This window comes from Sus scrofa, chromosome 13 (genome assembly GCF_054392235.1).
Source record: "Sus scrofa isolate SSC_HxYL_T2T_F1_AM1 chromosome 13, Sscrofa_HxYL_maternal_Yorkshire_Landrace_v2.0, whole genome shotgun sequence".
Lineage (NCBI taxonomy): Eukaryota > Metazoa > Chordata > Mammalia > Artiodactyla > Suidae > Sus > Sus scrofa.
Window position 1 is genome coordinate 113,158,249 of NC_139395.1, and position 144,179 is coordinate 113,302,427.

The 144,179-nt window shown below is 40.2% G+C and overlaps 3 protein-coding genes and 1 long non-coding RNA gene across 10 annotated transcripts; 2 read left to right on the plus strand and 2 right to left on the minus strand.

The window, feature by feature from the left end:
* Window positions 1-4,409: 4,409 nt before the first annotated feature.
* GFM1 (G elongation factor mitochondrial 1) lies at window positions 4,410-48,907 on the plus strand. Of its 3 annotated transcripts, none has more exons than XM_084990092.1 (18): window positions 4,410-4,616; window positions 5,802-5,954; window positions 6,781-6,913; window positions 7,608-7,812; window positions 8,635-8,915; window positions 10,627-12,141; window positions 16,382-16,536; window positions 17,114-17,198; window positions 20,351-20,488; window positions 22,017-22,118; window positions 23,961-24,017; window positions 27,213-27,350; window positions 28,433-28,515; window positions 38,569-38,731; window positions 40,630-40,774; window positions 47,142-47,302; window positions 48,069-48,122; window positions 48,272-48,907. In XM_084990092.1, exons 6-18 carry the CDS (start codon window positions 12,100-12,102, stop codon window positions 48,401-48,403), a joined length of 1,455 nt encoding a protein of 484 aa, XP_084846218.1. In that variant the 5' UTR covers window positions 4,410-4,616; window positions 5,802-5,954; window positions 6,781-6,913; window positions 7,608-7,812; window positions 8,635-8,915; window positions 10,627-12,099; the 3' UTR covers window positions 48,404-48,907. The 3 variants fall into 3 exon arrangements, with proteins under 3 accessions (XP_084846218.1, XP_003358691.1, XP_013837621.1); XM_003358643.5 differs by having other exon boundaries at window positions 8,635-8,751; window positions 11,991-12,141; XM_013982167.3 differs by lacking the exon at window positions 23,961-24,017 and having other exon boundaries at window positions 8,635-8,751; window positions 11,991-12,141.
* Window positions 28,551-34,980, minus strand: LXN (latexin). The gene is made up of 6 exons (XM_003358644.5): window positions 34,665-34,980; window positions 33,305-33,367; window positions 31,615-31,792; window positions 31,178-31,314; window positions 29,145-29,207; window positions 28,551-28,877 (listed from the first exon to the last, which is right to left on the minus strand). The coding sequence occupies exons 1-6, from the start codon at window positions 34,791-34,793 to the stop codon at window positions 28,779-28,781; spliced, it is 669 nt and encodes a 222-aa protein (XP_003358692.1). The 5' UTR covers window positions 34,794-34,980; the 3' UTR covers window positions 28,551-28,778.
* A 121-nt stretch (window positions 48,908-49,028) lies between the features above and the next one.
* Window positions 49,029-83,728, plus strand: LOC106505733 (uncharacterized). Of its 4 annotated transcripts, none has more exons than XR_014824236.1 (4): window positions 49,029-49,100; window positions 54,253-54,417; window positions 56,424-56,550; window positions 57,753-60,619. It is a non-coding gene; the product is annotated as an uncharacterized LOC106505733 (long non-coding RNA). The 4 variants fall into 4 exon arrangements; XR_014824238.1 differs by lacking the exons at window positions 49,029-49,100; window positions 54,253-54,417; window positions 57,753-60,619 and adding exons at window positions 55,770-55,932; window positions 65,537-65,753; window positions 83,598-83,728; XR_014824235.1 differs by lacking the exons at window positions 49,029-49,100; window positions 54,253-54,417; window positions 57,753-60,619 and adding an exon at window positions 55,092-55,932 and having other exon boundaries at window positions 56,424-56,949.
* Window positions 54,555-99,432, minus strand: RARRES1 (retinoic acid receptor responder 1). Of its 2 annotated transcripts, XM_003358645.4 has the most exons (6): window positions 98,954-99,432; window positions 69,980-70,042; window positions 67,234-67,417; window positions 63,714-63,850; window positions 55,653-55,715; window positions 54,555-55,574 (listed from the first exon to the last, which is right to left on the minus strand). In XM_003358645.4, the coding sequence occupies exons 1-6, from the start codon at window positions 99,230-99,232 to the stop codon at window positions 55,428-55,430; spliced, it is 873 nt and encodes a 290-aa protein (XP_003358693.2). In that variant the 5' UTR covers window positions 99,233-99,432; the 3' UTR covers window positions 54,555-55,427. The 2 variants fall into 2 exon arrangements, 1 of the variants encoding a protein (XP_003358693.2); XR_014824234.1 differs by lacking the exon at window positions 63,714-63,850.
* Window positions 99,433-144,179: the final 44,747 nt, after the last annotated feature.

The window sequence follows — 144,179 nt, forward strand, 5'->3', positions numbered from 1 at the left end:
CAGCTAAGAGACTTGTGTTACCTCCTGGCATAACTTTAGCAAGAAACTGTAGTGACCCCTTTGGGGAACTATGATGTGAACAAGACTTTCACTTGAGAAACACCTTACAAGAACACCACCAAAGAAAAACAAACAAAAAAAACCAACCACCCAAAAAAACCCTCAGAAGGACAGCCTCTGTGTTATCTATCTAAAAGAGTCCACTTTGTTTATATAAAAGACTGCCCATCTTTTGTTTCCATACTTCAGGGCTTTTTAACTGCATGTCTTAGCTTTGAGCTCTCCTCTCTCCTTGAAGAGGGAAGGTGCTTAGACTTTTCATGACCACTATCATATTTGTATTATTAAATTAACCAATGAGGCCATTAGACTGAAGTGGCTTTAATGCCTCAGTAACCCATGTAAGCAAATCAAAACCTAAGCCTGTGATGCCTCAAGGTTAAAAAAAGGAAACCTAAAGCAGTCAAAAATAGTCAATGAGGCTCTCTCAGATAAAGCAGTTATCGCTAAGAAAATAATTTCCTTGCCTCCTCCTTTGTGAAAATCTCTCCCTGCTCCACTTGGTGGAGGGCTCCTAACCATTTCCTGTTTGGTGCTGATTCAAATCAACTTTTTGCTCAAATTCAAAAGTTTTAATATGCCTCAGTTTATCTTTTAGCCAGTATAAAGCTGGTTCTATCTCACCTTTTATTCTGTTCCTCTCCGTATCTTTTTCTCCCACTTGAAAAATTTTAAAGATGATCTCAGAAGGAAATCATTATGTTATATGGACTCTCTGTCACCAGGAATATCTAGTCCAAAAAAACCAGGCCAAATTTCTGAGAAAAAATTCAAATTTTTTTTTTTTTTTTTTTGGTCTTTTTGCCTTTTCTAGAGCCGCTCCCGCGGCATATGTAGGTTCTCAAGCTAGGGGTCCAATCGGAGCTGTAGCCACCGGCCTACACCAGGGCCACAGCAACGTGGGATGCAAGCCGCGTCTGCAACCTACACCACAGCTCACAGCAATGCCGGATCCTCAACCCACTGAGCAAGGCCAGGGACCGAACCCACAACCCCATGGTTCCTAGTCGGATTTAACCACTGCGCCACGACGGGACCTCCAAAAATTCAAACAATTTGTGCTGCTTTTGCATAAAATGTAGACAAGTGAATTTAAAGAATAGCCTTTGTTATCATAAGAATGTTTTCAAGATAAAAGGAGCTTTTTTTTTTTTTTTTTTTGTCTTTTTTTTTGTTGTTGTTGTTGCTATTTCTTGGGCCGCTCCCGCGGCATATGGAGGTTCCCAGGCTAGGGGTTGAATCGGAGCTGTAGCCACCGGCCTACGCCAGAGCCACAGCAACGCGGGATCCGAGCCACGTCTGCAACCTACACCACAGCTCACGGCAACGCCAGATCGTTAACCCACTGAGCAAGGGCAGGGACCGAACCCGCAACCTCAGGGTTCCTAGTCGGATTCGTTAACCACTGCGCCACGACGGGAACTCCTAAAAGGAGCTTTTAAGCATGATTTAATAATAATGAATATAAGGTTTATAAATGTATTTTTAAAAAGGCTTATAATATATATCTGATAAGTGGATGGATTTGGGCGCATTAATGAATATTTATTTTAAGCCAGATACATGTCTTCTTTTAGGCTTTATTATGTAAATTTTATGCTAATAAAATATTCTAGTTTATATAAAATCAGGATTGAATTTCTCATGATTTAACCTTTCTAAATTTCCTGTATTGATCTTGTGGATCAAGTAAGTTATCACTGATTCCACCAATGGTGTACAAAATAAGATTACAAAATATGAAATGGTGTTTATCGAAATAAAATTGTAATACAAATGTCTTTTAAAGATGTTTTGATCTTACAGAATTATAATACTATTATAAGCACAATGTGTTAGATAAAACTAATTTTTCAGATCTTCAGTTTACTTTTCAAGACCTTAGAAAATTTTAACTTATTCCTTGGATACTTGGACAATTTCTAAGGAAAAAAAAAAAGATACAAAGTTTTGGTCATTAAAGACAGTTTACATTTTTATTTTATTTTTTCTGGCTTTGCACCTGTGACATAATGGAAGTTCATGGGTCCGGGAATGAATCTGAGCCACAGCTGCAGCAATGTTGGATCCTTGCCCACTGTGTGGGCCAGAGAGCAAACCCATGTCTCCACAGTGACCTGAGCTGCTGCAGTGGAATTCTTAACTCACTTCATCACATCAGGAACTCCCTATCTTTATTCTTATACATTATAGAATGACTGAATTAACTGAATGTGCACCTGCTTTGAATGATGTTTGTGTTATTTTGCCACTTTAAAACTTAACAGAAGTAATTTATAATGTGTACTCAATTTAGCTAGACACTTCTTGGTTTTTTGTCCTCCAGTTTTCTCTGTGGAGAAAACAAAAGTTTATTACTTTGGTTACAGGGGTGATTAATAAAAATAATTAAGAATACACTCATAATAATTACAGGGACGTATGAAGATACATACACACAGGATAATGAGTATGAATTCTCACTTAAGGAAGTTTTATTAAAGTGGTAATTTCAAAAAGTAATTTCAGAAGTAGTAGATACACTTTTTATTTATTTAATATAATTATAGCTTAAAATTAAAATAAAACCTTAATTTTATTACCATTAACATAATTATGATTTAATTTATATATTTTAAATACTTGCAAAGGCTTATAGAGACTAAATTTTTGAAACCCTAGAAATGAAAAAGTTTACTTAAAAGTGTATTTGACATAAATGGATTTATTCGTCAAAGTAGACCTTTACTACAAATTAATACATGGATAATATACAAAAAGTTCGAAATTCATTATTGACTCCGATTTTTCTCTTCTAGTCTCCTGTAATTTACTCTGATTTTTATTTATTTGATTTTATTCATTCTTTAACAAATATTTATTGAGCACCTAGCACAGCAAGGGGTATAGCAGTTTTAAAAAACCAAATCACTGTCCTTATGGCACTCACATTCTTCTTGGAAGAGCCAGGCAATAGCTGCCTTGGAATTTTCTTGTTGCACAGCAAGTTACGGATGCGGTGTTGCCACTGCAGCGCGCCTCAGCGGTTGTTATAGTGCAGGTTGGCTATGGGGCCGGGAACTTCCACATGCGGGGAAGGGGAGGTGGCGATAGACAACTGTGTTAACACGTCTGGATAAATCTAAGAAGCCCTCTGAAGGAAAATGAAATAGTATGCAAACATAGGGAAGAGCTTGCTGTTTTAAAAGGAGCAAACACCTCAGTGATAGATGATATTTGAACACCAAGAAGAAAATATGGGAAAGAGTCATGCCCTTATCTACAGGAGAGCAAAGGCTCTTGGTCATGTGAGGATCAGCAAGAAGGCCAATGAGTCTGGAGGAGAACAGCAGGTGAAATAGGGCTGCAATGGCATAGCTGCTCAAACAAGGTCTTGTTTATTCTTAACCTTATTTTTAAATTTTTAAAATTTAGTTATTTAAAATTTAAAAGGAATTTTTAAAAACTTAGTTATGAAAAACTTCAAACCTATACAAAAGTAGAGATAACAGCAAATCACTGTTATGAGTGATTTCAGAGGGCAAAGGGTATAGCTTAAAACGATCCCTTCAGTTTTTCTATTGGGAGTAGGCTGAGAAGCCGCAGGGCAGCAGCAGTAAGATCAGTCAGGCTGTTAGAGTAAATTCCGTGAGAAAACAGCAATGCTTTGAGAGGTGGGGAGAAGCTGCGGGTTCTGAATCTATCTTTGAATGTAGTGCCCGTAGCATGTGGAAACAAAACCAGAAAAGTTGAAGAGTGGTGTCAAAAGGTGACGTTTTTGGTCTGGGCAACCAGAAGAACGGAATTCCTGTTTATCAGATGAAGATCTTGGGAGGATTCAGTGGAAGGTCATTAGCTCGTTTTTGGACATAATAATTTCGAGATGCCTCTAAGAGATCCAAGTGGAATCGTCAAGGATGCTGTCTTCTATAGAGACAGGACATATAATGTATAGGTACTGGACATATATATAGGTACTTAACATTAACCAAAGATGGAACATTTTGAAAAGAGAAAAACATTTGTGGATAGTTCATTATTTTTTTTTACCTTCTTTGCAAGTCATGTCCTATAGAGTATTTGTTCACATTTGTTGAAGTAGCATATGTAACAATTTTTCTTTTTTAAAAAAAACCTTAAGAACTATTTTAAACCTTTCTTCCCGTTGCTGTAGAGGCAAAAGAACCACGTTTAAAGGCCGCCGCTTTCCGGGAACATGCGAAAAGCGTGCTTAGCTCCGCAAAGTGGCTGCACTTTCTCTTCCAAGTCGGCAGAGGGCGTGCGGGCAGCGGAGGGTGCTGCTCAGTTCTGAGATCCGGAAGCCTCTCTCTCTTTCTTTTTTTTCTCCCCTCCTTTGCCTGCTTCTCCCCGGAAGTGCTCTTCCAGCACTGACTGCCGGCGTGACTTTGAACGCTTCTGGCAGTGGTGCAGGTTGCTGGGTACACCGGGCGCTGTGGGACTTTCGCGTCTATTCTACGCTCGCCATGAGGCTGCTGGGAGCCGCCGCCGCCGCCGCGGCCGTGGGGCGCGGGCCGCTCCCGCGGATCCCCGCTGCCCTCGGCTGGCCGGGGAAGCAGGTGCGACAGGGAACCAGGGACTGTCCCCAGGACTTTGCAGTGCCTCCGGGGCTGGAGAGGAAATGACACCCCTTCCCTCCCTGGCATCTCCGAATGCTAGCTGTTGACCTCTGTGCTGAAAAGCCCCTCGGTATCTGCACAGCCTTTGGTTATTTCTGAGCAACGTCTTGGTATCCTGGGAGGTTGGGCGGGCCTCCAATTCATGGTTACGCCTCTTATTATTGGTATACTTAGAAGAGGTGACTGAAGTGAAGGTCAAGACAACTGAAAAATTAGTGTGTCCTGGGCTTGAACTCAGGGCTTTTGACTCATTATCCAGTGCTTTTTTCACTACAGTGTCGGCGGGGCTCCCTGCTCCCTCTTTCAACCGACCTTCCCAGGACTTTTCTTTAATTATATGTCTGCCTTTTGTGGGGGTGTGGAGATGGGGCGCAAAGTGGAATAGTGTTAGGTAGGAGTTGAGCCTTTCCTGTCATGCAAACCACCTTCGCTTTGCTTGCTGGTATTCCTGGGATTTAATCAATGAAGCTAGTTTCCATTTAATATTTTACCCACCTTTTCAAGTTCTTCTGCTTCCCTTCTCCCAGAAGTGGCTGCAGTGCATTTTGGATGTTCACTCCTGTAGGGAGAGGTTTATATTGTGTCTTGATTTCATAAAAGGCTGGACCCTCACCACCATGGTAAATTAAAGTTATTGTTTTATGTCATTAATTTTTAGGCGATAGAAGGAATCGGAAACTTTTTGTGGGCCGCTTGAACCTATTGGCACCGCTGCATAGAGCGTATAAGTCCAAACATCTTTGCTAGCTCTGAAACTATTTTAAGGAGGAAGGGGGAAAAAATCAAAGTAAAATTTAAAGTGAAAACTGTATTTCCTATTAAAGCAGTTGTTGGGAACCATCTTTCTGATTTTATCAGCGCCGGTATATACTTTCAAATCTGTGCCATTTGGTAAAATTATCGGTCCTTTTTTATTTTATTTTATATGTCTTTTCTGCCATCTCTTGCAGTCTCTTTGATTATAGGAATTGCAGGTTGAGACATTCCCTCTTTTGCCTTTTCAGGCTATCTCATATGAAGTTTTGTGTCCATTGAATTTTCTTGGAGGAAGGATGTCCACTGAACCCTAATTGTCCACTGTTAGATCATAAAAAGTGCATTGAATTGAGTTCTCATTTTTTTCAGGCTAATTGGAAGATCTGCCGATGGTGTTCATCAGGGGTGATTCCTAATGAAAAGATACGAAATATTGGAATCTCAGCTCACATTGATTCTGGGAAAACTACATTAACAGAACGAGTGCTTTACTACACTGGTAGAATTGCAAAAATGCATGAGGTATGTGGTTCATGGTAGATTCCAGATTAGTTTTAAGAATGTTAAGTTGATATGTACTACCCTAAAGTAGCTATTAACATGATGTTTATATGCTTTTTTAAAATTTTTACGGCTGCACCTGCAGCATACGGAAGTGCCCAGGGCCAGATGTCAAATCAGAGCTGCAGCTGGAGCCTACACCACAGCCATGGCAATCATTTTAAACCTTTTTTCCCATTTAACAATATAAACGTCTCTGTAACATTTAAAAGCATGTAGAGTTCCCATTGTGGCTCAGTGGGTTAAGGACCTGATGTCTCCATGAGGATGCAGGTTTGAACCCTGGCCTCACTCAGTGGGTTAAGGATCTGGCATTGCCACAGGCTGCAGTGTAGGTCACAAATATGGCCCAAATCCAGCGTTGCCATGGCTGTGTGTAGGCCTCAGCTTGGGAACTTCGTAGGCTGTAAGTATGGCCATAAGAGCGGGCGGAGAAAATCCTTCTCACCCAGGCCTCAAAATCCACAAGTAGTACAGCAGAGAAAAATCTGTTCTCTGAACATCTGCTCACAGACTAATACAGGCTTGTGGGCAGGAACAGTGTAGCAGGAGGAAGGGTGGCTCCAGGTGATTGCTCCGTGGTAGCAGCTGCTGAAAACAACAATGAAAAAAGGCTTAGGGCAAAACCTGTAATCAGTTTTGTTTCATGAGATGATATAGTTTGACAATTAGGTTTCGCTGAAAACTGCATCAATTAACCATTTGTGTTCTGGTTCCATCTGTAAAGATTTCTTTCCTTCTTGGAATGCAGAGACAGAGAAGTCTGAATTGCTGTGCTTGTGTTTAGGTGAAAGGTAAAGATGGAGTTGGTGCTGTCATGGATTCCATGGAACTAGAGAGACAAAGAGGAATCACTATTCAGTCAGCGGCCACCTATACCTTGTGGAAAGATGTTAATATCAACATTATAGATACTCCTGGTGAGTTGAGTTCTTGGTTTCATTGTGGCTTGTTTTGGCAATGGCACATTTAGTTCTTTACTATGATTGAGCTTATTTTGAGTATTAAATAATACTCAAAAGTGTGACTATGAATTTATTATTAGAGAAATCTGACTTGGGATCTAGAGTACTTTATCCTTAAGGGGTTTCTTTGAAAAATAGTGCAAATTGTGACTAGGAAGGGTCTTACCTTTTACATGTTGCAGCTGATTCCAAGGATGCCCATGCTCTAGTATCTTTTTGAAATGATTTTGTGGGTCTCCTGGACTTTATGGTAAATAAATAATATTGGTGGTTTAAGGAATCCATATTTTAATTAGAAGACTTATGTAATGATCAGAGATAGAAAAACATTTACTTGTGCATGTTGTAAAACTTCACACTGTTTTGTTTTGTCTTTTTAGGGCCACACCCTCGGCATATGGAGATTCCTAGGCTAGGGGTCAAATCAGAGCTGTAGCTACTGGCCTACGCCACAGCCACAGCAATGCCAGATGTGAGCCATGTCTGCAACCTAAACCACAGCTCATGGCAACACCGGATCCTGAACCCACTGAGTGAGGCCAGGGATCAAACCTGCGTCCTCATGGTTACCAGTCCATTTCTGCTAAGCCATGATGGGAACTCCCACACTGTTTTTAAAGACCCTCTCACACCTCTCTGTCTCATTTAGGGCACGTGGACTTCACCATAGAAGTTGAAAGAGCCCTGAGAGTGCTGGATGGTGCGATCCTTGTTCTCTGTGCAGTCGGAGGGGTGCAGTGCCAGACCATGACTGTTAATCGTCAGATGCAGCGCTACAGTGTTCCATTTCTAACTTTCATTAACAAACTGGACCGAATGGGCTCCAACCCAACCAGGGCCCTGCAGCAAATGAGGTAATGAACCTTACAGCAGGGCATTGATCTGAATAACAACCATATCCAGAAGGACAGTTAATTCAGTGTCATTAGGATTTATCCTTTTCTTTTTTAAAATCCATCTATGTGATGGAATTCCTGTCGTGGCGTAGTGGAAACAAATCCGACTAGGAACCATGAGGTTTCAGGTTCAATCCCTGGCCTTGCTCAGGGGTTAAGGATCCAGCGTTGCCCTGAGCTGTGGTGTAGGTTGCAGACATGGCTTGGATCTGGCATAGCTGTGGCTCTGGCATAGGCTGGCAGCAACAACTCCAATTAGACCCCAGCCTGGGAACCTCCATACGCCTCGAGTGTGGCCCTAAAAGGACAAATAAGTAAATAAATAAAGATATCATGTTTTTTAAAAAAAATGGAGTTCCCTTCATGGCTCAGCAGTTAACGAATCCGACTAGGAACCATGAGGTTGCGGGTTCAATCCCTGGCCTTGCTCAGTGGGTTAAGGGTCCTCCGTTGCCGTGAGCTGTGGTGTAGGTTGTAGACGAGGCTTGGATCCCGAGTTGCTGTGGCTCTGGCGTAGGCCAGCGGCTAAAGCTCTGATTCGACCCCTAGCCTGGGAACCTCCATGTGCCATGGGACCAGACCTAAAAAAGGCAAAAAGACAAAAAAAAAAAAAAAAATCCATCCATGTGAAAGACTTATCTTAGTACATGCAACACTGAGATCTATAGCTTGGTTATTGGTCAGTTCCACAGATCTGCCATTGATTTCTTTTTATATTTATTAATCATTTCAAAGGGATTTGGGAAGAGAAAAGGATAAACGTGTGTTTTTATTTTTCAGGTCTAAACTTAATCATAATGCAGCACTTGTGCAGATACCCATTGGTTTGGAGGGTGATTTTAAAGGTATTATAGATCTTATTGAGGAACGAGCCATCTATTTTGATGGAGATTTTGGGTAAGTGTTAAAAATATACTATCAAAATCTTATATTTTAAAAAGTATTAAAGGGAAGGAAAAAGATGGGTTCTTAAACTTCTTTTCATGAAATGTGGTTGGAAGATGTAGTTCCTGTCGTGGCTCAGTGGTTAATGAATCTGACTAGGAACCATGAGATTTCGGGTTCAATCCCTGTCCTCCTCGCTCAGTGGGTTAAGTATCTGGCGTTGCTATGACCTGTGGTGTAGGTCACAGACACGACTTGGATCTGGCATTGCTGTGGCTTTGGAGTAGGCCGGCGGCTACAGATCTGATTTGACCCCTAGCCTGGGAACCTCCATATGCCGCAGGAGTGGCAAAGGCAAAAAGACTAAAAAAAATAAATAAATAAAATAAAATTTCCTCTTCCTACTTTATGGGATTTCAAAGATTAAAAGATCAGTACATAAGAGAAGTTAAAAATTGTGCAGATGGGGTTTGGGCAATAAGAGAAGCAAATTGGTGACTTTTGTTATGGTACTTGGTCAACTTTTGAGAGACCTTTGCATCCAAAGTGGTTATCAAACCACAGCATTCAGAAAAATCACTTGAAGAGCTTGTTAAAACACATCTCTGGATACACCTTCAGAGATGCTAATTAGTAGCTCTAGGATGGGGCCTGGAATTTGCATTTCTGGAAAGCTCCAGGAGGTGCTGATGTTTCAGGTCTGCAGAGCAAGGTTTGAGTGGCACTAATCCAGACAGTATGGGGAGTCATAAGTTAACCTTATTCTGGAGAGTGGCCCCAATAGTGGGGCATTTTCCCTAAAGGTCCTTTTTGAGGGATTTCCGTTCTTTGTTATGGAACTGGGATTGCTGGTCTAGCAGGTGGGTGAAGGGTATTGTGGTCAGTTAAGTATAGAATTTATCCTTACTGGCCATCTTGTAGGCAGGGAAAAGATGAAGATGTTTCTCTCTTTTTTTTGTGTTATAATTAAGTAGTGACAACTGAGTTTAGATATCACTCCTTAGAATGAAAGGGACAGGGATTTTTTTCAGGTTTATTCACTGCTACGTCCCCAGCTGTAGAACTGTCTGATACAAAATAGGGACTCAAATAATATTTGTAAGTAAATGACTAAATCTGCTTCCCCAGAATTAGCAAGCCACACGTTTCTGTCTTCTAAAGCAGAGGCTTTTTAAACTTTGTTATACATTGGCATGGCAGGTGGAACTTCTTAATGGACCTGCTGCCTTTCCTAGCCCTAGACCACTGGATGTGTGTGTGTGTGTGTGTGTGTGTATGTTGAAAGGAAGATTCTGACACGAAAGGCTAAGAACCAGAAGTTTCCCAGGATGGAAGAAATTAAGTTTGGGAGGTTGTGAAGAGCATTCTTCAGATAGTAAGATTTATTTTCTGACTGCTTGCAATTGTTTGCAATTAACTTCTTTTTCTTTTTTTCTTTTTTTCTTTTTGTTAAGGAATGTGTTTCCTGAAAAGCTTGTTATTTTTTGACATCAGATTTCATTTTTAAAGAATATTTTTTAGATGTTCAGACTGATGTTTCTAAGTATCAAGCATATCTGTTTCTTCTTGGTTGTGTATATTTTGTTTGTGATTCTTACCTATCTGCCCTAGAGGAATGGAAAATTAAGGTTAAGGTTGAAGAGTATGTCATATTTGGTAATTTTTTTTAAACTACAAAATAAGAGTTTTCTGCATTAAAAATGTAATTTGGTTTGTTTTTTTGTTTTTAATCTTTTTTTTAAGTTTTTAGGACCGCACTTGCAGCATATGGAGATTCCCAGGCTAGGGGTCTAATCAGAGCTATAGCTGCTGGCCTTCTCCAGAGCCACAGCAATGCCAGATGCAAGCCGTGTCCGTGACCTACACCACTGCTCAGGGCAACGCCAGATTCTTAACCCCTGAGCGAGGCCAGGAATCAAACCTCATGGTTCCTAGTCGGATTCATTTCCACTGTGCCACAACAGGAACTCCTGGTTTGTTATTAATGAAAAGGAATAGTCAAGCCTCTAATCCTACATATTATAGACTGATATTCTGATTAATTTTGCTGATAGAATTTTCAGGTACAGTTGATCCTTGAACAACGTGGGGGTTAGAGGTGCTGTCTCCCCACGCAGTCAAAAATCCAAGTATAACTTTTGACTTCTCCAAAACTTACTAATAGCCTACTATTGACTAGGAGGCTTATCAATAACACCGATAGTCAGTTGACACATATTTTGTATGTAATATGTATTACATAGTGTATTTTTACAATAAAGTAAGCTGGAGAAAAGAAAGTGTTAAGAAAGCTGAAGAAAAAGTTGTAAGGAAGAGAAAATGCATTTACAATACTGTATTATATTTATCCATATGGTAAGTTTATGTCATCTGTTTATAAGATGAAGCATCTGTCAGTACCTACATCAATATTAGGACTCAAAGCACTGTAGATGTTAATGTATTGCTAATACTAGATATAAAAAATGAGAAGATATTATGAAAAGAAATTCATATTTATTTATAGGTATAACATTAATAAGGAAGAAGCAGCAATATGATTGCTTTATGGTAGCCTGGTGTAATTAATGTGATGCAGTGGCCTAGACTATATGCAAATGAATGAGTCATTACAAAATTTTTCTGGTATGTGATATTATATTTATAATGTAATATTAGAAGCTTTATGACTTTTTAAAAGTGATTTAAGATTTAAGTTTAAAAAACTTAATATAAAAATTGCTTAATGATGGATGATATACAGTTTCTTCAATTATGTGAGAGAAGCAGGCTATGGTTATGTAATTCTTTGAAAGCAAAATTACAAAACAGTAAGAAAACACATTGTTAATTTCATATTAAATATCACTCACCTTATATCTATGTAAGGATTGGCTATCCACTTCAATACAAGTCTTGCACACAATGTTCATATATTTTTGCATTTTATTGGAAAAAAATCCATGTATAAGTGGACCTGTACAGGTCAAACCTGTATTGTATTTATGGGCTTTGGAGTCAGATTGGCTTTGAATCATGGCTCATCCATTTTCTAGTGCAACCTTGAGTAGTTTGCTTGTTTTAAAGTATTTTGCCCACTATTCCGTCTGAATTTTAAAAATATACATTAGTCTTACTTGTGGTTTTAATGCAGATATATCAGAGCACTTACCTAAAAAATATTTTGACCATTATTTTATCTTTTTCACTGATGCTTTGTATGTTTAATTGAATATTCTTAAAGTACCAAAATAACATATTTCTACTCTTAGTCAGATTGTTCGATATGGGGAAATTCCAGCAGAATTCAGGGCAGCAGCCTCTGACCATCGGCAGGAGCTGATTGAATCTGTTGCTAATTCAGATGAGCAACTTGGAGAGATGTTTCTGGAAGAAAAAATTCCCTCAGCTTCTGATTTAAAGGCAAGTGTTCTCAAAATATGTCTCGTATGGAAGTTCCCGTCATGGCTCATCGGTAACAAACCTGACTAGTATCCGTGAAGACATGGGTTCAATCCTTGGCCTTGCTTAGTGGGTTAAGGATCCAATGTTGCTGTGCACTATGGTCTAGGTCCCAGACATGGCTTGGATCTTGCGATGTGCTGGCTGTGGTGGAGGCCAGCAACTGCAGCTCCCAATTCGACCCCTAGTCTGGGAACTTTCTTATGTGGTAGGTGCAGCCCTAAAAAAAAAAATATGTATATGTCATGTGTAAACAAGAAAAAGAGCAGTTTTGTTTTGTTTTTGTGCAGGGAAGGGACTTTCATGAATGAGTTTTATTGGTGAAATCTAATAAGTAAAGTTATTTAACACTTTGATTTCTTCAAATAATACTTGGTTTGGCATATTTCTTTTTTTTTTTAAGGTAATGAATTATGTAAAATGGGAAAGGAGTCATAATTTGTTCTAGAAAAAAAAGATACTTAAACAGCCAACTTCTAGGACATACCCTTATTAAGAAAAAAGAAACTAGAAATGTTACAGCAATAAGACAAGGCAGCTAAATGTTTGCAGACTATGTTGGTACTTAGATCACTATGTTATTTGGAAGGCTGTAGATATTCCTTTTCTTGATTATTCAGCTCTTTAAAAATAGAGAAGATCCCTGCCTAAGCCTGGCATTAAGTTTTTGGATAGACATTTCTCCATAGAAGATAACAAATGGCCAGTAAGCACATGAAAAGATGTTCAACATCACTAATCATTAGGGAAAGCAAATCAAAAGTAATAGCCATCCTAACTAATAAAGTGCTATCTCAATGAGATAATTCAAAAACAAAATAACAAGTGTTGGTGAAGATGTGGAGAAATTGGAACCCTTGTGCATTGCTGGTGGAGCTGTAAAATTATGCATCTGCTGTGGAAAACATAGTGATTTGGATTCAGATGTGTTTATACTGATGTTGATAGCAGTGTCATTCACAATAACCAAAAGGTGAAATCAACCTGATGTCCATCAGTGGATAAATGGTTAAACAAAATTGGTATATTCGTACAATGGAGTATTATTTGGCCTTAAAAAGGAATCGAATTCTGATACTTGCTATGATATGGATGAGCCTTGGGAATATTATGTAAAGTGAAATAAGCCAGACATACAAGAACAAATGTTATATGATTCCACTTATATGAGGTACCCAGAACAATTAAATTCCTAGAGGCAGAAGGTAGAGTGGTTACCAGAGGCTGGAGGAAGGCAGAATGGGGAGTTCAGTGGGTACAGAATTTCAGTTTGAGATGATGAAAAGTTCTGGAATGGAAAGTAGTGACAGCAGTGTGAATATACTTAATGCACTGAACTGTACACTTACCGTACACTTAAAAATGGTTAAAATGGCCAATTTGGTTATGTATATCTTAGCAATAATTTTTAAAAGCTGATATTTATTTTGCCAGACTACTTGATGCACTTGGCAGAAATCAGATAAGTTACTATTATGTGTCAGACATTGCACTCAGAGAGTTTACAGATCAAATGCAGAAGGACAAAACCCTATTGAAGCTGAGGTACTTGCTGATATCTCATAGCTTGAGTTCTTTACCATTCACAGCTGAGGCCTTCCCAGCTCAGCTCTCTGATGAGTAAGGAACACCATGTAGGAAGGTATGGGTCCAGGCCTTTAATAAAATCAAGCACTGTATCCTGGGAACCACAATAGAGAGTTAGGTTTTGATTTATTAAAGGGACTGTGTCAGGGGTCCCCAGGACTGCTCTCAGATTCTGTGACTCACTAGGAGTAAGGACTCAGCACATAATCACATTCAGCTATCATTTATTACAGTAAAAGGCTACAAAGCAAAATCAGCAAAGGGAAAAGGCATATGAGGTGAAGTCCAGCAGAAACCAAGCATCAGTGTCCAGGCATCCTCTCCCATGGAATCTTGCAGGGCAAAACTGGAATGGAAAGTGGTGACTTCCTCCAGAAGCAAGTTGTCATTGCACCTCTGAAGTGTTGTCTGCCAGGGAAGCTCATTAGAAACTTAGTGCCCAAGGTTTTATTGGGGGCTGGTAACATTGACACCCCCTGCTTGTCATGTACCAAATTCCAAACTCCCAAAAGGAGTTTGCGCATATCTCGTTGTTTGTACAAACAGTAGTGAGACTGTGAACCAGTCTTACCAGTTCTGGGAATGCTGGGAACCCCCGTGAAATCCAGATTCCCGGACTCCAGCCAGGGGCCAGCCGTTCAAAAAGGCCTTTCTAAGGAGAGCACTTTCAGTCCTGCATTATTTACTGTTTTCTGCATAGGATACATCGGTGTAGTTTAGTTTCTGTATTGTTGTTGGCTGTGTTATTATTAGGGACAGTGGAAAAGCAACAATTATAAAGTATGAATGTGATTCTTATAAAAATAAGAGAAACATGAGGAGAAATAAAGCCTTCATTAGGCTGCTATAGGGTTAATTTTAATTTTTCTCCTTTTTTTCTATTTGTTCCCCACTCTTATATGTTTCTCTATTCAATGGATGTAAAGTAAGCTAGTAAGATTCATATGACCCTACTTTTGCATGTAAGGGAGGATTGGAAAGTCAAAGATGTGATCTTGTGACCTAGCGTAGCCTCAGTGGTAAGTGACCAAGCCATTTTCCTAGCAACAGCAAAAGCAAGTGTTTAAGGTAGTTTCAGATAGTAATTGCTTTCTTGCCATGCTTATGTTCTCCTTTTTATACTCTTACTATGTTCAGCTATTATCCTACTTTTTACTGTGAGGTTTAGAATTTTACTTTTTTGGGGGGAGAGGGCAACTAATTTTCTGGGTTTTTTTCCTGAGGACTGAGAAATTATTGTATGCTGCTCTGTATTTCTGTGGTGGTGGGTTGTGGCAACAGCACGACTATTGGCCTCTTGCGCTAGAGCTAAAGCTCTGAAGCTCTCTCTGGGGCCTGCTTAGCCAGTAGCCCCTGAAGCATGAGGCTGCGACATGTGGATGGTGCTTGTACAAGGGGTTGGGACAAGACCAGGAGGCCATTATTATTTTTTTTTTTGTCTTTTTGTTGTTGTTGTTGTTGTTGTTGTTGTTGCTATTTCTTGGGCCGCTCCCACAGCATATGGAGGTTCCCAGGCTAGGGGTTGAATCGGAGCTGTAGCCACCGGCCTACGCCAGAGCCACAGCAACGTGGGATCCGAGCCGCGTCTGCAACCTACACCACAGCTCACGGCAACGCTGGATCGTTAACCCACTGAGCAAGGGCAGGGACCGAGCCCGCAACCTCATGGTTCCTAGTCGGATTCGTTAACCACTGCGCCACGACGGGAACTCCATGGATGCCATTATTTTAAAGCCTGTTGCTATAATGGCCCCTAGTATATGAGTGATTTTATTGTTTGGCTTCCTTTGTATGTCCTTTAAAAAAATAAATAAATAAGTATTTTCTTAATAGATAATACTTTCAAATGGTTTATACAAAGGTACACAATAAAGACTCGACCCAGCTCCTGTCTGCCCAGTTCTCTGCCCCATCCCTAAAATAGGTTGCCAGTTAATAGTATCTGGTGTATCTCTCCAGAGGGTTTTGGGTTTTTTTTGTTTTTGTTTTTGGTTTTTTTTTGCATATATATTGCTTTCTCCTTTGTTTTTGTTTTTTTTGTTTTGCTTTTTAGGGCCAACCCCTCAGCATATGGAGGTTCCCAGGCTAGGGGTTGAATCGGAGCTGTATCCACTGGCCTACACCACAGCCACAGCAACGTCAGATCTGAGCCACATCTGCAACCTATATCACAGCTCATGGCAACACTGGCTCCTTAACCCACTGAGCAAGGCCAGAGATGGATACTAGTCAGATTCGTTTCTGCTGAGCCAGGATGTGAACTCCTCTCCTCTGCTGTATACAATTGCTAGCATACTGTTTACATTATTCTGTGTTTGTGTTTTTGTGTGTTTTTGGTTTTGGTTTTTTTTTTTGCTACATTGAAAGTTAATGACATTCCAAGAGAATTGAAAGCAATAGCACAATGTTGAAAGTTAAATCACTTTACTTCTCTTTTTTTTTTTTGTATTTTGATCTTAAGTTATACAGATTCTAATTCTAGTTTCCACCAGAGACCAGAGCCAGTACTACAAAGTCTATCAATTCTTTTCATTCATTTGTTCTGTAATTGATCTGAAATCACCTCAAAATGTAATTTCAAGATAAGCTAATTGTTAATTTTTTTCTTTTGTAGCTTGCAATTCGAAGAGCTACTATAAATAGGTCATTTACTCCTGTCTTTTTGGGAAGTGCCTTGAAGAACAAAGGAGTTCAGCCTCTTTTAGATGCTGTTGTAGAATACCTCCCCAATCCATCTGAAGTCCAGAATTATGCTATACTCAATCAGGAGTAAGTCTTGGAAATTGATTATTAGTTATGCATAAAGACCTTAACATTTGTGCACTATGAAAGAATTTAAGAATGGTTCTAGTAGTTGTGTTTATGGGTTTTTTTCAGTAATTTACAAAAACCAATCTCCATTCCTACTGGGTAACAATTTTGGCGTAAAGAAGAACATTTATTATTATACCTTCCCGTATCATATTCTGTTTGTAAGTTAGAAATATGATTTGTTTCATTATGTATCAAGATTTACATTATTAGAAAATTTTCTCGTTTGGAACCAGTCACATGTATTTTTTTGATGCTTTAAAAAAACAAAAAAATTTTAAGCCCTCATTAATTGTTTTTCTTTTTCTGCCAGACTGTTTTTTTGGGTATTATTCTACTCTGGTCCTATCACAATGTAGTAACTAAGGCCAGAAAAGTTATTTTCGATCTTTCAGTGAAATTTCCCTTATGTGTAAGCTCAGAAATGTTTAGCACACATATGCTTTTTATCAGATGATACACTGATGAAGCAAATTGGTACAAAAAGAAGTATCATCTGTTGCATGTCATAAATGTATATTTCTTTTGTTTTAAGTGACTCACAAGAGAAAACGAAAATCTTAATGAACTCCAAAAGAGATGATTCCCATCCATTTGTAGGCCTGGCTTTTAAACTGGAGGTAAGTTCCTTTCTAATGTATATAATTGCTCAGTGTAGAAATTTTTTTTTTTTTCAGGCTTTTACTCCTATTACTAAATGACTCTTAGGAAAGATTTGGTTACAGGTTTCTCCACTGTAAAATTATTTCCCTGCCCCCCCGTTCCTTACGGACTATCTAGAAGAAGGTTACTGTGTGTAGCCTACACTTAAGGAGTGGGGAATTATGCTCTTCCTCCTTGAGGGAGCGGAATATATGTCAGTTATTTGGAACTCTTCTGTATGGGAGAGTTGTCTTTTCTCCTCCATGTATTTATTTATTCAAACATTTATTTATATCATTATGGGCATATGGATATTTATTTTGTACTTTGAGTTATAATCCAGTAGCATGATACTTACTTTGTTGTCAGATTGGCCAGGTTTGGCCGTTGGAGCTCTATAGTTGGCTTCTGTGTCCCTTTGACATTCCCCAGTGTTTTGCTTTTCTGAATACTTCCATAAACTTCCTTTCTGGCTATACAGGATGCTGCAGGCTTATGTTGTATGTTCCCCACCTCTTCCCTAAAATCTGCCATATCTCTAAGAGCCCTGGTTCCTTTTAATTTTTAATGGTATTAGAAACCAAGATTTGGGGACTGAGTGTGCCTCTTGTTGTGGTATTGTTGCTTCTGTTTATAGTATTTTAAGTGGGAGAAGAAAGTGGATAAGTTGGAAGTGTTAAAGAGTGGTTATCTCTGGGATGGAATAATATTGGGTAAGTGGGGCTTTTCCCTAGTTTTAATTTTTATTTTTTTCATTTTAAAAAATGTATTTATTTTTGGCTATGCCCAAAGCATGTGGAGGTTCCTGGGCCAGGGATCAAACTCATGCCACAACAGCGACCCAAGCCACTGCAGTGACAACTCCAAATCTTTAACCCACTGTGCCACAAGGAAACTCCTATTTTAAAAATTTTACAGCGTGCTTATTACTTTCAAAATCAGAAAGTCATTTTATTTATTTATTTACTTTATTTCTTTTATTTTTGGCTGCATCTGCAGCATGTGTAAATTCCCAGGCCAAGGATCAAACCTTCACTATAGCAGTGACTGGAGTCACAGCAATGAAAATGCCAGATTCTTAACCACTGAGCCACCAGGGAGCTCCCAGAAAATGTCATTTTAAATTAAAGAGTAGAAATAACATTGCAGCGACAATTTTTACTGTAAAACTTTTAAATGTATTTAGAAATACTTTCTTAGGATTCCCAGAATAGTGATTATTAAGTAAAAGATATGGAATGGAACATTTTAATATTTATTGGTTTATATTGCTGGCTTGCTTTCATACTCTCAGAATTAATGTACATATTATTCAATAAATCATTATCAGCATTGAGTATTATTTATTAAAAATTATTAGATTTCATAAATGAAAATGATATTTTAATTCTTCATCTTGCCTTAATTCCTAATGATAGAGAACATTATCACATATATTCATTATGCAATTGTATTTCCTCTTTTTTGATTGTCTCCTTATTCCTTTTATCTTCCATTTTTAAAAATTAGAGTCAAAATGTTCTACTTATTTGTATGAGCCTTTCTCTAATCAAGTTTTTTAAAAAATGATTCGCAGGTTAAAGTTTACATAGGTCAACCATATCAGTCCTTGTCTTTAGTCATTTTCTCATTTTTCACATTATAAATCTTCCTCTTGGATTATATATGTAAATATTTACTTTTGTCTCTTCTACTTTTTGTGGTGGGGTTTTTTGTTTTTTTCATTGTTAATCAAGTTGGAATTTGTTTTGCTAAATGCTGTGAGGTAGGATCTAAATGTATCTCTCTGCCTCCAAATGGAAGACTAATTGTCCAGTTACAGTTTTTCAACAATGTTATATGTTTTCATTGATTGTCATGTCTCCATTATCATCTGTTGACAAATTAAACATTTTAGAGATTTATACCATATTCTATGGGCTGTTTTTATATCAGAGTTATTTTTTATTTTTATCCATTCTAAATAAGTTTTAAAATGACTAAAATGTTTAAAAATTCCTTTTAGGATTTTGATTGCTATTGTGTTAGACCTATAAATTAATTTGGGAAGAACTGGCAACTTTTAAGTACTTATCTAATAGGTTAGTCTTAAGTACTTACCTGGTAGGTTTGTATTACTATTCAGGAGGAAATGATCCTTGATTATTCATTTTATATTCAGTCACTTTACAGACCTCTTATTCGTATAGCTTTCCAGGTGATTATCAAAGTTTTTCCAACATGTGTAGTATAATCTCACCATTTCTTATGTTTTTGTCTTTCTAATAATTATGCCTTACTTTTATGTCTTACTATATTAAACTGAACTTATGAGATAACTTCCTTGTTACATAAATAATTTAAAATATTTAATGATTTTTATTTATTTCATTTTATTTTTTATTTATTTATTTTTTTTGCTTTTTAGGGGCACGCCCTGAAGGTTCCCAGGCTAGGGGTTGAATCAGAGCTGTAGCCACTGGCTATGCCAGAGCCACAGCAACACCAAATCCGAGCCATGTCTTTGACCTACACCACAGCTCACAGCAATGCCAGATCTTTAACCCACTGAGTGAGGTCAGGGATCAAACCTGAAACCTCATGGTTCCTAGTTGGATTCGTTAACCACTGAGCTACGATGGGAACTCCTAATTTTTATTTCAGAGGAAGCAGAAGTTGTATCTTGGATTTTTTTTTTTTTTTTTGTCTTTTTGCCATTTCTTGGGCCACTCCCACAGCATATGGAGGTTCCCTGGCTAGGAGTCTAATCAGAGCTGTAGCTGCCGGTCTACACCAGAGCCACAGCAACTTTGGATCCAAGCCGAGTCTGCAGCCTACACCACAGCTCACAGCAATGCTGGATCCTTAACTCACTGAGCAAGGCCAGGGTTCGAACCTACAACCCCATGGTTCCTAGTTGGATTTGTTAACCACTGAGCCAAAACGGAAACTCCTGTATCTTGGATTTGATGCCAAAAAGAATTACAGCCATTTAACTTAACTATATTCAAAACTAGTATTAGCTTATGACAATAAGTTGTACTACTAAAACTGATAGTGAATTTGAAGGTAGTTGTGAAATTTTCCTCTTAATTCTGATTCTCATGTTGTTTTTTTATTCTTTCTGACCTTACCCAATCTTGACTTCTAGGCAGGTCGATTTGGACAGTTAACTTATGTTCGCAATTATCAAGGAGAGTTGAAGAAGGGTGACACCATCTATAACACGAGGACAAGAAAGAAAGTGCGGGTGCAGCGGCTGGTTCGCATGCACGCCGACATGATGGAGGCAAGTACCAGGCATTGTTGTGAGACCACAATTTTTCAAATGCAGGTGAAAGAGATCTACCTTCTTGGTATCTTGAGCCCCGTAAGAAAATTATTTCTAGTCAAATGTGTTTTCTTAGCTTCTTTTTTAGTTAGGTTTGCTACAATTCTCATGTAACATTTTGGTGTCGGCTAAATTAGCACATATTAAGAACACATTTTATTCTACCCTTTGTGAATTAGCTGTATTTCCTCAATGACCAAGGTTAAGGAAAAGGGACATTAGTTCCCTAAGATTCAATTTTAGTATATGTGCTGCCAAAGTGAACACAATCCCCTAAGATTGTGTTAGGAACACAAGATTCAGCACTTCCCTCCAGAGCTATCCTTGCAGAGTATAATAGGTTTTTATTATAATAGTGGTTTTATTATAACAGGCCCTCAAAAGTAAATGAGAATAATAAATTCACACATAACTTGCCACATTGTTAAGTAGATTTACTTCCTGACATACGGAAGTGCAACCAACCCCCAGAAAGGCCATGGTGCTAGAAGATTTAAAACTTCCCATGGTCTGGTCTGGGAGCTAAACCTTGGCTTATGGCTTGAATTGTTACATTGGCTCTGAATTTGTCCTAGCTTTTTGTGGTCCATAGTGTTGGACTTTGGTAGGAATACCAAGTATATGAGGTTGTCTCTTTCTTGCACCGTTTCCCAATTCGTCTCTGTATTCCTAGAGAAATTTATTAGTCTAAGCAAAATCTTATGACATTCAGAAATATTTGGTAGCCATAACTTTTGTTATGGAAAATGAATAGGCAGTCTTTCAAAATTAGCTCATTGCTGTTTTTTGAGATAGGCAGCAAGGGGCAAGCTAGAGGGATTAGTGATTGTCACAGCTGTTTCATGGGCCAGAAGTGAGGCGATCTGTACAGTTGTGTAACCATTAAAGCAAGACATGCACACTTGTGCATTCACAGCCACAGCTGTTATTAATGAACTGTCAATATAAAAGACAAAGACTAGGAAGCCTAGAGGCACCAATGCTTTGTTCTTAGATTTCCTGTTTTCTTAGCTGCTTGCATCTGTGAGAAATTAAGATTATTTTAAGTACAGTGGACTCCATTCTCCTGCCTTTGTTTTCAAAACTTCCTTTGCAGGTTTTCCTCGTATGCCTTTGTCATACACATCTCATTGTTGGACTGAGATAACACATACAGTACTACATGCTTTTTAACTGTAGAACCATGAAGCTCTGTTCTTCAATACAGCAGATCCTCCAAGTAAAGATGCCATAGCTCTGAGTTTCCATTTAAAGTAGAATCTCATTTTAGATGTGGTTAATGTAAGGGCCCTGTTAATGGTATATGTTGCCATGGTTGATTGTTGATGATACATTGATTCTTTTTCATTCCTTCTTTATAGAATTCATTGTGAGATTCTGTCATTCTTGTATATGTACAATGTATTTATTATGTATTTACTTCTTGGTTATTAAGTTCTGGTTTATATTACTTGCAAGTATCATTTTGTATTATTTCTTTATTTAGGATGTTGAGGAAGTGTTTGCCGGAGACATCTGTGCCTTGTTTGGCATTGACTGTGCTAGTGGAGACACATTCACAAACAAAGAGAATAGTGGCCTTTCTATGGTAAGTCATTTAACTTCAAAGCTGTTTATCACTTGCATTTCAGGAGTGTTTTAGTACTTCAGAAGAACAATCACAGAAGTTTTCATTGAGTGCCACAGGCATTGAGTGTAGATTGGTTGTGGCTCCTTAAATGTCAGTTGAGTAAGTGTTCCGTGTTAGCTAACTTACCAGGTATTCTTAGTAAAATCATTCCATCATCCTCCAAGATTTAGTGTGAAGGGAAAATCTTCACTAAGTACATGTAGCCTGTAGAGTGCTGACTCTTCTGTTCTGAGATAAGCCTTCCCATTGTGGACATGCCTCTTATTGGTGTAACCATCATCAATCTAGCCCCAACCAGGTGCTCCTTCCATATTAACTCAGCAGAGTGTACCTTTCCCTCAGTCCCCTAGAAAACTGTAAGAACAGACATAGCATTTAGGCCAGACTCTGAAGGTAACAGAACAGATGGAACTGTGCCCTGCAGGCAACTAGATGGTCTTAATTAACTGCACACAGCCTGCCTTGTGGAACCCCATAGGTCCCTTTTCATCACTGAGGGAACCTGAAGGGAAGAGCATGTTTGGGTATTTCCTGCCTTTCAGTCCCCTTCACTCACTCTCCTTTTGCCCCTATAAAAATATACTGAGACAGGCTCTTCTAGAGTGTACCTACTCTGTTCATTAGGGTGTGCCCTCTCCTGAATGAAGTAAAGGAATAAATATGAACATAAAGAGGAAAAGTGATTTGCTGTGAAGGAATTTACTATGGGTTGTTTATGTGAGAACTGGTCCAACCCCAACAGATGAGTACTGTAATAGCTCCTGTATCATATGATGAATACTTTTCTTTTTCTTTTCCTGGCTGCACTCACAGCATATGGGAGTTCCCGGTCAGGGATCATTTCCGAGCGGCAGCTGCAACTTTTGCCACAGCTCCAGCAACACTGGATCCTTAACCCTTTGTGCTGGGCCAGGGATTGAACCTGCACCGCCAGAGAGACTGTACCAGATCCATAACCTACTGTACCACAATAGAAACTCCTCATATGATGAATTCTTAACTTCACAATTTAGCCTTTTTGTATCACTTATTCTCTAATGTCTGTAGTCATACATATGAAGTTAGGACACTACAAAAATCACAAATCTATACAGGTGTAGGGAGGCTCTAGATGAGGTGACTTTTTTAGTAAGTATTATTGTTACAGCTTTTTCTAAACTTGTTATTAGCAATATGAAGGCACTGGAGGATGTGGGAAGTGCTAAGGCTGCAAAGAGACCTTGGTCAAAATCTCTTCTCTTCCCTGTGCTACCAGCTGGCTCTTGGCCAAGTTATTTTTTCTTCTTGCCAAGCCTTTAATGATTTTGTTTGTAAAATTAGATTAATAATATCTCCCTCTCATAGTTGTGGTTGAATAAATGAGATATCATATGTATAAAGAATCTAGTCCTTTTCTCTTCTTTCTTTTATCAGTGATTGCAGTGTATTTTGATTAAATGAAGTACGTTACCAGAAGATAGCTATAGCAAATGTAGCCATTAGCCAATAAAAATTCCATATCTCAGCATTTGGATTCATTATAATGATATATTAAACTGAAAGGGTCAACAAATTAAGGCTCTTAAACAGTTAAGTAAATAAATATTTTTTGTTATTTTGGGAGGAAAAAGATCATATAAGTGGACACCTTTATTTATATATTAATGTATTCATTTATTTAAGGAAAAACAGACCAAAATTATTTTGTCTAGCCTAAAGATGTTGACCAGTGTTTGTCTTTTTGAAGTAGAACATTAAAATTAATCCATCCCTGACAAATATAGTACTGAATTATTTTGTGTCCTTTTAAAAATATTTTAGGAGTCAATTCATGTTCCTGATCCTGTCATTTCAATAGCAATGAAGCCTTCTAACAAGGTAGGAGTTTGATTGAATGCTCAGGATATCACAGTAAAAATTTGAGCTCCTTTTCTTCTGTCTGCACAATGCATATAGTGTATTGTGATCACCAGCAGTCTTGTGGTCTCTCTTTCCTCTTTTGGTGTTCAGATCACCTTTAAAATTTACCAGTCTATTAGTGGTAAGTACTCTTCAGAATATTTGAAAAAGTTGATGATGTTAAAATATTCATGAGACCATACGATGGTAATGATATGTCATTGTCTCCAGAGTGGTAGGTGTGACTTTGTAAATTCAGATCATAAGGGATGGAAAAGAGGAAACTGGGGCATTTGTCTTAAGTTGCAGAGAAATATCACGGTAAAGTATGTTAGAATATTACATATATTAATTGCCTGATGGATTATAATACATCTCTACCTCTCTGGTAGTTATGAAGTAAATTTCTAATTTTAAATGGAAGGCCTGCAAACACAAATGTTTTTCTCCTTTTCAAAGATAAGTTTTATGATTGGATTTGATGTCATTTAGTTTTTTAGCCAAAATTGATTGTCTAGGTCCTGCATTCATATTGCTTGTCATTGGAATTAGTCCTGCCTGATCTTACCACAATTGTTTAGTTCTTAAGTTAGTTACATTCCTTACAATCATTTTAATGTGGTATATTGAAATTAACTCCTTTGTGCCTTGAGTGAACATGTTATGATCTGTTGTCATCTGGAAACTATTGTTTATAGCACATATTCTAATTTATTGTCTTGTGGATATATTAATGGCTACTAATTCATCTATTTTGAGGAACTTGAGATTTTCTAGACCCTTGTCATTACAGAACAGAGACTGTTGAGGTGGCAAGAAACATTAATATTCTTTAATTCAGAATTTATGTACAACATTTTACTCTTGATAGTTCACAGTAATGGACATCAAATGCATCAGTATTCAAAAAGTTTTTTTGGTGTCTTGGAGTTGTCTGCTTGCTGGAAAATTAGTTTAAATCAAATAAAGAAGTCACTGCATAAAACCCTGAATCTCAGTAGTGAGGCAGGAGTGATCCTCCAGTAGGTTGAGAGTCCCTGGCTAATGCCAGAAAAGGGGAAAGACCTCGGAGGTAGAGTAGCCCAGCGTTCAGTCCTAGCCCTGCCACACACTAGCCCTGTGGCCTTGAGCAAATCACTTAACTTCTCTGTACCTAGTTTCCTCACCTATAAAATGTGGATAATTTTTTTTTTTGGTCTAATTTCCTTTTTAGGATATGGATAATTTTATCTCACAGCCTTGTGGTTAGAATCTGCGATAACATATACAAAATATAAAACACATCATCCACATGTGATTAAATGTTAACAACCGCTGATTTAGGTGTTAGTTTTTTGTTTCTGCCATAAGAAATTAGCAAAAACTTGGAGTTCCCGTTGTGGTGCAGCTGAAGTGAATCCAGTTAGTAACTATGAGGTTGTAGGTTCGATCCCTGGCCTCACTCAGTGGATTAAGGATCCGACCTTGTGGTGAGCTTTGGTGTAAGTCACAGACAGCTTGGATCCTCCGTTGCTGTGGCTGTGGCATAGGCTGGCAGCTGTAGCTCCAATTTGACCCCTAGCCTGGGAACCTCCATATGCTGTGGGTGTGACCCTAAAAAAAAAAAAGAAAAGAAAAGAAATTAGCAAAACCTTAGTGGCTTAAAATGGCACAGATGTATTTTATTTTACAGTTGTGTAGAAACCTGAAATCAGACACATTTCTTAATGGGCTAAAATTAAGTATTGGCAAGGCTGTGTTCTTTCTGTGTTCCTTTCTTGGAGGCTCTAGGGGACAGTTTAATTCCTTGTTTAGATTGTTGGCAGAATTCACATCCTTGCTGTAGGACTGGGGTCCCCATTTTCTTTCTATTATCTGAGGGCTGTTCCTAGCCTAGAGGCTGCTCACCTTCCAATGCTCGTAGTTCCCTTCCTCCCATCTTCACTGCTAGCAACAGTGAAATGAGCCCCTCTCATGCTTCAAATATCTCTTGTTTCTTCTTCCCATCTCTTCAACTACCCCTCTTCATTTGTCTTCCATTTTTTAAATTTAATTTTTATTTTTTTAATTAAAAAAATTTTTTAATCGTTATTTCCCCAATACAATTTTTTTTCTGCTGTATAGCATGGTGACCCAGTTACACATACATGTATGCATTCTCTTTTCTCCTATTATCATGCTCCATCATAAGTGGACTAGACATAGTTCTCAGTGCTACAGAGCAAGATCTCATTGCTAATCCATTCCAAAAGCAATAGTTCGCATCTGTTAACCCCAAGCTTCCAATCCATCCCTCCCTCTCCCCCTTGGCACAATAGAATACTGCTCAGCCATAAAAAAGAATAAAATAATGCCATTTGCAGCAGCTTGGATGGAACTAGAGACTCTCTACTGAGTGAAGTAAGTCAGAAAGAGAAAGACAAATAGCATATGATATCACTTACATCTGAAGTCTAATATACAGCACAGCTGAACCTTTCCACAGAAAAGAAAATCATGGACTTGGAGAACAGACTTGTGGTCATCTTCCATTTTTAAAGGCCCATGCAGTTTATTCATGATAATCTCTCCTTTTCAAAGTCTGTAATTTGAATCACATCTGCAGAGTCCCCTTTGCCATGTAAGGTAGTAGTCACAGATTTGGGGAGATGAGATCATGGCCTTAAAGACCATTATTCTGCTTACCACCTAAGGAATTACATCCAAGGAGAATACAGGTGCCTGCAGCCACATCCAAGCATGTTGTTTTGAAACGGAGAAGTCACAGTGTGCATTTGCTTAGTGTTAGTCTTAGCAGTCCTCCTGAATCTACAGTAGAATCTTGGTAAATGTACTAATTCCTCTGATTATGTATAGGATTTCTAAAATAACACAGCAACACAGATTCTGTTTTTGGCTTTATGGGCAATTTTCCACAAATGGACAGTTTCTGTCAATATAATAGGAAAGGGCATAGAGTTAAGTCTTAGACTCTTGTTTCTTGGGTGAAAAGAAAATTCTGTCAGTTAGCTGGTCCCTGCTGTCTTTGCTGTGTGGTATCCAAGCTCACATATTAAAAGGATATGGCCTAGGAACTACACTCATTTTTATTTCTTTCAACTGCTTACATATTTGATTTCATTCAGTAAAGTTCTTTCAGTGATTTCATTGCTTATCGTGCTTAGTAAAATGTGTAATGATTTTTTTTTTTTAAAGAATGATCTGGAAAAATTTTCAAAAGGTATTGGCAGGTTTACAAGAGAAGATCCCACGTTTAAAGTCCACTTTGACACTGAGAGCAAGGAGACAATTGTATCTGGAATGGGAGAATTACACCTGGAAATCTATGCTCAGGTAATGAATAACAAGGAAGTTAAATTCCTTTATGTCCATTTACTTATGTTTTGTTAAGAGTATAGTAATTCCCAATCTAATGACCATAAACTGATAGTGATTCTTCAGGCTTCACTCTGGTTTTTGTATCCAGATGTGATATACTGCTTTCTCCATGATATGTTACAAATTAATTGCTTTTGATCTCTAAATCTTGTTATTTATAAAACACTGGATACTTCTAAAGTCAAGGCCTAGAGGATTTGCAATAAGACCATCCATCCCTATGTCATGGTTGGTTAGGTCAAGTATATCCTGATCTCAGCCTTAGGGAGAAACCTACTGAGAATGTCGGTCCACCAGGCTATTACAGGTCAGTCCTTGAAGATCACTGTAATGTAGATAAACAAATGGGTAGATAGGGTCCCTACTTTCCTAGGAAAAGGTCTTATGTGTATATAGATGAAAGCAAAATATATATGACTTACGATTAAAAATTCTGGTTGTGATTAAGTTGAGGGGGTAGAAAATTCTGACAACAGAGTCATATACTAATCCAGTGAACGTATAATAAAATGGAGCAAAGGTAAAGTTGTAGTGGTTAGGTTAATTGGAGGTAAGTGTAAATTAATCTAAATTAGATTTCACTTATATAAAATCTGTGAAAGCACTTTCTATTTTTTGGTCTTTTTCTAGGGCCACACCTGCAGCATATGGAGGTTTCCAGGCTAGGGGTCTAATCAAAGCTACAGCTGCCGGCCTATGCCAGAGCTATAGCAACGCCAGATCTGAGCCTCATCTGCAGCCTACACCTCAGCTCATGGGAACACCAGATCCTTAACCCACTGAGTAGGGCTAGGGATCGAACCCACAACCTCATGGTTCAGAGTCGGATTCGTTAACCACGGAGCCATGACAGGAACTCCTTGTTTAATATTATATATTTATCATCATAAGGTATTTAAGATTTATCATTTACCTATCATACTTAATGTTTCTAAGGTAGTTAAGATTCTTAGCATTTTTCTTCCAGTAGTGTATTATTTTTTATAGTTTATTTTTAATTTAAATATATCAAAAAAGATCTCTCCTGCTCTTTTTAGAGAATGGAAAGAGAATATGGCTGTCCTTGTATCACAGGAAAGCCAAAAGTTGCTTTCAGAGAGACCATCACTGCCCCTGTCCCGTAAGTACACAACACAATTTAACATACTCTGAGGCTGGAGTTAAGAGCCTTTTATTAGGGGATATGCATAGTGCTATTACTGTTGATAAGACACTTATACGTTGTGATGCTCTTTATTATGGAAGTACTGTACTATAATCAGGGTCATTCATACAAAGTGACACTTTTGGGATTTATCTGACTACTTAAGCTATATATCAAAGAAGACATAAACAAATCACTAATGAACATGTTTACACTTCGTCCAGGGTTAGGGTCTTCGTTTATTCCAATTGTGCTTCCTTTGGCAGACGGCTGTTATGTTTTACTTTAGTGCCATATTGTGGATGCCAGAGAACTTGCATTTGCCAAGGAATCATCTCCTGCAAGTAAAGGAAACTAATGCTGTGATAAAATTCAGAAAACATGTAAGAAAACAATTGGGTTTATATTTTGTTAGAGACAAAACAATTCTCATAAAGATAGCACAAAACAAGTTAAATTACTGTAAGTGTAATATACTTCAACCTGGTGCCTTTTTGAATTTACATGAATTCTGATTTAAAGCCAAAATTAATTAGGCATATTGTAGCCACAAAATGAGTCTCAGGTTTCAAAGCAGCATCAAATAAAGGTAAATGATACTCTACCTGAGATGCAATATCATGAAGTAGAATGGTGTAGTCTAACTCAATGAAGTCATCATTTCTTTGCTATAATTAAAAAACAAAACAAAAACCTGGTATTCATTATCATTGGCAAAGTGATATTTTAATTTTAGAAGTCAGCTTTCATTGGTAGATGACAATAATATTTCCACTTAGGTAAAAATAAAATTGAATGTCACTATTTAGCATGACAGAAAAACTATTCTCTTATAAATAAGATTTCTTTCAAACTACATTTTAAAAGCATGATTTTTTTCATTTGTTACTCTAAAAATCTGTTTTAAAACCCTTTCAGTTTTTAGTTTCTGAATTGTGGTAGCTACTTAAGAGCATTACAGTTTATAACCTGTCATTTTAAGATCCTTAATGTTTCCATTGTTCGTAAAAGCATCATTTAAGGGATAAACTACTGAAATGAGTGTTCACATTAAAGGAAACCAATTTTATAATAGAAATTCTCTTTTTAAAAACAAAATAATAAAATATATTGTTTGATTTTATAATTAAAGCTTTGATCTATGCTGCTTATTGCTTTGGGCATGTAAAGAATTTATACCATCAGCTACACAGAAATATTATATCCACGTAGTTTAAAATAATTTTCATCAGAGGTTTGCTGCACTTACACAAGGCTCTTTAAGGCTTATATTTATGTACTGAAACAAGGCCCAGACTCCAAAAGGCAGCATAAACTCCCGTGGCTTCTTTGATTAACAGTAATTATAAATGCAGCCTCAGGATCAAATAAAACTATACTATTCTTTCCTTATAATATCTTGAAGCAATCCTTTCTTTGACCATATCAGCAAAGAATGTCCTTTAAGGATAAGGTAAAAATTGGGAAGGTTTCTTATGTGTTGGATCTTAATAGGTAAAGATATGTAATATATATACCCTGAAACAGTGATAAACTCTTTTGTTGGGATTTTCATTAATGCTTTAAAACTGCAATTTAGTGAAGGGTTACAGGAATTTTCTTTCATAAGACTACTAACACTATCTTGTGTACATTTTACTTTAAAAACATGGCTTGAAAATCATGATTATGATTAGATATCCTCTTTTACCTGGACCAGCAACTCAGTTATCTGAAACCTCAGTGCCCCTGTAGGAGCTGAAGGTTGCTATCTCAGAAACGCTTTAGAAAAAGACTCTCTTAAAATGTTGTTGTAATAGAGATGCTAGATAGTTGGCATCACACTTTAAGTACTGTAATTGGGTATCCTGCCCTTCAGTGCTCAAAGGTATCTAATAAGTGGTTGCAAAAGCTTGTGGAGTAAAGATGCTCGAGTTGCCTTGAAGTTTGTTATTAACAAGCGAAAACAAAACAACAGGAAAATCCTTTTACGGAGTACGGAGTGCTGACCGCAACTATTGTGGTTTCTTTGCACTCTGTTCTTTTGTATTCCACAAAATACTACTGTTTTGACACAATTTTTTTTTCTTTTAAACCTCTTAATAAAGCTAAACTCAAAGAATTTATAATCTTTTTAAAGTCTAGAAAGAGGCAGTTTGGGATAGTCCTATCAGACTTAAAACACAAGGCTGGCAGCAAATAAGATGTGAGGTGGTCAGTTAAGACTAAATGGGCTATAAAACACAATTATATACATCAAGCTTCACGAAGACTGAGATGCTAATAATTTTCTTCTAGTTGTTCCTGAGGGAAAAAAATGCCAGCCCGTATCTCTAGTTCTGGCACCACCATTTCAGTAGAGGGAAAATGCAGAGGAAGTTTCAATATCACATGATTATAGTAATTTGAACAAAAAACTTAGGCTGCCAAAGGAAATAATCTTTATTAAGCTGCACACAAAAAACACTGTCAAATTACAGCTCAAGACTTCACTCTTTTGAAACTGCAGCTTCACCTTCTCTAGCCTTGAACTCTCTTTCAAATATCAGATTACTATTTGAAATACAAAATGACTAAAGAGGCACTAGCTGATCCTGAATTATAACATTTTCAGTAAATATTAACCCTATTAATAGTGTATTTTATAGACATTACTTACCACTTGCTTGACAGTTTGAATTTTTGCCATTTTATACCATGTATTTTCAGTAGAATTCTGCCATATTATATAACCACAAGCAACCCAGGCTAAATGTCGGACTGGCTTCATTTCCAAAGGTACATTTCCAAAACTGTCTGGTGAAGAAACATTTATATGATAAATGGAATTATTTTATATATACAGTATTAACCTTTAAAAAAATCTAAATTCTAAGTCATATCTAAGTTTTCTTCAAATATGTGCAGAAAATAATTAAGCCAAGATTAATCCACAAAAGTCCCAAGGCCTTTTTTTGTTGAATTAGATTAGTGATGAATATTTTTGCAAAAGCCAGTGTATTTCCAGTATAATGTTACCATCTAAAATTTTGAGCATAGGTAACTGATATTGATCTTAAAGTTGAAAAAACAAATTTCTATGCCATATTTATATACCTGGGATATTTTGTGCTTCTAGTGGTTCCTTCATGGACTTGAGTCTTTGATAAAATGTGTTATCTTCCTCATCTGGGTTCTTTCCAATTTCTCCTTCAAATGTAAAGTTGACTTCTGGTGCAGAATCTTGTCCCATTGGAGGGTAAAGTACTTCAGCTGTGCAATTCACTGTAACTTGCTGTTTGAAATATTTTGCAAAAGATCGTCACATGTAGATGGCCATCCATTACTAATTATTGTTCTTTGATATAACAGAATTTAAAACATTGCCCCCCTAGTGGTGGTGGTTCTGATTTTTTAATTAAAATATAGTTGATTTACAGTGTTGTGCCAATTTCTGTTATATGGTAGAGTGACCAGTCATACATATATATCTTCTTTTTCTCACATCCCCTATCATGTTCTATCCCAAGAGACTGGACACAGTTCCCTGTGCTATACAATAGGACCCCATTGCTCATCCATTCTAAATGTAGTAGTTTGCATCTACTAACCTCAGACTGCCAGTCCATCCCACTCCCCCCTCTCTCACCCTTACCAGTAATTTTCTTAGAGGTATCTGAAATAGGTAACATTTTATAACTTGTAAGGTCTCATAATCTTGTAAATTCTTCTTAAATCTTTGAATATGTTTCAGTATTATTGGGATGTCCATAGAAGATTTAAGTCTGATTTTATATACCAACTCTAGACTGGTTATTTTTTCTTTCCATAATTTTTATTCTTTCCTCCTAAAATAACAAATTTTCTCAAATTCAGATACTTCAGTCTGTATTGATATAAATGAGATTGTAGCATTGGTTCTTCTTTGTAAAGATGATTGTCTAGCAGCTCAAATACCTTTTAATGAATCTTTTTTTTTTGGGGGGAATCTTTTTATATTACCCTGTATCTCAGTTGTACATAACAAAAGGGCAAGGTTTTTTTTTTTTTTAATTGAAGTGTAGTTGATTTACAGTGTTGTATTACTTTCAGGTGTACAGCACAGTGATTCATTTATACGTGTGTGTGTGTGCGAGCGCGCGTGTATTCATTTTCAGGTTCTTTTCCCTTATAGGTTATTAGAAAATATTAAGTATAGTTGCTTGTGCCATACAGTAGGTATTTATTGGTTATTTTATATATAGTAGTGTGTGTATCAGTAAGGGCAAGCTTTTTTAAATTTCAAGATGGTTACAGTTCCTTCCTTTATTGTCTTATTAATAACTTGATAAGTATGTAATTTTTTTAAATTTCCCAGCCCCATACTGAAAGATTCTTATCTGAACAGAATGGTATTAATTGGCCATTCTATTGCTACTAAATATCTAAAAGCACTTGCTTTCTTTAAATAAAAGAAATGAGAAACAGAATGAGACAGACATTCCAGAGTGATGATGACTGGATAGTTAGTTATTTCATATTAAGCATAAATTCATACTGGCCTATCCTATCAGTATATACATTTTAAAAGGAAATTTACTTTAAGTATGGAGAGTCCCTGTTCCAAATAGCTCAATAGAAATTCTAAGTGTATCTCAGAATACCCTAAAAATAAAAACTGACCCTTGTGTGGTCATCATTTTTTTTTTGGAAGCAAGGATTTCACAACTTTTTTTAAAGCCAAATTAATCCTATGATTTTATCAGCAGAGGTGATCTGGACTATTGAGACTCAAATTTTATTTCATAATAAAAGATGTTTCACTTACTTTTTGGATAATTTCTTCCACAGAAAACTTAAGGCGATACTTATGTCCTTTTCCTGGAATATCCTAAAATTAAGAAAATATGGTATTATTATAACAATCACCCAGTTCTTTACACTGTTAGAAGAATCCATTGTCATTTGAGGAGGCTGACTGGTGAGGGCAAATGATTAAAGCTTGAAAAAGGCAAGTCGCCATGTGTGTGACATTTAATTTAGCAGATCCTCTAGTAGGGTTATTTTGGATGAGAACAAAAAGATGGGTTAAAAGCATATATAAATAAAATCAGTTATAATTCACTTTCAGGTCATTAGAGGTAAAGGACTCTAACCTCTGACTCTGTGATCTTAAATTCCACATAAGATATCTTGAAAAATGTAATTTTAAAGATAACAAATAAGACACACCATTGCAAAGATTTTTCATAATGCCCTATGTACCCTCCAAAGAGTATTCAATAAAAATGAATTCCATTTTGAGGCAGATAATTGCAGAGTGGTTAGAGTTAAGTACTGCTTTTACTTGTATATTAGTGGACCTGCAAAATGATACTTTAACAAATTTTATAACTGTAAAACAAACCTTTAGGTATTTATTTCACTTTTGAATGAAGATACAATTGAGAATTTATACCTAATTATGTTACCTGGTATGGTTTTGAAATAATATTTACTCCCTGTCAGTCCTTAAACACTGTTTAGCAGTTAAACTTCTGTCAGTAAATAAGGCAAGGTCTCAAATCCATTAAATTTTAGTAAAATGGAAATGAGTTTAGCGAATGTTGAGGGCTTGAGTATTTAACCCTTTAGCCAGCGGGAACCCATCTTTCACAACAGTCATTGGCAGTAGTGTTTGGGTGGTTGAAGTGAAGCCTCAGCCACAGTACTCTGACTTGGCTTTGTCAGGTTCTGTTGCTTTATCTTTGTCAAAGAGTAATAATAGCATAATAGTAATAAAGGATTGGTCTTAAAATTTAGACAGTGAAGAATCATTTACAAGACCAGAGCTTTTGTTGGTCCAGATTGGAGGAGTAGATGAGGAATGAAGAAGCAGTTTTAAGATTCTTCTGAAAATAGTTCCTATAGTTTTCTCTTTGGGGAAAGGCGAGAATGCCGCCCTTCATTGAGAACATTCCCCCACTTCTTTGTAATAATGCCCATAAAAAAACGGTATCGCTGTCTCTGCCTTCCTGTGAAAACAACAAAACAGCCCCTAGAGACTGAAGTATAGACCAGTCCCGCGAGACAAACAGTGAGACAAAACCAGACGTGGGGTGTAGAGGAGTCGGGAGCCCACCGAGCTGAGACCCTTGGGAATGCAGGGAACGCTGGCGGGTGCCCCTACAGCCCGCTAACTGACTCACCTCTAGGCTGGCTTGTTTGACTGTCTGCACCAGAAACAACTTGTGGGGGGTCCCCTGCTGGTAGTTGATGCAGCTCTCTGCCACCGAGGCCGCCCTGGAGGCCGGGTAGTGGGTCGGAGGGATTTCCATTCTTGGTGACCTGCGGCTGGACTTGAGTGGGGCTGCTCAAGCCTAAGGAGAAAGGAAGTGCACCCCGCTGCTGCTAGTACCGGCCCGAGGCGGAAAAGTCAGCCCTGTGCTTTGGGCTGGACTTGGGCTGGGGCGGGATCACCAGCTTCTTCCCTCCCTCTCTTCCTCCTTCCCTCCTTCCGATTCTGAAAGCTACCGCTTTTGTGCTGGCTCCTGCTTGGGCTGCTGCTGTGGCCCCGCCCTGCGGCCCCGCCCTGCTACCGCCTCATTCCCTCTTAGAGCCCCCTCCTCCTTTAAGAGAGGATGGGGAGGGAGTCTGTGGGCTAACATCCTGTTATTTATTAACTTTTACAGAAGCACTTGGCTTTTGCTTTACTGGAGGGTCTCCTCTGGGGCTTCCGGTTTCCTCTCTGTGGAAAGTCTGGTTGCTTCGTTTGCAGTTGAAAGCACAACTTCCTTCAGAGCCACCCACTGTGTCAGGCACAGGGCAAAGTGCAAAGGAGCCTCCAGATAGTCATTTGGATTCCTTCTTTTCCCTTTCCATTGTAAGAGTCCAGGAACAGGCTTGCTTATCCCCCAGCTTTTTGTGGCCATGGGCCAGTTCTGCCCAAATCAGGGTATGAGAGACTGCAAACGATAGCATTAATTTGGAAGATCATGTAATTTAGGTCAGGAGAAATTTTAACAGATACCTGCATCCCTTTCTTCCTTTCCTGATCTTAGAAAGATGAAGTTTTGATATAACGCCACACTTCTAACTTTTGGAATCGCTTTGAAAATTTTACTTTGAGGATTAAGACATACTTAAAAACCAAGCGTATACAAAGCATTACATTAAAGTAGCTTCCAACAAAAACAGTTTTTAAAGCCCCTTAAGCAAGCACAAAACTTTTAGTAGGCAGTGCAGTTTTACTCTCCAGAACTCAATTACTTCCTTCAGTCACCTTTAAAGAAACTATAGTCTAGGCTCTTTTTCAGATTTGCAGTAGATGAGGCAGCAAAGGTTCCTTTTCATCAGCTGTATAGCCAAACTGACACTGTATTTTTTGGCTTAGAAATAAAGACTCTGCTATTTTTCCCCAAAATGGATTTTGAAAGTTCTTTGGGTAGGCACATATGTTGTGTGTGTGGTTTTTTTTTTTTTTTTAAATTAGCAAAAATGTATTTTAATGTGCTATCCTCAAATACCCTCTTTAACTTATTTATAAAGTCTTTGTAGTAAGTAAGTTTTTAAAGAATAATTCTGTTCTTTCTAGTTATATTAGTCAACAACTGTCAGGTAACTAGAGAATGAAAGGGTTAGTTTCTCCTCTTAAGGCTTTTTCAAAAAAATTGGAGGTGGTTTTTCTTTGGGGAGTGGGGGGTCATTCATCTGCCAGCCAGTCTCTTAGGGTTGTTGTGTGTGTGTGTGAATTGTATGAATTATGTGCTCCTTTGATAATGTCCAAGAAAGAATGGCTGAGTATTCTAATTACAGAAATTGAGCTTTTTGCTGATAATGAAATTTTTCAAGTTTCACAAATAGCTAGTTAACATCTCCTATGTTATTACCGGTTAGAGTTATGAGAATTACAATATGTGAGCTTCCTAAAGTCACCCTTTTGAAGCTTTATGAATACAATTACCATCTCTGTAGATCAAGGCTAGTAACAAAGGTTATGACATATCAGGTAATTACTAAGAGTAGACATACCCAATTCTTTTTTTTTTTTTTAATTTTTTTTAATTTTTGCCTTTTTTAGGGCCACACCTGCAGAATGTGGAGGTTCCCAGCCTAGGGGTCTAATCAGAGCTGTAGCCACCGCCTACGCCAGAGCCACAGAACGCGGGATCTGAGCCGCGTCTACAACCCACACCACAGCTCAGGGCAACGTCAGATCCTTAACCCACTGATCAAGGCCAGGGATCGAACCCGCAACCTCATGGTTCCTAGTCGGATTTGGTCACTGAGCCACGACGGGAACTCCCTAGGCTATTCTTAAAATATAATTATTACATTAAAAAATTTAGGAGTTCCCGTCGTGGCGCAGTGGTTAACGAATCCGACTAGGAACCATGAGGTTGCGGGTTCGGTCCCTGCCCTTGCTCAGTGGGTTAACGATCCGGCGTTGCCGTGAGCTGTGGTGTAGGTCGCAGACGCGGCTCGGATCCCGCGTTGCTGTGGCTCTGGCGTAGGCCGGTGGCTACAGCTCCGATTCAACCCCTAGCCTGGGAACCTCCATATGCCGAGGGAGCGGCCCAAGAAATAGCAACAACAGCAACAACAACAACAACAGACAAAAAGACAAAAGACAAAAAAAAAAAAAATTTAACTGCGTATTTAGATGTTAAATAAATAAACTGCATAAGAGAATCTCATTCCTATACTTGAGTCCTTGAAATCTTACTTACTAAAATTTCATTAATGGTTGGTCAAGAGGTCATTATCCTCAAACTTGAATAATGTATAAGTTACCTTGAAAGTGGCAAACTTATTGTGGGTCTCTGGGATCAGGCAAATTATTATTTTAAATAACTATGAATGTAAAACGTAAGTAAAAACGCCTATGGCTTGCAAGCTTGATAAGACAAAGTAAAAATAAATCTACAGAATAGAGACAGACAATAAAACCAACACAATTTAAATTAACATTAATTTTAATGTAAGAGATGATGTTTTACCAAAATGAAATTGTCTTTCACAAAATGCCAGTAGTCTAGCCACAGGAACATTGTTCAGTGTATCTGTTTGCTGCCTACCAAGTAGTGTCTTAGTTCTTCCACTTCTTAGCTACAGTAAAATCTCTCTTTGTGCAGCTCAGTGGTTAACGAACCAGACTAGGATCCATGAGGATGCTCCCTCTTTTTATTTGTTTTATATTTTTTTGCTGTTTAGGGCCGTACCCTCGACATATGGAAGTTCCCAGGCTAGGGGTCGAATAGGAGCCACGGCTGCCAGCCTATGCCACAGCCACAGCAAGGCAGGATCCAAGCCACATCTGCGACCTACACCACAGCTCACCGAAAAGCCGGATCCTTAACTCACTGAGCAAGGCCGAAGATCGAACCCGAATCCTCATGGATCCTAGTCCAGTTCATTAACCACTGAGCCATGAAGGGAACTCCCTGTTTACATATTTTAATGCGTATGTAAAATATTTATTTCATCCTATTTATGTTGTCATTAGGAGTTTGAAGTAAACACCAACTTGTGTCTATATATGTCTCTATTTGAATGGCTCTTATGTTAATCATGATTAATTTGCCATTAATCCTTTTCAGGTGTTCGTTACTCTGCCTGAAATGACTTTCTCTTATATTGTCTTAGTCCGTAGTGTCCAAGTTGTAAAATCAGATAGCAGCTAAATGAATTAACTGCACAGCTCCTATTTTCAAGCAGCTGTCCTCGTTGTAGAAATTTAAGGGTAGAACACTGTGTCCCAGGGAAGGGAGGTAGTCCAAAAAAATGGGCAAGCTCTTTGGAAAATACGTTACTCGAATAAGAGCCTTACATCTACTTTTTAACTGGTTGACTTTTTACTTTCTACTTGTGAAATTCAGAATTAGCAGAATTAAATCATGGATTACTTTATTGGTATACCCCATCCTCACCTCCAAGTAAGAACAGAAAGGAGAAGATTCCTTTTAAAATAAATTCTATTGTAAAAATTTTATATTCGAAGGGAAAAGTAAAAATGGTAAAAGGTGGTTTTTTTCATTTAAATTAGAAGGAGTTATTTTGGTAATTATATAATTCCATGTTGATTTTGTTTTCCCCCTCCCAAATCACTTTCAGGTTTGAGTTTACACATAAAAAGCAGTCGGGTGGTGCAGGCCAATTTGGAAAGGTGATAGGTGTGCTGGAGCCTCTGGACCCAGAGAACTACACTAAGTTGGAGTTTTCAGATGAAACATTTGGGGCAAATGTTCCAAAGCAATTTGTGCCTGCTGTGGAAAAGGTAAAAAACACACAAACAAACAAACATAAAAAACTTTATTGCATTAAAAAAAAAAAATCAAAAGCAGTCTATTAGGTATCAAATGATACTGCTATCATCACATTTTTTTTTCTGTGGTTCATTTTCCTTATAGGCCTGTTTCTATCTGATTAAGCTTTCTATCTGATTTAGAATCTTTAATTCTTTAAGTTCAAGAGCTAAAAAATACATGCTGTGGCAATGAGGAGAAGTCATCTTGTTTCTTAGTCATGGTTATAATATTTCTCTTGATAAATTGAAACTACTTTGTTGATTGTAATCAGCAATTGAAATTTGTAGAGTCATTGGGGTGCGTGAAAGTTTTAGGTGTACCATTACAGTACAATGATCCTTCATTAAGATTCCCAACACCTGGGTGCTGTCCTCATCCCTGATAGTGATTCATATGCCCTTGGGTAGTAAATCATGGTGTTCAGAGCCGCTTTCTTCGTTTATAAACTAAACAAACATGCAATATTTACACCTGAACCACTCACAAAATTGAGGATCAGATAAGACTCTGACACTTCTTTGGGAATTGTAAAGTGCTTTGCAGATATAAGAAGTTATTAGTTTTTTGTTAGCTTTCTAGGTTTCTGGCTTTAAAACTATTGTGAACCTTTAGCAACTGCCTATTCTTATAGATTGAAGTTTCTAGGTTTTTTTTTTAAACTTTTAACTTAGAAATCTTTATTAACAGATCATAATGCTGGTTTCAGCATTAATTTTGGTAACATTTTAATGATTAGTGTATTTCTTTGTGTTTCTTTTTAGGGCCGCACCTGCAGCCTATGGAGGTTCCCAGGCTAGGGTCGAATTGGAGTTGCAGCTGCTGGTGTATGCCACAACCACAGCAACACCAGATCTGAGCAGTGTCTATGACCTACACTGTAGCTTGCGGCAATGCCAGATCCTTAACCCACTGAGCAAGGCCAGGGATCAAACTTCTGTCCTCATGGATTCTAGTCAGATTCATTTCTGCTGAGCCATGACGGGAACTCCCGATTAGTGTATTTCATTCATTATACTTTATTTCAAAGTAGTATTCTGTAATTCACTCTTTTACATTATCTTATTCACCAAGATTAATGTAGTGCAGTAAAGCTTATATACTTTTCAATATTCAGAGTTTACAGTTTTGAAATGTCACATATATATTGTACTATATGTGCAGCAGTGTGACTGTTTTGCCACAAGAAACTAACTTGAATTGTAGGAGCTCTATATATTTAAGTGACTGAATGAAAAAGAATTGCACTTATCAAATTGTACTCTTTAAATATGTATGGTTTACTATATATCAGTTATACCTCAGTAAAAGCTGCTTTTTAGAAACAGAATTGCTTTTAATTTTAGTTCTTACATTGTATAACGCTAAAGCTGTTATGTAGTGCTCTGCCAGTGAAGCAGAGCAGTGATAGGTGTGTGTATGTGTATATATATATATATAAGGCACTCAAGACCCAGCTGTTGATTAGATGTCAGTTTTGTTCAGGGTTTTCCTTTAGGGAGTTTCTTAGATCTGCCTTTTTTCTCTTTCCTCATTGTAAAATTAAGAACATGCTGTCGTTATAATGCATCATGAGAGTGCAGTAATTCCTGAAGGTGAGGTTATGAAAAAGTGATTGCTAACACTCTCAGCATCACTTTTGAGCCAGCTCACGCCTTTTAAGTAATAAACTTTTCCAAAGGACTGCTCCTGTAGATGCCATGGTAATCAAACCTAAATAAGACTGTTAAACTTTTTTAAAAAATTTAAAGAATACAATGTAGCATACATAAAAGTGTTAAACTTCCGAATACTAAAACATTTGGGTTTTTTTTGGTAATGTATCTGTAAGTGAAGCCCACTGTAGAAGTTGTGTTCATTTCATTAACAGGGGTTTTTGGATGCTTGCGAGAAGGGCCCTCTGTCTGGTCATAAGCTCTCTGGACTTCGGTTTGTCCTGCAAGATGGAGCACATCACATGGTGGATTCCAATGAAATCTCTTTCATCCGCGCTGGAGAAGGTGCTCTAAAACAAGGTATGCTGTCATATCACTGCATCTGTCTTCCTGGTGGACCATCAGAGCTTCAGAGGACAGCACTGTGTTTAGGCCTCCTCTCCCAGAGCAGTAAGCAGCACACCAGGGAACATGATAGTTCTGGGCAAATATTCATAGAATCAAAGTGAGATATTTTCTTTATTACAAAATTAAAAATACTGGATTTTTAATGTTGTTCTCCTAAGTTATCTGGTATTTTTCATATGTTTAAATCATGGTCTACTGGTTCTGTTTTTAATAGAGAAGACAGAAATGTTCAGAATCCTAAGAAACATTTTAAAGAAACATTAACTATAGTCATGCTGTTTTTAGTGATTTATTCAATGTCAGAAAATTTATAAATTTGTAGTCAGCTTTTTTATGTATGACATTTAGGCTTTTAGGTATTTTGAGGATGGCAAAGTATTTTGAAAGAGTTGAGTAAACCTCGTTCTCCGTGTGGACTTCTGGCTAAACTGCTAAAATTCTCAACCTTTCTCATGTAGAATAATGTCTACCAAACCCTGATGAGATAGGATCCTAAGAAATTGCAAATATATCTGATTCATTGCTTTTAAGAGAGAAAAGCAAATGACAGCACAGAAGTTTGACATCAGGGTTATTCAACGAAGGAATTTTAAGTTTTATCCGGAAGCCAGTCATCCCCTCTGTCATCTCCATATCCGTTATATGGTAATTCATTAGTAATGTCCATAGGGTGTTTACACAAAACATTTCAGATACATTTTATCAAAGAAGGTCACAATGGCCAGCAGGAAATTATAACACATCATTTCCAGGCATTTGGTAAATCAGAAATGTATTGATTTTTTTATGAATTTTGGACTTTGCTGGTTTTGGTGTATTTGCATCAGTGATCAGGTGTGGAGCAATGGTGGAGAAGGTTGCTCATTCTTGACTGGATTGCTGATTTCTTATTTTACCTAAACAAATGGGAGCCATTAGTAATTTGTGGTTTCATTTCTTAGTTGTAAAAGGGTGAGAGAATATTCCATCCTCTTTTTTTTTTTTTTTTTTTTTTTTTTTTTGGGCCATGCAGAGTACCAGGGCCAGGGCATGAAAACACTGGATCCTTAACCTGCTCAGCCACCAGGGAACTCTTGTTTTCTTTATGCCAGCTAGCTGTCTATTAAAACTGCAGTTGAAATATGTGATCTAGAAACCTTGTCACAATATAACATTTGTGTTAATAGGAACAAAAGGGAAATAAAGTCACAAAGAAAAATAAGATTTTTTATTAGGGGTGATTCAGGTTATAATACCTGCCTCTTGCCCTGTAGGTGTTTACTATTTTTTTTCTTTTTTTTGTCTTTTTAAGGCTGAGCCTGCAGAATATGGAAGTTCCCAGGCTAGGGATCACAGGCCCACACCACAGCAATGCCAGATCTGAACCACATCTTTGACCTACACTGTAGCTCACAGCAATACCAGATCCTTAACCCACTGAGCAGCGCCAGGGGTCAAACCCACATCCGATACTAGTCACATTCATTACAACTGAGCCACAATGGGAACTCCATTGTGTTTAATTATTCTTAAACTGACAAATTAGTTGTAATCACTTTATATTCTTAAACTGACAAATTAGTTGTAATCACTTTATATTCTTTTTTTCAGCTTTATTGAGGTACAGTTGACAAAATTGTAAACTATTTTAAGTGATAATTTGATAAACGTATAAATTTTGAAAGTATTTATACAATACTTTTTTAAAGTATTGTTAAAAACAGGGATTCGCATTGTGATTCAGTGGGTTAAGAACCCAACATAGTGTCTGTGAGGATGCAGGTTCAATCTGTAGCCTCACTCAGTGGGTTAAAGATATGGTATTGCCATAACCTCCATCATTGCTGCAAGGTGTGGTATCTGTCCCAGATGTAGCTCAGATCTGATGTTGCTGTGGCTGTTGTGTAGGCCTGCAGCTGCAGCTCTGATTCAGCCCCTAGCCCAGGAACTTCCATATGCCTTGGGTGTGGCCTTAAAAGGGGGGAAAAAAAGTATTGTTAAAACAAACCTAGAAGTCACCAGTCGTTCTGTGATGGTTCTTGAATAGAAATTGGTAACTTTCCTTGATAGAGGTTTACATAAAGCAAGATGATTGGTAAAATCAGTTAACAAAGATCCTTTTTAATTGTACCTATATGAAATATAAATAAATATGTATCATATACCCATAATGTACATGTATATATATATCCATGAAATACTCTATATCTCTAAGAAATTTTTTTTTTTTTTTTTTTTTTTTTTTTGCTTTTTAGGGCCGCACCTGCGGCATATGGAGGTTCCCAGGCTAGGGGTCAAAAGGGAGCTACAAACTGCTGCCATAGCCACTGCAACACAGGATAAGAGCCTCATCTTCTACCTACACCATAGCTCATGGCAATGCCAGATCCTTAACCTACTGAGTGAGGCCAGGGATCTAACCTGCAACTTCATGGTTCCTAGTGAGATTTGCTTCCGCTGAGCCATGATGGAACGTCCTATATGTCTATGAATATTAACTAAACAGTTAAGTATGTACCATTTAGGTTTTAAATACTTAAATGTATAAATATTGTGTGTGATTAATCGCCTGGTGAGGGTGCAAAGAAAAAACACTAAATAATAATTAAATTGAGAAGTTGTGGGTTTTTTTGCCAGATAAATATTTGCATTAGCAGGGTGCTAGTGTGAAAAATGAATTACTTTGCTATCTCATCATCTGATTTTTATTTTTCCATGATTGAAAGACAAAAGTGTAGAAGGATAAAAATAAATTTTTGATAAGCTCTTAAGAAAATCAGCTTTTCATGCATATATCTCCAAAGATTATCATTATGAGAGTTTTGGGGGAAAATTGTTGAGAAATGAGCTTAATATCAGATTAGCTTCTACTTTTGAGCCGTTCTCTATTATCAAAATTGGAGGAAAAATAATTCAAATTCTCATGTATTTTTCATTTAAAAAAATGAAAACTGCAACTATTTTCAGCCACAATTTAAACTTTGCCCCTGAGATTAATCAGTGATGTGACTAAAACTGAAATGTGAAATCGAATGTTCTTTTAGGGCACTTTCACCTTATGGATGTGACTGTCACCATCATTTTCTATGGCCAGTTTTTAGAAAGACCGCTGTGCTTGGTCTTCCCGAAAACGTTGAATTTGTAGCTGCTCTGCAGGAAAAATAAAGGCCTACCCAGAGTCATGGTTAGCTCATTTTTCTTGGCAGTATCCCTTTTTTGATCTCCTGGGCTTTGATTTTGAACGTTGGTTCTACTTTATACTTAACTCTGTGGAAATGGGCACATCCAGGCTGCTTTGAGATTGTCATTCCACAATATTAAATGAGAAAGTTCTTAAAAACACTCACACGTACATATGGGGCATAGTGAATGCGAATTTTCTTTCCTTCACATTACCTTTGACCACACACTGTGCTATGCCACCCAGTCACCAGCTTTTTGTCTCGGAATGGTCATAATAAAATTTATTGATCACTTTTGTGCTGTGTATTATGCTAAGTACCTGAATTAGCATATCTTACCTTCAACAGTGGACTTTATAGTTGAGAAAATTGAGACTCGAGTAGTTAATTGAAATCCTCGGAGTTCCCGTCGTGGTGCAGTGGTTAACGAATTTGACTAGGAACCATGAGGTTGCGGGTTCGATCCCTGCGCTTGCTCATTGGGTCAAGGTTCCGGCGTTGCCGTGAGCTGTGGTGTAGGTCGAAGATGCTGCTCGGATCCCGAGTTGCTGTGGCTCTGGTGTAGGCTGGCAGGTACAGCTCCCATTCGACCCCTAGCCCGGGAACCTCCATATGCCGCAGGAGCGGCCCAAGAAATGGCAAAAAGACAAAAAAAAAAAAAAAAAAAAAAAAAGAAATCCTCAAGGTTACATGATAGTGGTGGAGCTGAGAGTTATACCCAGACCAGAGTCATAGTCCTTGACCATCTCCTCACACAACCTCTTTAGCATCCAGCCTGGTGTTACTATCTTTATCCCTAGAGGACTGTAATAGAAACATTACCACCTCTACCCACACTTTAGGTTTAAAAGGTCCTGTAGTGATAGGGGTATTTTCACCTCCTGCCTTAAAAGACCACATGGATCTACCTCAAGAAAAATTGCCTTTAGGACTTGGCCGCCATGTGATTATTTTAAAAATGGCAGAATGAATTACCTCTGAAGTTTTATCACATGGAGTGGGGTTAGAGAAAAGAGTGAATAAGGGTGAGGTTCTCTGAAGTGAATCAGAAGGTGGATTTGGGAAGAAAGAGGGAGTTGAAAGGAAAGGAGCTGGGTGAGGGAATATGAAATTGAGAACTGGGCAGGCTATCCTCAACAGTTAAGGGATGGGTGCTATATACTTGATCCCTTCCTTCCCTTTAGAATATGACCCATTTTGATTTTAGCTCTTTTATATTACTGACATATTGAAAACACTAGATAATGTATAACTAAATTTTAATGTGCCTGCTCACATTTCTCTCTGGGTACCTTCTTCTGCATTAATTACATCTATTTAGAGCCAAAGAAGCTTTGCTGTTGTGATAACCCGAGAAGTTACAAGAAATAGAGCTGCTTTTTATAATCGAGAATTGCTAGTCTACTGCTTTAGATGTCTTCATAGGGTTCTACAAGGATTAGCTAATGAAATTTAGGAGTCTGCAAAGGTTCATTATTCCTCTACTCAAAACAAAATTCACTAATTGGAGCTAATTAGTCAAAGGTAGGTCTGAGCTAGGATATGAATTGAACTAGAAAATATTTCGAAGAGATATGTGTATTCAATGGCTGTTTTTATTATTATACTTAAGCTAATAGTGTCTTTTGAACATTAGTTTATTATGAACAAATTGATGCTTGGAAAATTGTTTTCTTTGTCACCTTTTCTGTGTTTTGCTTAAAGCCTTTTTTTTTTTTTTTCTTTTTCTTTTTCTTTTTACAGCGGCACCTGCAGCATATGGAAGTTCCCAGGCTAGGGGTCGGATTGGAGCTGCAGCTGCCGGTCTATGCCACAGCCACAATGGATCCAAGCCAAATATGCAACCTATGCCACAGCTTGCAGTAACACCAGATCCTTAACCCACTGAGGGAGGCCAGGGATCTAACCTGCATCCTCACAGACATTGTATTGGGTTCTTAACCTGCTGAGTCACAGGGGAACTCCAGTTAAAGTCTTTATTTAAAGATAATTCATTGAGGAATTCCTGCTGTAACACACTGAGTTAAAGGATCTGGTGTTGCCACAGCTGTGGTGTGGGTCAAGCTATGGCTCAGATTTGATCCCTGGCCTGAAAACTTCCATGTGTCGTGAGTGTGGCTGAAAAAGGAAAAAAAAAAAAAAGATAATTCATCCAGTCTAAGACTGAAGTATTATTCTGCTCTATCCAAATTAAATATTGAGTGTTTGAAGTTTCACTATATTCTCTCAGCATTGTTCCATTTCAGTCATTTGTCACATTAAGAAGTGTTCCTGTAGAGTTCCTATTGTGGCTCAGTGGTAACGAACCCAACAAGTATCAGTGAGGATGTGGATTCAATCCCTGGCCTTGCTCAGTGGGTTAAGGATCCAGTGTGGCTGTGGCTGTGGTGTAGGCCAGCAGCTGCAGCTCTGATTCCACCCCTACGCCTGGGAACTTCCATATGCCACCTGTGCAACCGTAAAAAGGAAAAAAAAAAAAGTGTTCTGGCTATGTACTAAGTGGATAAAAATAAGCATGGACATATACATTGGGGTTTAGTGCTTAAATGACTCTTAGCATCTAGGCCAGTGTCTTTATTTTGTAGGTGAAGAAACTCAAGACCTGGATAGATTGTGTTTTTCCAAAAGGCATGTAATTTGTTAGAGGCAGAGCACAAACTAGAAACTTGGTTTTATAATTCTCAATAGGGAATTCAAGCTCTCAGGCATGACTTCATTATTGTCCAAACATAAATAACTGCAAGGGACCAACATGAAAAATTGATTTCCCTTGGTCAGAGACTCAACAGTGTCTTCACTTCTGAAGGATTTCAGGAAGAGAGAATAAGTAACCCTCAACTGCGTAATTTAAATGGTAAAAGACTTGATTGAATGTTATTTTAAGACCCCTTTTATATTATTCTCTGCAGCTTAATGATTTTTAAGGATGAAAATATAGTAATGGACAAACTACTATTAAGGGTATGTCTTAAGAAATTTCCATTTAGAAGAGAGACTACTACTGTTATTAGAAAATGAGTCCAAATAAAATATTTTAACCTTAGCATCTATATGTATACCTTTGGGAAAGCATTCTCTACTTCCCTTTGGTGTATCTGGACAGAAGTGAGTTCCAGTTTGTTTAAAGATTAATAAACTATTTTTTTTTTTAACCCTAGCCTTGGCAAATGCAACAGTATGTATTCTTGAACCTATCATGTCTGTGGAAGTTATAGCTCCAAATGAATTTCAGGGACCAGTGATTGCAGGAATTAACCGACGCCATGGGGTAATCACAGGACAGGATGGAGTTGAGGACTATTTTACAGTCTATGCAGAGGTAAGTACTATTGTTCACAGACAACCTTGCTTTTATTAACCACAGGAGATCAGTGATAACTTTTGTTTTTGGAAACTGCAGAGCACATTGAATTGGGACTTTTCCCTGGGTATTTGAGTGTTAAATTTGTGGCTTATATGTGTGTGGCAATTTCTATAATTTGCTGTTAGAGCCTCTCTTAAGTGCAAAAGCTAAAAATAAGATTCTTTTCATGTAGACCTTTTTTTTTGTCATTTTCTTAGATGTATAATTACCTTGCGTTCTCTTATAGCTTTATTTGCATAGTTGTTTCATTATGTTCTAATTTATTGGAATAATTTATTCCCTTGCCTCAACCTTACTTAACTTAAATCTCATGGGAGGAAGGATTTATTACATTACCTAAGGCCTCCTAGAAGACTCTACTATCAGCATATCATTGAGGAGTCCAAAGGATGGATGTGTTCACATTTTCACACAAGAAACCCTCTGAGTGCTTGAACTGGAGCCACGTGGAGTAGGGACGAGAGAGAAGGCTGTCAGTGGTGTCTACTCTGTGAAACTGAAAGATTTGGATTCTAGCTGTAATTGTCAAATGAAATTTTCAAATAGGGTTTCTATTTGTAGTAAAATAAAAGTAAGTTTTTCTTTGGCTTTTAATTCTCTTAAACCAGTAGTAGTTAGTAAAAATCTAATATAATGGAGTTAAATGGCTAGGGCTTTTCTGTATTTTTAAATAATATTTTTCAATAAGCAATGCTGAAGTATCAACTGTGTTTGTTTTCAGGTCCCTCTAAACGATATGTTTGGTTATTCCACTGAACTTCGGTCATGCACAGAGGTAAGCAAGTGTTTAAATTTTACTTTAGTACTCTTCAAGAGACCATCCTTCAAAAGAGTCATTTGTATGAAATCTTGTCTTTGTGTGACTTTACTTGAGAGTTGTTTTTAAAGAAAAATCTGTTTGTTTGTTTTTTTTTAAACTCCCAGGGGAAGGGAGAATATACTATGGAGTACTGCAGATATCAGCCGTGTTCACCGGCCACACAAGAAGACCTCGTTAATAAGTATTTGGAAGCTACAGGTCAACTTCCTGTAAAAAAAGGAAAGGCCAAGAACTAACTTTCCTCACTTTGTTGACTAACTTTAATTAAATCTGCAAGGTTTAGATACTTTAATGGATTCTGGTGAATGAATTCAGACTGAAAACAAGTCATTTTAGATTCCTATTATATTCAGAAACTCTTGTGATATAAAAGTTAATTCTATGTATATCTCAACTCTTTTGATTGGTTTTCTACCTCAAATAAAATATGGTTATTACTGAAATATATTTAATATTTATTTAAGGGAGGAAGGGACTTATTTCTGTTATACTTCTAAACTTGGAACATGTGAATTTTTTTTTTTAATCATAAGAATTTTCAGCATACAGAAAAGCTGATAATACAAAGAATAGCCATATATTTTCCATTCGGACTCAGCAATGAACAGTTTTGTTAAGTTTGTCAGAGTAATAATGTTTTGTCCTATTTGCTTTGAGTATTATCCATCTATGTCTCATACATATTTTTTTTGGTAAATTGCTTTGTTGAATATTGAAAGTAAATTGCATATATCATAACACTTCTTAAAAGTATTACTTTTTTGTTTAAGCGTGGATTCCTTTATGACCACCTGGGTGGCCCTAGAGGGTATTATGCTAAGTGAAATAAGAGAAAGACAAATACTGTATGATTTTACTTATAGGTGGAATCTAAAAAATAAAACAAATGAACAACAAAGTGGAAACAGACTCATAGATACAGAGAACAAACAGGTAGGTGGTGGTTAGAGGGGTTGAGTGAAATAAGTGAGGGATGTTAAATTGTATAAACTTCCAGCTACAAAATAAATGAGTCACAGGGGTGAAATGTTAAAAAATTTAAAAAAAAAGTAAATTCCATCTGATCTTAATAAGAATGTTTTTCACATTCTTCATTGGGATATTAAAATGCTAATTAAACTTCTAGCTATTTAATATAAAGCAGATTGCTTCGATCTCTGGCTTCCATATCTTTGCTTTTAAGAGTATACATGTTACTTTTTTCTTTTCCTTTTTGGCTGACCCATGGCATATGGAGTTCCCAGGCCAAGGATCAAATCTGAACTGGAGCCCTGACCCAGGCCACAGCTGTAGCAACACTGGATCCCGAACCCAGTGGACCAGACTGGGGATTGAACCCATGTTCCTGCCACTGTAGAGACACTGATGGTCCTAATGATGGTGTTGTTGATGGTTATGTTGCATCATAATAGGAACTCCTGAATGTTAACTTTTTTGCAGACCTCTGAGGTGAAAAATGGACCTTTGTAAATACTATTATCTGTCTTCATTTTAATGTTTCTGCACCTTGAAGTAACATAATTTACAGGGTTGCTGGCTAGTCTGTTTCATTCACCTACTAATTGCTAGTTGAATTTGAATCTGTTGGAATTTATCATATACTGTATTCATTTGAGATTGTGAAAGAATTTTAAGCTTTTGTTTCTAGAATATGTTAGACTTTGCCAGGCAGTTCCACCATATTGTTCAGAATTGCTTCATCCAAAAGTCTGATGGAATAGATATAGCCTAGTCCTTTCCCTTAGTAGCTAATAGAAATAAAATAATTTCAATATCTTTGTTTTTCTTGATTTATAGATTTGGGTTTACAACTTAAGTTTCCTAGAAAAAAAGATCTCTTTAAAAAAAAAAAAAAAAAAAAAAAAAAGATGAGCATCCCCATTGTAGCTCAATGGGCTACGAGCCCAACTAGCATCTTTGAGGATTCGATTTGATCTGAGGCCTTGCTCAGTCGGTTAAGGATCCAGCATTGGCCATGAGCTGCAGTGTAGGTTTCAGATGTGGCTGGGATCCCTCATTGCTGTGGCCAGCAGCCCTAGCTCCAATACAACCCCTAGCCTGGGAACTTCCATATGCCACAGGTGTGGCCCTGAAAAAAAGCAAATAAATAATTAAATTTAAAATGCTCTCAATGCATTTTCTAATTTAGTTTTCACAACCCTATGAAAGTCAGTACTATTATTATGTCCACTCTGTAAGAGAGACAGTAAGAGCACAAAGAAGGTAAATAACTTGTCCAAGACCATATAGCTCATTAACTTTTCATATTGCTAATGCAGTTATGATGCTCATCAAACCAAGCTGATTTTCTCATGAACATGTCTGTTGCTACAATAGCATCAAGCCTGAAAATTGTTGCTTTGGCATTTCATCAGCATCTCATGCTATTCTCAATGACTTTGGATATTGTTCCTGATGAGGAAAATATATTCATAGAATTTAGCACCATTCCTCTGGCTGCTGCCAACAATCTGAAATATTAGAACTAAGATGAATAAATTTGAATATGTTTTTAACTTGTTAAACACTCTGGTTATAAAGATGTGGCAGAAAAGAGTCAAGATACCTAGTACAAAAACCAGCATTTCGTAGGCAACGACACCAGCCAAACTGGTGGAGTAACTGGAATAGAATCCCATAGGGAATGATCCAGGAACAGAATCCACATCTCTTGTTAAGTCATTAGTTTGTATATAGTTGGTAAATATCACATACCAGTCAAAGTCTGTGTAAGGAAAAAATTAATAAGAATATTCATAGTTAAGAGTTTCTTTCATACTACTGTTGTAAAGGATAATTGTTGGCCAATTTAAAGAAAAACACTATTATTTGTTTTGGAGAATGGTAGAGTACTAGGCAGTAATATCACCTTAATTTCCAATCTTGGCAGCACTTTAAAAATTACTTGGAGAGCTTTAAAAAGAAATACCCAGGCCAACCCCTGGGTACTCTGATTATCTGGATCAAGATCAGAAGTTTTCCTGCTTATTCCAATATACAGGCAAGGTTAAAGGCCCTTGCAGTATCGCCTGTACCTCCAAATTGTGAAATGCAGGATTTGTTCAGATGTGTCACATTATTAATATTTTTTGTGTGATATTAGAGATTGGGATAATATTTTTGAAATGTGGATGAGTTAAAATTGATGCCAGTGAAATGAGGCAGCCACCAGGTAAGCAGTAAATTGTGACATGTAGGACTATATCCTTTTGTAGAAAACATCTGTTTGCATTGCTATACTGTAAATTTTTTAATTAGAGCTTTAATGCCTGCTTAAAGTGTCTTCAAATAACACTGTAATGCATCATTGAAATAATGTATTCACAGGCAGTCTACTGTGAACATTTATTCATTTATTCATTCAAATAATTGCCAACCAAGGGGTATGGGGAGGGAGTAGGATGGACTGGGAATCGGGAGTTAATAGAGGCAAACTATTGCCTTTGGAATGGATAAACAATGAAATCCTGCTGTATAGCACTGGTAACTGTATCTAGTCCATTTATGATGGACCATACTGGAGGATAATGTGAGAAAAAGAATATATATATATGTATGTGTGACTGGGTCACTTTGCTGTACAGTATAAAATTGACGGAACACTGTAAACCTGCTAAAATGGAAAAAATAAAAATCATTTAAAACAAATTTGAATTTAAAATAACGAAGGGGTAAATCTTTACTATAAGTAGGTCTTATGCATGATTTGGAACTCAACTAAAAAAATTATTTGGTATTTATCTTAAAAACATTTTTATTGGAATATTGCTGACTAACAAAATTGTGTTAATTTCAGGCATACAGCAAAGAACACCAGTTATATCTATGTATGTGTGTATATATATATACGTATACATAGATCCATTCCTTTTCAGATTTTTTCCCATATAAGTTATTATACAGTATTGAGTAAATTTCAAATATCAAATTTTATATTGATATATATACACATATAAAATAGATTAGTAACAAGGATCTGCTGTACAGCACAGGGAAATGTACTCAATACTGTATAATAACCGATATGGGAAAAGAATCTGAAAAAGAAAGGGTCTATGTGTACATTTATCTATATATATATCAATATATACACATATATCGATGTAGTGTGTATGTATCAATCTTAACGCCCTAATTTACCCCTCCCCCCATGTATACCTTTTGATAAACATAAGTTTGGTTTCAAAAAAAAAAGTTCCAGGCAGCATGATTGTAGCACTTTGAAAGCTAGGTAAGATCACAGAATAGGACATAGATTTTTCTAAGCTGAGAGAAATCAGTGTAGTAAACTCATATGTCATGAAGGACTATCATTCAAGGGCCAATATACAGACTTCCAGCTGATTTTCAAAAGAACTTGTTTAATTTTTTTTTTTTTTTTCCTTTTGCCATTTCTTGGGCTGCTCCTGTGGCATATGGAGGTTCCCAGGCTAGGGGTTGAGTCAGAGCTGTAGCCGTCAGCCTCACCAGAGCCACAGCTACTCGGGATCCGAGGCTCGTCTGCAACCTACACCACAGCTCACGGCAACGCCGGATCCTTAACCCACTGAGCAAGGCCAGGGATTGAACCCAAAACCTCATGGTTCCTAGTTGGAGTCGTTAACCACTGAGCCACGGCAGGAACTCCCAGAACTTGTTTAACTTCTAACTATTCATAATTCAGGTATGAAACTATGAGTAGAATCAGTTGGAATGCATGCAAAATCCTGGTGTTTTGTATGTCTTAAAATTTCTGAAGATTCTCAAGAGATTAGGAAAATGAATGTGATGCTTTCTATAACTGCCATTGGGCCACCACAATGATTCAGAATTCTTTAGACTCTTAATGAAAAGAGGGCTTAGGGAATTTAGAGGTTTTTGTTTTATGTCTGCTGTTAGTAAAATCGAATATTAGTAAAATCGAGTTGACAATTTTAGAGTTTTGTGCTAGAAATGATGTTCTAATGGTGATATTGAAATTTTTAGTTGGTTTAACTTTTGTGGGGTTTTTATAAATTAGGTGATTTTTTTTTTTGTATGTTGTATGTGTAGAATTCACTTTTACAATCTATTATACTGAAATCTACTAAAGGGCTACCTTAGATTCTTTGCCTGATTATGTTATGGCCACATTTGTGAGCCTAATCTTACTAATTAATAATGCCTTTAGGAGGATGAGAGTGCTTTTTAGAAAAGTGAGACAAAGCTGAAACCTGTTTCTAGCTCTTAATGTGACACTGAAAGATTAAAAATCACAGGACACTGAATATGCTTTTATAATGCTTTTGGCACTTTTTTGGAAGATATTTAGGAAACTTCATTTAGAGGAATCTATCACAGGATTGCTATTTCAGGTAAAGTATTTTCTCCACATTATCACATGTGTGGGAGAGCTGATACTATCTTTGTTCCCAATGCGTCAGAAAACTTAACAATCCTTAAATGATGGGAAGATGAATGCAAAGGGTTTGGGTTCTATTTTTTGGGGGTTTTGTTTATGGCTGCACCTGTGGCATATCAAAGTTCCCAAGCCAGGGATTGAATTCAAGCCACAGTTGCAACCTACACCACACCTGCTGCAATCACTGGCTCCTTTAATCCACTGTCCCAGGCTGGGGATACATGCCTCCACAGGTATCCGAGCCACTGAAGTCAGATTTTTTTTTTTTTTTTTTTTTGCTTTTTAGGGCCACACCTGCAACACATGAAAGTTATCAGGCTCAGGGTTGAATTGGAGCTACAGCTGCCGGCCTACACCACAGCCATGTGGGATCCGAGGTGCATTTTTGACCTACACCACAGATCACAGCAATGCCAGATCCCCAACCCACTGAGCAAAGCCAGAGACCAAACCTGCATCCTCAGAGATGCTAGTCACATTCGTTTCCACTGCGCCACAGTGGGAACTCCCCAGGGTCAGATTCTTAACCCACTGTGCCACAGCTCCAGAGTTGGGCTTTTAAATAGAATATGAACTATATCTGAAAAGTGACAGTATAATTCATCTTATTTTGTAAGTCTATGTCTTAAATTTTTTTCTGCTTGATATAACTTATTCCATGTTCTCATAGTACAGACTTAAAGGTAACATTTTGGTATGTTTCAGGGCTGATGCTTCCTAACCAATTACTGGACACTAACCTGACTAGAGGTTTTAAGACCTGGCTATAAGCATTCCATTAAATGATACTAATTTTGAGAGGCAAATGCGGCTACATTTCCTGGATCAATTCTTCCTGCCTTGGGGAGGTACTCCACCAATCTGATAATGGTACCTACTGCGTTTGCTTTTAGAAATTATTTATGCCAACACTGGATCCAGGTTGTCTTTATAAATGAAAATTATGAAAACTTTATATACTTTCAGTTATATCATTGTTCCATTTAACATGTTTGCAGACATTCGGCTTCATCTGTAAGCACTTTATTTGAACAATAAAGATCTTTTAATTCTAGTTTAGCACAGATTTTGCCTATATAGACAGATCTCTACAAACACATTTTAATGTATTTATATAGAAACAAACATTTAAAAGTAGACATATCAGGTTAAAAAGAAATACTTGCTTGAAATCATAGAAAAATTGTAAAATTCCTTTTAAACAGGCAATTTTCCCTACAATTTCATTGAAATACATTATTTTTTACATAGTAGGTAGAAGAAATTTAGCAACATACACTATAATATGGCTATAATATGTTCAAAATATTGAGAAATGTGGATTTAGAGATGAGACCAATTTTTTTTTTTTTTTTTTTTTTTTTAGGGCCACATCCTCAGCATATGGAGGTTCTTAGGCTAGGGATTGAATAAGAGTTGTAGCCACCACCCTACACCATAGCCACAGCAACGTGGGATCGGAGCCATGTCTGCCACCTATACCACAGTTCACAGCAATGCTGGATCCCTAACCCACTGAGCAAGGCCAGGGATCGAACCCACAAAGTCATGGTTACTAGTCGGATTCGTTTCTGCTGTGCCACAATGGGAACTCCTTATGTTTTTTAAATACTTAGTGGTCCAGCTGCAGCACATACTAATTGATTAGGTTTTACATTTTAGGGCTGAAACACTGAGAAATCTGCAGTGTGACTATTTAGCACTGAGCAGAGTTAAAAATTTAAACCAAACTAATTGAAAATTTTTGAGTATTTTTCTATAATCACAGGTTTTCCCAAATTATTAGAATGCCTTTTACCTTGGCAATTTTACTAGAATAATGATTCAGGCTATTTAGTACAGTCATTTGTTCAGAATTTGGTATAGGCAAATCTTTTTTTTCAGAAATTGCTGAGCTCTATCGGTGCCACAGCTGATCCCTCTTCAGTTCCAGAGGCTTCTGGTGTCTGTAGCTCTTGACAGTGGTACTTCACTTTGAGAGGTTTGCCAGGGTACCAGACCAAGTGAATACGACAGGGAATGATTTCCTGGAAATAAGAGTTCTAAAATATTATGATCTGCAAAAACTTCTGGGTAAAACAATTCTATATACCATTTTGTTTTACCTGTGTTGAGAATTCATGGAGTAGTACAGTATAATCAAAATCAATTGCATCGTCATTTGTTTTCTAGAAGAAGAAAAAAGGTAATTAGTATAATAGTTGATGTGGGTTTTATATTAGCTCAGAATCTGGAAGCCTTGTGTTGTACAAATTCTTATTTTGGATGGGTGCCTTGAATCTGCTGCCTCTGATGCTGCGTTCATCTCCTTTGGTGGTATCCTACATCAAGATATGGAGGCCATAGATTCTCACTGTTTTTGCCACCAAGACATGCGGAAATCTAGTAAGTCTATCACTTTTTCTAACATTTATAGGTTTTGATGGAGACTAAGGTTTGTAAGGATAGGGAGAATCTTTACAACCAAAGGAATCTAGATACTGTATATGGACTTTAAGCTGATATGTTATCCCCGATAGGCCAGGCACTAAGACAAAGGGCAGGGCAGGATTTGTAGCAAGCCACCAAGGGCCAGGTTCTGTGCTAGACACGTTATACCTGTTCCCATGGAATTCTCCTATCATGCAAGAATACATATTATGAGGCTGGTTTTACAGGGAAGGTAACTTGAGGTCACGGCCAGTAAGTGACAAATGGGGAATTCAAGCCCAGATCTACTAGCTCCACCACCCACATCCTTCATGCTTTACCACACTGCTTCTAAAACGAACACATTGTATTATAATTTTAATCTACCAGGCTTTCATTGAGACTAAGAACATGGAAAGCAAAATCAAAAGGAGTTGATACTAAGTTTTGTCTTTCTTCGCTTACAGTGAAGAAGATTTTCACAAGCCATGAAATTTCCAGCAGGTGAGAGGGTGCTGGAGGAAGATGATTAAAAAAAAAGAGCCTGGATCAATCAGAAATTGACTGCTTTTCTATGGTGCTTTGCCTCATTGGGTAAGTTTGCCTTATGCCTAGCTCTCTACCCATGAATGGTAAAAGCAAATCTCCAAAACACAGGCTACGAAGTCAGAGATTCATGAGAGACAGTTTAGTGTCTCTTATATAAAGGAACCATTTCTGGAGGCTCTATCAGTTGGGCATTGCTGGGTTTAGAGGTGGATTTTGTCTTGTTTGACCTCGCTTGGTAACAATCTTGATCTTAGACTATATTGACACAGCTGGCTTGCTGTGTTGTAGAATTGTCTCAGGCTTTTACAACAGACTGCGCTATTTTTCAAGGCCTGTTTATCATGTATTTCTAAATGGTTAAAAAATTGGTCTTATAAAGTATTTTTTCAGGGCAATGCCTCCTCCTGTTTTGGAGTTTGTATTTTTTGTCTTATTGACATATATTGATTTATAATGTGTTAGTTTTTGCTGTACAGAAAAAATAAATGGTAGAAGGTGTCCACACATTATAGTAACCCAAACTTTTTTTTTTTTTTTTTTTTTTTTTGGTCTTTTGGAACCACACCCAAGGCATAGGGAGGTTCCCAGGCTAGGGGTCGAATCAGAACTGTAGCTGCTGGCCTACACCTCAGCCACAGCAATGTGGGATCCAAGCCACGTCTGCGACCTACGCCACAGCTCAAAGCAACGCCGGATCCTTAACCCACTGAGCGAGGTCAGGGATTGAACCTATGTCCTCATGGGTATTAGGTTTGTTAACTGCTGAGCCACGATGGGAACTCCCCTTCTACCATTTAATTAAGACCTTCCTTGGAGTTCCCTGGTGGCCTAGTGGTTAAAGATCTGGCATTGTCAGCTGTGGCTCAGGTTCCGTCACTGGCTTGGGAACTTCTACAAGCCACGGGTGTGCAACAGCAAATAATAAGACCTTCTTCAGAAGTTCCCATGGCGGTGAAGTGGTAACAAATTCAACTAGTATCCATGAGGACATGGGTTCGATCTCTGGCCTTGCTCAGTGGCAAGGATCTAGTATTGCTGTGAGCTGTGAGTAGGTCACAGACATGGCTCAGATACCGTGTTGCTGTGGTTGTGGTATAGCCTGGTGGCTACATCTCCAAGTCAACCCTAGCTTGGAACTTCCATGTGCTGTGGGTGCCACCCTAAAAAAAAAAAAAAAAAAAGACCTTTCTCAATTAAGTTATTGAAACACCTTACACTTCTGTTTTTATAAATTCTTTCTCTTCCAGGAGGAAGCACCCTTAAACCATCAAAAAGCAGGGCTTATTAAAGAACTGCAGCCCAGACATTGCCACCCCGGCCTGGTAAAGTATCCAGGGTGCACTGCCACACAAGTAAAGCTCTGCCAGGAAGCCATCATTTTCTTTTCTTTTTTTATGACTGCACCCATGGCATATGGAAGTTCCTGGGCCAAGGACTGAATGAATCCAAGCTGCAGCTCAGGCAATGCCGGATCCTTTTAATATTCAGAAATAATCTCCTTGGTTTATGTTCAAATCATCACAAATGTCAAATCCTTGTAGTCCAAATTGATGATTTACTGTCACATTTTCTGGTGACCCAGCACTTTAATCTCTCTAGAGACAGACTGAAAGGTTTACTTACCAGTGGACCCACTTACTGCTACTGTTCCCCACCCCACCCCCCAATAAAAGAGAATGATCCCTAGCAGAACCAGGGTGGTTTTAATGGAGAATAAGTAGGCTTAGGTGATTAATATATGCTAGAAAAAGGAGATTTTTTTTTTTTTTTTTTAGGGTATCGTTGATTTACAAGGTTGTGTTAGTTTCTGGTAAACAGAAAAGTGATTCTGTTTTGTGTGTGTTTGTACATATTCTTTTTCAAGTTGTTCTCCATTATGGAGAACAATTTATAGGATATTTATATAGTTCCTGTGCTATACAATAATAGGATGCTGTTCCAGGGGATTAGGGATTAATGTCCATCATTTTATATATAGTAGTTTGTACCTGCTAATCCCAAATTCCTAATTTATCCCTCCCCATCCCCTTTTGCCTTTGGTAGCCATGTTTTCTATGTCTATGAATCTGTTTCCTAAGTAAGTTCATTTATGCCATATATTAGATTCCACATATAAGTGATATCATATGATTTTTGTCTTTCTGACTTCACTTAGTATGATAATCTCTAGGTCTGTTCATGTTGCTGCAAATGGCATTATTTCTTTCATTTTGTAGATGAGTAATATTCCACTGTATATATGTACCATATCTTTATCCATTCCTCTGTTGATGGACATTTAGGTTGTTTCCATTCTTGGCGATTGTAAATAGTGCTGCAGTGAGCACTGCGGTGTGTTACCTCAAATTAAGGTTTTCTCTGGATATAAGCCCAGGAGTGGGATTGCTGGGACATACGGTAGTTCTATTTTTAGTCTTTTAAGGAATCTCCATCCTGTTCTCCATAGTCGTTGTACCAGTATACATTCCCACCAACAGTGTAGGAGGGTTTTCTTTTCTCTACACCCTCTCTGGCATTTGTCATTTGTAGACATTTTAATTTTGTTGGAGTATAGTTGATGATGATATGTTAGTTTCAGATATACAGTAAAATAAATCAGTTATACATATCTCCATTCCTTTTCAGATTCTTTTCCCATATAGGTTATTACACAGTATTGAATAGATTACCCTGTACTAAACAGTAGGTCCTTGCTATGTCTGTAGACTTTATTGATGGCCATTCTGACTAGTGTGAGGAGGTACCTCATTGTAGTTTTAATTTGCTTTTCTCTAATAATTAGTGATGTTGAGTATCTTTTCATGTGCCTATTAGCTATCTGTATGTCATCTTTGGAAAAATGTCTATTTAGCTCTTCTACCCAGTTTTTGATTTTTTTTTGTTGTTGTTGTTACGGAGCTATATTAGCTGTTCATATCTTTTGGAAATTAATCCTTTGTTGGTTCTATCATTTGCAAATATTTTCTCCCAGTCTGCCAGGTGTGCTTTCATTTTATTTATGGTTTGCTTTGCTGTGCAAAAGCTTCTAAGTTTGTTTGGGTCCCATTTAAAATTTTTTGCTTTTATTTCGTTGCCTTGGGAGCTAACTGACCTAAAGAACATTGCTACAATTTATGTCAGAGAATGTTTTGCTTTTATGGTGTCATACCTTATTTGAGTCAAAAGTAGATTTCTTAGTAGAATAAATAAGGTTGATGTTTTTTGTAATGAACCATTGGCCAATGGAGGCTTCTAGTTAGAGTGAAGACTTGGGCTGACTGACAGTGACATGCTGCAGGTTAGGTAGTTCTGGTGCTGCCAGTATCTGGTACTGACAAGAGTTGGAACAATACTCAGTTTTACTTTTCTCAATTTATATTAGACTCTATAGAGTCTAAAGGTGTCAGGAAAGTACTTTTTTTTTCCTAGGCAGCAAATATCTCCCCTGCCCTTTGGCTTAGCCCTCATGGTCTGGGAACGACATCTGTTCTTCACTTAAGGAGTAGCTTCCAGTAAGATGCATCTAATATATTTGTATTTCAATCCTTTCTTAGCCCACTCTTCTCTCAGGCTATGTTAATTTGGGGCTAGAGTTTATAAGGCTGCACTTCTGTACACAGTTGGATTAAAAGGCGAGTTTAACCCTGAGTATAGACGAGGTAATTCCCACTGAGAAAACTTTTGGGAAAACTGTAATCCCTTTTGTTTCCTGCACTACCTTGGGCCATGGGGCATCTCCAGTCACTCCCTGCTTCTGCGTCTTGGCTTTGTCACCCCCACTGTCCTGCTCCTAGGCTCCAGGGAAAGTACCTAGACTTCCTGATCTTAGTGACTTTTTAAGAATTGTTGCTTTGTTGCTTCTTTTTCTGAAAGATCACAAGAATCTTTAATGGCCACCAAATAGCAGAATTTGAAAATCTATGTGGATATGTGCAGTCTTTTCTTTAAGAGAACTCTAATCTGAAATGCATATCAACCTTAAACCAAATTTCCCAATTGATTTAGTATTTAGATTTATGTTAGTTTCAAGGGCTTCAGTCAGCTTGTTAATCCTCATTTTGTATCCCTACAAGAAGTGATTTGCCTTGGTTGACCCAGCAAGTTAGTTGCATATTTAATTATTATTTATCTAAAACCCAAACCCCATAGGGTGAAAAAAAAAATTTTGAAACTCCTACTCAGTGACCATTCATTTTTTTTTTCCCCCTCGGTCTTTTTAGGGCCACACCTGTGGCATATGGAGGTGCCCAGGCTAGGGGCTGAATCAGAGCTGTAGCTGCTGGCCTATATCACAGCTCACAGCAATGCCAGATCCTTAACCCATTCATCAAGGCCAGGGATCGCACCTGCATCCTCATGGATGCTAGTCAGATTTGTTTCCGCTGAGTTCTGACAGGAACTCCCCATCAGTAACCATTCTTTCCAGGCATTTTTGTTTTATTAACTCTACAATTACATCTGTCCTCACTTTCCCACTTGCAGGTTAGTTGAGATATTAACAGACAGTTAATGTACACCAAAGACTGGCTTAGAATGAACAGGGAATGGGGCTGCTGTTTCTGAACCAGAGTATGTGCTGGTGGTGACATTGGTGACGCACCATGTACAAATGCCAAAGAATGGAAAACACTGACATTAAGGCTCTATTTTTTTCTCTTTTGTCTCTGTTGCTCTATTCCTATTGAGTTTTCATCTGACCTTTGTTAAAATTAGTACTGTTTTCTTGACACCATTTTCTATACTAACCAAAAAAAAGTTCCCTTAACTTCTCAGGTAAGGTTAAAAAAAACCTTTTGTTGAGGATATGATTGTCTTGATAGATGAGAGAAACTTATCTAGGAAAAGAATTAGTGCTGCATTCTGTATCCAGTCACAGGGTCATTTCTATTAAAAGTACTCTATAAGGAGAAAGAAGTGTGTTCATCTCAATAAGAAAAGAAAAAACTACACTTCAGACATTTGTCTGCTTTACAAGTGGCCTTAGGAAGGCACACCAAGCTCTTACCAGCATTAATAATGTTGACTGGATGCTGAGCAAATCCTTGTACTCAGAAGATACTCACTGATAGCCATCCACCCTGAATCCACTGCTTCCCCCCATCCATGAAAACTATTTTTAGAAATGTGTACTTATGGTTGGCTCGGCTTGCCTCTCTGAGATTAGTTGATATTGTACACTCTGGAAATGCCTCTCTTTCTAAATCACACTTCCTGACGAAAACCCCAGCTCAGCTTCCTTCATGTCCACACTCACGCAGCCGAGAGTGACTGGCCCTCCTCTAAATTCATGACCAGAGACCTTCAGGGGCCTGCACTGCTGTGTGATGCTCAAGGCACTTGTTTCATCCTTGCTTTCAGCTGGTGACTTTGCCTCATTTTTTCACTGAACAGACAGACACAGCCAGAACAGAATTTCCACAAGCTCCTACCATAATGCCTACCCTCCCACCAACATCTGGGCCACACTAGTCTGCCTTCCAGGTGAACTCTCTGTGCCCTTGTCCAAGGTCATCTCCTGTGTAGATCTCACCATCTATCTCCTCAAACATATTAACTCCAAGTCTTCCTTCTCTTTCCTTCAGGTCCTACCCTGCCCTTCTCTAGTGGATATTTTCTTTCTTTTTTTGGCCACGCCCAAGGCATATGGAAGTTCCCAGGCACAGAGATCAAAGCTGTGCCACATCGGTGACCAGAGCCACTGCAGTGACAGTGCTGCATCCCACTGCACCACAAGGGAACTCCATCTACTAGGTTTAACATGCTATTAAATCTCTCAACCTAAAAATAGCACAGCAAACCCTCTTTCGACCATGTGCTTACCCATCATCCTCCATCCCCCAGCCCCTCCCTTCCCTTTACTCCCCTTTAAAGCTAAATTCCTTAAAGGACATAGCATGTCCACTTCCTCTCCCATTCTTTCCTGAATCTCCTCCAATCAGGTTTTTGCCCACGCTGTGCCAGTGAGACAGCTCTTAATAAGCTCTCTGTTGACTTCAAGCTGCCTAAATCAAATGGTTGATTCCTAGTCCTCATCTTCCTTGACTTTCCTGGAAGTGAGTCAGTCCTCATCCTTAAAACACTCTCTTTCTCATATCTCCAACCTCTAAAGTTAAAAGTGTTCCAGGACTCAACCCTTACATAACTTTTCTCTGTCTACACTCATTCTCTGATCTCATCCATTCTTGTGGCTTTAAGAACCACCTATGTGGTGATGACTCCAGCCCAGACCTCTGCCCTGAACGTCAGACTCTTATGTCCAGATGACTACAAATTCTCTACTTGGTTATAGAATTTCGACTGCCCCAAATCAAGCTAATTTCTACCCAGGTCTGTTCCTCAGCAGTCTTCTCCAATCAGTAATGACAACTAGCCTCCTAGCTAATTAGGCCAAAATCCTAAGACTCATCCTTGACTTTTCTTACTCTCTTATGTATCCATACCCAACCCATCAGCGACTGCTATTGGTCTGACTCCAAAATGTACCCAGAATCCAAACTCTCCTCACCACCCCCACTGCTGCCATCCTGGTCCTTGCCTAGATGACTGCAATACTGTACTGGTCTCCCTGCTTTTACCCATGTCTACGGTCTGTTCTCAACACAGCAGCCAAAGTGATTCTGTTGTAAGTCATTCTCTGCTAACAACCCTCTACTGAGTAAAAGATGAGGTCCTTCTAATGGCCTTCCAGGTTCCCATCTCCTGGCACACTCCCCTTGCTCACTCTCACTGCTAGAGTGAGCACATTATCCTTACTGGTGTTTTTCCAACCCATCAGCCACCTTGCTGCCTCATTTCCCTCTGCCTGAAACCCTTGCTTCTGGAGGTGTGGCTCATCTTTACTTCCTTTAGGCCTCTGTTCCCATGTAACCTCTGCTCAAATTAGAGGGGCCTCACTTTAGGCAATGGAAGTAGTAATCTATCAATACTCTACACTCCCTTTTCCCTCCTTTATTCTTCTCCATAGCTTTCACTACCATTGGATACTTATTTCCTTGTTTATCAGTTTACTGTTTTGTTTTCTCTCATCAGAATTAGTCTCTATAAGGGCAGCTATATTGTTTTTTGTTCACTGCTCAGTCCCTAAAGCAATACCTGCTATTCAGATTTTTATTGAGTGAATGAAATGCAATTAAAAATTGCCACAAAACTAAAAATTCTTAGTTTAGTGTAAGAACGTGCATTGGCTGTATGTGTCTCTTGTGGTAAAAATTAATTTCAGTTTTTCTTACCCACTGTTTCACACTGCTGAGCTGTGACACGTAGTAGTGTAAAAACTGTGTTGTCTTTTCCCACATCACGTAAGAGCTGCCCAGAAAAGCTAAATCCCAGATGGGTCTCAGAGAGGGATCAATGTGTCCATGACTGTCTAAGGGCACAAAAAAGCACATTTGTATTAATGCATTTTTAGGACAAAATTTTAGAAGTTTAATGACATAGGACTGTTTCTACATTATATCTGTTTCTACATTATATGGAGATTTACATGCTTCAACTTGCACTGCTAAGTAAAGCTACTATCAAGGGCTATTTGCTGTACTATATAAATGCAAAGGAAGAGCTATAATGATACTCAAAGTTAATCTAAAAATCTTGTTAGTTAAGAAGCATTTTTTAATTAGATTGAAACTCTGTCACTTCCACATTACCTTCTGGTTTGGCTCTACAGTCAAGGGTGATGATCTCTGCAAAATCCTCTAATGTCTTTGTCCTTCTCTGATCATTGGCATTAAAGCTAATCAAAGCATCAGCAGCATTTCTTTTTTGAACACATGAAGAAATCAAGTGGGTTTTTCCTGGGGCACTGTTTTTGTAATGCCATCTTTAATTCAGCAAACGTTTATTTTTAAAATCTGCTTAATATCATATACTGCTAAAGGTAGGGATACAGTGGCTAATAAATTACCTTTTGTGATTTTTAAGAACTCAAATTTTAACAGGTTATTAATGTATTAGATAACTGTTCATGGACCATCATTTATGTGATTTGGTGGAGATAGTCTATATTAAAGCCCAAAAGAGTATAATATATGAGGAATACTAATAGCTTATTAGGAAATGAATCCTTCTTGGTAAAGTAATCTTTAGCATAAATTCTGGGAGTTCCTGCTGTGGCACAGTGGGTTAAGCACCTGAGTGCTTAACCCACCTGAGTGCAGTGGCTCAGGTTGCTGCAGAGGCATAGGTTCTATCCCTGGCCTAGTACAGAGGGTTGAAAGGATTCAGCATAGGTTGCAGCTGCAGCTCAGATTCAGTCCCTGGCCTGGGAATTTCCATGTGCCACAAATGTGGCCGTAACAAATAAATAAATGTATAAATTCTGCTCTGCATTGGTAGAACTTGGCTTGGCCAGTTTATAATGGCAGCCATTGATGGGGTGGGTACTGTGAGAGATAAAAAGATGGGCCCTACCCTGCACTTGCTGACTGTAGAAATTCAGCACACACCCTCCTTAAAGGAGGGAGTATCAGAGAGCTGAGGTGGCACAGGGGAGGGGGAGGTTGAGAAAAGCCTCACAGAGATGAGATTGGAGCTGAGCCTTGAATTCCTGTCATGTATATGGGCGGTAGGAGTGAGAGAGAGTGACAGACTTTCTTTATCTTACAGTGCCACTATGACTAACTGGTGAGATCGAAACAAATTAGCACAAAAGAAAAATCAGTTATACAAAACACAGTGACTAATGAGGACAATACGAACTGTAAATGCCAATAGCACTGCTACAGAGTCAGGACGTTAGCTGGTTTTTCATGGTCTCAGTCTTTCCCTTTATATGTAGTGTATTTGGGCTCACCTATAGGAACTTTATGAATTCATTAGAAAAGGTAAAATTTTTACTCAGAACAAAAACCAGACAGCTACTTTTTTAGGGGAAAAACAGTGCAGAGCAAGCATATCCTAAAATGGATAGCTCTTCTCAATTACCAACTGTAGAGAAAACTGCCCAACAGTCCAGTACCTGGGTTGATTAAATACTGAATAAGACCTGCTAAGATTTGAACTGGCTACTCCAACTTAGGTTGTTTTTTCTTTTTTGTTTTCTTTTTTACTGCAGCACATGGAAGTGCCCGGGCTAAGGGTTGAATCAGAGCTGAGGCTGCAGCCTATGCCACAGCAACACAAGATCTGAGCCTCATCTGCAACCTACACTGCAGCTTACGGCAATGCTGCATCCTCAACTCACTGAGCGAAACCAGGGATCAAACCCCACATCTTCACAGAGACAACATTGAGTCTTTAACCTGCTGAGCCCCAATGGGAACCCCTCCAATGTAAGTTTTGATTCACTTTAAAAACCAAACCTTTTCAGTTTTAAATAGATAATTTTATATATACAGGCCATAGATAGCACCATTAACTGTCTCTGCTGAATTTACAGTGATGAGAGCATTTGTAGATTTTGTTTATGAAAAGGTGCCTTCTATTAAAAAATTCTTTTGAAGCTTCATGGTAGCCACATTAAGTTAGATTGTTATAGAATGAGCCTTGTCAGCATATAGGACTCAACATAACCCAGTTAACCTGCACTATTAAAAAGTGTCCAAAATCTAGTGATCTTTGGGGGTATAGCTCAGTCATGGAGCATCTGACTGGAAAATCTAGTGATCCTGTGGCAAAAATTCAAAGAAAAGGTCTGATACAATTTCTAAAATTAGTGTTTTAAGAAAAATATATAAAACCCTACTTCCCCAGCTAAGGAAGAGACCAGTCCCTAAATAACTGTAAATTTTAAGTCAGTGCCCCATTTATTTCAGGCAGTTAAATAGAAACAAATTCTACTACAATGTAAGATTCTGAATTGTTCCTCATAAAATCCGAGCTATCAAAGAATTATAATGAAAATGAGCCAAGCTCCTGAATTTCAGAAATGCAAGGAGCTCTATCCCACCTCCAGGGTTTGCAGATCACTTAGTCTCCATAATAGATGGGACCCAGATACACTCAGGAATGGAGTCCAGGCCAGCATGGGTCTGTCACAATCTCCGGGCAAATGCGTGAACTTGGGGTGGGGGAGAGCACTGTCATGGACCGATGTCAAGCTTAATACCCAAGTGCAAGTCCAGAGATGACTTTTGTGGTTTTGGAAATTGGATTTGCCAGTAAGTGCCGAGTCTCAGCTGCTGCCCACACACCCTGCTGAGTGCCAGAACAAATGGGCTCTGCTTCACTTCAGCTGAGTCACTTGGGAGGCAGGGCTCATTTCTTATAAGAGACGGCACCACTGCCCATTAGCTCTGGACCTAAAATGAGATCATCTTGACTCCACCGCAGCCTCCCAGCCAGGCCCCAAACAGTGGGGCTCGACTGGCCCTGGTGCAGGAGGCCGTGGTGGGCACAGTGGGGGCTCTGGATGGGGACTCGTCACCTGAAGTTCCCAAAGCTATCACCAGAAACCTCTAGAAACATCTCATCTTCTGGACTCGACCTGAAAACTGCACCCCTATCTGTGGGTCCTGTTGCAAAGACCTCTCTCTACCTCGCCCTTGGGGTCCAGCTTCTGCCCTGCTCCTCATCTGGGATGGGAAGTGGGCAGATTAAAGGGGCACAGATAGTTTTTGGTGGAGTCACTATATCATACTAAAGGAGGAGAGGAAAAGGATCCTTCTGAGTTTTGTCTTAATAACAAGGTATCACATTCCATAGCTGAATTAAAGTGCAACTTGGGGGATAAATTTTGAAATGATCATTCTTTTTAAGATTTAGTAATGACATGTATTCCTGAATATAGAAATTTCAAGTATTGGTTCATACCAGGTATGCTGACTACATCCAAGGGGGTGTTAAGTTGCTTCATGTGCCTGTAGAGCTGATAATCCTCTTCTTGTCTTTTCTTCCTCTCAAGGAGCTGAGTACAAGTTACATTAACAGCCGGTCTGGGTTTCTCATTCCTGAAAAATACTTGAGCAGAACATTTCCCCAGACGTGCCTTACCTTCCTGAAATAAAGATTCTGGAATTAGAATGGTTCCTTATCATTCCCCAGCCACCCCCGTATACAACACACACAAGACTGGGGAGTTTCTTGTACACGGCAGGAAGGCGTGGCACTGATCGGTGGTGGTCTTTGCTTTGCAGAAAGTGACTTTTGTGCTCACAGCTAAACATAACCATCTTCATTCTATGCTGTCATTTAAGCTCCTTTCTAACTTCCTAAATATCTTTTTTTATATATAAATATATATTTTTTTTCCCACTGTTCAGCATGGGGACCAAGTTACATATACATGTATACATACTTTTTCCTCCCATTGTTATGTTGCATATAAGTATCTAGACATAGTTCTCAAAAGCTCCTGCTTTCTGATGGTGCCCTTATGAAAGAATGCTGGGCCTTTTCCAAAGAAATACCATTGACATCTGTGAGTGCTGCTTAGCTCAAACCTCTAGGATATGAGTTCTTTCTTCTCTCCTGTGCACCAACATAATGCTTAGCTGGTCCTCAAGCTTGCAGACTTGAACCTAAAGGAAGCTGGTTTCCATGAACACAAATGACAGTATCTTCATGCTGCCCAGTGAATTCAGTCCTCTTATTCCAAATCTCTGGATTAAGACTGAAGTTTAAAGAGGAACCTACTCCATGTCTCATAGCTAGTAAGTGGTAAGCCAGGGCCTGAGCTGTGTCTGTGTGATGCCAGGGCCCTGGCTCTGTGAGAACTCCATCTCTCTACTCTGATATCTAATCCAAAAGAAGTAGCAGCATAGATCCCCCAAATGGGACTGGTTCCTCCAAAGGGTTCAACCAAGGTATACTGGTTTGCACTCATATTTAAATGTGGGTGCACTGAGTGTTCTGGGATCACCCTTACTTATTTTCCAATGCACAGGCATATAGAGCTGGGTAGCTGGATGCTTTGAGTAGACATCAAGTATACGACTCATTCTCCACCCTTTTAAGTCACTGATTCCTTAACCCAACAATAAAAGCCAGGGAACCACTTCCCAGAAAAATGCATCCACTGGACCTAGATCTGAGGAAGTTCAAGGCCCCACTCAAAAGCCATTCATGTGGGCCCATAGTTAAAAACCGTTACGACATGGTTGGTTGAGCGGTTGAGTTATTTTCCCTTTTACAGTCATTTAAACTGGGTGGAATCCCAGTAAAAACAACAACCAAAAATAAGCTTAGGCAAAGCCCACAAAGAAACAAACTAATCAAACTTGGACCTGCTTAATAAGCCCCTTCCTAGAACTAACTTGAAAAATTGAAATAGTCATTCCAGTGTGCTGCTTTTCCTCTGGTGAGTGCTCGTTTAAATGAGAGGGCATTTCATTTGTGCATTAAAATCTTAATTATGGTTGCAACATAAGAAAAAGGTGAAGGGAGTGCTAGGGGAAGAGGCTTATCAAAGGCAGAAGACCAGGCTGGAATGCAGGTTCCTTTGATGTCAAAACTGTTTCCAGGGAAGGGAAAAGGAAATGAGTACTGTCCCTTTTTGTTTTTCTTTCCCTTTCCTCCCCCCAAGCAGCTCCAGAGAATCAAGGCAGTTGCCTTAAGATGAAAGAACTCTTCTCACACCCTGAAATGGGACATTTCAGTCAGCTTGCCATGCCCTTCAGAAAAACATCATTGGTCAAAAAAATCTAGTAATTGTTTTCCCTTTAGCTTTAATCTAACACTTCTGTTTGCAACAGAGAAATCAAAGGAAACTTCCTTATGATTTAAGAAAATGTTAATTCTTTGGTTAATTAGCAAAGTCAGAATACTGTTGTCTTGTTAGAACTTGTTCCTGAGTACTGGTAAGCTTTCTTCCAGAAGCATCAGCTGGAGGAGTGATGCCTTATCCTTGAAGCTCTTCTTCCCTGAGACACCTTAATGCCAGGTGCTGCCTGCTCATTCACAGGAGGGGTTTTGACTCAGTGCCACACACAGGGCTTTAGCCTGGTCCCCCCACCCAGGTGTCAGCTATTGCCTCTCAGCTTGGCCCAGCACTTGGAAGTTCATCAGGCTCTAATTTCTATAGGAGTCCCCTGTTTACTCCCTTCTTGAGAACATGGAAAGGAACCTAGGCAAACCATGGCCTGCTGGGTCACATTGTAGAGTCTGAATATGCCTGCGGCATCCGTGGTTGCTCTCTGTTAAAGAACGCCTCTGTGCGTGGACGCTCCTGGAACTGGCCTCCTGTTCTACCAGCCTGCTAACAAGAAATGTCACCAGCTGACAGGAAAAGAGCAGCTTGCCATTTGAGAGTGAGTCACTTCAAGGATTCTGAGCTGCTAGGGAGGGGCACAGGGCGCCAAAGGGGGTGTGAAGCACCCTCCACAGTGGCAGAGGAAGGAGAGGACCATGACTGTGTGGACAGTTTTTAAAAGCATCCCTGTATAAAGCCATGAAGTTACTCTGCCTAGCTCTGGTCTTCAATTCTTGAGAACAAATAGAAAACAAAGCAAGAAAAAAAAGCAACAACAAACCTCCAAGTCACTATATGTTAAAGTTCTCACTTTAAAAAAAATTCATACGAATTGTTAACAGGGACACTTCACGAATCATGGCAACTTACCTCTGTGTTGTAGAGCTCTGCTGTAAACACCAAGTCAACTTTACGTTCCTTCCTTTGATTAATCTGAAACACAGGGAATATCAGCTTCATGGAGGTTCCATTAACATCTCCATTTCCAAGACTATTCTCTTGGGATAACATGACATGCAAATGGCAGGTGTAGCATTTATACCTCAGTAAAATTGGTGATTTTTTTTTTTTTTTTTTTTTTTAACAAGGAGAAAAGACCTCAAATTTTGGTCTGATCAAGCCACACTGCTTGCTGATGAGCCCAGCACCCAGCACAGGGCATGGAGAGGCGCTGACAGGTTGAGGAAGAAAAGAAGGAACTCACTCCACACTTCTGCTTGCTGTTCCCACAAAGCCAACTTCCAGCCTTAGTACCCATTTCCCCTTCTCACCCTTCCTCTTTGTGCATGGCCCCTCCTGCACAAGGATAACTTGTGAATTTGCGATGCACCCATATTTGTATATACAGAAATTGGTTGCATTTCTTTACACTAAATGAATTAGTAGAAGGGGAATGTAAAAAGCAATACCTTTTAAAATCACACCAGAGAACAAGAAACCTAGGAATAAACCCAAACAAGTAGGTGAAAGACCTATATGCTAAGAACTATAAAACCTGACTAAAGGAAATTAAAGGGGAAAGAAATGGAAAGTTCCCATACTCCTGGGTTGGAAGAATTAATTTTGTTAAAATTGCCATATTACCCAAAGCAATCTACAGATTTAATGAAATCCCTATCAAATTACGCATGACATTTTGCACAGAACTAGAACAAATAATCCAAAAATTTATATGCAACCATAGAAGACCCAGATGCTATAGCAATCCTGAGGAAAAATAAAACAGGAGGCATAATCCTTCCAGACTTCAGATAATACTACAAAGCTACAGTAATCAAAACTGTAGTACTGGCCCAAAAACAGACATGTGGATCAATGGAACAGAATAGAAAGTCAAGAAATAAATCTGCACACCTATAGTGAATCTTCAACAAACGAGGCAAGAATAGAAAATGGGGAAAAGATGGTCTCTTAAGCAAGTGTTGCTGAGAAAACTGGACAGCTGCATGTAAATCAGTGAAATTATAACACATACAACATGCACAAAAATAAAGTTAAAATGGCTTAAAGACTTAAATATAAAACAAGACAACATACAACTCCTAGAAGAGATCATAGGCAAAACATTCTCTGACATAAAATCATACCAGTATTTTCTTAGGTCAGTTACCCAAGGCAATAGAAATAAAACCAATGGGGCCTAATGAAACTTAAAACAGTTTTGCACAGAAAAAGAAGCTATAAAGAAGAAAAAGACAATATACAGAATGGGAGAAAATATTTGTAAAGGATGTGACCAACAAGGTTTAATATCCAAAATAAAAAACAACATATACAACTCAACAACAAAAGACAACCCAACTGAAAAATGAGGAGAAGACCTAAACAGACATTTCTTCAAAGAAGACATACAGATGGCCAACATGCATAGATAGGGAAAGATGCTCAACATTGTTAATTATTAGAGAAATGCAAATCAAAACTACAGTGAGGTACCACCTGACAATAGAATGGCCATCATTTAAAAATCTACAAATAACAAGTGCTAGAGATGATGTAGAGAAAAGGGAACCCTCCTACAATGTTGGTGGGAATGTAAGTTGGTACGGTCATTGTGGAAAATAGTGTGAAGCTTCCTCAGAAAACTAAAAATAGAATTTCCATAAGATCCAACAATCCCACTTCTGCACATATATATGAGCAAAACTATATTTCAGAAAGATACATGTACCCCAGTGTTCACAGCAGCACTATTCACAACAGCCAAGGCATGGAAACGAGCCAAATGTCCAATGACAGATGAATCGATTAAGATGTGGTACAGGGTTCCCATCATGGCGCAGCAGAAATCTGACTAGGAACCGTGAGGTTGCAGGTTCGATCCCTGGCCTCACTCAGTGGGTTAAGGATCCAGCGTTGCTGTGAGCTGTAGTGTAGGTCACAGACGTGGCTCGGATCTGGCATTGCTTTGGCTGTGGTGTAGGCTGGCAGCAACAGCTCTGATTAGACCCCTAGCCTGGGAACCTCCATATGCAGCAGGTGCGGCCCTAAAAAGCAAAAATAAGTAAGATGTGGTACATAAATACAATGGAATACTACTCAGCCATAAAAAAGAATGAAATAATGCCATTTGCAGCAATCGGGATAGACCTAGAGATTATCTAAGTGAAGCCAGAAAGAGACAAATACCATATGATATCACTTATATGTGGAGTCTAAAATATGACATAGGGAGTTTCCATTGTGGCTCAATGGTAACAAATCCAACTAGGATCCGTGAGGATGCATGTTTGATCCCTGGCCTCATTCAGTGGGTTAAGGATCTAGTGTTGCCATGAGCTGTGGTGTAGGTCGCAGACGTGGCTTGGATCTTGTGTTGCTGTGGCTGTGGTGTAGGCAGGTGGCTACAGCTCCAATTCAACCCCTAGTCTGGGAACTTCCATATGCCGCAGGTATGGCCCTAAAAAAGCAAACAAATAGAATAAAAATAAGTAATAAATAAAATATGACACAAATGAACCTATCTACAAAATAGAAATAGACTCACAGTCATAGAGAACAGACTTGGTTACCAAGGGGGAAAAGATGGGGGAGGGATGAATTCAGAGTCTAGGGTGGGTAGATGCAAACTATTACATATATACAGAATGGATAAGCAACAGGGTCCTACTGTACAGCACAAGGAACTATATTCGGTATCCTGTAAAAACCCTAATGGAAAAGATTATAAGAAACAGTGCATATATGTGTATAACAGTCACTTTGCTGTACAGCAGAAATTAACACAATATTATAAATCAACTTTAAAGAATATTGTGGTCCCCACTGGGTGAAGCATCTGGTGTGGCTGTGGCTGTGGCATAGGTTGCAGCTGTGGGTTGGATTCAACCCCTGGCCTGGGATTTTCTATATGCCACAGTGTGGCCTTAAAAAAAAAAAAAGGGGGAAAAGAAGAATTTATGGGGTGTCAGGGGACACTCAGAGCCCATGCATGATAGTAGTTGCTTAGGGTTCATTTTCAATCTCAAAAGTTCTGGTGTAAGTTGAAACACCGATTTCAAGTTCTAATTCGTATGAATTACAAAGTTCATATACACACGAGTGTGTTCTCTCAGTCATTCACTGTCTGCCACCTAGTATGCCAAGCATCAAGGAGATACAAGGAAATAGAGTACCCATTCCAGCCTGACTATAAACTTGCTTCCCATGTGGAAACAGCTCATCTATGTAGCCAGAGCTGCAAGCCTGGGCACTCAGTGTAGGGCGGCTTCCTAGAGCAAGGGGGCCAGGCCAAGGTGTGGGAATGGAGTGCAGGGGCTGGCATTGGGAGAGGCAGTGAAGGTATAAAAGGGCTGGAACAAGGTCACAAAAAGCCTCTTTTTGTGTGAAGAGGCCTTGGAACTTGACCCCAAAGTGTGAGGGAGCCCTAGTAAGGTAAACGTAATGTGGTATTTAGGGTGTTAATGGAGAGTAAGACACAGCACAAAAAGGGCTTAGACGTGACTGGATCAGGGTAAAAGTCCAATGTATGTTCATGAATTTTATCATTACTAAAACCTATCCATATGAGGGAGAAAAAGAACTGCTGGAAAGGAGGGTCTGGCCCAAGATCAAGGCTAAGGAAGGCTGAGATCTGGATTCCAACCAGCTTGCTTTTACTCTGGTTTTTTCCTGACTGGATCTTGCAGTGAGCCCTTGGAGGGTGTAAGTAGGACCTGCAGGAGTGTGGCTGCACAAGGCTGCCTGGGCCTCTGGCTCCAAATCTGAATTCAGGTCCTCACTGCCCTACCCGAGTTAGAGGAACACACAGAACACTCTTCCCAACCACTCAGGCCCTACCAACAGCTGAGAGTCAGAGAAGGCAGCATTCCTCTCAGCCAGCAGGTCTAAGGCTTAAATCACTCACCATGCCAGCCTTGGGGCCCTCTCGCCCACTGCATGCACATACAACTTAGGAGTCTGCCTTTGATGTATGCTTAGGGGCCAGGCACTGCCTTTTACACTGAAGTCAGGCTGCTAGCTAGGGGTAAGTGGGGCGGGTGAGGAGGCCATTCAGGATAAGTGGGGGGCAGCAGAGTTGGTAGGTACCACTTGCTCAGGAACATGGAAGTTAGCCAGGAAGCAGCTGGATGTCACAGAAGAGATTCAGTAGGGATGGTGGTTGAAGCCACAGAATTTGCTGCAATCCCCCAGAGAAGGTGTGTCACTGGGAAGAGTCCTGAGGACCACCAGCCTCCCCATCGGGAATAAACTGGGGCATGCTCATGTGCTGTCTGTAAGCATTCACAAGTCTCCCTTAATCTTGATATAATTGGGCATGCTTTACTTTTTTTTTTTTTTTTTAAGGGCTACACCCATGGCATATGTAAGTTCCCAGGCCAGGGGTCATTCGGAGCCACAGCTGCCAGTTTACACCACAGCCATAACAATGCAAGATCCTAGCCATGTCTGTGACCTACACCACAGCTCACAGCAATGCCAGATCCCTAACCGACTGAGCAAGGCCAGGGATCCAACCCATATCCTCAGGGATACTGGTCAGATTTGTTTCTGCTGTACCACAACAGGAACTCCTAATTGGGCATATTTTAAATAAAGTATTTAGGATATTATTTGACTTGACAGATTTTTGAAATCGCATGGAGGCAAAAGTGAGTGGCCAGTACCTGTTTACAGGGAAAGAAACAACTGGATCAGCCAAGGCTGTGAGATGAGTCAGGAGGGAGCTGTCCTTCTGAAGAGTAGTTTCTTCTGATTTGATTTCCTCCTTTTGTTTTAATTAGGCCTGCTTAAGAGTGTCTATTTTGTCCAAAGTAAGATTTTTATGTTGTTGGTGGTATATTTCATCATTTATTAAGATTCAGCCCTTTTATCTCCCACAAAGGCGTCTCCCATCACCCTTCCTCTGAGTCACAAGTTCCTCTAAGACAGCTCTGCTGGTTCTCCTAAGATAAGGCAGCAGCCTCGGCCTTAGGCAAAGCAATACCAGCCAGGGCCTTCCTTCTGGTCTGGGATGAAGTGTCTTCTGCTCCTTGGGCCATCTTAGGTCTCTATGTTCCCTTTGTCTGTCTTTGATTAAACTATACTGTGATAACGAGATTTCTGTAGTTCAACATCCACCCTAGGAGTTCTGGACTGAGCACAGGGCTAGGAGCAAGGCAGGGAACAAATTCTCAGCCCGTCCTCAGGGCAATCAAATAGATCACTATAGAATTGATTCTTTGATCATGGGTGACTTAGAGCTATAAAATGATAACTGGAGAACTGACCTCGTCTGGGGATTGGGGAAGTGACTGAACTCTGAAGATTAAGGAGTTGACTGTGGGGATTTGGGGGTGGCGGTGGGGGGGGGGATGGCAAGTCATTCCACATGGAAGGAACAGTGGGGCTGAAAGCTCTGGGAAGCAGCCAGGAGGCCCAGAGGGCAGAAAGAGAGAAGCCAGGAGGCAGAACAGGCTGGCCCTGGAAGCTCAGTGTGGTCACGGGCTATACCTGCAAGCTGCAGTGAGGATTTTATTCTAAAAGAAATGGAAAGCCATGGGAAGGAAGGAAGGACTTTTTAAAGGTCCCTCTAGCCTATGCATGGGGAACTGGTGCTGGAGTGAAGAGGGGTCCAGAGTGAATGCAGAGACTACAGGAGGCTACTTGAGGGGTGAATGAACCAGGGCAGGGATGGCAGAAATGGAGTGAAATCTAACGTGGACAGATGTGGATGTGAGTCCTAACTAGTAAGTCAACATGCCCAGTTACATCACTCGAGATCAGAAATAATCACTAGAAACATGATTTGTATTAGGACAACATTAACAAATCAACCATCGTTTAAAGGACGCTTATATTTATAGAACAACAGATGCTCCCTTAGGCCTATGCTGGGTGTCCTAAGCACATCACACGTCTTACCTAGGCTATTGGAGCTCTGAAGTCCTGCACACAAGGGAGTAATCCAGAGAAGCAAACTAAAGAAACAATGAGGCAAACATAAAGAACTGATTTGTCGTTTCCAGGGAGCAGGAGGTGTGGGGGCGGAAGGACTGAGAGTTTGGGATTAGCAGATGCCAGCTACTATATATAGGATAGATAAATGACAAAGTCATATTGTATAGCACAGAAACTATAGTCAATATTCTGTGACAGGGAGTTCCCATCCTGGCTCAGCAATAACAAACCCAACTAGGATCCATGAGGATGCAGGTTTGATCCCTGGCCTCGCTCAGTGGTTAAGGATCTGGCATTGCTGTGACCTGTGGCGTAGGTCACAGACACAGGTCAGATCCTGTGTTGCCGTGGCTGTGAAGTAGCCTGGCAGCTATAGCTCCGATTTGATCCCTAGACTGAGAACTTCCATATGCCATGGCTGAAGACCTAAAGAGCAAAAAAAAAAAAAAAAAAAAAAAAATCCTGTAATAAACCATAATGGAAAAGAACATGAAAGAAAAAAATATATGTGCATGTGTGAATATATATATATTCCCATATATATATATGGGAGTAACTATGCTGTATGGCAGAAATTAACACAGCATTGTAAATCAACCAGGCTTCAATAAAAGTTTTTTTTTTAACAAAAGCAGCGAGGATCCGAATCAATCTCTGAAGATGGCAGAGTAGGACTCAGGCCCACCTCCTCTTACAAAACCCCAGAATTACAACCAATTGCTGAAGAACCATCAACAAAATAGACTGGAATCTACCAAAAAAGATATCCTACACCCAAAGACAAAGAAGAAGCCACACTGAAATTGTAGGAGGGATGCTTGAGTGATATAAGCAATCCCATACCCACCAGGTGGGTGACCTGCAGATGGGAAAATAACTCTATCACAGGAGTGAGAGTTCTGAACCCCATGTAAGGTTCCCCAGCCTGGGGGTCTCCCATTGGAAGGAGGAATATCTGTAGCACTTGGCATTCAGTGAAGGCCCAAGGGGCTTGTGTGTAGAAGCTCCACAGAACTGAGGGAAACAGAGACTCTGCTCTTGGAGGATGCACACAGGGTTTCATGTGCACCCTCCCAGGACAAAGCAGGGACTTAAAGAGGAAATACTGTAAGCAGCTAGGAAAAGCAACAAGTAACATACAAGGGAATCCCTATAAGGTTATTAGCTGACTTTTAAGCAGAAATTCTGCAGGTCAGAAGGGAGTGGCACGGTATACTTAAAGTGATGAAAGGAAAAAAATCTACAACCAAGAATACTCTACCCAACAAGACTCTCATTCAGATTTGAAGGAGAAATCAAAAGCTTTACAGACAAGCAGGAGTTCCTGTTGTGGCTCAGCTGTAACAAACCTGACTAGTATTTATGGGATTGTGGGTTTGATCCCCAGCCCACTCAGTGGGTTGAAGATCTGGCATTGCCGGGAGCTACTGTGTAGGTTGCAGACATGGATCAGATCTGGTGTTGCTGTGGCTATGGTGTAGGCTGGCAGCTGCAGCTCTGATTTGACCCCTAGCCTGGGAACCTCCATATGCCAGAGTATAGCCCTGAAAAAAAAAAAAAATGCTTAACAGACAGGGAGAAGCTAAGAGAATTCAACACCACCAAACCCCAGCTTTACAACAAATATTAAAGGAACTTTTCTAGGTAGAAAAGGTCACAACTAGAAACAAGAAAACTATGAAGGAGAAGGCTCACCAATGAAGGCAAACATATAGTAAAGGTAGAAAATCATCCACACACAAATATGATATCAAAACCAGCAATTGCAAGAAGAGGAGGTTATAAATGCAGGATACTGAAGATGCATTTGCAATTAAGAGACCACAACTTAAAACAATCTTGTATATATATATATATATATATATATATATATATATATATATATATATATATATATATAGACTCCTATATCAAAACCTCTTGGTAGCCATAACCAAAATCTAAAATAGGTACACATGAATATAAGAAAAATCCATCCAAATACAACACTAAATAGTTACCAAACCACAAGAGAACAGAACAAAAGAAGGGAAGAAAAAAGACCAACAAAAACAAATCCAAAACAATTAATGAAATGGCAATAAGAATACACATAATAGATAATTACCTTAAACGTAAATGGACTAAATGCTCCAATCAAAAGACATAGACTGGCTGAATGGATACAAAAACTAGACCAATATAGATGCTGTCTACAAGAAATCCACTTCAGTTCTAGGGAAACATACAATCTGAAAGTGAGAGGATGGAAGAAGATATTCCATGCAAATGGAAATCAAAAGAAAGCTGGAGTAGCAATACTCATTTCAGACAAAACAGACTTAAATAAAGATGGTTAGGAGAGACAAAGAAGGGCATTACATAATGATCAAAGGATTAATCCAAGAAGATATAACAACTGTAAATATATATGCACCTAACATAGGAATACCTCAATATATAAGATAACTGCTGATAGCCATAAATGGAGAAATTGATAATAACACAAGAGTGGGGGACTTTAACACCCTTCTTATAGCAATGGGAAGACCATCCATACAGAAAATCAATAAGGAAACACAAGCCTTAAATGATGCATTAGACCAGATGGACTTAAGAGAAATGTATAGAACAATCCATCCAAAAGCAGCAGAATACACATTCTTCTCTAGTGCACACAGAATGTTTTCTATTACAGATCATATTCTGGGCTATAAATCAAAGCTTTGTAAATGTAAGAAAACTGACATCATATCAAGCATGTTATCACAATGTGGTAAGACTAGAAATTAACAACAAGGAAAAAAACTGTAAAAACCACAAACATGTGAGGATTAAACAATATACTGTTGAACAACCTATGGATCACTGACAAAATCAAAGAGGAAATAAAAAAAAATACCTAGAAACAAATGACAATGAGGACACAATAATCCAAAACTTATGGGAGGCAGCAAAACCAGTACTAAGAGGGAAGTTTACAGCAATTACAAGCCTATCTCAAGAAATGAGGAAAGTCTCAACCTAACCTTACACCTAAAACCACTAGAGAACAAACAAAACCCAAAGTGACTAAAAGGAAAGAAATCAAAGATCGGAGCAGACATAAATGAAATAGAAATGATGAAAGCAATAGAAAAGATCAATGAAACTAAAAGCTGGCTTTCTGAAAGGATGAACAAAACTGATAAACCAGCCAGACTCATCAAGAAAAAAAAAAAATGGAGAGGGCTCAAATCAATAAAATTAGAAGTGAAAAAGAAGTTACAGTGAACATCACAGAAATACAAAGGATCATAAGAAACTGTTATAAGCAACTATATGCCAATAAAATTGAAAACCTGGAAGAAATTGACAAATTCTTAGAAAGATACAATCTTCCACACTGAATCAGGAAGAAATAGAAAAAAGTGAATGGACCAATCACAAGTATTGAAATTGAAATATGATTTTAAAATTTCCAACAAATGAGAAGTCCAGGACCAGATGGCTTCACAGGTGAATTCTATCAAATATTTAGAAAAGAGTTAACACATAACTTCCTGAAACTATTCCAAAAAATTGTAGAGGAAGGAACACTTCCAAACTCATTCTATAAGGCCACCATCACCCTGATCCCAAAACCAGACAAAGATACCACAAAAAAGAAAGTTACAGGCCAATATCACTGATGAACAGATACAAAAATTTTCAAAAAATACAGCAAATCTAACCCATCAATACATTGAAAGGATCGTACAACATCAAGTGGGATTTATCCAATGGATGCAAGGATTTTTAATATCAATCAGTGAAACACACTGCTTCAATTAACAAATTGAAGAATAAAAACCAGGAAGTTCCCATTGTGGCTCAGAGGTAACTAGTATCCATGAGGATGCAGGTTCAATCCCTGGCCGTGTTTAGTGTGTTAAGGATCTAGTGTTGCCATGAGGTATGGTAAAGGTTGAAGATGCGGCTCAGATCCCAAGCAGCTCTGATTTGACCCCTAGCAAGGGAACTTCCATGTGCCTCAGGGGCACCCCCCACCCTCCCAAAAAAACCCCAGAAAGTGGGCACAGAGAGAACCTACCTTAACATAATAAAGGCCATATATGATAAACACACAGCAAACACCATCCTCCCCCTTTTTTTCTGTCTTTTTAGAGCCAAATCCATGGCAAATGGAAGTGCCAAGGCCAGGGGTTGAATCAGAGCTACAGCTGCTGGCCTACACCACAACTCACAGCAACGCTGGGTCCTTAACCCATGGAGGAAGGCCAGGGATTAAACCCACATCCTCATGGATACTAATCAGATTTGTTACCACTGAGCCATTATGGGAATTCTGCTAACATCATTCTCAATGGTGAAAATCTGGAAGAATGCTTATTAAGGTCAAGAACAAGACAAGGATGTCCACTCCATTTCTATTCAACATAGTTTTTAGAAATTCTAGCAACAGCAGTCAGAGCAGAGAAAGAAATAAAAGGAATCCAAATTGGAAAGGAAGAAAACTACCCCTATTTTCAGATGACATGATACTATACATAGAAAATCCTAAAGGTGCTACCAGAAAACTGTTAGAGTTCATCCATGAATTCAGTTAAGTTGTAGAATATAAAATTAATACACAGAAATCAATTGCATTTCTATATCCTAACAAAGATCAGAAAGGGAAACTAGGGAAATAATCCCATATACCATTGCATCTAAGAGAATAAAACACCTAGGAGTAAACCTACCTAAAGAGACAAAAGACTTGTACTCTGAAAACTGTAAGATGCTGAGGAAAGAAATCAAAGATGACACAAACAGATGGAAAGATATACCATGGCTCTTGGATTAAAGATTCAATATTGTCAAAATGACTATACTACCCAAGGCAATCTACGGATTCAACCCAATCCCTATCAAATTACCAATGGTATTTTTCATAGAACTAGAATAAAATGTTTTAAAATTTGTATGGAAACACAAAACCCCCAAATAGCCAAAGCAATCCTGAGAAAGAAAAACAGAGCTGAGGCAATCAGGCTCCCTGACTTCAGACTATAATACAAAGCTACAGTCATCAAAACAGTATGGGGCTGGCACAAAAATAGAAATATAGCTCAATGGAACAGGATAGAAAGCCCAGAAATAAACCCATGTGCCTATGGTCGACTAATCTACAACAAAGGAGGCAAGACTATACAATGGAGAAAAGACAGTCTTTTCAATATGTGGTGCTTAGAAAACTGGACAGCTACATGTAAATGAATGAAGTTAGAACATTTTCTAACACCATACACAAAAATAAACTCAAAATGGATTAAAGACCTAAATCTAAGACCAGATACTATAAAACTCTTAGAGGAAAACAGAGGCAGAACACTCTCTGACATAAACCACAGCAATATCTTCTCAGATTCACTTCCAAGTGTAATAACAATAAAAACAAAAATAAACAAATGGGACCTAATTAAACTTAAAAAGTTTTTACACAGCAAAGGAAATCATAAACAAAATGAAAAGACACACCACAGCATGGGAGAAAATATTTTCAAATGAAGTAACTGAAAAGGGATTAATCTCCAAAATATACTAACAGCTCATGCAGCTCAATATAAAAAAAACAAGCAACTCAATCAAAAAATGGGCAGAAGACTTAAACAGACATTTCTCCAAAGAAGAGATACAGATGGCCAAAAAACAAACAAACAAACAAACAAACAAAAAAATGAAAAGATGCTCATAGAGAAATGCAAATCAGAAATACAATGAGGTACCACCTTACACCAGCTAGAATGGCCATCATCAAAAAGTCTACAAACAGGAGTTCCTGTTGTGGTGCAGCTGAAACAAATCCAACTAGGAACCATGAGGTTGTGGGTTCGATCCCTGGCCTTGCTCAGTGGGTTAAAGATCTGGTATTGCCATGAGCTGCAATGTAGGTTGCAGATGTGGCTTGGATCTGGCGTTGCTGCAACGATGGCGCAGGCCGGCAGCTACAGCTCTGATTAGACCCCTAGCCTGGGAACCTACATGTGCTGCAGGTGGGGCCCTAAAAAGACAAAAGACCAAAAAAAAAAAAAAAAAGTCTACAAACAATAAATGTTGGAGAGGGTGCAGAGAAAAGAAAACCCTCTCACACTTACACTGTTGGTGGGACTGTAAATTGGTACAACCACTATGGAAAACAGTCTTGAGGTCTCTCAATAAATTAAAAATAGAACTACCATATGATCCAGCAATCCTACTCCTGGGCATGTATCTGGAGAAAGTCATAAGATGAAAAGATATATGCACCCCAATGTTAATTGCAGCACTATTTACAATAGCCAAGATATGGAAGCAACCTAAATGTCCATGGACAGAGGAATGGATAAAGAAGATGTGATACATATATACATGGAATATTACATAGCCATAAAAAGAATGAAATAATGCCATTTGTAGCAACATGGGTGGACCTAGAGATGGCCATACTAAGTGAAGTTCGTCAGAGAGGGAAGGACAAACATCATATACAATCACTTATGTGTGGAATCAAAAAAAAAGGATACAAATGAACTTATCTGCAGCACAGAAAAAGATTCAGGAACTTTGAAAACAAACTTATGGTTACCAAAGAGGAGAGGTGGAGGGTGAGGGATTGACTGAGGGTTTGGGATTGGCATATGCACACTGTGGTATATGGAATGACTGGCCAATGGGGACCTGCTGTAGACCACAGGAAACTTTACCCAATACTCTATGATAATCTATGTGGGAAAAGATTCAAAAGAAAAACATGGATGGGTGTACCTGTATAACCGAATCTCTTTGTTGTATAGCAGAAAGTATCACAACATTGTAAATCAACCGTATTTCAATAAAACTTTTAAAAAGTAGGGACCACTGTACAACTGTTAGACAGGGGATGAATGAGAAAGTGGATGGGGCCAATCATTGGCTGGGTCTAGGGGTTCATGGCTGGTAGGTGGTAGCTTACAAATCAAGCTTACGCTCAAGCTTTATTATCCAACAACCCACTTCTGGGTGTGTATCCCAGAAAGTGGTAAGGATGTTATAGGGGACTCATGGGAGGATGTTCCTTGAGGCATCATGTTTGTGGTAGAAAGTTGGAGGCCATCTCATGTGCATCCCCCTGAGAAGTGGGCAGGAAAAATGGGGCTGCTATGCAGTGGAAAGAGGTAGCCAACTAGCCATTCATACAGCAGGAAAGAGAGATCCTCAAGGCTGGGAGTGAACATGGAAAGAACAAAATGCATAGCGTGCACTTACAAAAATGTTTTAAATAAAAATTAGCACAGCCACCAACAATATCTTTTATAAGAACACTCTCAGAAGAATACACATCAGCCCTTTTTAAGTGGTTGCCCATGGAAGGTGGGATGAATGGTGTGGACAAAGAATGTCACCTGCCATTTCAGTTAACAAAGGCTGCTGCCATTAAGCCTTCACAATGCATGCTGAGGGGCATTCAGGAAGGGGAAAGCAGGATATTTGCCCTAGATAGTTAAGATAATTATTGAAGGAATGATTTTAATGAACCCAGACTCTTCCATCTTCCCAAACACAGAAAAGTACTAAATCATTAAGATGTCTGTTTTTGTGATTAGCAGTAATCTTTTGATGTTCATATACACTTTTTTTTTTTTTTCAGCAAAAACTCCTACATATCCTGGCTCCTCCCTCACTTCTTTGAACAGTCCCTCAAAGCTATCTAAGAGGCCGTCTCCTGGACTATAGTCCTCAGTATGTCCACTGAATAAAATTTTCAACTTTCAGATTATACATTTTCTTCAGTTGACAGCTTTGGTGATCAATGAAGGGTAGACTTCTCTCTTTCACCAATAGAGGCCTCTGGGCCCATCTACCTCCTGAGAGTCCAGACACATTTGGGTGAGTCCCTCCTAGTTTTCAGATATCATTGGTGGCTGATGATCCTAGATTGTATTTGGTGGTGTTAGAAACTCCTCTCTGAGGAGTAGGTTATTCTTCAAGTTTAGTTTTAGGGGAGGTACTTGGGTTCTCCTCAGTTGAAAGACTGGGAAGACTTTGCTCAATTGAAAGACAATGAGTAGAGTTGGACAGGGTAATTAGGTGGGACACTGGTCTGTTTTTCCTTGGATTGGCTCCTTTAATAGAATGTGTTGGAATAAAAGTGAGGATATCTCAGGGGATCTTGCAGCTTCAAAGAAGGGAACTCTCCTCCCAGCTGGCCTTCTCAGACAGCTAAGACACTTGCAGGAGGATTGGAGGCAAGTCCTCATACCCTGCAGCCATCCCTATAGGGAAACTCATTCATTGTTTTTTAAGATTTTTATTTTTTCTATTATAGTTGATTTACAATGTTGTCAATTTCTGCTGTACAGCAAAGTGACCCAGTCACACATATATATATACTTTTTTCTCACATTATCCTTCATCATGTTCCATCACAAGTGACTGGGTATAGTTCCCTGTGCCAGGTTCTCACTGCTTATCCCCTCCAAATGCAACAGTTCGCATCTACTAACCTCAAACTCCCAGTCCATCCCACTCCCTCCTCCTCCCCCTGGGCAACCACATGTCTGTTCTCCAAGTCCGTGATTTTCCTCTCTGTTTTGTTTTTTATATACCATGTCTTCTTAATCCACTCATCTGTTGATGGGCATTTAGGTTGTTTTCATGTCTTGGCTATTGTGAATAGTGCTGCAATGAACATAGGGGTGCATGTATCTTTTTCAGTGAAAGCTTTGTCCAGATAGATGCCCAGGAGAGGGATTGCTGGATCATATGGTAGTTCTATATTTAGTTTTCTGAGGTATCTCCATACTGTTTCCCACAGTGGTTGTACCAATTTACGTTCCCACCAACAGTGAAGGAGGGTTCGTTTTTATTAAAAACCTGCTTGGCCAGGAGCAGGTCACTCAGTGGTCCAAGTACCCGCAGTGGTCTTATACTACCAGAGTGAGAAACTGAGACACCTAAGAAAGGGGAAACGACTCTAGGGTGACACCTAGCTCAACAAACAGCACACTGGCCCACCACAGGATCTTGATGGTTACTAGCAATTTTATTTAAATAAACCAACCTCAAAATGGGGAACAAAGCTTTCAAAACAAAAGAAAAAGGAGTAACACATTGCCAGCCTCCAATTAACGTCCCAGCCAGGTTCACGTACAAACTACTGGAAAGGCTCCCTCACTCAAAATCTAAATCATAGCTTCCTTAAGCAATTAACAGGGACAAATCTTAAAAGCCTTTTCCACAGATAGTAAAGTCTCAGTCATCTGAGCAAACAAATTTAACTTATTCCAACTGTTAGATATAAAAGTTTATATTGTCTCTACCTCTGGGAAATACCAACATTAAACTTACAAAAGAGCTTTATTTACTTGACTTAAAATGCTTACAAATTAAGTATTTCTAAATATAAGGGAACCTGGCCAGAATGAAGGTTCGCATGACCTAGGAAATATTCAATATGAAATTAATATCTGGTATTAATGCTAGTGTAAGCTTGTTGGTTTAATCAGTACAGGCATGTCTTACTTTTATCATACCTAGGTTATTTCTATTGCAGGGCTGATAAGCAAAAAAATAAAAATTAACTTAGTATGATGACATTTTCGTAAGTTATAAAATAAGGAGTTCCTGTCATGGCTCAGCAGAAACAAATCTGACTAGCATGCATGAGGATGTAGGTTCGATCCCTGGCCTTGTTCAGTGGGTTCAGGATCTGGCATTGCTGTGAGCTGTGGTGTAGGTCACAGATGTGGCTTGGATCCTGCATTGCTTGGGCTGTGGTGTAGGCCAGTGGCTACAGCTCCAATTAGACCCCTAGCCTAGGAACCTCCATATGCCTCAGGTGTGGCCGTAAAAAGACTAATTAATTAAGGTAAATAAGAGGTTTCAGGTGAACTCTTTAGGAGTGGTTATGCTTTGAGTATGTCTATATAAAACAGTTTCTCCAGATTTTTGGTTACTTGAAACTTCAGAGTTTGCTAAGTTTTAAGTTAAATGATGGGAATTCACTGAATATCCAGGTCACTTCAAATAAGATAAAATCTGGAACATTAATTGCTAAAAAGATGTAAATTTACCTACTTTTGTCTTATTATGAAAGGGAAACACAAAATGCTTGGGTTTATTACACACACATCTTATACCATACTGAGAAAAGAAATTCTGCTATGAGAAAATGTATGTTTCTAGAGATAATAAAAATACTCCTAAGTTTACCAATGAGGAAATTCTGGTATGACACACAGTCCACAATTACTTGCTGCTTGTCAGTTTTTGCTGCCTGTCAGCTTTTACTAGTGATTAGGTTTTAAGAGTTAAAATTGTAATATGTAATTAAAGCTACTACAAATAAGGAAAACATTTCAGTATGCAAGAAAAGTAGGATGTCTATTCTCAACAAAAGATGGTATGAAATAGAAATACATTTTGTTAAGGGGAGTGATTTTTGTCCTAGAGCTGATTGTCTTTGGATGGAAAAATAAGAGACAAACTAATACGGATGCAGAAAGTTGTGGAATATCTGTAGAAAGAGAGCTCGGAAAGAACTGATTTGTGCATATGGCCAGGCTGGGACTGGAATGAAGTTAATTAGGTAAATGAACTTTGGTGTTGGATATAGGCTGGTGCAGGAATGGAGTTTGTCTATTAAGAGAACAGTTTTCATAGATATTGAACTACTTTTGATAATAGATCGTGAGTTTCTTTGCTTTCTAAATGATCTGTATTTGCCTTCAAAATTTTTATTGTCACTTTGGTTGAGTGAATACATATTACTTCACAGTGACCTCTGATCCTATTTGACCAAGTGTTTTAAAAACCTTTTGATATTTTTTTGGACAAACATCCCAAATATCAAATTCTAATTAAGATTCTGTAGCCTGCCAGCTAACTTCAGGATGCTTCAAAAGGCCCCTGAAATATCCCAAAGAGAGATATTAAACTACGCCTATTTGGTATATTACATGGGAAATACTGTCAAGTAAGTTGCAATAAAACCTTCTTATTGTATGGATAAATGACATTAATATAGATATTCCAAAACTAATGTGGAATTTCTAAAACTATTATATCAGGACATATCAGGTTATCAATCATAATTCTGATATTATAGTTATTACCTTAAAATGTTGTATGTCACAGAAATACCAATTTTCTTGTCAATTACATTGTTATCAGATCTTTAACCATGGCTTTTTAAGTCTTTTGCCATTTTTAGATAATTATTGCTTTACTCTGATGCTTTTCATAAGATGAAGATCTTCAAGAGGATTCATAAAAAGGACTTTTTAACAAATATGTTTCTGATAACCTTTATTTAGTCTTTTGTCTTTTTAGGGCCGCACCCGAGGCATACGGAGGTTCCCAGGTTAGGGGTTGAATTGGAGCTGTTGCTGCCAGCCTACACCACAGCTCACAGCAACGCTGGATCCTCAACCCATTGATCGGGGCCAGGGATCAAACCCGCAACCTCATGGTTCCTAGTGGATTCATTTCTGCTGCACCAAGACAGGAACTCCCCTGTTTCTGATAACTTTTAGATCATACCAGTGACTGGGTAAGAAATTACAAAACCCTAATGGAAAACCTGATGTCTTCATCCAGATCAACTGGAATTAATTACATAGGACTATATGAATTAATATGATCTATAAATTTATGAATTTTCTGAAATACACTGGATTTTTTTTTTTTTTTTCTTTTTAGGGCTGTGCCCACGACATATGGCAGTTCCCAGGCTAGGGGTAGAATAGGAGCTGCAGCTGCTGGCCTATGCCACAGCAACATGGGATCAGAGTTGAGTCTGTGACCTACACCACAGCTCATGGCAATGCCAGATCCTTAACCCACTGAGCAGGGCCAGGGATCGAACCCGCATCCTCATGGATACTAGTTGGGTTCAGTTATTGCAGAGCCACAGTGGGACCTCCTGAAATACACTGGCTTTTAATCTTTGTTTTCCAGAAAACCTTTTCTATTATGCTAGCTTTGACCTACAACAAGGCGATAAATATTTCATCTTCATTTACAAATGCTTGCTTTATCTTTTTCTCTACATATGATCCTTCCGGAATTTGACTTCTCCAGCTGGTCCCCCTATGGATTTGATGCCTTATATTGAGCGGATTACAACTAGCTATACTAATCATTTTAATTTGTCCTCTCTTGTTCTCAAATTTTTTTTTTGATAGGCAAGAAATAGATTTATTAAGATAGGACACCTGTGAAAGATGCAAGTGGGCAGGCACGGAAGCTCTGCCTTGTTCTCAAATTTTTTTATGCCTTGTGCCTTTCTCTGCTGTACCCAACATTAACTTGACTTTGTTACTAGTGTTGCCGAAATTCGGCCTCTGTCTGCTGGTGTCAAATTGAAATGCAAAGACAGAGTTTTGGGTAAAGGAGGAAAAAAAAAAAATAGTTTTGTTTTGCCAGGCAAAGGAGGGTCCACAGCAGGCTAATGTTCTAAAGACTGTCCCTCCGCCCCCCCTCCCCCGAAAGAATTGCCGGGAGTTTTATAGTAAAAAAGAGAAAAACAGGTTTTCAGATAGGACTCAGGATTGGGACAAATGCCCATGCTTCTTTCTTTGGGGGAATCTTAGTCATCAAAGCTGGAGTTAGGAAATCTTGGCATGATCATGGTGGTGGTCTTCTGGGTTATTACCTAGAATAACCGTACTTTCAAAAAGGGCATATTGATCAGAGATTAGAACAAACTAGGAAAGTTCCTGAAAACCATCATGTGCTAATGATCTTTAATCCATGGGCAATTGTGCCCAGGGTGCCTAATCTTCAGTTTACAGGTGATTGTGTTTAGGGTGCAATTAAGCCAGGGAGGAGGACAAGGAAGGACTCTAAGCTGTTCAGTTTTAAAGTACTCATTTTTAAAAGCAGTATACGGAGTATAACTTTTCTCTTAGGTGTATAAGATGCCTATATTATTATGTGTATCCCTTGAGAGGGAACCAGGATCTTGCCCCAAGGCTGTACTATTGCTGCTTGAGTGTTCCTCCCTTATCTCTGCATCCCCTTCCTTCCCTGATCAGCAACTGTCTTAACCTGCCCCTTGGAACTCAGGGAAGGTCATGGTGGCTGAATGAGGCCCATCTCCTAAGAACAAGAAATGAGGGACACAGAAAGGCTTTTGTGCCCAGGAGCCCCACCGGGCCCTGCTTGGTTTCACCAGCTGTATTACATCCTGTCTCTTTCATAAGATTGTTGTCTCTTGCATTATGCAATGTGTGATCAGCCCTCCAACAAAATCAATGACGGCTAAATGTCTTGAGGCAATCAATCACATATACAACTCTACATAGAATAATGATAATAGTTCAACTCTAGGTATGGGAAGAAACAACAAGGGAAAACACTCCCTGCATCATAACAGACTAGTAAAAGAATCCAGAGAACTTTAGATTATCAACAGAGCCTAACCCAAAAAGCTTAGCATATGGAGTGGCCTATCAACAAAATCCTCCCCTGATCTAGGAATGAGTCATCCTAGAGCCACAGGACAAAATTGCTCATGAATACCTCCCGAATGTTGATTAAATTTATGACCCAGAAGAAGCTCTTTAGACAAAGAATGTCGCTGGCCATTTCAGTAAACAAAGGATGTTGCAGCCTCAATATCCCACCAGCGCACCCTGAGAACTCAGGATGGAAAAAAACAGGATGCTGGCATGAGAGAATGAAGATGCATATCAAAGGAATGCTTTCAATAAGCCCAGACTTTTACATCTTTCCATTCATAGAAAAGTACTAAAATCATTAACTTGAGGTGTCTGTTTTTTGTGATTAGCAGTAATCTTTTGATGTTTGATGAAGATGCCTTTCAGATTAGAGAAGGTCTCTTCAAAGACTTTATTCTACGGTAATGGGCCTCAAACTTGAGCTAGAACAGACTCTCCTGGAGGGCTAAATAAAATACAGGATGCTGGCCCCACCCCGAGTCTTGATTCAATAAACCTGGGGCAGGGCCTGAGACCCTGAATTTTCAAGAGTTCCAGGTGATGGGGATGCTGCCGGTGCAGGGAACACACTCTGAGAGCTTTCCTCTGAAGTTTCTCTCTGAGCCCTGAGTGGAACCATTGAAGTTCAAAGGGAGGCTAGGAAGTAACAAGTAGCTCCAGTGGCCGTTCACTAGAGTACAGATGAGCAGGAGACTAAGGACATGACAGTTCTCTCCAAAGGCCAGGCGGGGGGGATCATAGACTAACTGAAACAGAGGAATGTTATCTCAAAGTCTCTGGGCCTTAGGAAGTTAAGGGGGGCAGGTCTATCCTCTGCTTCAGGGGGTGCAGCTAACAAATTCCTAGATGACATAGAATGTGCTGTTTTTCAAGCAGGAACATGTGAAGAAGGCAGTCTGGACTAATAGCTTTTGAAGAAAATTCACTCCTTGCTTCCTGTTTCATGGATAGTGGCTTGGCCATGTAATGACATTCATATCCGTAAATTTTTGTTTGTTTGTTTTTAGGGCCACACCCACGGCATATGGAAGTTCCCAGGCTAGGGGTCAAATTGGAGCTGTAGCTGCTGGCCTACACCACTGCCACAGCAATGCCAGATCCAAGCCGGGTCTGCGACCTACACTACAGCTCACAGCAACACCAGATCCTTAACACACTGAGTGAGGCCAGGGATCAAACCTGCATCCTTATGGATACTGGTTGGGTTCATAACTGGCTGAACCAAAACGGGAACTCCTGTCTGGACTATTTTTATGTTAGATACTATACAATGTTTTCTTGCTTAAAGCAAAGACATTGAAATATTGAGTGTAAGTATTGGACATGAACCTGAGGAACCTGATAGGGGATGGAGAAAAAGTATTATAAGAGCACATTTTAACAACCTAACACCCCCTTTAAACTCACTTAAAAATACAACAAAACCTAGAGCAAATGAAAGAGCAGGGACAGTACCCAGAGAAACCTTGTCATTGGCTGCTACAGGGAGGCTGTGAAAATGCTTCGACTCTTGTCAGTCACTCGAGAAGTGATTCTGCCAAAAGCTTATCTATAGAAAGAAAACCCTGCACTTCGGGGAAATGCTGTTTCTTGTTTTCCCTCTCTGCAGTTGGCTGCTAGGCATGGTCCCTTCATGTGGCCTTAGACCTGGTGGTGACAACTTTAAACTTCTTGTTTCCAGGTTGAGGGGTGGGTGGTTGAGGACAGGCCAGTTGTCAAGAGCTCAAAGATGATTCTAATCTCCCCTCTGGCGCACAGTGCGCCTCCACTGGCCCAAAAGACTCAGCTTCTAAATGTCCCTCAGCCTTCACATTTGGTAAGAAACATAAATGTCATGCCATTCCAGGAAAAGCAAACTTCATTTTATAAGGTTAGTTTTATGAGTCAGGCCTCGTTGGAGACAAGTAAACAACTCATTTGTGGATAAAAATTGCTGCGCTGCTCTTATGTTCTGGACAGAACATCAGTGTATTACATTATAGCCTGGAATTATCTCATTGCATTTTCCTTCTCTCAGGCAATGTCAGATAAGGCGAATACAGTTTATGGAACAAAAGTCAGTGACCTTCAGATGAGGCCCCATCCAGTGGGATCCAAGGAGATCTTTGTACAGGACACTTTGCTTTCTCAGGCTGAGAAGTAGTGGAGAGAGATAGAATATTGAGTGTTAATCTGTTTGGCCAACTCTGGGTATGAGTTCTTGGCCCCTCCAAAGAGTGGAAGTGGCCAGAGGCAGTGTTCCCCTCGGCTTCCCCTCTAGATCAGGGGGGAGCGAATCAGAAAAGGCTACTTGTAAGAGTGATTCTAGGTGCTGGGTCTCCCTCCTTCCTACAGGGGGGATGGGAATAGCTGGGGCCTGGCCCAGACTCCAGCTCCAGATGCCAAGTGGGCCCAGCACCCTTCCAGCTCCCTTTGTTTTCATTTAACCAGGATTTAATATTGGTCTTTTGCAGGTCCCTATGCTAATGCAGCAGAGGAGATATAGTGAGGCCTTGCAGCATGTAGATGCAGACACATATGCAGGATGGGAACAAAAAGCAGCTGAGTACTAACACGAGATGTGAGGGTGGGCATGTTCGGGGGTGAGGAGATTACCAGGGCTGCCGAAACCAGCCAGAGCTGCCATTCACTGGGAAGAGCCATGTGTCCGGCAGTGTGGTTAGTACTTGCACGAGCTCACAGCTACCCTGGAAGCTGGGTGTGGTAAGCTGAGTCATGGTGCCAAAGACATCCATGTCCTAGTCCCTCGAACCTGGGGACATGTTACATTGGCAAAGGGGACTTGGCCACTGTGATCAGGATAAGAATCTCGAGATGGACAGAGAGTCCTGGACTATCCAGGTGGGTCCAGTGTACCCACTGGTGCTTCTCCTTAATAAAGAGACAGTAGTATCACATTCAGGAGATACTGCCTGCTGGCTGTGAAGATGAAGAGCCAAGGAGTGCAGCTGGCCTTTAGAAGCTGGAGAAGGCACAGAAATGATTTCCCCCTAGAACTTCCAAAAGAAATGCAGCCCTTTCAGTACCCTGACCTTAGCCTAGTGAGATTGATTTCAGACTTCTGACCTCCAGATCTTTAAGAGAATAAATTTGTGAGTTGTTTTTTTTTTTTCTCCTACACAGTGTGTGGGATAATTTGCTAGAGCAGTGAAACTAATACAAAGTTACTTACAATCTGTCAGTCATGTTCTGTGTAAGCACCTCCCCTTGGGGCCATGGTGGCTTCACATACCTCTCCTGCACAGCTATGGTACAAGACCCTTTCATAACTTTACTGGCTAGAGGCGGCTTGAAGGATCCTAAGACATAACCCAGAGTGCAGAGTTGCTATTGCTCCTGTGGACCCAGCTCTGTGCAAACCTCTTCAATGGAGGGACCATTACAAGGCAAATAAATGCCAAGTCTGCAAAGAGTGTGAATAAATCTCTGGGGGGATTCATGCCCACAGAGATCAAGGGTCAGGCTGGGTTGAGAAGCTATGTGTTTAGCATTCTGTGTCTCTGGTGGTTCCCTGGTGGCTCGGTGGGTTAAGGACCTGTGTCACTGCTGTGGTGCGGGTTTGACCCCTGGCCTGGGAAATTCTGCATGCCGGTAGCTCTGGCCAAAAAAAATTTCCATGCCTCATTAAGATCAGTCATTTAGGGTTGTTTACATTCCATCTCTGGCAGAACTACCTAGGTCCTTCAGTGAAGGGTGTGCAGCTGCTCCACTGTTGGTGGTTAAATTCAAGGCCCACCAAACAGTGGTCTTTATCCGGGGCTGCTACTAATGCTCCGTGATCATACATATCCTTGGCTAGGACACCCGGTGTGGCAAGACAAGTGGAAATGTTAGGGGCTGGTAAAAAAAAAAAAAAAAAAGTTTGTGCCTCAAAACCAATTTGTTACAAGCTGGTTTAAAGCATTCCTACTTGTTAGCTCACCCAGGTAGCAGCTGACTTGGCTGGCCTGGGTGACTGTGGGACAAATGCTTAAGTTTACCCTCAGGGCCAGTGTCCTTTCCCATCCCATGCTGGACCCAGACTTTGCAATCTGAGCCTGCAGACGTAGGTGGGCCCTGTGGTGGGAGGTGGGTGGAGACAATGGAAGTACCCGTGCCATTTTGGCAGAGCAGCATCCAGGAAAGGAGGGCGGGTGTGGGCCTCTGTTCTGGGCTTTCAGGATTGTCATACTTCATCCCCATAGCAGAGGGCGCCGAGGAGCACCACCTTCATTCTGCTGCTACAGGGCTCTTACACAAGGGCTGTGAAAACACTTAGGCACCCTCCTTGCATTGAAGTAGGGATTATTTCACTTTAGTGTTTCATTACTTATCTTTCCTCTCCATATTCATTGCCGCTTACTTCATTCTCCAGTTTTCGTTTCTATGGTCTACTTGATGTATTGCTTTCCTCTTCTTGTGAACCATCACCTCTGAATTATTGACATTAATGGAAGTAAGAGCAGTAAGTAGATGAATTATATTGTATTAAAGTGCTTCATAGATTGAAAAAGAGATAAAGGAAGAAGCTTATTCTTAGTAGACTCGCCACTCTCCTCACTGTCTTTTGGCTTAGCAGATGGGCTCTGTTCTGTCAGACACCAGAGCAGGCACCCACAGCAGCCCAGTCCACTTGCACCAGAGGCAGCAGGATGCTCACCAGAAGTCAGCTATTTTGTCCCAAAATATGCCTATGCTAAGTGTACTCATTACCTAGCTGTAGGATTAAATGTTACAGAAACTGGTTAAGAGGGGGTACAAAAAAAGATGTCATGTCCATGAATTCCAAGTTAAATGCTATGGAAAGAATTGATGAAGTCAAGTCTCTAACACTCACTGATAAACTGGGTATGGGTCATAGGCAAGTTAGAAAAAGTAAAGGAAGAAGATTGTGAACTATATTCTTTGCAAGTGCTCCCTCCACTGTAAGCAAATAAAAGTGGACATTACGAATACCCATTATGGGAGTGTCTTCTTGCTTGAAAAGACTGCAAGGAGTGCCAATTAGTGGCATTCACCCTACACCAAAAAACAAGGGACGGTTGTACACGTATTGACTTATTTAAAATGAAGCAGTTAATATTTGGGCAGAACTTCCCCACACCATCATGACCTGTGGTCAGTTGTTTCTATTCTACTTTCAACACTGGTCCTGGCTGGTCAGAGGGCAAATACTGGGTAAGGGGCCAATCCCCAAACAGTGGCTGATTCCAAATGGGTGGGGTCTTTCTTGTGAACTTCGTGCACACCAAAATCTCACCAGTCTCTCAGTGTCAGGGAAAGGCTGGCCTCTTACCAGCTTTTTGGTGCAGGTGCCAGTGGTTGTAAGACTAATGGGTGATCAGAGGGTATTTGTTTCAGAGTAGGGTAAGGGACAGCTTCAAGTCACCAGGATATCTGGGCTGACCCAGGATACCCTGGGTAGCATAGGAGCTGTCAATACCACCCCAAATCTCCCAGTCCTTCACTGCTGTGGGTGCTGAGGCCATGCCACGTGACATCAGAAAGTAGGGGCCTCCTGATGGTGAAAGTGTAGCATAAGGTCAGGAGAGAGATGCCATCGGGCAGGGGCAGTGAGGAAACACAAGCCATGGTCTGTGATCTCTCCTATTAGTAAACAAGAGTTCCCTTTGTGGTACAGAGGAAATGAATCCGACTAGTATCCACGAGGATGTGGGTTCGATCCCTCACCTCAGTCAGTGGGCTGGGGATCTGGTGTTGCCATGAGCTGTGGTGTAGGTTGTAGATGCAGCTCGGATCTGGTGTGGCTATGGCTGTGGCTCAGGCTGGCAGCTGTAGCCCCGATTCAACCCCTAGCCTGGGAACTTCCATATACTGCAGGTGTGCCCCTAAAAAAGCAAAAACAAAAAACCCAAAACCCAAACAAACAAAAACAAAATAGAATGCTCACAAGGTTTTTCAACAGCTAGATCTGATTTCTTCTCAATACTTCATTGCATTTATCACCAAAGCTACTTCTGAATTTCACCACTAGAGGGCAACTGTTCCTAAAATAAGGGATTCTTGAAGAGCCAAGAAAACACTTTAAATCAAGAGGTCTTAAGTCATTTGGTTTATTGGCTTTCAATTTTTTTTTTTCAGCTGAAACTCATAGCAAGAACTACATGCTTCATAATGACCCAGTTCACACACGTTTGCAAAATTTTAACGGCACTACTTAACATTTTATTTTGCAATGTACTCAACAGTTTGTATTCCAAACTATTTAAAAGCAAATAAAAAACAACTGCAACATACTAAATAGATTTCATAACCCACTAGTATGCTATTAGTTTGAAAACCCTGACTTTGTTCCAGCCTCTCATCTACAAAGGGGTGCACTGACAAAGAGGATAAAGAAGGAGCCTTACCAGCTACACTTTTCTCACCCACCCAGCTACCTGCTCATCCTGGGCTGCTCCTGGAGGAATGACAGACACTGTGCAGCAACTCAGCACTCACTCTAATAATGCAATGATTGGATAAAGGGGTTTGAGGGTCTATCACTTTCCACCTCTTGCCAATGTTACCGCTGCTCCTGTAATTGAGGCAGAAATTCCTTGCACTGAAGGCTCCATAGAGGTGGTATTTGTTCTCATTTAAGTGGTTTCAATAAATCAAGCAATTTCACTGAATTCTAGGGAGAAACTGAAACCACTTAGCCTCTAAAGAGCCTTGGCTCTGAAAGTCACTAACTTCTCTTCCTTGGCTCCTTGATTTTAATACATTTATAATAATTTTGGGAGGAAATGTAAAGATAAACCAGATGACCACAGAAGTTTTCCTTTCACAGGGGCAATACCCTGAATTCTTCAATTTATTAACTCCTCTTCCCCCTCATGCACACCTATCTCTAATTTATTGATTATTCCACCCAGCTTTTTTAGGCCAAAACGAGGGTCCCTTTATTTTGTTTTTCTTTTGTTTTTTGCTTTTTAGGGCCCCACCTGTGGCATATGGAGGTTCCCAGGCTAGGGGTCGAATCGGAGCTAGAGCTGCTGGCCTACACTACAGCCACAGCAACACGGGATCTGGAGCCTCATCTGTGACCTACACCACAGCTCACAGCATCGCCCAATACTTAACCCTCTGAGTGAGGCCAGGGATCGAACCCATGACCTCAAGGTTACTATGGGTCCCACTGAGTGAGGCCAGAGATTGAACCCATGACCTCATGGATTCATTTCTGCTGCACCACAACAGGAACTCTGAGTCTCCCTTTAAAATTCAGGAACATTAAATTATTACAAATGAAAAGAGTAACTGAATTCTGTGGAAAAGGAAAGGAAAATTTTTAATTCACTTGGATTTTGAGAGCTGATTTATTTTGTGAAAGATGCCAAGTATTTTATTTATTTATTTTTTGTCTTTTTGCTATTTCTTGGGCCGCTCCTGCAGCATATGGAGGTTCCCAGGCTAGGGGGGTCCAATCGGAGCTGCAGCCACCGGCCTACAGCAGAGCCACAGCAACGCGGGATCCGAGCTGAATCTGCGACCTACACTACAGCTCACGGCAATGCCGGATCGTTAACCCACTGAGCAAGGGCAGGGACCGAACCCGCAACCTCATGGTTCCTAGTCGGATTCGTTAAACCACTGCGCCATGACAGGAATTCCGGTTTTATTTTTTTAATAAGGGGTGACTAAATGCATGAAAATGGAAAATATTTTATTATTTTTTTCATGGTCTCGGAAGAAAAAAATATCCCTGGGATTTGAAAACTGGGTGGGTGCGCCTTAGAAATGTGAGCTTGGTTTTCTGTAGGGATTCTGTCCCACTGATAACCAGGGAGCAAATCTTCAGGGGGGGCCTCTTCGGGCTCTAGGAAGTGGCAACTCTCCAAGTTCTCAAGCTCTGTTCCCTCATTTCTCTGTTGTGCTGGTAAAGTGAACTTTTTCCTCCCTAAGACGGCAAGGTTTGTTGGTTTGCTCCAACGGGTGACAAGAGCAGATTGCCTTTTTTTTTTTTGGATCTTTTTAGGGCCGCACCCACAGAACATAGAGGTTCCCAGGCTAGGGGGTCCAATTGGAGCTACAGATACCGGCCTATACCACAGCCACAGCAAGACAGGATCTGGAGCCTCATCTGCGACCTACACCACAGCTCACAGCAACGCCGGATCCTTAACCCTCTGATCAAGGCCAGGATTGAACTTGCCTTCTCAGAGATGCTAGTCAGATTCATTTCCACTGAGCCACGACGGGAACTCCAGATTGCCTTTTTCTAAGAACACTTTTATTTCATCATTAAATAAATTTAGCCATCCTGGGGGCAGATTAAGTCTTTGAAGAACCAAGGCTGAGCTTTCAAAAGGCGTTCCCCTTCCAGGTCTAGAACCATCTTAAAAATCCTACTGCCACTCTTTAAAACGTTACCTATTTACACTCTTTACTAAACTCTAGACTCTTTAAGTCTGGTTCTGCAGGCTTTGTGCAATACTGGGTGATTACGGGGAAGAGCATCACTACTCTTGGAAGAGGCTTAGTGTAGTTCTGTGACTTTTCTTGTGCTTTTTAGGGCCACACCCTTGGCATATGGAAGTTCCCAGGCTAGGAGTCGAATCCCAGCTGCAGCTGCTGGCCTACACCACAGCCACAGCAATGCCAGATCCAAGCCATGTCTGTGACCTACACCACAGCTCACTGGCAATACCAGATCCTTAACCCACTCCCACTGAGTGAGGTCAGGGATCAAACCCACATCCTCATGGATACTAGTCAGATTCATTTCCTACTGTGCCACGATGAGAACTCTTCAAAAACAAACAACTACACAACAGCATATGGAAGTTACTGGGGCAGGGTTTGAATTTAAGCCGCAGCTGCCACCAGAGCCCCTTAAGTCAGGTTCTTTCATTTGATGAAGAAAGCAGTGGAGCTGCTTAGACACGAAATGATACCTACAACCAGTGCCTTAAAATTAGCTACCAAACAATGTGCTGCAAAGTTCTCATTCATTTCATTACATAGAAAACAGCCCTGGTTCACTCACTCCCATTAGATTAAAGCAGGCGCCAGGATTCCCAAGGTTCCTGCCCAGGCAGAGACTTAAATTCCAACATTATCCTGAAACCCATTGCATGATGGTCTGCAATTAACAAGGGAACATCGGCCTAGCCTGCCTGAGAACTAGCTTAGATTTTGGAAATCCCACCCAGGACTAAAGCTCAAACCACTAGAAGGTCTCGGCTCTGGGACCACCCCATAGCAACCAATTCTGGGAGTCCCAGGAGAGATCAAGCCTTGCCTTTTGGGCCCGTTCCTCAGTTTCCCCATACACCTCTTTCACAAACTGCCTTATGAAAAACCTTTATGGTCTTGTAAATGCCAGAATGAGCGAGCCAGTTTTCCATGGACTCTGCGCACCAACGGGCCCCTTCATGCCCGAGACAGTTCCGGACGTCGATGCACGAGCCAGGATTTCCCCGGACGTCTGCGCATCACAGCTTCCCTGGCCTTTCCGCTATTGGGAGCATAGGCGCGCGCACACGAATCACCTACCACGCGGCTCGCGCACAATCCCCCCGCGCCCTCCCGCCCGCAGTGTTGCTCCTGCACTCACCCAGGCACTGCCCTCCTGCACCTCAGCCAGCACTCGAAGGGCGCTGGGCGAACCCGCTCGGAAGTTGAAGAAGTGCAGAGCTGCGCGCGCCGCCTGGGACAGAAGTCCCTGCGGGAGCTCCGCGTCCTGGCGCCACTCGGAGTCCTCGGGTGTCCGGGACCCCGCGGGCGCCGCCGCGGCCGCCTGAAGGGCGAGCAGCATTAGAAGCGCTAGCAGCCGGGTGGCAGGGGGCCGGTTCCCCGGCCGGGGAGCGAAAAGCGATGGTCGGCTGGGCTGCATGGTCGTGAGCTGGCGCGGCGCTCGACGGGCCCCGACTCCTGGCGGGCGGCGCCAGTGTTCTGGGAATTAAGTACGCCCGGGCCCCTCCCTCCGCCCCCTGGGTGGCCAGCTGGAGGGAATCTGGGTCCTGGCTCGATGGCGCCCTGTCGCCGCTTCCACAGCCCCTGGGCCCCTCCGACCCGCCCAACTCCCCCGGGCTCGGCGTCTCTGCCGCGCGGCTAGGCTAGGCGAGGTGCCGCGCGGTGGGGCGGGGGGGGGGGGGGAGAGACAAAGGGGGGCGTGGAGACTTCTCCTGCTAGGGTACAGGGCCTGGCGGGCGCGGCCTAGTGCGGGATCGCCAGCTCAGCTCTGGATCCGGCTTCTTAGCGGATGCTGTGATTTCAAAGCCCTTAGGGTTTCAGAGCTGTAACTGGAAGCTGTGATTGGAGCTGTGATTTCTCAGAAGATGAAATTGGGAACAGGTGGAGAAGGGGGCAGGACGCAGCCGGCATTACTGGGGGTCTTCATAGCAAGCACAATGACCTTGGAAATGGGAAAGTCGCTAGAGAACTGGGACTAGAGAGGAGGCTGCTATGGTCAGCAGGGAAGTCAGATAAGGACCCAGAGGCCCCACTGGACTTAGAAACAGGTCACTAATAAACCTGGTGAGGCACAAATGGGCGTGCAACCCAGATACCACTGAAGTGAGGTATGAATGGGGCTGTCAGGTAGTGGAGGGAGGGAGCGAGGACTGACGACTCTTTTTAGACACGTGGCAGTGAAGGGATGAGATGGCCACTGTTCTTAAGCCACAGACCAGAGAGAAAGCCCAGAGAACAAGGCATTAGAGGCACTCCCAGGAACCATTGTTCCCGCACCTCCTTACTTTGTTCAGGGGTCCACTCCCCATCACCTGCTGACTCCAGCCCCACTGTGGAGGTAAATGTTGGATGTGTCACATGCTGTGGAGAAAAATTAAGCATGAAAGGGGATGAGGAGTTGGTTATAGGTTTAAATAATGTGGTCGAGGCAGGCCTCGCTGGGATAGTGAATTTAAATAAATACCTGAAGAAGATGAGGGAGCCAGATGGATGTGTTTGAGAAGAGCATACACTGTAGATAGAGGGAATAACAAGTGCAAGGGCCCAGAATCAGGAGTCCACCAGCATGTTTGAAGAAGAGCAAGCAGGTGCAGCTGGAGGAGTATCAGGATGAGAAGTTCCGGGGAACGGTGGGGGGAGGGGCAGAGCATGCAGGACTTGGTAGCTCCTTATTGTGAGCTTGTGGAAGTGTGCCCCTATCTTGCTAATAGCTTGAGGATGAAGCCCATTTGAAGAATGGCTGAGCAGAGAGAGGGGAGGAGCCTGAATTCCTGAAGACATTGTTGAGCACCCATATCAGCTGATCCTGGAACTCATTTCTTATTCTGTTCTTGAATGAGGTTCTGTTTCTTGCTTCAGAGGTAGGCTAACACAAATAATTATCTTCCCAGAACCCAGCTATCTTCCCCTCCAAGGGGTTATAGTAGTAGGTTTCTTGAGAAATTATCAACTCCAGGTCTTATAAAAACTAAGTTTTCCTTATTTCAGTGCTTCACCCTCAGTGGGTGTTGGGCTGTTTTCACCTGCCAGTAACAGGAAAAACAAAATGGACTAATCACTGGTGTGGAGTGGGAGGTCTCAGGGATGATTTAAAGAATTCAGGCTCTCTCCATCCTTCTGCACAGCTCTCCTCAGCTGTTTGCCCCCCCCCCCCCCCCGAAGGCTGACCCATAGCTCCATGATTACAGAATGGCTGTCACAGTTCCAGACACTTCATTGTTACACGCCACAAGCAAAGGCAGGTAGCAGGGAGTAGGTTGCCAGGGCGGCAAGATAGCTTTACATCATGCATCTGTTTTGATTTTAGTTTTTCATCAGAGAAGAAAGCTTTTTTCCAGGCCCTCTTCCCCGCACCTGACCTTCCCTTACATCTCATTGGCCAGAACTGGGTCACATTAGCAAACTCTAGCTGCAAGGGAGGCTGGGAAAGCAAGCATCTGCCTTTTTTCAGCCTCTGTTGTGGTGGTCTAGTCTAGTAAGATTTAAGCTTGCCTACACAGAACAAAAAATAAATAAACAATATTGACTTTTTTTTTTCTTTTTAGGCCACACCTGTGGCATATGGAAGTTCCCAGGCTAGGGGTTTAATTGAAGCTACAGCTGTCAGCCTACACCAGAGCCACAGCAATGCCAGATCTGAGTCACAACTGCAACCTACACCACAGCTCACGGCAACACCAGATCCTTAACCCACTGAGCAAGGCCAGGGATTGAACCCTCAACCTCAGGTTCCTAGTCGGATTCGTTTCTGCTGCACCACGATGGGCACTCCAACGTTGACTTAAATAGGAAACTTATCCATCACATAAGTTTGGGGTAGGGGGTTGTATAAAATCCATTGTTGGTTTTGGCAGGTCTATGAAGTTGTTAAGGGTCCCAGGCTTTTTCCAGACCTTTGTTCCCACATCTGAGGGTGCGCCCCTACCCTCAGAGTCCAAGATGAGCTCTAGCCATCAGCAAGAGCTCCCTTTTATGGGCTTCTGAGAAGTCCTACAGGGAACTTCTGCTTCTATCTCACTGACAAGAACTTAGTTGAAAGGAGGCTGGGATATGCAGTCTTTTTTTAAAATTTTGTTTTACAGAGTGTCCCAGAAATAGGCCCTAAGACAAAAGGTTATGTGAGAGTGTCTTATAAAGGAAAAGCTCCCAGGGGAAACCAGTGAAGACCTAGAAAATTGGTAGCAAGGAAGGATCTTAAACAAAGTTACAGGAAAGGTAATTTCACCTGGTACGCAGAGAAGCTCTGGAATGTAAACTGCTTCCTGGCAGGGGATGTGGGCTCCCATCCTCCTATGCCTATGAGTTATTGGCTAAGGGCCACACTGGTTAACATCCAGGCCCTACTCTATGGGTACAGAGGGGCAGAGACACCGGATAGCCCTCCTGAGAGGTGTCAGAGGTACCTTAGGTTGGAAGCAAAAGCACACTTAGATGTAGGGGCAAAATCTAGGAAAGGGATCCCAGGGATCTGAGCAGATCCCTAACAGGGTCCTGGCAGAGAGAGTAGACAGTGACAGGTAAGCAGGGATCTATCACTGGGGCCATGAGGGGGAGGGTGGGAATGGCCAATGGCAGCCTTAGCTCTTGTAAGACAGTGAGAATCATAGAAAGTCATACACAGGAGGGAAGACACACAGAAATGGTCAGGAACAAGAGCAGCTGTGTGAGCACAGGGCCTCTTCTGAGGTCAGCTATTTTTAAGAGTGATAATAACTACACACCAGGCAGACAGATGTTGATCAGGAACACACATTTTTAAAAGTTTTTAATTACAGCATTCATTTTATTAATGGATTTGCTGGAACACAGGAGATTATTTCCTTCTTTGAGAACTATTTGTCCTTTGTCCATCTATGGGATTGTTGGATTTCTGACTGATTTGTAGTTCTTTAACTACTAAGGAAATCAGGCCAAGATCTGTCATGAGTATCACCAATTTTTTTCTCAGTTCCTACCCTGTGTGTGTGTGTGAATTGTTCCTCCTTGTCAAATACCATGTGTGTGGGTGATATTGTTAGCTATAGACCATGTTCGCCAAAGGACCTGTCCTCTTGTGTCACAAATACCATCTCCTGCTTGGTCTTTCCTCCTTGGCCTTGCTGGAGGACTACCCTATAGGCAGGGAGGAAAGTCACAGCCAGCAGGATCTGGTTCCCAGATGTATCGCCAACTAGTGTCCCATGTCCTATGTGTGTCCTAGTTCCTTAGTCATTGCTCTGGTTATTGTGAGCGAATTTTTTTTTTTTTTGGCCTTGCCCAGGGCATGCAAAAGTCCAAGATTGAACCTGTGCCACAGCAGTGACAACACCAAATCCTTAACCCGCTGAGCCACAAGGGAATTCCTATGAGTATTTTTATATAGAGAACTTGGTTTTATACTATTAAGGATATAATAATATAAAAATTAGTCACTTTAAATTGTATGATAGGATTCAGTACATAGTGACAGGAAATTGATACATCTTCTTGGACTATCTGCAATATCTATCAAAATTAGCAATGCATAAACCTTTGGACCCAGCAATTCTATCTCTAGAGTTTATAGAAATTATAAATTCACACATGTACCCAAAGATGTATGAGTGTTCCTCTCAGCATGTGGACTGTAAATGCCTCAAATATCTCATTTTCAGCTGTCTCTAGAACAGTGCCTAGCACACCACAGGGATCAATACAAATTTTAGGAAAGAATGAGGAGTTCCCTTTGCAGCTCAGTGGTTAATGAACCTGACTAGGATCCGTGAGGATGCAGGTTCCATCCCTGCCCTTGCTCAGTGGGTTAAGGATCTTGTGCTACCCTGAGCTGTGGTGTAGGTTGCACGTGTGGCTTGGATTCTGCATGGCTGTGGCACAGGCCAGCAGCTGTATCTCCGATTTGACCCCTAGCCTGGAACTTCCATATGCCACAGGTACAGCTCTAAAAAGCAAAAAAAAAAAAAAAAAAAAAAAAAAAGAAAAAAGTAAAGGAAAGACTGCAAAGTAAAAGGTTAAAGAGAAATCTAACTCTCATGGTTGATAATTAGGTACCCCCCTCTAGCGGGATATTATGCAGCCATCAAGGAAGGAGATCCAAGTGTGTAGATACTGAACCATCTCTAAGCTATAATGTCAGTAAGGTATAGAGTTGGGCAACTTGTGTGCTGTTTAAAAAGAAACAAAGGACACACACATGAATGCATACATAAATGTGGAAATGTGCAAAGATGTCTGAAGAGGTCCATAAGAAATTAGCAATTATAAGAGTTCCTGTTGTGGCTCTTAGTGGGTTAAGAACCTGACTAATATCTATGGGCTCCCCCTCCACCCTCACTCCCCTGCTCATTGTGGGGGCTCAGGAATAGACTCAGGACCTACTTAGACAAGCTTTGGGCTTCACCTCACAGGCCTGCAAGCCTTGTAACTGTTCAGTCATGAGACTGAAGAAAGGGCAGGGATATAGTGACAGAGACATGAATGGTTTATTTGACTGAAGATCTTACAAGTCTGAAGAAGAAGGTCCTGGAGTGACATCCAAGTGCCTATGGCAGGAGAACAGCCATCCTGAATACCCTGACCCCACAGAAAGCAAAACATAAGGAGGTGTTGGTGGGGTCTTGGAGAGAAGCTCTCTCGCTCTTCTGAGAGAGCATGATCTTCCCTCCCTTGCTCTGACTGTGGCCCCAGAAGCTGCTGGTATCATCTTGCTATCTTCAGGAGAGTGGGCCTCAGGGTGATGGCAGAGCCTTGGGGATATTACTGACCTGCTGGCTCATGACCTACCTGAAGCCTGCCCTATCCAGACTGTTTAGTTGGAGGAAGCAATAAGCCAAATTCATTGTTTAACCCCAACTGAAGCATGATTTTGCTGCCCCAATTGAAAAGTTCCTAATGGGTTGCTGAAGCAGATACTCCTGGCAGGAACCAGAGATACATAACGTTGTACTGTGGGGGGTCTGCTCCTGCCAGGACAGGGGACGCCTCAGCTGCCTCCCACCTAAGAAGACCACTTTGGCAGATGCCACCAACTCTGGGCTGAACCAGCTGGCGAAGGGAGCTGTTGGTGGGGTCTTGGAGACCAGCACGGCTTGAAACCTCTCCAGCCACAGGGGCCAGGCCAAGCTGTGAGCCCAGATGAGAAATGACTGCTCCCGGGCCGAATGGGAGCTCTTAGGCTCTTCTCTAAGAAGGGCAGACTCAGGAGGAGTGTGAGGGAGAAAAGACCCTATGGGAAGAAGCTGGGACCCAGGCTATGGCTCCATCACAACCAGGGATGGATGGGATCTCTTGCAAAGGCTCAAGTACCCAATGGGGGCCTGGAGAGCAAAGTTGTTGATGTCAATGACTAGAAAGGACAAAAACATCCCCTCTATATAGGTGAGCAAGAATCACGTGATGTAATACCGCTGCCACTCCTCCTCTCTGGATGCTGAAGTTCATATCAGAATGTCTCCTGAAGGAGAGTCAGGAACTGATACCAGTGGAAGGAGATAACTCCAATCATGAGTCTTTGGTTCATTTCTATTTTTCACGTGCAGACAGCACAGAAGCTCATAGTGCAGACTTGGAGCCAGGCTGCCTGGTTTGAGGCGCAGCTGCAAGGTGTGAGCTGAGGCCATTTACCTGGCACCACCCGGTGCTTGGGGCACCTCCTCTCTCACAGAGTTGTTGGTGAGGCTCACATGCACTAATATCTTCATATATGTAAAGCACCTCATAGTAATGTATGTGACTGCAATTATTAACTTAAAAAATTTAGATATCATCTTGAAAAGAATGCAATCCACTGTGGATTTCTTTTCACGAATGATGAGAAGGGATGGTAGAGACTAGAAATGGCTGGACCATTAAGTAAAATCTTAGCTATTACTTTTAGCCTTATTAACCTTGAATTTATTGGAGCTATTGGCAACTCAGAAAATGTGACTCTATATTCCCTTTTCTTCTCCTTGGCACAGGTGACGGTCGGGAGAATTGGGAGAATATGGATGATCAATCCTTGACTATCCATATCCACTGAAAGCTCTTTAACCAAAGCTCCCATGTGACCTTCTCTCCAAGCTTGGCTATTGACTAGGAACGCTCATGAAGAAAACATAGCTCACCTGGTTCTTTGGGACTGCTTCGCACATGCTCCAGATGACCTCTTGGCTTCCATTTTGGTTCAACACTGCACATTTTCCATGCTTTGTCCATGGCCCACAACATCTCTCCTGAAACCCCTGGAGGGAGATGGTTTGCTAGTGATGGAAAGAACAAAGGCCCTGCTCACTCCATCCTGATCTCTCCCTGGACGGTGCTTGGGATTCATGGGGGAATTCACCAAGTCCCAAACATTGGGCCCATAAGTTACCCAAGGCTCACACTGGCTGTAGCAAGTCCCCAGAGATGGCCTTTTGTTTTGGGAAAAATGACCAAGGTTGGAGCTTTCAGTGTGGTTCTTAAACACCACCAGACTCTCAAGGGGCAGGACAGGGGCACTGCTGAGGGTCCTAGATGCAGGTCTAGGCTGAGGTGGGACAGCTAAGGACTGTTTTATGAATCTGTGAGAATAAGGAGAGGCATTTCTAGCTAAATCCAATGAGACTGAATTCTCTGAGATGTATAGCTGGAGAGAAGGTTCCTTCTAAAAGAGATATGACAGATAATGGAGTTCCCTTCATGGCTCAGCGCTTAATGAACCTGACTAGGATTCATGGGGATGCCGGTTTGATCCCTGGCCTTGCTCAGTGGGTTAAGGATCCAGCATTGCCATGAGCAGTGGTGTAGGTCACAGACGCAGCCCGGATCCCGAGTTGCTGTGGCTGTGGTGTAGGCCGGCGACTATAGCTCTGATTGGACCCCTAGCCTGGGAATCTCCATATGCCACAGGTATGGCCCTAAAAAGACAAAAAAAAAAAAAAAAAAAAAAAAAAAAGGAGATATGACAGAGAATGGCTGCATTTATTTTTATTTTTCTGTTTTGGCCCAGGAAGCTGGCAGCAGAGAGACTGCCTTGCCAGCTTTCTTTCTTTTTAAAAATTTTTTAAAAATTATAGTTGATTTACAGTATCGTGCCAATTTCTGCTATAAAGCAAAATGACTCAGTTTTTTAATATTTTCCATCATGGTCTCTCCCAGGAGACTGGCTCTAGTTCCCTGTGCTCTACAGTAAGACCTTGTTGTTTAGCTTCTCTAAATGTAATCGTTCTGCATTTATTCTGGTTATCAAGAAAAAACTTCACATGCCATAGTTTAGGTAGAGACTGACATGGATGGGTTTGGAAGTCTTGAAATCCAAGAGAATAAGGTAATGAGCGCTATGCAATAGGACTTTCTGATGGAGATGTTCTATGTCCACACAGTCCAATGGGGTGGCCACTCGCTACAAGTGACTATGGAAAGCTTGAAATGTGGTTAGTGTAGTTGAAGAACTGAATTTTAAGTTTTATGTAATTTTAACTGATTTAAATATACAGAGCCATTAGTGGCTGGCAATGATCCCATCAGACGGTGTAGTTATAGGAAACTGACTTTTCACTATAGCAATGACCGGGGAAAGAAAGGGAAAGTAGTATTCTAGGCATCTGTGCTTGAGACACAATGCTGGATGCTTTCTGTAACAAAATCATCTCATTTAATCTAGAGGGGTAATTTAGAGGGGCAAACTGGGGACAGAGAGAGGTAAGTGACTTGCCCATGTCACATTCCTAGAAGGGCTCATACTCGGGCTGGCCCACCCTTTCCTCAAGCACCGTCTTGTACGTTCCACAACCAGAGACTCAAGATGGACTGGAGGGGTTTAGGTTACAGCAATAACGCTAATAAGGCCAGAACATACAACTCTGTGGTTAGGGAAGTTGGAATTATTTTATTTCAAGAGACGAATACTGAAGGAGCCACTCAACTTTTCGTACTAAATTAAAAGTTTGGTTTTTGGAGGAGAGTGGTGACAACTAGCGAAAATGTCACTTTATTCTGGTTAACATGGGGGACGTGGGAGAATGTAATAAAGTCTTAGTTACGTCAGGCGGCGCGTCTCTCCACATCTCAATGAGCCTAAATGGACTTCAGGTCTCTGGGCCGACTCTGGTCCAGGAGGAACTCAGCCTGAGGCCACTGTGGGAGTTACATTTAGGCCAACCAGAAACAGGTGGCTTCTAAAGCAAAAGCCTGTTTTCAAATTAAGTGTTATCAACACTGGTGTTAGCAAAAACACACAGTGTGGACAGCCTCTTTGCTTGACCACTCTTGATGGGGAGTGATTGCCAAGCTTGAGCAGATGAATAGAACTGTTATGAAATTCTCTGCTCCACTTCCCTGTGGACATGAAACAATTCTTTAAAAATCCACCATGTGTTCACATTTAGAACTAAAAGTATCTTAGATTGTAAAGCTTTGAGAAAAATGTTCATCTTTTGCAAAGTTTCGACAAGCCCATTTTGACATATAAGTGCCAATAGATTTTTTTTTAATGGAATGAAATGAACACAGTCAGTGTTACGTGTATTGGATTTTTTAGTTTTCCAAAGTAAGCCCTCATTTCTGGCATGTCACATTAGTTAAGAACACAGCATCACTGTAGGTCAATTATACATATGCCAGTGAATTTGGCATGGAATTTTGCTGTTCCATTACTCACTTAAGATGGGATATTTGCCATTCTGAGAATGAATTAACGTTCTACTTGGTGATCTATAAATTGCAATGTAAAATAAATTACAAATTTAGACTTTTAATTTTCCAAGCAACAAATATTTAAAGCTTGAAATCATAAAGTTTACTCCTTCCTATTTAAGATGCTGTATTAATTACAGAGTGAAAGAAAGGATTTTAAAGTTTTTTTCTGGCAATCAATACTACTCAGAATTTTATGTTCTTCCAAGAAAAATCCTCAATAGTTGTTAATATCTGTATACCCAAAACTTCCTGGAGAAACTGTCTTATGAAACTCTATGATACTACTGTTGGACAATCAAACTTGCAAAGAGTATGTTATCAGGGAGACCAAAACCAACTCTGCATACCACAGAGGAAGGCATCTGTTCACATATGCCAGCCTAGATAACAGGACAAGGTATTATAAAACCCACATTCTGCTTTTCTTCCCTCCTTACCATTCTTTCCACAGGTGCATTAGAGGACATGCTTCTAAAAGTGAGAACAAAGTGCTAATAAGTAAATCACCTGAGTAATATATAGATAGCACTATCACCTAGACAACTAATGTACACACAGAGGATGGTTGGGTTCCTTGGAATGTAATGATGCAGTGAGTGGATCTTCAAGGCAGGAAGCAGTTCAAGAAATGCTGGATTTGTGGTGGGTTTAGAAAAGTCAGTAAGTTGTGGGAACATCAAGGAGCAGGCTGTTCTAAGCAGAAGGGGTGGCCTGAGCAAACAAACACAGGACAGCAATGAAACTGGCTGGAATGGCACCAAGGCTACCTGAGGCAAAGCAAAAAGGTGGAAGACCTATTAGTCCAGAAATGGAATTTGTTCTTAGAAATTCTTCAGAAGTGGAGTTCCCGTCGTGGCGCAGTGGTTAATGAATCCGACTAGGAACCATGAGGTTGCGAGTTCGATCCCTGGCCTTGCTCAGTGGGTTAACAATCCGGCGTTGCCTTGAGTTGTGGTGTAGGTCACAGACGTGGCTCGGATCCCGCATTGCTGTGGCTCTGGCGTAGGCTGGCAGCTACAGCTCCGATTAGACCCCTATCCTGGGAACCTCCATATGCCGAGGAAGCGGCCCAAGAAATGGCAGAAAGACAAAACAACAACAACAACAACAAAAAAAAAAAAACCCACGAAATTCCTCAGAAGTTCTGCACACCTAAGCTGAAAAAAAGCATACAGTTTACATCATATGAAAGTAGTTTTTGGAAACAAGTGTTCATGCAAAATGATTTTCATTGGTAAATAACTGGAATTATGGCCAGGCTTTTCAACAAGGAGGTACTATTGCTGGCTAGAATGAGAATCTATCTTTTGATGCTTAAAGGACTAATAAGTATGGACTAGTGCAAACGGCTCTGGTCTGACAGGCAGGAAGAAAAATGTCTAGTCTCAGCTCAACCGCCCAAATTGACTTCAGTCTTTTGTGTAAAAGGCCAAGTGTGGGATGAATTAGATAATAATCAGAGGGAACTTCCAGTCTGGAACACTGTGGTTATACCCTCCTTTAGTTGTGCCTGCCCAGTGCAGGGAGACTTGCTAAACTGTCTTTGCTTGGGACTAAACTCAGTGACATCTTCCCACCTTCTGTAAGAAGCCCTGTGACCCCCTTAGGCGTCACATATTTAAGTTTTAAAAAATCCAAACTCCTCTAGAAAAAACTGTAATTTGAAAAGATACATGCACCCCAGTGTTCACAGCAGCACTATGCACAATAGCCAAGACATGGAAACAACCTGAATGTCCATCAACAGAGGACTGGATAAAGAAGATGTGGTACATGTATTTACAATGGAATATGACTCAGCCTTGAAAAGGAATGAAATAATGCCATTTGCAGCAACATGGATGGACTAGAGATTATCATACCAAGAGAACTAAGTCAGAAAGAGAAAGACAAATGATTATCACTTCTAGGCAAATTTAAAATATGTCACAAAGTTCCCATTGTGGCTCAGTGGGTTATGTACCTGACACAGTGTCCATGAGGCTATGGGTTTTCAATCCCTGGCCTCACTCAGTGGGTTAGGATCCAGCGTTGCTGCAAGCTGTGGCATAGGTAACTAATACAGCTCAGATTCAGTGTTGCTGCAGCTGTGGTGCAGGTGAGCAGCTATCCCTCTGATTCGACCCTAGCCCAGGAACTTCCATATGCCGCAGGTGTGGCCCTAAAAAGACAAAAAAAAAAAAAAAGTCACAAATGAACTTATCTATGAAACAGAAAGAGACTCACATAGAGAACAGACTTGTGGTTGCTAAGGAGGAGGGGGTGTGGGAGAGATTGGGAGTTTGGAATTAGGAGATACAAAGTATATATATATGATGGTTAAACAACAAGGTCCTACTGTATAGCACATGGTACTATATTTAATATCCTGCAATAAACCATAATGGAAAAGAATATGAAAAAAATATATAACTGAACCACTTTGCTATACAGCAGAAATTAACACAACATTGTAAATCAAATATACTTCAATAAATTACAAAAAAATCCAACCCCCCCAAATCAATGGTTTAATGGAGATGCCTATTATCTGAATTAAACAAAACAACTGAAAGTTTGAAATGTGGTAAATAAGATGACTCAGGTTTGAAATGGTGAGTAAACTATGGTACCAGTCAGGAGAAGCTAGGATATACTGCAATAATGAATATGCCTAACTCTCAGGGCTTAGAATAATAAAGATTTATTTGCTGCTCTCACGATAAGTCCATTACCAGTTGGCTGGGGGCTCAGCCCATATCACCTGTTCCAGGAGCAGGCTGATGGAACAGCTTCCTCAGGAGCCTTGCTATGGCTGAGGAGAAAAGACAGCAGGGACAACTGCGCTCAGGCACTTAAGTTCCTTTCAGAAGTGACATGTCATTTATGCTCACCTTTTATCGGCTCAAGCATGTCATATGGCCATGCCTAACTTCTTCAGGGGGTGGAAAGGTACAATATCATTATGTTCCCCAGTAGCTAGGGAGCTGGAGGTATTTGGAATAGCACAAATGCCTACCACAACAGGAAGTGCTAAGCGAGGCCCAACTTCATCACGTGTCTTTCATGGTTGTTAATAGTTTGCTAGGGCTGCCATAACAAAGTGCCACAGGCTGGGTAGCTTAAACAGCCCAAATTTATTTTCTCACAAGTCCGGAGGCTAGAAGTCTGAGATCAAGGTTTGGCAGGGTTGATTTCATCTGAAGCCTCTCTCCTTGTCTTGCTGATGGCTGCTGTCTCCCTGTGACCTCACACGGTCTTCCCTCTGTGTCTGTGTCCTAGTCTTCTCTTCTTCCAAGGACACCAGACATATTAGACAAGGGCCCACCTGAATGACTCCGTTGCGCCTTACAATTCTTTAAAGTCTGAGGGTTAGGACTTCAACATATGACTTTGTGGGAGGAGCAAATTCATCCCATGATAGGCATCATGTTCAAATTGGGGTCTATCTCATTAATTGGGGCTATGACAATACTAAGGGTATGCAGAACTCTTTGATACATCTTATCCCTATATTTGGTGCCAGAGCTCTAACGAGATCAATTTCTGAAAATAAATCATTTCTTGCTGTGACTTTTAAGACAGATGCTGTGATTGGAATAAAAAAAAATTAAGATTTAAATTTAATGGCAGGCCTGGAGAGAAGGTTTTCCTAAATCAACTCATACCCTAAACTCTTCCTGAACTTGTTAGATAGTAGAGAGTCCAGGAGACTGATTTACCTTTTTACTGGCTTAGAAATTCTCTTGTGACAGACATATGGTAGAAAGCCACAGACTGGTTACTCTTATTGACATTATTACTATTAGACATTGATCTACTCTAGTGGTTCTCAAAATATGCCCAGAATCCCAGAAGATCTGGGATGGCCTGAGGTTTTGCATTTCTAACAAGTTCCCAGGTGATGCTGTTGCTAAAGGTCCAGGTCCAGGGACCAGACTTCAAGCAACAATGGTTTAGGAAGTTACAGTTAAGATGATGGAAAACCATCTTCATATGCTTCCCTATCTGGGTGCCTGTGTAGGGGGTGCTGTAGGTATACATATTGGCACTTTCCAGGCACTGGCAGACAGCAAGCAAGCAAGTCAGAATTGTGAATCATCTAAGCAGGCCTAGCTCTTTTGTATTTCTTAATCATTGCACAAACCTTGTAATACTACTCACTCTGCAAAAGGCCTGCCTCCTGTTGGCTTACCTTTTAGTCATTTTGTTTTTATTTTCAGAAGAGAGGGCCCTGGTAGAACATTCTTTTTAATAGTTATGCCAATTCCCCTAGTCTTAAGAAAAAAAAGACTTACCCAATCTTTTTTCCATTTCTAGCTGTGCTGTTTTTCATAAACAAAAATTCCCTGGACCCAGTTTTCACTGTGAGCAGTTCTGCTTTGGGAGTCATGGAGGTCCTTTCCAAGACACAGTATGGCAGCCCGTGCTCACTCTCTTTCTGACATCCTTGCTCTCCTGCTTGGGGCTATAGACTCCAGCCCTGACATTAGGACTGTGGTTTTTCTTAGTTCCCCCAGGTGCAGTGACGGGACAAGGAGGTAACAAGTGTATGTGCCCTAAGGAAGTGGCTGAGGCAGACACTGCTCTCTGCCTACCCAATATCCATTCTCCATTTCTTCCTTGCTAACCAGACCCCAGTGTAGTTCAGTGTGGCAATGTGTCCCCTAAATACTGTGCCAATGCCCTTGCAGCCAAGGGTGGCTGTTTGACCCAGTATTGACCAATGACATCCAAGGAGTTTCTACAGGAGGTTTCCAGGAATGGCTTTTAAAAGGGGTCTGGGGAGTTCCTGTCATGCCTCAGCAGTTAACGAACCCAACTAGCATCTATGAGGATGCAGGTTCGATCCCTGGCCTTGCTCAGTGGGTAAAGGATCTGGTGTTGCCATGAGTTGTGGTGTAGGTTACAGACGAGGCTCGGATCCTGCGTGGCTATGGTTGTGGCGTAGGCCATTGGCTACAGCTCTGATTGGACCCCTAGCCTGGGAACCCCTGAATGCTGTGGGTACGGCCCTCAAAAGACAAAAAATAAAAATAAAAATAAAGGGGTCTGACTCAACTAAGGAGCTCTTATGCCATCCTCCTTCCTGGAATGCAGGTGCAAGGCCTGGAGTTGTGGCAGCCACTTTTCTACAAGAGCTGCACACTGAGAAAGTTGGAGCAGGAAGAAGCCTGTCTCTTTAATGACTTCCCACATCTGCTAATCTCCAGACTTCTTCTGTGAGAAAATAAACCCCTTACTCAACAAGGCCTCTAAAAGGTTTTTGGTGACTTGGTTACCTGCGAGAGCTCTGTCTTAGGCAGAGTGGAGTCTGGGAAAGAAAAGATGTGGTTGGGAGAAGGCATGATGATGATGAAGAGAAGTGTTAACCACCATTTCTTAGGCACTTACTATGGCTCAGGCATGATGCCAAGCCCTGGACATACATGAACCTTGGAGTGGAAAGGGATCTTTAGCAATATCCAGCCTTACCCTTTCCCCTGAGGATGGCAAACTTGGAAGTGGACCAGAATGGGGAGGGGGTTGGAAAACCTGCATGTGAACTGGGAGCTGAGCATTCTTCATAGAAAGAATAAACCACATTTCCCACTTTCCAAATGTATCAAGACCCCATTGTGAATAATATAACACAGATACCTTTAGAAGCACTGAGGAATGTGGAGGTTGAGACCACGATGAATTTTCTGGCGTGTATGTATGCATGTTTTTGGTTTTTTTTTTTTTTTTTTTTTTTTTTTTTTTTTTTTTGCCTTTTGGCTTTTTAGGGCCACACCCATGGTATATGGAGGTTCCCAGGCTAGGGGTCCATTTGGAGCTATAGCCTCTGGTCTACACCACAGCCACAGCAATGAGGGATCCAAGTATGTCTGCAATCTATACCCCAGCTTACAGCATCGCCAGATCCTTAACCTACTGAGCGAGGCCAGGGATTGAACCTGCATCCTCACGGATGCTAGCCAGGTTTGTTAACTGCTGAGCCACGATGGGAATTCCTGTATGCATGTTTAAAGCGTTTCCATATCCCAGGAGTTGTGAACCCCTCTTCATGCTGACCTGCCCTGTGATGCTCCCTCTCCTGAAAAAGTTCCTTGGGTCCCTCAGGGCCTTTCTTACCTTGAGATCAGCTCTGCCTCTGCGTAACTCCTACTGTAGCCTTGGGCCACTTGAGGGCAGCTGAGAATAAGCATCTCCAATATGTGGAAATCTGCAGCCATGTGTCCTGGCACCTCATAGCCTACTATCACTTCGACCTAGGGTGATAGCTTGTCGTGGTTTACCTGGGACTGTCCTGTTTTTTCTTTTTTTTTTTTTGTTTTTCTTTTTTTCTAGGGCCACTCCCACAGCATATGGAGGTTCCCAGGCTCAGGGTCTAATCAGAGCTGCAGCCACCAGCCTACACCACAGCCATAGAAATAGCAACACGGGATCTGAGCCATGTCTGAGACCTATACTACAGCTCACCACGATGCCAGATCCTTAACCCACTGAGCAAGGCCAGGGATTGAACCCGCAACCTCATGGTTCCTAGTCAGATTCATTAACCACTGAGCCATGACAGGAACTCTTGTCCTGGTTTTAAACTGAATCAAGCTCTGTATCTGGAAACTCTCTCAGTCTTGGGCAAACTAGGATGATTAGTCACTTAACCTACACCTGTCTGCTCTTCTTCAGGCTAAGCAATGCATTCCTAAAATGTCTGTAGTAGAATGCGGTGTTTATGTCTCCTACCATCCTGATCTTTCTCTTGGGCACACACTTCAGCTTGTCAATGTCACTCTTAAAATGTGGCACCTGGAACCTAAAATGGTAGTGTTGAGGTTATTGGATTTGTCACTGCAGTCAGTTTGTAACTAACTGTACTGTCATTGACTCATAACTGCATGTGTGACCATCTAAAACCACAGGGCTTATTTTCAAGTCAGGTTTCCCCACTGACACCCTGGATTTGACAATTAGCTTTTTGACCTAATGGCAGGTTTTTTTGTTGTTGTTGTTGCTGCTGTTCTTTGTTTTTTCCTTTTCAGGGCCTCACCTGTGGCATATGGAATTTCCCTGGCTGGGGTTGAATCAGAGATGCAGCTTCAGGCCTGCATCACAGCCACAGCAACTCTAAGCTGCATCTGCTATCTATACAGCTTGTGGCAATGCCATATCCTTAATCCACTGAGTGAGGCCAGGGATTGAAGCCATGTCCTCATGGATACTAGATGGGTTCTTAATCTGCTGAGCCCCAACAAGAACTCCTAGTAGTTTGTTTTTTAATTTACTCTGGTTTAACTTTTCAGTTTGGGCCCAGGCATCATTCTGGTTCAGGTGATGTGAACTGTGAGCACAAAGTCCTTTTCACAGGTGGTCTCCTCCCTATGTGTGACTTCTCAATATTCGGTGTATCCTCTATACTCAACCAAACTGTTGACTACGTTTGAGAAAGAGCCCTGGGGCACATCACCAAGACACCCTTTTAGAATAACATCAAGCAGTCAGCCAATAATCTGTAATTTTCTAGTTCAGCCACCTAGGAATCCAATTCATGGTCTTCTGGGCCTTCGGGGTAACCACAGCAACTTTGAGCACATGCTCCCAAAAAATAAATGTCTATTAGTGGCTGAAGCCTTTTCCAGAAAGGCTAGGGTGTCACCAGGTCAACCCCACTCTGAATGATCCTAGACAGTGGAGGTGCTGACCCTATAATTAAGTGGGCAGTTTACTCTCTGCAAAGGCTAATGGTCAGCTGACTCCTTTATCCACTCACAGGTCTCTGAGTCACCTCCTCTCACCAGCAATTATTTAGCAAACTCCTGGGGACTTTAGATCAATTTCCTTATTACGTCAAGAAATTGGTATGGTGGGATACGCTTACAAGTGTATCCTTTTAGAACTTAAGTTTTAGCTTTTCTATCCTTCTATAAGTTCCTATAACCTCAAACTGAGTTAAGCCCTACAGAGAAATTCCCAGGTCTTAAAAATGTGCAGTTCTGTGAGCTTTCTCAAATGTATGAATCGACATAACCAGCGCCTCATTTGGGACACAGAGCATGTCTATCACCCTGGAAAGGTCCCCACCCTCACCCTTCACACAGTCTAAGGCTCTGACACTCTAACAGTTCTTAGATACCATGCAAACATAATTAGGGTGGAATAAATATCCTATAAAAATAAAATTAACAGATATACATGATTTGAAAAGACCTACAGTTTAGAATGTCCCATCCTTTTCCATAGAGCGAGGTAACTCAGTGTTTCCCTGCTGGAGGCCAGCTCCGGCTGCCAGGGAGTTTACTCCCTGAAGGAGAGGTACAGCACTGGTGCTTGCACATGGAAACAGTCTCTTTGTCCCTTCTTTCAGGGCGCTGAACTGTTCAAATTTTATTGGCATAAGTGGTTGATTATATAGACAGTTTCTAACTACAGATTACATCACAGTGTTAAAAGTACATTGGTCAACTTTTAGATTTTGTTTTTTAATCACATGGTACAGCAGCAATACATCATGTTCTAAAATTTTCAACTTAACTAAATTTAGTGAGTACAATTCAAAGACAAACAGGCACAACATATCATGTGGGAAAGAGGAGACCCAGCACAAACCATCTCATGGCCAGCCAATCTTTACAAACTGAAGAGGCCACAGACATAACAATTCTTGCCTTCAGACTAGTGTCTATCTTCAAAGTGTCCTTGGCAGAGAGACAGTGTGAGAAAATACAAATCAACTTAGCCAGCTATCACTAAAAGCTTCTAAAATCAAGGACAAAACTCACAGCTAGGTTTCTTTTGATCATGAACAATATATGTCTAACTTTTATAAACCTCATTAAAATCCTAACCCTAAAGTTTACTGTATAACTAGTTAGTAGATAAACACTATGTCTTTAATTAGATTAGATTTGAATAGGGGAAAGTCCTTCAGGATGAAATTCTTATTATATTATTGTTGTAATTTTGTTAAATCACAAGTCACCACAGGAAAATAAGAATGGAAAATAATAATAAGCAAATAACAGGAAAGACTGAGGAAAAACTGAATAACAAGTAAAAGAACAGAAAAGACTAGGTCACCTGGGAAACAATCCATGTTCTCTGGAGCAAGCATGGAAATTGTTTTCCCAGGAAAGCCCCAATTCTTCCCCATCAACATCAACAAGAGAGCCATGTAATCTGAGGCCTGCCCTCGGTTTTTCACTGCAGCCTGCCCTCGGTTTTTTACCGTACAGGCAGGCTTCAGCCTGCCCTCGGTTTTGCACCAGACAGGCAGGCTTTTATCCTGATCAGAAGCCCACCTTCGGCTTGTACCGTTCAGGTGAGCTCCCTTCCTTGGTTAGGAACCTGCCTTTGGGTTTTTTTTGCCATCAGGCAAGGTCCCTTCCTCAAGTCCCTGCATTTTCTCGGCTCCCTGCGTTTCCCCAAAATTCTCACTGTAGTTTTCTTTGGTTCAGTATGTCATAACAAAGTGTTTATTCTGTGTTATAACTTGTAGTATTTAACAAATATGTGTATAAAATTGAAGCTAAGTGGGGACAGTCTACCTGAATATGAGTGTTATTAGGTATGTAAGGACCAATGTTAGGGTCACTGGCTTGCAGAACTCATCCTTGAGGCCGGTGGCCAGCAGAGGTACACACAGGTGCAGCAGTAGGTGTTGGCCGGCCTCCACCACTGGTTTGTGTTGGCTGCTGTTTAAGGAAACCCATATTTGCAAGTGCATAGCTGACATACCTGTAGGTGTCTGGGGAATGTATGAGTGATTGGTAGGGCCTGGCTTTGCAAATAACGCCTTCTCTTGCTGCCAGAGATGAAATGGACTGGTGCATTCGCCATAAATGGACAGAAGACAAGTAAGTCTATGTAATTCCATTAGGTAAAGAGTGTTCAATATTTATTATGATGATGACCTTATGAAAACTCTGGAGAGTTCTTTAAGTATGGTTAGCAACCCTGTCTTAGGGTCAGCTTTGGTGTTTTTGCCCAACTATGGTTAGGTGCTACTGAGATCATTGGGTAGCAATGAAGAAATATTAGCAGTGATGACAACAATAACCACCAGCATCATGACAACAATAGCAACTGCTTACTATCTGCTTATGTTCCAGATACTGTGCTGAGGAGCTTATGTAAATTATACTAATTAATTCCCACAGCTGCACCATTTATAGATGAAGTAATTGGAGTCAGACAGGTCCAGTAACTTGCCTTATACAGTTACACATTAAGAGCAGAATTTGTACCAGGTATACAATTCAGTGTTCCAGGGAAGACTAGATGGCAAACTTAAATTGAGTAATTGGAAGTGAGTGTGAATAAGATGGGGTCAGAGTTTAGGGAAACCATAAGGGCTATGAGCAATCGGGCTGTGGTACCCCTAAACCAGTAGGGCAGAGGAAGAAGCTGGGGACAGTGAGGCTGTTTTCAGAGGGCTCCTTTAGGAGCTGTGTCTTTGGTTGAGAGTCATACCTAGGTACAGGGACATCCACGGACATCAGAAGAATAGATGTCCTGATCTCATAGTACTTGTCTGCCTCCACTTCACTGGGCTTTCTGTTGATAAACTCATGGGAAAGGTGGAGCCCACTGATGCAGTCAATTATGCATATTGAAAACTTCTTTTTTTTTCGGCAACACCCATGGCAATATGGAAGTTCCCTGGGCACAGGATTGAATAGAAACCACAGCTGCGATCTGTGCCACAGTTGTAGCAATGCCATATCCTTAATCCACCATGTCTAGGTGTTGATTGAACTCGCACCTCCACAGTGACCTGAACCGCTGCAGTCGGATTCTTAACTCACTGTACTACAGTGGGAACTTCCATATTGAAAATTTCTTCTCTCAGTCTATGGCTTGTTTTTTTCACTTCATTTATATTGACTTTTGTTTTACATGTGTGTTACATTTGAATATAATCAGATCTATTGTTTTCATGGTTTGTGCTTTTATATCTTATTCAGGAAATTCCTGGAGTTACTCCACTCCTGTGGAGGCCTAGTGGTTAAAGACTCCATGTTGTTACTGCTGTGGCTTGGGTTTGATCCCCAGCTCAGGAACTTCTACATGTCATGCATGTGGCCAAAAAAAAAAAAAAAAAGGAAAAAAAGAAATCCTTTCCTATTCCAGTGTGATAAAAATAACCTCTTATTTTCTTCTATATGTGTTAAGATGTTGTTTTCCACACTGGGTCTTTGGCATTCATAATTTCATGTGTGTGTGAAAAAATGATCCTCCGCCCCCAAATCAGTTGGACAATAGCCAGTTGTCCCAGAATCATTCACTGGTCTAAACTGTAATGCCACCTTTGCCATGAGTGGACTTTTCACATGTGTGAGGACCTGCATATAGATGTGTTCCTTGGTCAATTTGTCTATCTGGGCTCCTTATTTTATAACTACTTGGCACTTGTTATTTTAGTGTTTCCAGCCTTCTTAATAAGTCACATAATAAAGGACTGAGTCCCTATCTCATCCTTCCTCCTCTTTCTTCAATCTTTTTCTCAGCTGTACTCTTTGTTACTTGCTATTAATCTGAGAATGAACTTCACGAGTTCCATGAAAAAAAATCTGTTGGGGTTTTGTCTGGAATTGCATTGCTTTTTATTAATTCAGAGAGAATTTATTTATAACACTAACTTTTGCCATTTGTGACTGTGGTAAACATGTGTACCTGTTTAAGTGTCTTTTCATGTCCTTCATTATAGTTTGATAATTTTTCCTGGATCGTGTACTGCTTTTGTTAGAATTTTTTTTCCCTAGGTAAACATCTGGTGGCTTTGTTTTGTATTAAAATAGGAATCTTCTTTTTTTAACTACATTTTTATTAGTTGGTTCATTTTTTATCGGTTGATTCTTGTATAAATACTTTTTTATTGCTGATCTTATATATAGTAACCTGCTAAATGTCGCATTAGATGTAATAGTTTTAAAGAATCTCAAGGCTGTTCTATGTCATGGTAGGCAAAAGTCTAAGAAAGTACCCAAGATCCTCACCTTCTGGTATACAGACCCCATGTAATCTCCTCCACTGAGTGTGGCAGGACCCATGAATATGCTGGAATAGTCACTCCTTAGATTAGGTTATATCATATGGTAAAGATGATGGATAGTCATTTCTATTATTATGTTATATAAGACTCAATCTTAGCCCAGAAAGGGAAAGATTCTCCTGGTGGCTTTGAATAAAACACTGTTACAGCGTGAGCCATGTGGCAAGGGGCTGTGGGCAGCTTCTGGGAGCTGAGAGGAAATCAAGGAAATGGAAACCTCAGTCCTACAACTACAAGGAATTTAATTCTGCCAACAACTGCATGAGCTTGAAAGAGGACCTTGAGTTCCAGGTGGTAATAGAAACAGGGTCCCTCCTATTTCTGTTTCTGAGACCCTGAGCAGAGAACAAAATTCCACAGAACTATGAGATAATAAAGGTGCACTGTTTGAAGCTGCTATACTTGTGGTAATATGTTACCTTGAAACAGAAATACATACATAAATAATTACATTGTCTGAAATTAATGGCAAGATTTTTTTCTTCCTTTTTAATCATTATACATTTAAAAAAAGTTTTTTTCTGGCTGTACCCATGGCACACAGAAGTTCACTGGCCAGGGACTAAACCCAAACTGCAACCTCTACTATAGCTGCAGCAATGCTGGATCCTTAACCCACTGTGCCAGGCTGGGGATCAAACCTGTGCCTCAGCAGCAACTGGAGCTGCCACAGAGACAATACTGGATCCTTAACCTGCTGTGTCATAGCAGGAACTCCTCATTATACATTTTATATTCTCCTCTGGTATTACTGTGGGGGCTAGAACTTTGGGTTAAATAGAATAGCCGATACTGAAAATCCTTGAATTTTTCTTGATTGTGAGGAAATACTTTTAATGTTTCAGCACTGAGTACAGTATTTGTTGTTTCTTGGAGGACATCTTTTATAAGGTCATCAGTTTTCCCTTCTATTCTTACTTTGCCAAGAATTTATTTTCTAATTGAAAACAGGCTTTACAGTTGTTAAAGGAGTTTCTTTAGATCTATGGAAATAATTACGTATTTTTCCTTTTAAAACATGTTAAACTGGCTTGTACATTGATAGATTTTCTGAAGTTAAACCATCACTTCATTCTGGAAAAAAGTCTTTTTTTTTTTAAAGTTTCAATACATGGCTGGATTTTGTTTCTAATGTATTAAGATTTTTATTATCTTTCTTCAAATATTTGGTAAAACAATTGTAAAATAATCAAAGATTGTTGCTTTTTTTTTCTTTCTTTTTTCTTTTGTCTTTTCTAGGGCTGCAACCACGGCATGTGGAGATTCCCAGGATAAAGGTTTAATCAGAGCTTCAGTTGCCAGCCTATGCCACAGTCACAACAACGTGGGCTCCAAGCCACGTCTGAAGCCTACACCACAGCTCACGGCAATGCCAGACCCTTAACCCAGTGAGCGAAGCCAGGGATCGAACCCTCAACCTCGTGGTTCCTACCACTGAGCCACAACAGGAACTCCTTTTTTTTCTTTTTAAATAGACTTTTTTTGGAATTCCTGTCATGGCGCAGCAGAAATGAATCCGACTAGGAACCATGAGATTGCGGGTTCAATCCCTGGCCTCACTCAGTGGGTTAAGGATCTGGCATTGCTGTGAGCTGTTGGTAGGTCACAGACATGGCCTGGATCTGGTGTTGCTTTGGCTGTGGTATAGTCTGGCAGCTGTAGCTTCAATTTGACCCCTAGCCTGGGAACCTCCATATGCCACGGGTGCGACCCTGAAAAAGACAAAAGACAAAATAAATAATTTTTTTTTAAAAGGAGCAGTTTTCTTTTTAAATAGACTTTTTTTTTTTTTTTTTTTTGTCTTTTCTGGTGCGGCACTCATGGCATATAGAGGTTCCCAGGCTAGGGGTGGAAGAGGAGCTGTAGCCACAGGCCTATGCCAGAGCCACAGCAATGCCAGATCCAAGCCACCTACCTACACCACAGCTCATGGCAATGCCAGAGCCTCAACCCACTGAGCAAGGCCAAGGATCGAACCCACAACCTCATGGTTCCTGGTCAGATACATAAACCACTGAGCCACGACAGGAACTCCCTAAATAGACTTTTTTTAAAGAGCAGTTTTTTGTTTTGTTTTGTTTTTTAAAGAGCAAACTGCACAGAAAGTTCTCAAAAACTCCCTGTCTCTACTCACCTCAGATTCCTTCATTATCAACATACTCCATAGAGCAGTACATTTGTTACAACTGATGAACCTACACTGACACATCGTTATTATCAAAAGTATAAGGTTGACATTAGGTTTCACTCTTGCTGTTGCATATTCTCTGAGTTACGACAAACCTATGACATGTATCCACCATCACAGTATCATACAGAGTACTTACACTGCCCTAAAATCCTCTGTGATCTGCTGATTCATCCCTCCCTACCTCCAACCCTTGGCAACCACTGATCTTTGTCTGTCTCCATAGTGTTTCCTTTACCAGAATGTCACATAATTGGAATCACACAGTTTGTAGCCTTTTCAAATTAGCTTCTTTCACTTAGTAATAGGCATTTAAGTTTCTTCCATGTTTTTTCATGGCTTGATAATGCACTTCTTTTTAGAGTTGAGTAGTATTTTTTATTGTCTGCATGTACCACATTCTATTTACATGTGGCATATGGAAGTTCCCAGGCTAGGGGTTGAATTGAAGCTGCAGCTACTGGCCTATGCCACAGCCACAGCAATGCCAGATCTGGGCTGTGTCTGCAACCTACACCACAGCTCACAGCAACGCTGAATCTTTAACCCACTGAGCAAGGCCAGGGATCAAACCTGCTTCCTCATGGATACTAGTTGGGTTCATTATAGCTAAGCCACAGTGGAACATCTCAACTTGCTTTTAAATATTCATAGATCCTTTTTGGGTTATTAAAATTCTCAAGTGATTAAAAAATTTTTTCTTGGTCACACCTGAGGCATGCAGAAGTTCCCAGGCCAGGAATTGAACCCATGCCACAGCAGCTACCCAAATCACTGCAGTGACAATGCTGGATCCTTAACCTGCTATGCCATAAGGGAATTTCTGATTTTTATTTTTTAATGTTTTACTAATACATATATATATATATATATATATATATGTATATGTATGTATATATATTTAGTCTTTTTTTGTCTTTTCCATGGCCGCACTCGTGGCATATGGAGGTTCCCAGGCTAGGGGTCTAATCGGAGCTGTAGCTGCTGGCCTATGCCAGAGCCACAGCAACATGGGATCTGAGCCACGTCTGTGACCTACACCACAGCTCAGGGCAATGCCAGATCCTTAACCCACTGAGCAAGCCCAGGGATCAAACCCACAACCTCATGGTTCCTAGTCGGATTTGTTAACCACTAAGCCACAACAGGAATTCCATCAAAATTTATATTTAATTTTCATATCTAGTATTGTTGATTTGTGCATTTTCCTGTTTATCATTGACCAGTTTTGGAGAGTTTTATCCATTTTACAGGTCTGTAAAGAGTCAGTTTTGATTTTATTAAGCCTAGTTAGCTTTCTTTTGTATTTCATCCACTTCTGTTCTTACATTTATTTCTTCTTTCTACTTTATGACATAACTTATTATTTTTTTTTTGTCTTTTCTAGGGCCTCACCCACAACATATGGAGGTTCCCAGGCTAGGGGTCTCATCAGAGCTGTAGCCACCAGCCTATGCCAGAGCCACAGCAAAGCGGGATCCAAGCTGCATCTGCGACCTACACCACAGCTCACGGCAATGCTGGATCCTTAGTCCACTGAGAGAGGCCAGGGGTTGAACCAAAACCTCATGGTTCCTAGTCGGATTCATTAACCACTGAGCCATGACGGGAATGCCAAACTTCTTGAAATGAATACTTTAGATCATTAACTTTTTATTTTTCTTCTTTACTACTATATCCAATTTTTTTCCTCTAAGCTCTGCAATGTTGCATTCCATATAATGAATGGCATTCATTTCTAAATATTTTGTAATATTTATAATGATTTATTCTTTAACTTATGAAATATTCAGAAAAATATTTCTTATTGTCCAAACACAATGAGTCACTTTTTAAAATGTGTTTGTGATTTTTCCTTTGTTTTCTTGGGGTTAGAAAACTTTATGTCCGTGGTACTGAGTTTTTTCATTTATTGAGATTCCTTTTGTTGTTGTCTGTGGTCAATTTTTCTAACTGTTCAACTTTAATAAATGTTTCAAGTGTGACAGAAAAAATTATATCCCTAACCTTGGACATATGGTTGTATTATCTCAAATTTTTGAAATCCTAATTATTTCCTGATATCCTTACAAAGTAGTTTGTCTTTTCTTAGATTGAAGGGCTTTTTGGGTCCCAGACTAGCTCTCAGTTTGATTTTTTAGATCAGGATTCCTGTGCTCTGGAAATAAAGTAAATGTGACTGCTATTCCCGTGAGTGGAGTAAGCCTGGGGATTTCATTTCATGTGAGAGACTTACTCTTCATTATCCATAGAAGTGGGCAAAGGACAAACTCCCTAGACACCCAGAGTGCTGGAGGAAACATACTTATGTGTATTTTTCTAGCCCTCTTTTAATGGAAGTGTTCACAGAGAAATACAAAACTGGTGCTGCATTTATTAGAAGTTTGAGAGGTAAATTTCTCAATGAATACTTGGCTAGATGATACAGAAGTGCCAATTACAAGGAATACACACACACACACATATGTATATACACATATACACACACACACATATATATGTAACAGTAAAAGATTAGGTTTTCATTACAATGTCTAACCTAACACCTACTTCCAACACTACATAGAAAGACTTTGATCATATATAATATTTTAAAATTATCTTCAAAAAATTCTATTGAATTGGCTGAAGTTACTAATTTGGTTGCTCAGCTTGCTTAGCTAATTTATTCTGTACTTGAGAAATCAGGAACTTAAAGGAACTAGTTACCATCAACTTGTGCCACTGTCTACACAAACTGAGATCAACTTTGACTAAGATTTGCTGTGTACCAGTGGTTTAAGGATTTTCCTTCTGCTTTTACATAAAAGACATTTTATAATATGTGGGACAGGGACTTTCCAATTTTCTTGATTATGTCATTACCACATCCTACTGAGCTGACTGCAATTTATTTGATTCCAGCATCTCTAAGACTGAAGACCAACAGAGACTTTAAGTAGATCCCAATTTGGGACTATGATCAGTCTGAATGAAGAAACCAAAGTAAACGAAGTGTGATGTGATGGAGGAAGTAGGGCTTGGGTGACACAGTCTTTTTTATGTCCTAAAAACAAGATTTCCCTTTGACTTCTTGATGAAGGCAAGATACCTTAAATCCTTAAGCTATTTGACTTAATATCTAATAAAGACGTACCTTTAATTTATATTAATCCACCATAGTTCTGAGCTCAATAACTTTTGACTCATTTATTTTTCTCAGGCTCTGAAAGAGGGTTGGTGGATGGTTTCCACTAAAGCATGCCAAATATATCCCATTCCTCTGAGCTGGCTCACCCTGCCTCTGCCAGGGTGAGCCAGCTGTTTTGACTGTTCTGTTCTGTTTTGACTGTTCTGTTTTGACTCTTCCTTTGAGTCAAAACAGAAACTTGTGACTTTTATAAGCATTTCTGTCAATAAAATTCATCCTTGAAATAGTTATTTTAATTATTTGACAGGCAGGACTTTTTGTTTATACTAACCTCCAGCTTAAATCGTAACACTGTAGGTGCTTCATACACTGGCTGGTTCAGAAAGAAGTAACTCTACTAATGGCTGATAACATGTTTTGAGCATTTGCTCTATGCCAGGTGCTGAGATAGAGCTTTAAATGGGCTCTTATTTGATCATCAGACTGATTTTGTAAGGAGGTCATTTATTCTGAAATTTAGGATTTGGAAAGATTTTAATCCTCATTCATTGTTGCTTTGCCGTCTTGTACTGTCCAGGTTATTTCTTTTGTTGTTCATTTATTCTCTACTCTTTATCCCAACCTTGACCTTGAAATGTAAGGTAATTTGATTGCCTTGAGAGAATAGTTCTTAAAGGTATAAAAATAATTTTTAAAAGATCTTTTTCCTATTTTCATGTAATTACAGGAAACTTTATTTCCTTCATCATTGGCAGTGTGTTCAGAATGGCAGGATATACCTAGATCACTTTATAACACTTGACAGAGAATGGAGAAGGAAAGAAGACAAGTCCTAGGCTGTAAGGAAGGACTGACTGATGGAATAAATGAAGGACCAGAACTATAGCCTCTGTTTCACAAAGTTCTGTAAAATGGAGACTATAAGTTTTGGGACTGGACCAGGTTTGAAATAGCATCTGCTGCTTACAAAGGATGTCACATGACATAAGCTCTTAGACACATGACATAAGCTCTCGGCCTCGGCTGCCTTGAGGAAAGAAAGAATAATAAATGACATGGTGGTGAATGAAGTCCGGGACTATGACTATAAGTAGGTTACAATAGTATCTGTCAAGTCAGAGCATTTATTGTGATACAAGTCCTTAAAGACATTTCACTCTAGCCCTCTAATTACGGAGAAAAGCAGTGGAGGCCCTCTTGCCCAGTATCCCCTTTGCCCAGAATTGGTCTCTACAAAGAAATAGGACTTCCAGAGGGTAGCTTATTACATGTTTGGGGCAGAGAAAACCTCAGGATATATCTGGAGCAAAACAAGAATGGTTTGTAGGATTTCAGGAGTCATGCTGAAAGGACATAGGAGTTGATCAAAGGAGGTTCCTGCCTGCCTTTGGGCATATGAGTATCACAAAGAAAACAGTAATTAGAGTAGTTGGGATTGCTGAATTTATCAAAAAGTTAATAATATCTAAAAGTTATGTAAAATGAACAAAAAGGAAGTTACAGTTGAAGAATGAGTGTGATGATATATGTTTAATTTTGTGTTGAATATAATAAGCAGGAGAATACTAACACACATATGGGCTTTTCATTTCTTCTCTTACACTACATGTGCAGTAGGCCCTCCAAAAAGAGGGGGTTCAACCAACCCTGGATCAAAATGTCTATAATGCTAGGAAGGTACTGAGATAAGCAGTACTGAATTTTGTATAACTTAAAGAAGGCTTAAGAATTATAGAAAAATTAGGAAATGAATTGGATCAATAATTTAGAGTAGTTGTAAGAGTTTTATAGTCATTGTGTTTGTGTGAAGTGTTCAAAAATTAGTCATTCTATAATTTTAATTGTAGCTTAAATAATTTAAGGTAATTTAAGTATAAGATTTTTAAATGTATAAGAAAATTTGATTTTCAAAGTTTTGTTTATTAAAACTATAGGCTTAATAAATTGAACTCTAAATAAGATACAAATAACCATGAGTGTTCCTTCTGTAGGCAGGTTATAAATATATATATATTTTTTGCTTTTTAGGGCCACACTTGAGGCATATGGAACTTCCCAGGCTAGGGGATGAATCAGAGCTGCAACTGCCAGTCCATGCCACAGCCACAGCAATGTGGGATCCAAGCACTGTCTGTGACCTACACCACAGTGCACAGCAAACGCCAGATTCCTGACCCACTGAGCAAGTCCAGGGATCAGACCCACATCCTTATGAATACTAGTCAGATTCCTTTCTGCTGTGCCACAATAGGAACTCCCAAATATAAAAATTTAATCAACTGTATGTATGTGTATGTTAGAGATATTTTTGAGTATTCAAAGAATCATGGTCTAAAAGCAGAACATAAACTTCTTTAAATGAATTTTCACCTTTCATTTGCGTGTGTGTGTGTAGTAAAAACTTTGGTCCATTCTGGGTGTGAGGGCACCTTTCTTTTGAGCTGAGAGGTAACATCTCTTTTCTCTCCTTGGAATGAAGATAAGATTATTAGGTGTGATGAAGAATGGGCACCACTTGCCCTTGAGGACTGACCTGTTGATGTCAATTCCTGACAATTGGGGCTCATAATTGAAGGGACGATTCACAACCTTCCCAATAGGCCAATCATAGATATTAAGAGGGAAGAAAAGAGACCAAAGCTTTGGCTTAGAAGATGAAAGAGGTAGTGGCCAGAAGACAAGTGAGGCTGGAAAAGCCAAGTACCATCAAGCTGAGATTGTGAAACTTAAGTGGGAGCTTTGGCCTAGAGGCAGCCTCAAGTGGGTCAAGTGGAAAACCCCTCCCCAAGAACCAAGAGAGATTAATAGCCCTGGACAGCATGGTCCAGGATTTCCATTATTTTTATATACTCTAGTGCCCCAAGGACATGGCTACTGAAACAGAAGCCCTAGCACTAGCCATATCAGTTATCATAGCTTTATAATATAGTTAATATTTGGCAGAGCTGGTTTATCCTTATCACTCTTTTCAAAGTTGCCTTTTTCATGGTACCACCACAGAAGTTGAGAAGAAATATCACTCTAAATAAAGAACTCAAACTAGAAATGGGGCTGGTTTCTTTCAGAGAATAGAGGGGAAGGTTGAGAGACAAGACGGCAGAGTAGAAAGACTCAAGCTCACCTCCTCTCAAGAAAATCAAGATTACAACTAATTGCTGAACAACCGACAGTGAAGTATATTGGAACCTACCTAAAAAGATATCTTAAACTCCAAAACAAAGAAACCACATTGAGGTGATAGGATGGGTGCTTTCATGATATAAGCAATCCCATACCTGCCAAGTGGGAAAGCCACAGATTGGAAAATAATTATATTGCAGAGGCTATCCTGCAGGAGTGAGAGTTCTGAACCTCATGTCAGGTTCCCCAGTATGGAGGTTTGGCTTTGGGAAGAGAAGACCCCAGAGCATATGGTGTTGAAGGACAGCAACGCTTGAGTGTAGAAGCTCCACAGGGTTGCGGGAAACAGAGATTCTACTCTTGGAGGGTGCACACAGGGTTTCACTGGGTCCCAGGGAAAAGCAGGAACTCCATAAGAATATAGGTAAGACCTAACTGTGGGTATTAGAGGGTCTCCTGGGAAAGCAGGGGACAGCTGTGGTTTGCTGTGGGGGTAAGATATTAGAGGCTGAAGTCTAGAATAATCAGTGAGAACTCCCATGGAGGCTGCCACTTTGGAAAAATCTGGGTCCACCCATCAGAGCTGAGAAGCCCCAGGCCAAACAACAAATAGGGTAGGAACACAGCCCCGCCAATCAGCAAACAGGCTGCCTAAAGTCCTCCCAGGCACAGTGCCACCTCTAAACTCACCCAAAGACAAAAGCCCCACCCACAAGAGAGACAAGACTGAGTTCTACCTATCAGTGTGCAGTCTCTCCTATTAGGAAGCCTGCATTAAGCCCCTGTATCAACTTCATCCACAAGGGTGCAGACACCAACACCAAGAGAGGCTACGACCTTATAGCCTGCAAAAAGGAGACAACGTGAAAAGCTGTACAAAATTAAAAGACAGAAATGTTGTGCCAGATGAAGGAACAAGACAAAACCCCATAAAAATAGCTAAGTGGAATGGAGATAAGCAACCTTCATGAAAATGACTTTAGAGTAATGATAGTAAAGATGATCCAAGATCTCAGGAAAAAATGGAGGCAAAGATCAATAAATTACAAGAAATGTTCAACAAAGAAGTAGAAGATTTAAGATTAAACAAGCTGAGATGAAAAACACAATAATAATGAAATAAAGAACTCACTAGATGGAACCAATAGCATATAGGAGACAGAAGAACAGATAAGTAAGGTGGAAGACAGACTGGTAAAAATCATTGATGTGGAACAGAATAAAGAAAAAAATGAAAAGAAATGAGGACAGTCTAAAGGAACTCTAGGACAATGTTAAATGCACCAACATTTGCATTATAGGGGTGCCAGAAAGAGAAGAGAGAGAGAGGATCAGAGAACATATTTGAAGAGATAACAGCCAAACATTTCCCCAACATGGCAAAGGAATCATTCACTCAAATCCAGGAAGCACAATGAATACCATACAATAAACCCAAGGAAGAATATCTTGAGACACATATTAATCGATGATAAAAATTAAAGGCAGAAAATATTGTAAGCGGCTAGGGAAAAGCAACAAATAACGTACATGGGAATCCCCATAAGGTTACCAGATATATTTTTTTTTAATCAGATGATTTTTTTTTTGTCTTTTTGCCTTTTCTAGGGCCACTCCCATTGCATATGGAGGGTCCCAGGCTAGGGGTTGAATCGGAGCTGTAACTGCCGGCCTACACCAGAGCCACAGCAATGTGGGATCCAAGCTACGTCTGCGACCTACACCACAGCTCTGGCAACGACGGATCCTTAACTCACTGAGCAAGGCCAGGGATCGAACCCGCAATGTCATGGTTCCTAGTTGGACTTGTTAACCACTGAGCCATGACGGGAACTCCTATCAGATGATTTTTAAGTAGAAATTCTGCAGGTCAGAGGGAAGTGGCACAATATACTTAAAAGTGATGAAAAGAAAAAGCCTACAACCAAGAATACTCTAACCCAGCAAGGCTCTATTCAGATTTGAAGAAGAACTCAAAAGCTTTACAGACAAGCAAAAGCTAAGGGAATTCAGCACCAACAAACCAGCTTTACAACAAACACTTTACTAACAAATACTAAATACTAGGCAGTAAGAAAAGGCCACAACTAGAAACAAGAAAACTACAAATGAGAAGGCTCACCAATAAAGGCAAACATATCGTAATAGTAGAAAATGATCCACACACAAATATGATATCAAAAAATCATCAATCATGAGAAGAGGAGAGTACAAATACAGGATACTGGAGGTGTATTTGTAATTAAGAGACCAACCATCTTCTACCGCTGATTGCTACAAAACAATCTTGTATACAATGGACTCCTATATCAAAACTTTATGGTAACCACAAAGCAAAAATCTACAATAGCACATACACAAATAAGAAAAAGCAATCCAAACACAACAGTAAAGATAGTCATCAAACCAAAATAAGAAGGGAAGAAAGAAGACCAACAAAAACAAATCCCAAACAATTAACAAAATGGCAATCGGAATATTCATGTCAATAATTACCTTAAATGTAAACGGACTAAATGCTCCAACCAAAAGACATAAACTGGCTGAATGGAGACAAAACAAGACCCACATATATGCTGTCTACGAGAGACCCATTTTAGTTCTAGGGACACATGCAAACTGAAAGTGAGAGAATAAGAAGAAGATATTCTATGCAGATGGAAATCAAGAGAAGCTGGAGTACCAATACGCATATCAGACAAAATAGACTTAAAAATAAAGATGGTTCTAAGAGACAAAGAAGGTCATTACATAATGATCAAAGGATCAATCCAAGAAGATACAACAATTATAAATCTATATGCACCTGACATTGGAACACCTTAATATATTAGGCAACAGCTAACAGCCATAAAAGGAGAAATCGACAATAACACAGTAGCAGTGATTTTAACACCTCATTTATAGTAATGGACAGCATCCAGACAGAAAAAACAACAAGAAACATTGGCCTTAAATGCTGCATTAGACCAGTTGGACTTAATAGATATTTGTATTCCATCCAAAAGCAGAAGAATACACATACTTCTCAAGTGCACATGGAACATCCTCCAGGATGGATCACATTCTGGGCCATAAATCAAGCCTCAGTAAATTAAAAAAAACTTATAATCACATTGGGCATCTTTTCCAACCACAACACTATGAGACTAGAAATCAATGACAATTAAAAAAAGAAACTGCAAAAACTCAAACACGTAGAAACTAAACAATATGCTACTTAACGACCAATGGGTCACTTAAGAAATCAAAGAGGAAATCAAAAAATACCTAGAGACAAATGACAATGAAGACACAACCATCCAAACCTATGGGATAGATGCAGCAAAAGCAATTCTAAGAGGGAAGTTTACAATGATACAAGCCTATCTCAAGAAACAAGAAAAATCTCAAACAACCCAACCTTGCACCTAGCCCAACTAGAGAAAGAAAAACAAGCAAAACTCAGTGTGCTCAGTGAGGAGTCTGTTACCATAACACCCACTCAGTGTTGGCTCCTCTCTCCCCACAATTTCCACAGGACCTCAGGTTACATGATGTTTGTAGCAGTGACCCTTCTGAGCAACTCAGTGTCCTGGGCCTATGATGGTGCTTTGGGGAACTTCTAAGGTTTCAAAAGCACCCCAGGAGGGCTAAATACTGTTGTTACTGATTCAAGGGGGCTAAAGCCTCCCAAATTATAACTGCCATGTCCTGCCATAACCTGTGTGCTTTTTGGTGCTGTCCTGTTTGCATTCTCTCTAATCCCAATTCTACTTTGCCTGAGAACATGATCCTTCAGAGCTCTAGTGGGAATGGCTTTGGGCCATACCTTGAGCAATTAATCCTTAATGAAATTCATTGTTATTTTCCTCCTTACTGACCTGTAGAACTTTCACTTACATCATTTGGGTATTAATTATGAATTATGAAGCAATGTCTCTGCAAACTGATATGCTGTCTTTCAAATCTTAATAGAAGTCAAGTTACTTTTCTCTGCTGGAACTATTTAGTGGGACTGTTACTTTTTTGTAGTGTTAATTTTTCATCACAAAATAATAAATGGTACCAACAAAATAATATGGTGTCAACCTTCTGGAAATAAAAGCTAATTTTAAGGAATCTGAGAAGATTTGGGACTACATGTATCCCCATTTTAGCAATCAAAATAGTTTACTTTAGGACAAACTGTAGTTAAAAGCATTTTGTTCTCTTAATTAGAGAAAGATTCTTATTCTATCAAAAGATAATCAAATCTGCTCTGTCCATCATTTTGGACTCTGTAGAAGCCTGCCAATAACATGACTTTGAAAGCAGTAACTGTTGAGGAGATTGTGGTCTAGGGCCATTTTTGCTGGTTCTAGGTTAGGTCTCTGGAACCAGAGGGAGCACACAGTTCTTAAAATTGAAGGTATTTATGCCTCAAATATAACTGAATTCTTTTTGCACAAGAGATATGTGTGTAAAGTGCAACAGAATGACTTCTGGGGACAAACCAAGCAAAACCAGAGGAATGTGGAGAAAGATAAGTTGTACTCAGGGCAACAGTGGCAGTTAGTTCTTGCTAAACGGCAAGAAGCAGCCTTTCTGCTAAGGCCATTGCACGTAGTAGAATCTTTAAGATGCTGTACCCCTCACAGATTTAAACTTAGTGAAAACCAACTAAATAAAATTGAAGACATGTTCTTTTGAAAAACAAGATATCAAATTCCAATGTGCTGGAAGGGTCAGGCAATGGAAGATGGAGCTTTGAAATGGGGGCAACACCTAGGGTTCTTCCTTCTGTCCTGCCCTGCGGCATGCAGGCAGCCACCTGATCAGCTTCCCCAGTGGGTCACTGATGGGCTGCTCTGCCCCTCTGCCCAAGGGGCCTTTTGTGGGGCCTTAGAGGTGTCCTTTCCAAGGTGACCATCCTGGCAAACATAAGAGTCAACCGGGATAATTAATCAGCTGAAAATGTTAAGCAGTTTGAGGTCAGAACAATGAACCTAGATCACGAATTGTATGAAGATTTGTTAAAAGTGCTGCCATTTATAAGCTGGAGACTCAGGATATTTGATAGGGTGGTTCCAAAAAGGGCCCGAGAAGAAGAGGGATGTTCTAGCTGAAGGCAGGCAGAGGGAACAAATTCTCCCTTACCTCGCTTTTGTTCTACCCAGGTCACAAAGGGACTGGATAAGGCCCACCCACACTCAGGAGGGCAATCTGCTTTACTGAGGCTACAAGTTCAAATGCTAACCTCATTCAGAAGCACCCTCAAGGACACACCCAGAAATAATGTTTAACCAAGTATCTGGGCACACCATGACCCAGTCCAGTCAAGCTGGTACATAAAATTAAAAAGTTATCACAGTGTGATGTGTTAAGGTTTTTTAAAAAAAAGAGTAAGTTACATAAAGTGTATAAGGTAAGCTTTCATTTATGAAATAGACAGGTTTCATTCATGAAATACACACTATACAGGTTCACAGAAGCATACCCCACAGGTGACTGCACTAGCTCTTTTTTAGCTGAGAGCCCATGACATGGGCAGAGGGTGCGGGGCGTGGGGGAGGAGTTGGGGGGGAGTGGATATCACAGTAGGATTGAAGTGCGGGTGTACACGTAGCACATATTTTACATTGACAAACAGTGTTATTTTGATCAGTTATGCAGGGTGGAATAAAATAGGACGTATGTGGAAATGAATAGAGAATTTTCACGAGTATACATAGGAAGCCGTCAACTGTGTTCCTCTCCTAATGGCAAAACACTGGGGGTCAGGGAGCAGTGGAAAGAGATTATTTTACTTTTCTCTTTATGTACTTCTATACTCTTTGAACCATTTTAACCATGGTCACATTCCTTTTTTAAATGATAACTTCTTTAAAATATGTGTGTGTGTGTGTGCGTGTGTGTGCGGTTTTGCTGATCACTAGTGTAACAGGCCCCTTTAGTGTGATGGGCTGCAACAAACCCTACTGACAGCTTGAGCTCAGGTAACCCTGGATGAGTCAGCTTTGTGGTCAGCTTCAGTTGGACATATTTAAATTAGAGTATTTTTAAAAAGGGCCAGTAGAAACACTTCACACTCATTAGTATGGCTATTACCAAAAAGACAGAAAACTAGTGTTGGTGAGGATGTGGAGAAATTGGAACCCTTGTCACTGTCGGTGGGAGTATAAATGGTGCAGCCACTATGGAAAACAGTATAGGGGTTATTAAAAAATTAAAGTTATATATAGGATGCAGAAATTCTGCTTCTGAGTACATACTCAAAAGAACTGGAAGTAGGGTGTTGAGATATTTGTGCACCCATGTTCATAGCAGGATTATTTATAATAGCTTAAAAGCAGAAGCTTTTTAGATGGATGGATGAATGGATAAGCAAAACGTGGTATATCACATAAAGGGATATTATTCAGTCTTAAGAAGTAAAGAAACTCTGCAATATGCTACAGTATGGATAAACCTTGAGGAAGTCATGCTAAGAGAAATAAGCCAGTCACAAAAAGATAAATACTGCATGATTCCATTTACACGGGGAAGTGAAAATCTAAAGACAAAGGGTATAGTGGTAGTTGCCAGGGGCTGGGGGAGGGGAGAAAGGGAAGTTACTGTTTAACTGGTATAGTTTCAGTTTTACCAGATGAAAAGAGTTATGGGGATGGATGGTAATGATGGTTACACAACAAGATGAATATAATTAATATCACTGAACTGTATACTTAAAAATGGTTAAGATGGGAAATTTTTATATTATATGTATTTGAACCAATAAAAAAGAAAAAATAAACAAACATGGCTGTGTCTTAAAAAATGAAAAGCAGGAATTCCCACTGTGGTGCATGGATTAAGAACCTGACTAGTAAGTATCCATGAAGATGTGAGTTCAATCCCTGGCCTTGCTCAGTGGGTTAAGGATCCGGCACTGCCATAAGCTGTGGTGTAGGTCACAGATGCAGCCTGGATCCAGTGTTGCTATGGCTGTGGTGTAGGCTGGCAACTGCAGCTCCAATCTGACCCCTAGCCTGGGAACTTCCATATGCCACAAATGTGGCCCTAAAAAGACCAAAAAGAGAAAGAAAAAGCAAAGCAAATCCATTTAAACAACAAAAAGTGCCAGTAGAGTGCTTAAAGTAAACCTTTTCATCCTATCTGGCACCAGAGACAGTGCACAGAAATTCTAGGAAAGACAATCCAACCTGCTGACACGGGGGTCCCTCCATGGGACTTCCATGGCTCAGCTTCCCTCCTGGCCCTTGGGAGAGGGACCCCTTTTCAGCTGGCAGGAGGGTCATTTCCACTATCATGAAAGCCTCTAGTAACACCATCGATCACCTTTTTACTTCCTGGTCTCAAATCTCAAAGTCTACAGCGAAAGGGAGAGACGTAGAAGTTCTCTCTCCTGGAGTATAAGCCAGGCTATGTTCAGCTGCGCCTGGCCTGAGTATATCTTTCTTGAATGATAAGTGGCTTGGGAATGACATGCATTCTCTTGCTGGCCCTCCCCTGTTCATTTAAGCTGTACAGTATGACATGGTAGAGCTTGCACCAGCCCTTCACTTGACAACAGTAAGAACTCTGGGGCAGCACTGACCACTGTGATGAAGGAAATGTCCTATAAAGGCTGGGCTGCCTAATATGGTAGCCACTAGCTTGCCACAACCAAGCACCTGAAAGATAGCAAGTGTGACCCAACAAAGTGAATTTTAAATTGTATTCAATTGGAATTAAATTAAATTTCAATAGGTACAAGAGGCCAGTGGCTGGAGAGTGCCTCTCTAGAGCCTTGATCAGAATGGGTGTGTTAGCTTGGTTTTGGTTTAACTCTAGCCTTGGAATGCTAAAATGACCTTCTTGAAATGTGTTCTAAATCTTCAGTTGGAAAGCTATTAATAACTAGTCTTGTCATTTTTAAGCCAACCAAACTAATCCAGCAACTAACTAGTCAGGTCCCCTCCACTGACACCACAGCTTCCTCCCAGGTACCACCTGTGTCTTCTCTTCACAGACAGGGTTTGGGAAATCATTTTCTACAACCATCAAGCATTTCCTCATTCCCGGTCACTCCTCACTCCCTAACACCTGGCTTCCCCGCACACTGCTCTCAAAATAGCTTCTCTTGACAAAGTGACCACTATTGCTGAGTTAGTCTTTGAGGCTGCCACCACAAAGGCCCCAGACTGGGTGGCTTACACAACTGTGAGAAATTTATTTTCTCATAGTTCTGGAGGCTAGAAGTCTGAGATCGAGATGTCAGATGGATGGTTTCTTCTGAGCCCTCTCTCTCCTTGGCTTGTACCCAGCTACCTTCTCCCTGAGTCTTCACAGGGTCTTCCCTCTGTGTGCTCTGTGTCCTAATATCTTTTTTTCATAAGGACACCAGTTGTATTGGGTTAGGGCCCACCCATATATTCTCACTTTAACTTATTTACTTCTTTAAAAATTCTGTTTCCAAATACAGTCATATTCTGAAGTCCTGGGGGTTAAGACTTCAAGATAAAAATTGGGGCAGGGGACACAATTCATCTTAAAACATCTGCCTTGCCATCAAATCCAACATACACTTTACTGAAGTTTCCATCATGGCTCAGTGGTTAAGGAACCTCACTAGCATCGGTGAGGATGTGGTTCAATCCCTGGCCTCACTCAGTGGGTTAAGGATCTGGTGTTATTGTGAGCTGTGGTGCAGGTTGCAAACATGGCTTGGATGCTGGATTGCTGTGGCTGTGGCACAGACTGGCAGCTATAGCTCTGATTTGACCCCTAGCCTGGGAACCTCCATATGCCATGGGTGTGGCCCTAAAGACAAAAAAAAAAAAAAAAAAAAAAAAAAAAAAGAAAGCCAATACACACTTTACCATCCTTATCTTGCTTGATCCCTCAGCATCACTGGAGAAAGATGTCCGCCCCTGCCTACAACTCTTTCCTCTCCTGCTTCCCTGACTCCACACACCTGGGTTTTCTCCTACCTCTCTGGCTGCTTCCTCTCAATCTATGCCATAGACTCATCTTCCTTTGTCTTGCCTTTAAATGTTGGGGCTCCTCAAGGTTTTATCCTTGTTTTCTCTTCTTTTCACACTTGCAGCCACTTCCACTGCTTTCCTTACCATCTCTATATGGATGCTATCCAAATCCTTGTCTTCAGCCCAGCTTCTCTGCTGAGCTTTAGACCCAAGTACACAATGTCCATCTAAAGGACATTTACCTATGCTTGGATTTTCTACAAGGAACTCAAATTCAATAGGTTAAAACTGAACCAATCATCTTCCCACCTTCTCCAAACCTGCTCTTCCTCTGTGAGCTCCAGCTCAGGGAAGGGCACCTTCATTCACCCACTTGCCCATTCTAAAAGCCTGCAGCTTAATATTGACTTCTCCCCACCTCTCATGCCCCATATATTTTTCCCTCCCAAGGATAAATTCTGTCTCCTAAAAGACTCCTATATTCTGCTTCTTCTCAGGGAAATATGGCCAAAAAGCACAAGAAAAGATGTTCAATATCACTCATTATTAAAGAAATGCAAACCAAAACTACAAGGAGGTATCTATCACCTTATACCAATTAGAAGGGCCAACATCAAAAAGTCTACAAACAATAAATGCTAGAGAAGGTATGAAGGAAGGGAACCCTCCTACACTGTTGGTGGGAAGGTACATTGGTATAACCACTATGGAAAACAGTATGGAGGTTCCTTTAAAAACTAAGGATAGAACTATCATATGATCCAGCAATCCCACCCCTGTTCATCGCAGCTCTATTTATAATAGCCAAGACATGGAAGCAACCTAAATGTCCATCAACAGAAGACTGGATAAAGAGAATGTGGTACCTACATATAATGGAGTATTAGTCATAAAGAAGAATGAAGATGAATAATGCCATCTGCAGCAACATGGATGGATCTAGAAATTATCATTCTAAGTGAAGTAAGTCAGATAAAGACAAATATCATATGAGATCACTAATATGTGAAATCTAACAAAAAAAAGATACAGAAGAATTTACAGACTCAAAGATTTTGAAACTGAATTTATGGTTACCAAAAGGGAAATGCGGGGCAGAACAGATACATTAGGGCATTGGGATTGACATATACCCACTACTATATATAAAATAGATAGGTAACAAGGACCTATTGTATAGCACAGGGTTATCTACTCAATACTGTGTAATAACCTATATGGGAAAAGAATCTGAAAAAGAACAGATACATGTATATGTGTAACTGACTTACTTTGCTGTACACTTGAAACTAACACAACTTTTTTTTTTTTTTTTTGTCTTTTTAGGGCCACACTCACGGCATATGGAGTTTCCCAGGCTAGGGGTCAAATTAGAGCTGTAGCTACCAGCCTACACCACAGCTCATGGCAATGCCAGATCCTTAACCCACTGAGCAAGGACAGGGATCAAACCCGAGTCCTTCATGAATAGCAGTTGGATTCCTTAAACACTAAGCCACGACGGGAACTCTGAAACTAACACAAATTTTTAAGTCAACTACACTCCAATAAAATTTATTTAAAAATTCTGCTTGTTCAAATAACTACCTGATATCTAAAATGCAAATAGATTACGTCCCCTTCAGCCCCTTCTTATAAATACTTCAGTGACTTCCCATTGAGGACAAAGCCCAAATCTAACATGATGCCTCTGCGTTCTTCCCCCTCCTTCCCTCATTCTCCTTCAACTGTAGCTGCTTGGACCTCATGCATTCTCTGTTCCAGGTTTAGCCCAAATACAACACAGTACCTATGGGCCTTAACACTTGCTGTTCCCCTGATGGGAAACCTCTCCTTGCCCACATGCTTTGGTCTGGTTTCAGCTCTTGGAGGTCACTCTCTGTGGATGTCTAGACCAGGTATCCTTTCATGTGGCCCCATAAGACTATAAGTTCAGCCCTTCCAAAAGACAGCAAGTTCCTTGAAAGCAGAGATGTGTCTGTCTTGTTTACCACTGACACATAGCAGGTGCTCCGTCCCCACAACAGAATCCTTAAATGAAGCATGGTAGGGACAGGGCTTATGGAGACCATCCTCCCATGACTTCTAAAGGGAGACCTATTTTCTGCCTGCACAGATTTCCCTACACCACAAACTATGCTAGAGAGCATGCGTGGTTCATGGAAAATGGCATCTGGAGCCACAATCTCCTGGAGCCAGCCTCATAAAGGAGATTACCTGAAAAGAGCCAAGAGAGAGGTCTTTTCCCCTGTACTTGACATAGAACCACTAGCTTAATCAGCAAACGTGGGCTCCCAGGCCAGCCTCAAACAAAATAGGTGGAGTTTATATAACCTCACAAGACAGAGAAGTAGATTTGAAGAGATCACAAAATAGAACTCTCCGAAAATTTCTCATGTTGTGGTAGGATAACCTTATGGCCATCAGGTGCAAGGTTTTTATTTTTCATTCATCCAAAAATCTTTATGGAGGGACTTCTCTATGCCAGGCTCTTTTCTGGATGTACATAGTTAGAACTAAGCACTCTAACACACAAGCAACAAGATCCCTGGAAGTAACCAATCCATAGAGTTCAAGAGCCTTTTAAGATTATATGCCTCTTGTAGTTATCTTATTTCCCAAAGTCAAAGATGTTTAAATGTTAAGGGCATGTACTTTGCTTAAAAATAGTATTTACAAAACTGAGAGTATTGCTCCTCTGGATATTTTTATAAGCATAAATAAAAGCAGAGTAACTGGGGCTAAAGAAATAAAATATACTTTGAAGTCTGAACATGCCAGACCACAAGAATCCTCCACTGGGATATTCCTCCTAGAACAAGGAAAGAGGTGCTCTGATATGAAATGCTGTGGTGAGCACTGGACCTGAATTCCTGAGACAAAAAATCTAGAATTAGAAAACACCACAAGAGGAGTTCCCTTGTGGCACAGCAGGTTCAAGATCTAGCATTGTCACTGCAGAGGCTTGGGTCCCTGCTATGGTGCAGCTTTGATCCCTGGCCAGTGAACGTCCACAAGCCATGGGTTCATCCATAAGACAAACAAACAAACAAACAAACAAACACCAAAAGAAGGGGCCCTGACCAGTGAGAGTTTTCTTAGCGACTCCTGGATAATGGTCTGACCCTTTTTTTCCAGGGAAAAGAAATGCACAAATTGGGGGAGGGGGGAATCAATTGACATCTGGAGTCAAGGAGTGAGCAGAGCACTCCTCACACTGCCCTCCTGATGAAGAATGGCAAGATTTAATCACCAGAGGAACTGTTATTCCTCTGCCTAAGAGTGAGAGTGCTAAGGTAAACACAAGAAGGCTTGCAGGAGGCCTCCCAAGTGTGCACTTTGTTGACACTTGTCTTCCCATCTTTCCATCCTCAGTGTGAACAAAATACTTGGGGAAGAGTGTAGACTTTTCAGTCAGTGTTGGGAAAGTTACTCCTTTGCACCAGGCCACCCAGCTTATGGGTTCAAGTTCCATCGTGACCTCTTTCTTTGCATCCACTGCTCATCCATCTGTGGTCATAAGTTTTTTGTTCACATTTTGCCTCCCCAAACAGATAATCCTATATTTGAAGGCAGGAGTGTTCCCTGTATATCAGAGATGCCATTTCATATATATTAAAACACACAACCAGTCATTCAATCTCTGAGCAAGTCAGAAAGAAAGTGCTAGAGGCAAAAAGTGTTGGTCCTAACATTTGTTAAGCATTCATGATGTATGAAAAATAGTGGGTTTTTCTTTTGTTGTTCATTCATTCATTCATTCAAACGTGTACTGAGTACCTCTTTGCTGAACGACTAGTGAAGCCACTCACAGGTCCTTGTGTTGACAAGAGGATCAGGGAACAGCGCCTCTGCACTGACAACTCCATCTATCCATGTGGCTCTGGTGCCTTCCCTATTTACTATGACACTTTTGGCTTAGAAGGAAAAGGATGAAACAAAGTTCAACTGAAGTTCATTGTGTGTTGGTGTGTTTCCTTAGAGCTTACACTTGGCAATCCTCAAGGGAGGACTTTGGCTGAACCCAGTGAACTCGGGGCAAAGAATCACAAAAGTCTGGGATTTGTTGACCACAAAATTCCCTGTGGTCTGACAGATTATCATTTCCCACATGGCCCTCCTCTTCAGAGAGATGAAAGTCTGCTTCAACTGGCTCTACCGCTTCTTCTGGATCCTTCCTCCATGTATCTAAATCATATGTTTCTGTACCGATTTTTCAGATTTAAACTCTTGACTTCCTGCCATGAGAATTTGGCACTCTTGCTCTGCTTATTCTTCCATTGTAATTATATCATAATTTTTGGTTAAATCAATATTCAAGGTTAATACTGTGGTGATTATTGTGAATATTTTCTCCAGCTAAGGCAAACTGATAATGTTTCTTTTATGATGAAACTTTTTATCTCTCTGGCGTTCAAAAGTATTTCATGATTTTTAAAAATTAATTTATTTATTTTTCCACTGTACGGCATGGGGGCCAAGTTACATGTATACATTTTTTTCGCACCCTTTGTTCTGCTGCAATATAAATATCTAGACATAGTTCTCACTGCTACTCAGCAGGATCTCACTGTAAATCCATTCTAAGTTGTATCTGATAACCCCAAGCTCCTGATCCCTCCCACTCCCCCCCCCAGGGGGGGGCAAAAGTCTGTTTTCCAAGTCCATGATTTTCTTTTCTGTAGAAAACTTCATTTGTGCTGTATATTAGATTCCAGTTATAAGTGATATCATATGGTATTTGTCTTTGTCTTTCTGACTTATTTCACGCAGTATGAGAGTCTCTAATTCCATCCATGTTGCCATAGTGGCTATACCAGTTTACATTCCCACCAACAGTGCAGGAGGGTTCCCTTTTCTCCACAGCCCCTCCAGCACTTGTTATTTGTGGATTTATTAATGATGGCCATTCTGACTGGTGTGAGGTGGTATCTCATGGTAGTTTTGATTTGCATTTCTCTTATAATCAGCGATGTTGAGCATTTTTTCATGTGTTTGCTGGCCATCTGTATATCTTCCTTGGAGAACAGTCTATTCAGGTCTTTTGCCCATTTTTCCATTGGGTGATTAAGTTTTTTGCTGTTGAGTTGTATAAGTTGCTTGTATATCCTAGAGATTAAGCCCTTGTCAGTTGCATCATTTGAAACTATTTTCTCCCATTCTGTAAGTTGTCTTTTTGTTTTCTTTTGGGTTTCCTTTGCTGTGCAAAAGCTTTCAGTTTGATTAGGTCCCATGGGTTTATTTTATCTCTCATTTCTGTTGCTTTGGGAGACTGACCTGAGAAAATGTTCATGAGGTTGATGTCAGAGAGTGTTTTGCCTATGTTCTCTTCTAGGAGTTTGATGGTGTCCTATCGTATATTTAAGTCTTTCAGCCATTTTGAGTTTATTTTTGTGCATGGTGTGAGGATGTGTTCTAATTTCATTGCTTTGCATGCAGCTGTCCAGGTTTCCCAGCAATGCTTGCTGAATAGACTTTCTTTTTCCCATTTGATGTTCTTGCCTCCCTTGTCAAAGATTAATTGATCATATGTGTCTGGGTTTATTTCTGGGCTCTCTATTCTGTTCCATTGGTCTGTCTGTCTGTTTTGGTACCAGTACCACACTGTTTTGATGACTGTGGCTTTGTAATATTTCTTGAAGTCTGGGAGAGTTATGCCTCCTGCTTGGTTTTTGTTTCTCAGGATTGCTTTGGTGATTCTGGGTCTTTTGTGGTTCCATATAAATGTTTGGATTGTTTGTTCTAGTTCTGTGAAAAATGTCATGGGTAATTTGATAGGGATTGCATTGAATCTGTAGATTGCTTTGGGTAGTATGGCCATTTTTATAATACTGATTTTTCCAATCCATGAACATGGAATATCTTTCCATTTCTTTCCATCTTCTTTGATTTCTTTGATTAAAGTTTTATAGTTCTCAGCATATAAATCCTTTACCTCTTTGGTCAGGTGTATTCCAAGGTATTTGATTTTTTGAGGTGCAATTTTAAAAGACATTGTATTTTTGTATTCCTTTTCTAATATTTCATTGTTGGTATACAGAAATGTGACTGATTTCTGAACGTTAATCTTATATCCTGCTACTTTGCTGAATTTATTAATCAGTTCAGGTAGTTTTTGTGTTGAGTCCTTAGAGTTTTCTACGTATAGTATCATGTCATCTGCATACAGTGACAGTTTTATCTCTTCTCTTCCTATTTGGATGCTTTTTTTTCTTTCGTTTGTCTGATTGCTGTGGCTAGGACTTCCAAAACTATGTTGAATAGCAGTGGTGAGAGTGGGCATCCCCGTCTTGTTCCAGATTTGAGTGAGAAGGCTTTCGGTTTTTCTCCATTGAGTATTATATTTGCTGT

Bases quoted from the DNA above. Each gene is read 5' to 3' on its own strand.
- RARRES1 (XM_003358645.4), bottom strand. From the start codon at position 99,232: ATGCAGCCCAGCCGACCATCGCTTTTCGCTCCCCGGCCGGGGAACCGG. The intron at 67,418-69,979 runs GTAAGTTGCCAT...TCTTTATTTCAG, and splicing joins CAGAGCTCTACAACACAGAG to GAAGGTAAGGCACGTCTGGG. The intron at 63,851-67,233 runs GTATGAACCAAT...TTGTGCCCTTAG, and splicing joins GGATGTAGTCAGCATACCTG to ACAGTCATGGACACATTGAT.
- GFM1 (XM_003358643.5), top strand. From the start codon at position 4,524: ATGAGGCTGCTGGGAGCCGCCGCCGCCGCCGCGGCCGTGGGGCGCGGG. The intron at 4,617-5,801 runs GTGCGACAGGGA...CATTTTTTTCAG, and splicing joins TCGGCTGGCCGGGGAAGCAG to GCTAATTGGAAGATCTGCCG. The intron at 38,732-40,629 runs GTAAAAAACACA...TTTCATTAACAG, and splicing joins TTGTGCCTGCTGTGGAAAAG to GGGTTTTTGGATGCTTGCGA.
- LXN (XM_003358644.5), bottom strand. From the start codon at position 34,793: ATGGAAATCCCTCCGACCCACTACCCGGCCTCCAGGGCGGCCTCGGTG. The intron at 33,368-34,664 runs GTGAGTCAGTTA...TCTTAATTTTAG, and splicing joins TCAAACAAGCCAGCCTAGAG to GATATTCCAGGAAAAGGACA. The intron at 29,208-31,177 runs GTAAGTAATGTC...TTTTAATTATAG, and splicing joins TTCAAACTGTCAAGCAAGTG to CAAAGAAATGATGACTTCAT.